Source organism: Melospiza melodia, chromosome Z (assembly GCF_035770615.1).
Source record: "Melospiza melodia melodia isolate bMelMel2 chromosome Z, bMelMel2.pri, whole genome shotgun sequence".
Lineage (NCBI taxonomy): Eukaryota > Metazoa > Chordata > Aves > Passeriformes > Passerellidae > Melospiza > Melospiza melodia.
Genome location: NC_086226.1, coordinates 14322649 through 14428825, shown reverse-complemented (window position 1 = coordinate 14428825; position 106177 = coordinate 14322649). Strand labels below are relative to the sequence as shown.

At 52.7% G+C, this 106177-nt stretch overlaps 9 protein-coding genes across 9 annotated transcripts; all 9 read left to right on the top strand.

Moving 5' to 3' along the window:
- Positions 1-820: 820 nt before the first annotated feature.
- LOC134432242 (serine/threonine-protein kinase PAK 3-like) lies at positions 821-7695 on the top strand. The gene is made up of 13 exons (XM_063180760.1): positions 821-899; positions 1842-1879; positions 2319-2445; positions 2505-2516; positions 3416-3550; positions 4236-4299; positions 4928-4976; positions 5290-5402; positions 5661-5778; positions 6547-6646; positions 6918-7114; positions 7212-7349; positions 7594-7695. The coding sequence occupies exons 1-13, from the start codon at positions 821-823 to the stop codon at positions 7693-7695; spliced, it is 1272 nt and encodes a 423-aa protein (XP_063036830.1).
- Positions 7696-10934: 3239 nt separating this feature from the next.
- Positions 10935-17804, top strand: LOC134432166 (serine/threonine-protein kinase PAK 3-like). Its single transcript, XM_063180638.1, has 13 exons — positions 10935-11013; positions 11956-11993; positions 12432-12558; positions 12618-12629; positions 13529-13663; positions 14349-14412; positions 15041-15089; positions 15399-15511; positions 15770-15887; positions 16656-16755; positions 17027-17223; positions 17321-17458; positions 17703-17804. The coding sequence occupies exons 1-13, from the start codon at positions 10935-10937 to the stop codon at positions 17802-17804; spliced, it is 1272 nt and encodes a 423-aa protein (XP_063036708.1).
- A 13371-nt stretch (positions 17805-31175) lies between these two features.
- Positions 31176-38049, top strand: LOC134432274 (serine/threonine-protein kinase PAK 3-like). The gene is made up of 13 exons (XM_063180808.1): positions 31176-31254; positions 32197-32234; positions 32673-32799; positions 32859-32870; positions 33770-33904; positions 34590-34653; positions 35282-35330; positions 35644-35756; positions 36015-36132; positions 36901-37000; positions 37272-37468; positions 37566-37703; positions 37948-38049. The coding sequence occupies exons 1-13, from the start codon at positions 31176-31178 to the stop codon at positions 38047-38049; spliced, it is 1272 nt and encodes a 423-aa protein (XP_063036878.1).
- A 763-nt stretch (positions 38050-38812) lies between these two features.
- On the top strand, positions 38813-48153 carry LOC134432256 (serine/threonine-protein kinase PAK 1-like). The gene is made up of 12 exons (XM_063180778.1): positions 38813-38823; positions 41176-41363; positions 42834-42904; positions 43977-44013; positions 44699-44762; positions 45391-45439; positions 45749-45861; positions 46120-46237; positions 47005-47104; positions 47376-47572; positions 47670-47825; positions 48052-48153. Exons 1-12 carry the CDS (start codon positions 38813-38815, stop codon positions 48151-48153), a joined length of 1206 nt encoding a protein of 401 aa, XP_063036848.1.
- Positions 48154-51392: 3239 nt separating this feature from the next.
- On the top strand, positions 51393-58263 carry LOC134431912 (serine/threonine-protein kinase PAK 3-like). Its single transcript, XM_063180196.1, has 13 exons — positions 51393-51471; positions 52414-52451; positions 52891-53017; positions 53077-53088; positions 53988-54122; positions 54808-54871; positions 55500-55548; positions 55858-55970; positions 56229-56346; positions 57115-57214; positions 57486-57682; positions 57780-57917; positions 58162-58263. The coding sequence occupies exons 1-13, from the start codon at positions 51393-51395 to the stop codon at positions 58261-58263; spliced, it is 1272 nt and encodes a 423-aa protein (XP_063036266.1).
- A 3245-nt stretch (positions 58264-61508) lies between these two features.
- LOC134432190 (serine/threonine-protein kinase PAK 3-like) lies at positions 61509-68379 on the top strand. The gene is made up of 13 exons (XM_063180694.1): positions 61509-61587; positions 62530-62567; positions 63007-63133; positions 63193-63204; positions 64104-64238; positions 64924-64987; positions 65616-65664; positions 65974-66086; positions 66345-66462; positions 67231-67330; positions 67602-67798; positions 67896-68033; positions 68278-68379. The coding sequence occupies exons 1-13, from the start codon at positions 61509-61511 to the stop codon at positions 68377-68379; spliced, it is 1272 nt and encodes a 423-aa protein (XP_063036764.1).
- A 3245-nt stretch (positions 68380-71624) lies between these two features.
- Positions 71625-78495, top strand: LOC134432189 (serine/threonine-protein kinase PAK 3-like). The gene is made up of 13 exons (XM_063180692.1): positions 71625-71703; positions 72646-72683; positions 73123-73249; positions 73309-73320; positions 74220-74354; positions 75040-75103; positions 75732-75780; positions 76090-76202; positions 76461-76578; positions 77347-77446; positions 77718-77914; positions 78012-78149; positions 78394-78495. Exons 1-13 carry the CDS (start codon positions 71625-71627, stop codon positions 78493-78495), a joined length of 1272 nt encoding a protein of 423 aa, XP_063036762.1.
- Positions 78496-80761: 2266 nt separating this feature from the next.
- Positions 80762-88621, top strand: LOC134432255 (serine/threonine-protein kinase PAK 1-like). Its single transcript, XM_063180777.1, has 12 exons — positions 80762-80778; positions 81633-81820; positions 83292-83362; positions 84435-84471; positions 85157-85220; positions 85854-85902; positions 86216-86328; positions 86587-86704; positions 87473-87572; positions 87844-88040; positions 88138-88275; positions 88520-88621. Exons 1-12 carry the CDS (start codon positions 80762-80764, stop codon positions 88619-88621), a joined length of 1194 nt encoding a protein of 397 aa, XP_063036847.1.
- Positions 88622-91867: 3246 nt separating this feature from the next.
- On the top strand, positions 91868-98730 carry LOC134432059 (serine/threonine-protein kinase PAK 3-like). Its single transcript, XM_063180451.1, has 13 exons — positions 91868-91946; positions 92889-92926; positions 93366-93492; positions 93552-93563; positions 94463-94597; positions 95271-95334; positions 95963-96011; positions 96321-96433; positions 96692-96809; positions 97582-97681; positions 97953-98149; positions 98247-98384; positions 98629-98730. Exons 1-13 carry the CDS (start codon positions 91868-91870, stop codon positions 98728-98730), a joined length of 1272 nt encoding a protein of 423 aa, XP_063036521.1.
- Positions 98731-106177: the final 7447 nt, after the last annotated feature.

The following is a 106177-nucleotide window of genomic DNA, read 5'->3' as shown; positions in this document are numbered from 1 at the left end:
TCCATTGGTGCAAAGCAATTAACGTCAATATAACTGGCAAAAGTTTTACAGAAATTTATAAGGCACGTATGCACATCTACTTCGGCACCTAGTGTAGCATACGCAAATTTTCCTGTATCTCTTCTAATGGGTTTCCATGCTGACGGCCTTGTCTTCTTCCTTGCTATGGATACACTCAAAAACCATCAACTGCTATTTCTTCCGTGAACTCGGCTTTGCTTGCAGGCCAGCTGTCAAGCCCCTCCATAGGTCAGCATGCACCCGCGTGCTCAAGGAGCAACTGCAGCCTGCAATAGTCCTGGAAATTTATTATCTTTGCTTCGTTTGCCATCTAAATGTCACTGAAGAAGTTAGGCTTTTCCAAACCAGCTAGGATGCCACCTAGAAGAAGCAGACTTGCTTTCAGTCAAAGCTTTTGGGACCAAGAGTCATGTTTGCTTGCATTGCTTGGATGCCGCTTGGATTGGCGCATTCTCTGAGTTCCCCTGGCATGCCTTGAGCCCTGCCTTTGTGAGTGAGGAGAATTTCCCAGGCTTTTCTTTTGCATCAGCTGTACAGAAGGTTGTCTTGCTGGGCACAAGAAAGCCACAGAGCAGCTGCCATTGTGAGGTCAAGCCAGAGGTGCCACGTCACAGTGCTGTCAGCACAGCGTTGTCCCGGTGCGCGCCAGGCCTGGTCGTCCAGAGCAGCTCTTCCGCTGGCTCCCTGCAGGAGGATCCTTGTGCTCAAGGAGCTCTCAGCAGACGGCCTGTACCCCGAGAGGAGTCTTGGCTTTCCCTTGGGTGGCACTCAGCGTGCAAACGCGCACAGCGCTGCCAAAATGATCGGGCAAGTCTGTGCCGCCGTTTGCACCGTCTTTTCTGTTGTCTATTCTGGCTACTACCTGACCCAGCTGACTCGTAAGTAAAGGTTTCTCCTGGGGCTGGCATCACCCGACTTTTGCTTGGCTCTGCTCTTTATGCCGCACCAGTGGCCCAGTTTCTTTGGGAACAAAATGGCCATGAAGGTGCCACCGCTTTGGTCAATGTCCTGCCAGCAGCATCAGCTACAAAGGGGGCATCTGTACTGGGTGGCGCGTGCAGAGTATTTGCCATGCAACCTGCAGCGGTTGCCTTCCCTCCCCGGGAGAGTGCGCGGCAGCGGAGTCTGTCATTTATTTCCTCAGCTTGCTGCTTCAAGCAAGACAAGCTGCAAATTGCGGACTCTGAGGGCAGATCCTCAGAAGTACTTCTACCAACTCAGTGCTTCTCTCCAGGAGTGAAGGAAAGCACCTTTTGCTCCATGTTCTGCCCCTCAGAGGCCTTGGCTGCATGACTTGAGCCTTTGATGCTGTGCCCAGACTGCGATTGCCTTGGCGATGCAGCACAAACTCCAGTGCAGGGAGGGTTTGCTGCTGAGCCCAGCAGCTGTTCCTGGGCTGCTTCAGCAGGGAGCTGCCACAGGGAAGGGACCCTTTGTGGAAGCTTTGCTGGGCTATCATCTTCAGCCAAGGGATGGGAATTAGGGCATGCAATTTGAAAGAATGTATATGGAAAATGCAGGAAAGGCAAGAGGGAAATGTAGCTTGAGCTGTTAGGCACAAGAGAAGCTCAAAGTTTTGAAGAGCAGAGGGCATTTCCAGCACCGTCTTCCTATTTCTCTCTTGGCAAAAGAGGCCCAAATGTAGACAGAGGCTCCCCTCGCGTCCATCTTGTTCTCTTGCTTGCTGTGGGAAAGAGCTGTTGCTCCTTTCCTGTTGGGAAAGGGAAATGCTCTTTGTTGGGACTGCCTTGTGTTGTGGGAGTGGCCAGCACAGGCACTTTTCTAAGGGCCTCTGGTTCCTTTTGCTTTGCTGGCTGCAGGTCACCTGACACGCGGATGGAGACAAGCCTGTCCTTTGGTGAGTGGCAAAGGAAGCTGTGACGTTGCTGGCGTGTGAGAATTGTGCAGCAATTCTGCCAGCTTGGCCTGTTGCAGCCGAGTGAGGAGTGCCGGCGTGGGAGGCTGAATGAAAAGGCCAGCTGCCCGGTGGCATCAGCAGTAGCAAAGGGAGCACTGGCTGTTTGCTGATTTTCCAGTGAAAAGCCTTTCAAGAGATGAAAGGCAAATGGGACAGCTCCAAGGCATCTTGCTGCTTCTAGGCAGCAGGGAAGCTCAAATGCACAGCAAGATGGAGTAGCAGCTCGTTCAGCCAGCTTCCTCGGGTTTGCGTGACTCAGAGGCCCACTTGTATCAAAGTCTATGATTTGCCCTTCTTCTGGGTCCTTTCCCAGCTCAATAGAAAGCAGCTCCTAGGGCACTGGCTTTTGCCCATCTCTCTCACTTCTGTCTGCCTGCAGGGCACAACAGCAGGGTCAGCAGCTCCTCTGGCTGCCTCTGTCATTGAGGAAGAGGATGAAGAGGAGCAAAGGAAGATGAAGCCTTCAGCCGCTGTCCCTTCACAGCCGGAACTTGCAGAGCCAGTAAGTGACAGCTGAGCTTGGCACTGCCTTTGGTGCAGGGCCAGGCTACCCATTTTGGAGCAGCCCTTGTTGCTCGTGGCTGAAGATGCTGGCGGCCGTGTGCCTGCTGTGACGTAGTGCGACTTCAGGCAAGCCGGGGAGCCCTGGCCAATGGGTTCTGAAGTTTGACATTTAAGCTGGGATGCTGAGAGGGTGCCCGAGTGTCTCTTGGGATCAGACAGGAGGCAGCATTCAGTGACTCTCAGTGCAGGAGTCAGCCCCTTGTGCCCGTTGTCAGTGCAGGCTGCCGGTGGTCAGCGGACAGCACGGCCCAAATTCACAGTTGACAGCCTTGCAGGGTACCTGGGAGACACTGGCCCCTGGAAGGGACCTGCTCTCTCCGTGGACTAATTAGCTTCAGGCTGTGCTTCACTTCCAGCCGGTCAGAGCAGAGTTTGGAGAGGAGAATCCTCGGCAGCCCTGCAGTGTAAAAGGGCGGGTGGGTCTGGGCAGGGCTGGAAAGCGGCTCCCAAGGGCCGCTCCCTAAAGGCTGCCATAGAGAAGGGAAATCCGTGAAACAGATCAGAGAAGGGACACGCTGTGGGCTTCTGAGCAGACTGTTGCGTGCCAACTCCGGGCTGATTTCATTCCGGCCCAGGAAAAGACAGGAGGAGGAAAGCAGCAAGGCTCTGGGGTCCTGCTCTGATCTCTTTGTGGATCTTGGCAGCCCCATCGATACCTTGTTGCCAGTGTCTTGCAGAAAAGCTGAACAGGTGGAGCATGGAGGTGGTCGGGAGGGGCTGGATCCAAGTAGCCTTTGGGCTTCTCCCGAAGGTGCCTTTGAGAAGGGGACATGGGAACTGCCTCAGCTGGAGAGGCCTGGCCGTGGCTGGCAGCACCTTCCCAAGGCCTTGCTTTTGCTGTGCGCTTAGGGGGAGCATGTGTGCCAGCCACCCTTCTGACGGGCAATCCTTTCTTGTCCCAGCGCAAGACAGGCTCTGCCATTCAACCTGGTGCCGCCGGACCAGCATGGCCTGCAGCAGCCAGCTCAAGCCCCGCTGCCGGCACTTCCTGCAGCAGCGCAGCCCAGCAGCCCGAGATGAGGGAGGAGCAGGGCCTGAAGACACTGAGTACGTCCGTCCGGTGCATTTCTTGTCTGCCAGAGCAGGCTGTTGCGCGCGTGTCTGGGTGTAGGCTGCGCCAGATGCTGCCCTTCAGTCTCAGAGGCACTTAGGCCTCTCTGCAGAAGGTGTTGTTGTGCTCTGAGGCAGCGCGGCAGCGCTCAGGGAGTCCCTGCTGCCTGTGAGGGCGGCTGGGCCTGGCTTGGCCCTGCCTGGGCTGCCTTCTGGGCCAAAGACAAAAGCAGAGATTGTTTCTGCTTGAGCAGAAGGCTGGCACCTAGCAAGTGACTATTGCCCAGGGAGCTGTCTGGCCCCAGCTGTTTTCTGGCTCTGGTTCTTACTCCTCCTCCGGCCCAGACACTTTGTGCCCCTGGCAGCGGACCTGCCAGTGATGGTGGGTGTGACCGCGGAGGCTGCAAAGGCCCTTGGTTACCTCTTAGGGCCCCCTTCTTAAGGGCTCATCATTTTGGCTTATCGCGTGGGATGCTGCTCTTGAAAGAAATCAAGGCCTTCTTGGAAAGGCCACCTGATGAAAGGTGGAGAAGATGGCCCTCCCACTTGCTGGTCTCAGCAGCTGGAAGCCAAGGGCCCGCAAAGGGCCCAGAGCTGCGGGCAGTGGGGCTGCCTTTGGGACGCTCTGGGCAGCGGCGTCTCTGTGTGCGAGTGAGCGCCCTGCACTGCTTTTGTCTTTCAGGGAGCATCGTGAGTCCGGGCCGGCCTACAGGCAAATACACGGCATTTGAGGAACTCGGGCGAGGGTAAGCGTGACGTCAGCTCATTTTACAAAAGTGTGGGCCAGGTCTTTGGCTGGTGCAATATCAAGCGTGAAGTCAGGCAAGCTCCAAACATGGTCAGGCTCTGGCTTGACCTCGTGTCGCCTGCCTGGACTGCTCGGTCAGAGCAATGCAAAGGCCTCATTAAAGACAAGTTGATGCTGGCAGTGTCTTGCTTGCAGCAGTGAGGAGCAGGAGCTGGGAAAACCCCTGGCCCTGCAGCTTTGTGGCCTGAAAGAGCCCCTTGCCATGCAAGAAAGATCAGATTGTCCAGGACAGTCTTGTGACTCAAATTGTTCTCCCTTTTTTGACACACACATGCATGCACACCCGCACAAGGAGAGAGTTCCCCTTAGGTTCTGAAATGACCTGGCAGGGTGTGCGCCTTGGAGATTTCCAGCGGCCCTTGGTCTTCATGCTGCACCTTAGTGCTGTTCCCTTGGACAGCCTGCCCCGCATGGCAGAGGGCTGACGTGCTGTTGGCCGAAGAGATGCTGCAGCCAGGCATTTTTTCTAAGGAAGGCGTCCAGGCAGCCGGGGGAGATCTGCTGCCTGGGCTTGCTTTCCCTGCCAAAGGGATACAGGTCTCTTTCTGCTGCTTTTGTCTTTCTAGAGGGTTTGGAGCTGTTTATAAAGCCCTTGACACCAGCAGCGGACAACAGGTAAAGTGCCAACAGCCCCATGCCATTTTGCAGCTCTGGAGCGCTTTGCCCGCTGCTGTGAGCTGTGCTTGGAGGTTTGGGTGGCAGCTCCATGTCTGCAGCAGAGGCAGAAATACAGTCTGAAATACAGTCTAGGCTCCGGGGGCAGAATGCATTTGGGATGGCTTTTGGTGCTTCTGCTAAGCTCTGCTGTCTAGTGACAAGGCACTTTGGCCCAGCATGCTGCCTCATTGCAGCAGCACTCGCTCCGTGCTCCTTGTGATCTCGAGCAGGGTGCGTCTTCTCAAGGTACCGGTGGCCAATGTCATTGCAGGTGGCAATCAAGATCATGTCACTCGAGGAGGAGATGTCCGAGGAGCTGGCTGCCAATGAAATCCTGGCCATGAGGGACAACAGGAGTCCCAATATCGTTACCTACTTAGACAGGTTGGCATATTCTGGTGTCAATGTAGCTTTAGCTGGTGCAAGCGCAAAGAGACGATGCCCTTTGGTCGCTGGCAGAGAACAGAGCTGGGGATGATTTCTCTGCTGGTCTCCAGAGCGTGGGAGGAGGTGGAGCTGGTGTTCAATAGTCTCTTGTGGCACACGTAGCTTGGAGAGCAGCTGCAAAAACCTGTCTCAGGCCCTGGGGTGACGGAGGCTGTGCCCATTCTGTTTCTCCATGCCGTGGTTTTCTTCTTTCAGCTACCTGGTGGATGCGGAGCTCTGGCTGGCCATGGAGTTCATGGACGGCGGCACCTTGTTTGATGTGCTGAGGGCAGTGTACCTGGAGGAAGGACAGATAGGCGCTGTCTGTCGGGAGGTGAGGGATGCCGCTTGTGCTTGCCCAAGACTGCCCGGATGCTGCTTGTCAGCTGGAGCTTAAGGAGAGCCGAGATTTCTTGCTCTCACCTTTCTTTTGCTGCTGCTGCTGCTGCTGCTGTCACACCACACAGGAGAAGAAAGAGCATGGGAAGTGTACTGCCTGCCGGTGCCCTCGCACTCCTCAGGATCTGTTCTTGCACTCTTCCATCCTGTCTGTCCTCTGGCCTTGGTGCTCGCTCACTGGCTCAATTTCTCTTTCTTCCTCTTCCCAGCTTTGCCTGGGAATGTTTGCCTGGAACCTGTCTGTCTGTCCTACATTGCTTGCCACTGGAAGGCAGCATGCGGCTGGCAGAATTTCAAGCTAAGGGCAAAGAGCTGTCCTCAGCTTCAAAGGATAGCATTGCAGCCTGGATGGCGATGCATTCTGGAACAGCTCGAAGGTGCTGCTGTCACCAGCAGCTTCCTCTTCTGCTGCCACTAGGCTTCCCCAAAATTCTTGGCCCTGCCGCCTCCCAGCCAAAGGTGGCGCGCTTCCTACCCAAGGCCGGTGGAACTTTTGGGAGCCCGGATGCCTTTGCTTGGAAATCTAGAAAAAACTTCCAAGAGTGTTGAAGCAGCAAGCTCTTCATGGTGACAGCAGCGTGATGTTTCGCCCTCGCTCACAATTCCCTGAGAAAGCCGCCAATCCCGTTGAGCTCTTTCCTTGCGGGTGGGATGAAATCAGATCCTGCACGTTAACTTTCCCTCCCTCCTTTTTCTCTCTCAGTGCCTGCAAGGACTGCATTTCCTTCATTCCCGCCAAGTCATCCACAGAGACATCAAAAGTTGCAACGTCCTGGTGGGCACGGACGGATCCGTCAAGTTGGGTGGGTATCCCTGCTGGGCGGCAGCACGTCCAGCATATGCCGTGCGCTTGCATTTTGGTGACGGCCACTGGGGCAGAAGCGCGGCTTGGCCAGTGCGTGAATCGTCAGGGCGTTTTTGAAGCGGCCGATGCCTTATTTGCCTGGCTCCAGGCACGTGGAAGGAGAGCTCAGCTGCTTTTTCAGTTAGATTCAGCATGGCCTGGTCAGGGCAATGGTTTTGGCCACTTTGCCAGTGGTAGCTGGCTTTGTCAGGCTTTGTTTTTGTCCTCAGGTGACTTTGGCCTCTGTGCTCAGCTCAGCCCTGAGCACAGCAAGCGCAGCTCCAGCGTCGGCACTCCCAGCTGGATGGCACCGGAGGTGGTGAGAGGAGAAGCCTACGGCCCCAAAGTGGACATCTGGTCCCTGGGGATCATGGGGCTGGAAATGGTGGAAGGGGAAGCTCCTTACCAGCGGGAAGCCCGTCTCCGGGTAAGGTGCAGCTTAGCAAGAGGGCTCTGTGTGGAGAGAGCTGTGTGTGGCTAGCAAAGGAGCAGGTGGAGTGTCCTCTTGCATCCATGTGCTGTAGGTTTTTGAACTGCTAGAAAGGAACGGGCCCCCAAAACTGCAGAACCCCAGGCACCACTCGGCTCTCCTGCGCGACTTCCTCCGCTGCTGCCTGCAGGCAGATGAGGACAGGCGCTGGTCTGCCCAGGAGCTCCTACAGGTAAGAAAAAGCAAAGGGGCAAAAAGCCCTGGCAGCTGAGGACACCTGCATGAAGGGATGAGGAGGAGGAGGAGTGTGGGCCACGTGGCACAGAAAGCTGCCAGGACAGGAAGGCGCAGGGGCACATGCTGCCCTCAGTGGTCTTTGTGTGTCTTGCTTGTAGCCAAGGAATCCTGCTTGAGCCCGCCAGGATGTGATCCTGGAAAGTAAGTGTTCCTTTCTTTGTTCTTTTTCCTCTGGGCAGCATCCCTTCGTGACCTCAGGCGATCCTGCCTCCAGCCTGGCTGCTCTGATCATCTCAGCCAAGCGAGTGCAGGAAGACTGGAGAGGAGACACCTGCGCCTGAGGAGGCCCTGATGCCCCGCCAGCCAAGAGGAGGGAAAAGGGGATGTGTCATCTTTAGGCAGAGCTTCAGCCATCCCCCGAGTTTGAAGAGGAGCTGTGCCGTAGCTGGGAAACATGATAGTGTAGATATTTGCTCAGTTTAGCTGTTAGGTTAGCTGTTAGGTTAGGTTGAGTTAGGTTAGCATAGGTTGGATTAGATTAGGTTAGGTTAGGTTAGGTTAGCTTAGCTTAGCTTAGGTTAGGTTAGGTTAGATATGTTGTTAGGTTCAATTGAAAGCTCTGTTGTTTTTCTTTCTGCAAAAGGTGAAAATTTAAAAAAATTAGGAAATACAGGGATCAACATTTAAGGACTATGGAACATAGACATCTTGGATAGTAGAGGATTGTTTATCTTAGGATAGAGTGTTGTTAATTTAGGGAAGCTTTGAAGTAGAAATGAAAGAATTGTCATAATAAGAATTAAGCAGTGAGAGGAAAAGCTGGGCTGCAGCAGAACTGGAGCCTGCAGGCGCTCCAAGCTGTCAGCCTGAGCAGGCCACCTGCAGGACAGAATGATGAAGATGAAGAAGCAGCGAGGGGATACTTTGTTTCAGCCCGAGTGTCAATAAAAGTCGAAAATACCAGAGTGTTGTAAGGCTGCCTTCCTTGCCGGGCTGTAGCTAAGTGGACAGTCCATTTCAGAGGCCCAAAGAACAAAGTGAGGTAAGCAGCTTTGCTTACCTGAAGTGTGGCATGCCTGTGGGAAGCTGAGAGACCTACAGGTAATGAACACCAGGTAATGAGCTGCCATTCAGGACAACACTAGGAGGCAGATGTGCAGTCCTTTCTGGGCCTCTTGTCTTGATCAGATGTCAGGCTGATCAGCAGCAATCACCATTTTGTTGCCACCCTCCTCTCACTATGTCACTATGTGGGATGGAATGGCATTCTCACAGCGGCATCTGGCATTTCCTCCCTGCTTCTCTTTTCCCCAGGGACCCTCTGGGCCAGCCTCATCCCCCACAGGGGTGTGCAACCACCAGGGCCACCTGCAGAGCCCCATTCCCACTCTGCTGCCTCCTTGGCCTTTTCCCACATCTGGGCCAGCCTGCTGTTGCCAGGTGTTGGAAACATGCACACAGCATAGCACACCTGTCATTGAGCAATTTGATGCAGGAGCCCCTGCTGAGCACGGCTCTCCACCCCGGCCCTTTTCCCACCGAGCTGTGGCTCCATTTCGCCTCCATCTGCTGGCATACCCACTGTGAGGGACTGCTCAGGGACTGGATGCTCCTTGAATGTTGCCCACAGGCCTGATTTCCACGCCTCCCCATTCCTCCTACCCTAAGGCTGCCTCAGCCGTCTGAACACAATTTTTCTTACTCTAATGGCTTCCTGTGCCTTACTTGATACTGTAAGCAGAAGTACACCGTTTTGATTGTCTTTCTTCTAGAATTAATAAGTTGGAAATACTCCTAGATTTTGCCATTTAAAACTTGAGGCAAGTGCAAAAAGTAGAGAAGCTTTCTGTGCAGCTTTTCAGGTAATTTGAGGTCTCCTTCCTCTTCACTCACTTTCAGCATATCTGTTGATTTTCCTTTGCTCTCATCTTTGAAGCTTCATCCCTTGTCTATCGATCTGCAAAAATAGCCTGTAAACCCAAGGCAAATTTACTATCCTTTGTATTTTTCCTCCTCTGGAAAAGCTGAGGCTCGTGTGATCTTCTCCTGTCATCTAGACTTTGATTCCCATCTTGGCTCTGGCTAAGAGCAGAACAAATGTAATTTATTGCCCGCTAGTATGATCTGCTAGCAAAGGTCACATTTAGAGCTGAGCATGATGCTTCTCTCCCTCCGTTGAATACACATCTTTGTGTCAAGGCCTGGTGACTTCCAGGAGCACCTGGAAGCTACTGCCAAGGACAAAAGTCTCACTCTTGCTGGTTTTGACACTCATGGGTTGGTAGGATTTTGATCTACGTCGACAGTGATCTACAGGAACTGGATCCTTGACACCAAGTGCCTTCAAGCAACATTTCTAAGCAGAGTGGGCAATGAAGTCCAGATACTAGTGAGTTGTGGTTTGTTTTAACTCTGTCTAACATATGGTACACTATCCCAAAACATGTTATTTTTGAGTGCTTCAGGCATTTAAAACTTAGGTTTATTCTTGTCAACACTTTTCTTTCCTCTCTTCAGAAATCTGCATGTCCAGCTACTAATTTCTTTCTCAGCTTGTTGAAAAGGTACCAGTCGGACAAGACTTGTTTCTTGACCCAGAGATGGGGCAAGCGTCACCGTTAGGCCGGACGTGGCATACACACGTGATCAGGGTCCAAGAAGAAAAAGGTTTGTTTGTTTTATTCTGCATGTTCTCCAGCTTATACACTCTTAACAAAGCGTGATCTCAAGTCACTAACTACATCACAATAACTTCTTCTATCCATTGGTGCAAAGCAATTAACGTCAATATAACTGGCAAAAGTTTTACAGAAATTTATAAGGCACGTATGCACATCTACTTCGGCACCTAGTGTAGCATACGCAAATTTTCCTGTATCTCTTCTAATGGGTTTCCATGCTGACGGCCTTGTCTTCTTCCTTGCTATGGATACACTCAAAAACCATCAACTGCTATTTCTTCCGTGAACTCGGCTTTGCTTGCAGGCCAGCTGTCAAGCCCCTCCATAGGTCAGCATGCACCCGCGTGCTCAAGGAGCAACTGCAGCCTGCAATAGTCCTGGAAATTTATTATCTTTGCTTCGTTTGCCATCTAAATGTCACTGAAGAAGTTAGGCTTTTCCAAACCAGCTAGGATGCCACCTAGAAGAAGCAGACTTGCTTTCAGTCAAAGCTTTTGGGACCAAGAGTCATGTTTGCTTGCATTGCTTGGATGCCGCTTGGATTGGCGCATTCTCTGAGTTCCCCTGGCATGCCTTGAGCCCTGCCTTTGTGAGTGAGGAGAATTTCCCAGGCTTTTCTTTTGCATCAGCTGTACAGAAGGTTGTCTTGCTGGGCACAAGAAAGCCACAGAGCAGCTGCCATTGTGAGGTCAAGCCAGAGGTGCCACGTCACAGTGCTGTCAGCACAGCGTTGTCCCGGTGCGCGCCAGGCCTGGTCGTCCAGAGCAGCTCTTCCGCTGGCTCCCTGCAGGAGGATCCTTGTGCTCAAGGAGCTCTCAGCAGACGGCCTGCACCCCGAGAGGAGTCTTGGCTTTCCCTTGGGTGGCACTCAGCGTGCAAACGCGCACAGCGCTGCCAAAATGATCGGGCAAGTCTGTGCCGCCGTTTGCACCGTCTTTTCTGTTGTCTATTCTGGCTACTACCTGACCCAGCTGACTCGTAAGTAAAGGTTTCTCCTGGGGCTGGCATCACCCGACTTTTGCTTGGCTCTGCTCTTTATGCCGCACCAGTGGCCCAGTTTCTTTGGGAACAAAATGGCCATGAAGGTGCCACCGCTTTGGTCAATGTCCTGCCAGCAGCATCAGCTACAAAGGGGGCATCTGTACTGGGTGGCGCGTGCAGAGTATTTGCCATGCAACCTGCAGCGGTTGCCTTCCCTCCCCGGGAGAGTGCGCGGCAGCGGAGTCTGTCATTTATTTCCTCAGCTTGCTGCTTCAAGCAAGACAAGCTGCAAATTGCAGACCCTGAGGGCAGATCCTCAGAAGTACTTCTACCAACTCAGTGCTTCTCTCCAGGAGTGAAGGAAAGCACCTTTTGCTCCATATTCTGCCCCTCAGAGGCCTTGGCTGCATGACTTGAGCCTTTGATGCTGTGCCAAGACTGCGATTGCCTTGGCGATGCAGCACAAACTCCAGTGCAGGGAGGGTTTGCTGCTGAGCCCAGCAGCTGTTCCTGGGCTGCTTCAGCAGGGAGCTGCCACAGGGAAGGGACCCTTTGTGGAAGCTTTGCTGGGCTATCATCTTCAGCCAAGGCATGGGAATTAGGGCATGCAATTTGAAAGAATGTATATGGAAAATGCAGGAAAGGCAAGAGGGAAATGTAGCTTGAGCTGTTAGGCACAAGAGAAGCTCAAAGTTTTGAAGAGCAGAGGGCATTTCCAGCACCGTCTTCCTATTTCTCTCTTGGCAAAAGAGGCCCAAATGTAGACAGAGGCTCCCCTCGCGTCCATCTTGTTCTCTTGCTTGCTGTGGGAAAGAGCTGTTGCTCCTTTCCTGTTGGGAAAGGGAAATGCTCTGTGTTGGGACTGCCTTGTGTTGTGGGAGTGGCCAGCACAGGCACTTTTCTAAGGGCCTCTGGTTCCTTTTGCTTTGCTGGCTGCAGGTCACCTGACACGCGGATGGAGACAAGCCTGTCCTTTGGTGAGTGGCAAAGGAAGCTGTGACGTTGCTGGCGTGTGAGAATTGTGCAGCAATTCTGCCAGCTTGGCCTGTTGCAGCCGAGTGTGGAGTGCCGGCGTGGGAGGCTGAAGGAAAAGCCAGCTGCCCGGTGGCATCAGCAGTAGCAAAGGGAGCACTGGCTGTTTGCTGATTTTCCAGTGAAAAGCCTTTCAAGAGATGAAAGGCAAATGGGACAGCTCCAAGGCATCTTGCTGCTTCTAGGCAGCAGGGAAGCTCAAATGCACAGCAAGATGGAGTAGCAGCTCGTTCAGCCAGCTTCCTCGGGTTTGCGTGACTCAGAGGCCCACTTGTATCAAAGTCTATGATTTGCCCTTCTTCTGGGTCCTTTCCCAGCTCAATAGAAAGCAGCTCCTAGGGCACTGGCTTTTGCCCATCTCTCTCACTTCTGTCTGCCTGCAGGGCACAACAGCAGGGTCAGCAGCTCCTCTGGCTGCCTCTGTCATTGAGGAAGAGGATGAAGAGGAGCAAAGGAAGATGAAGCCTTCAGCCGCTGTCCCTTCACAGCCGGAACTTGCAGAGCCAGTAAGTGACAGCTGAGCTTGGCACTGCCTTTGGTGCAGGGCCAGGCTACCCATTTTGGAGCAGCTCTTGTTGCTCGTGGCTGAAGATGCTGGCGGCCGTGTGCCTGCTGTGACGTAGTGCGGCTTCAGGCAAGCCGGGGAGCCCTGGCCAATGGGTTCTGAAGTTTGACATTTAAGCTGGGATGCTGAGAGGGCGCCAGAGTGTCTCTTGGGATCAGACAGGAGGCAGCATTCAGTGACTCTCAGTGCAGGAGTCAGCCTCTTGTGCCCGTTGTCAGTGCAGGCTGCCAGTGGTCAGCGGACAGCGCGGCCCAAATTCGCAGTTGACAGCCTTGCAGGGTGCCTGGGAGACACTGGCCCCTGGAAGGGACCTGCTCTCTCCGTGGACTAATTAGCTTCAGGCTGTGCTTCACTTCCAGCCGGTCAGAGCAGAGTTTGGAGAGGAGAATCCTCGGCAGCCCTGCAGTGTAAAAGGGCGGGTGGGTCTGGGCAGGGCTGGAAAGCGGCTCCCAAGGGCCGCTCCCTAAAGGCTGCCATAGAGAAGGGAAATCCGTGAAACAGATCAGAGAAGGGACACGCTGCGGGCTTCTGAGCAGACTGTTGCGTGCCAACTCTGGTCTGATTTCATTCCGGCCCAGGAAAAGACAGGAGGAGGAAAGCAGCAAGGCTCTGGGGTCCTGCTCTGATCTCTTTGTGGATCTTGGCAGCCCCATCGATACCTTGTTGCCAGTGTCTTGCAGAAAAGCTGAACAGGTGGAGCGTGGAGGTGGTCGGGAGGGGCTGGATCCAAGTAGCCTTTGGGCTTCTCCCGAAGGTGCCTTTGAGAAGGGGACATGGGAACTGCCTCAGCTGGAGAGGCCTGGCCGTGGCTGGCAGCACCTTCCCAAGGCCTTGCTTTTGCTGTGCGCTTAGGGGGAGCATGTGTGCCAGCCACCCTTCTGACGGGCAATCCTTCCTTGTCCCAGCGCAAGACAGGCTCTGCCATTCAACCTGGTGCCGTCGGACCAGCATGGCCTGCAGCAGCCAGCTCAAGCCCCGCTGCCGGCACTTCCTGCAGCAGCGCAGCCCAGCAGCCCGAGATGAGGGAGGAGCAGGGCCTGAAGACACTGAGTACGTCCGTCCGGTGCATTTCTTGTCTGCCAGAGCAGGCTGTTGCGCGCGTGTCTGGGTGTAGGCTGCGCCAGATGCTGCCCTTCGGTCCCAGAGGCACTTAGGCCTCTCTGCAGAAGGTGTTGTTGTGCTCTGAGGCAGCGCGGCAGCGCTCAGGGAGTCCCTGCTGCCTGTGAGGGCGGCTGGGCCTGGCTTGGCCCTGCCTGGGCTGCCTTCTGGACCAAAGACAAAAGCAGAGATTGTTTCTGCTTGAGCAGAAGGCTGGCACCTAGCAAGTGACTATTGCCCAGGGAGCTGTCTGGCCCCAGCTGTTTTCTGGCTCTGGTTCTTACTCCTCCTCCGGCCCAGACACTTTGTGCCCCTGGCAGCGGACCTGCCAGTGATGGTGGGTGTGACCGCGGAGGCTGCAAAGGCCCTTGGTTACCTCTTAGGGCCCCCTTCTTAAGGGCTCATCATTTTGGCTTATCGCGTGGGATGCTGCTCTTGAAAGAAATCAAGACCTTCTTGGAAAGGCCACCTGATGAAAGGTGGAGAAGATGGCCCTCCCACTTGCTGGTCTCAGCAGCTGGAAGCCGAGGGACCGCAAAGGGCCCAGAGCTGCGGGCAGTGGGGCTGCCTTTGGGACGCTCTGGGCAGCGGCGTCTCTGTGTGCGAGTGAGCACCCTGCACTGCTTTTGTCTTTCAGGGAGCATCGTGAGTCCGGGCCGGCCTACAGGCAAATACACGGCATTTGAGGAACTCGGGCGAGGGTAAGCGTGACGTCAGCTCATTTTACAAAAGTGTGGGCCAGGTCTTTGGCTGGTGCAATATCAAGCGTGAAGTCAGGCAAGCTCCAAACATGGTCAGGCTCTGGCTTGACCTCGTGTCGCCTGCCTGGACTGCTCGGTCAGAGCAATGCAAAGGCCTCATTAAAGACAAGTTGATGCTGGCAGTGTCTTGCTTGCAGCAGTGAGGAGCAGGAGCTGGGAAAACCCCTGGCCCTGCAGCTTTGTGGCCTGAAAGAGCCCCTTGCCATGCAAGAAAGATCAGATTGTCCAGGACAGTCTTGTGACTCAAATTGTTCTCCCTTTTTTGACACACACATGCATGCACACCCGCACAAGGAGAGAGTTCCCCTTAGGTTCTGAAATGACCTGGCAGGGTGTGCGCCTTGGAGATTTCCAGCGGCCCTTGGTCTTCATGCTGCACCTTAGTGCTGTTCCCTTGGACAGCCTGCCCCGCATGGCAGAGGGCTGACGTGCTGTTGGCCGAAGAGATGCTGCAGCCAGGCATTTTTTCTAAGGAAGGCGTCCAGGCAGCCGGGGGAGATCTGCTGCCTGGGCTTGCTTTCCCTGCCAAAGGGATACAGGTCTCTTTCTGCTGCTTTTGTCTTTCTAGAGGGTTTGGAGCTGTTTATAAAGCCCTTGACACCAGCAGCGGACAACAGGTAAAGTGCCAACAGCCCCATGCCATTTTGCAGCTCTGGAGCGCTTTGCCCGCTGCTGTGAGCTGTGCTTGGAGGTTTGGGTGGCAGCTCCATGTCTGCAGCAGAGGCTGTTCCTCTGAAATACAGTCTAGGCTCCGGGGGCAGAATGCATTTGGGATGGCTTTTGGTGCTTCTGCTAAGCTCTGCTGTCTAGTGACAAGGCACTTTGGCCCAGCATGCTGCCTCATTGCAGCAGCACTCGCTCCGTGCTCCTTGTGATCTCGAGCAGGGTGCGTCTTCTCAAGGTACCGGTGGCCAATGTCATTGCAGGTGGCAATCAAGATCATGTCACTCGAGGAGGAGATGTCCGAGGAGCTGGCTGCCAATGAAATCCTGGCCATGAGGGACAACAGGAGTCCCAATATCGTTACCTACTTAGACAGGTTGGCATATTCTGGTGTCAATGTAGCTTTAGCTGGTGCAAGCGCAAAGAGACGATGCCCTTTGGTCGCTGGCAGAGAACAGAGCTGGGGAGGATTTCTCTGCTGGTCTCCAGAGCGTGGGAGGAGGTGGAGCTGGTGTTCAATAGTCTCTTGTGGCACACGTAGCTTGGAGAGCAGCTGCAAAAACCTGTCTCAGGCCCTGGGGTGACGGAGGCTGTGCCCATTCTGTTTCTCCATGCCGTGGTTTTCTTCTTTCAGCTACCTGGTGGATGCGGAGCTCTGGCTGGCCATGGAGTTCATGGACGGCGGCACCTTGTTTGATGTGCTGAGGGCAGTGTACCTGGAGGAAGGACAGATAGGCGCTGTCTGTCGGGAGGTGAGGGATGCCGCTTGTGCTTGCCCAAGACTGCCCGGATGCTGCTTGTCAGCTGGAGCTTAAGGAGAGCCGAGATTTCTTGCTCTCACCTTTCTTTTGCTGCTGCTGCTGCTGCTGCTGTCACACCACACAGGAGAAGAAAGAGCATGGGAAGTGTACTGCCTGCCGGTGCCCTCGCACTCCTCAGGCTCTGTTCTTGCACTCTTCCATCCTGTCTGTCCTCTGGCCTTGGTGCTCGCTCACTGGCTCAATTTCTCTTTCTTCCTCTTCCCAGCTTTGCCTGGGAATGTTTGCCTGGAACCTGTCTGTCTGTCCTACATTGCTTGCCACTGGAAGGCAGCATGCGGCTGGCAGAATTTCAAGCTAAGGGCAAAGAGCTGTCCTCAGCTTCAAAGGATAGCATTGCAGCCTGGATGGCGATGCATTCTGGAACAGCTCGAAGGTGCTGCTGTCACCAGCAGCTTCCTCTTCTGCTGCCACTAGGCTTCCCCAAAATTCTTGGCCCTGCCGCCTCCCAGCCAAAGGTGGCGCGCTTCCTACCCAAGGCCGGTGGAACTTTTGGGAGCCCGGATGCCTTTGCTTGGAAATCTAGAAAAAACTTCCAAGAGTGTTGAAGCAGCAAGCTCTTCATGGTGACAGCAGCGTGATGTTTCGCCCTCGCTCACAATTCCCTGAGAAAGCCGCCAATCCCGTTGAGCTCTTTCCTTGCGGGTGGGATGAAATCAGATCCTGCACGTTAACTTTCCCTCCCTCCTTTTTCTCTCTCAGTGCCTGCAAGGACTGCATTTCCTTCATTCCCGCCAAGTCATCCACAGAGACATCAAAAGTTGCAACGTCCTGGTGGGCACGGACGGATCCGTCAAGTTGGGTGGGTATCCCTGCTGGGCGGCAGCACGTCCAGCATATGCCGTGCGCTTGCATTTTGGTGACGGCCACTGGGGCAGAAGCGCGGCTTGGCCAGTGCGTGAATCGTCAGGGCGTTTTTGAAGCGGCCGATGCCTTATTTGCCTGGCTCCAGGCACGTGGAAGGAGAGCTCAGCTGCTTTTTCAGTTAGATTCAGCATGGCCTGGTCAGGGCAATGGTTTTGGCCACTTTGCCAGTGGTAGCTGGCTTTGTCAGGCTTTGCTTTTGTCCTCAGGTGACTTTGGCCTCTGTGCTCAGCTCAGCCCTGAGCACAGCAAGCGCAGCTCCAGCGTCGGCACTCCCAGCTGGATGGCACCGGAGGTGGTGAGAGGAGAAGCCTACGGCCCCAAAGTGGACATCTGGTCCCTGGGGATCATGGGGCTGGAAATGGTGGAAGGGGAAGCTCCTTACCAGCGGGAAGCCCGTCTCCGGGTAAGGTGCAGCTTAGCAAGAGGGCTCTGTGTGGAGAGAGCTGTGTGTGGCTAGCAAAGGAGCAGGTGGAGTGTCCTCTTGCATCCATGTGCTGTAGGTTTTTGAACTGCTAGAAAGGAACGGGCCCCCAAAACTGCAGAACCCCAGGCACCACTCGGCTCTCCTGCGCGACTTCCTCCGCTGCTGCCTGCAGGCAGATGAGGACAGGCGCTGGTCTGCCCAGGAGCTCCTACAGGTAAGAAAAAGCAAAGGGGCAAAAAGCCCTGGCAGCTGAGGACACCTGCATGAAGGGATGAGGAGGAGGAGGAGTGTGGGCCACGTGGCACAGAAAGCTGCCAGGACAGGAAGGCGCAGGGGCACATGCTGCCCTCAGTGCTCTTTGTGTGTCTTGCTTGTAGCCAAGGAATCCTGCTTGAGCCCGCCAGGATGTGATCCTGGAAAGTAAGTGTTCCTTTCTTTGTTCTTTTTCCTCTGGGCAGCATCCCTTCGTGACCTCAGGCGATCCTGCCTCCAGCCTGGCTGCTCTGATCATCTCAGCCAAGCGAGTGCAGGAAGACTGGAGAGGAGACACCTGCGCCTGAGGAGGCCCTGATGCCCCGCCAGCCAAGAGGAGGGAAAAGGGGATGTGTCATCTTTAGGCAGAGCTTCAGCCATCCCCCGAGTTTGAAGAGGAGCTGTGCCGTAGCTGGGAAACATGATAGTGTAGATATTTGCTCAGTTTAGCTGTTAGGTTAGCTGTTAGGTTAGGTTGAGTTAGGTTAGCATAGGTTGGATTAGGTTAGGTTAGGTTAGGTTAGGTTAGCTTAGCTTAGCTTAGGTTAGGTTAGGTTAGATATGTTGTTAGGTTCAATTGAAAGCTCTGTTGTTTTTCTTTCTGCAAAAGGTGAAAATTTAAAAAAATTAGGAAATACAGGGATCAACATTTAAGGACTATGGAACATAGACATCTTGGATAGTAGAGGATTGTTTATCTTAGGATAGAGTGTTGTTAATTTAGGGAAGCTTTGAAGTAGAAATGAAAGAATTGTCATAATAAGAATTAAGCAGTGAGAGGAAAAGCTGGGCTGCAGCAGAACTGGAGCCTGCAGGCACTCCAAGCTGTCAGCCTGAGCAGGCCACCTGCAGGACAGAATGATGAAGATGAAGAAGCAGCGAGGGGATACTTTGTTTCAGCCCGAGTGTCAATAAAAGTCGAAAATACCAGAGTGTTGTAAGGCTGCCTTCCTTGCCGGGCTGTAGCTAAGTGGACAGTCCATTTCAGAGGCCCAAAGAACAAAGTGAGGTAAGCAGCTTTGCTTACCTGAAGTGTGGCATGCCTGTGGGAAGCTGAGAGACCTACAGGTAATGAACACCAGGTAATGAGCTGCCATTCAGGACAACACTAGGAGGCAGATGTGCAGTCCTTTCTGGGCCTCTTGTCTTGATCAGATGTCAGGCTGATCAGCAGCAATCACCATTTTGTTGCCACCCTCCTCTCACTATGTCACTATGTGGGATGGAATGGCATTCTCACAGCGGCATCTGGCATTTCCTCCCTGCTTCTCTTTTCCCCAGGGACCCTCTGGGCCAGCCTCATCCCCCACAGGGGTGTGCAACCACCAGGGCCACCTGCAGAGCCCCATTCCCACTCTGCTGCCTCCTTGGCCTTTTCCCACATCTGGGCCAGCCTGCTGTTGCCAGGTGTTGGAAACATGCACACAGCATAGCACACCTGTCATTGAGCAATTTGATGCAGGAGCCCCTGCTGAGCACGGCTCTCCACCCCGGCCCTTTTCCCACCGAGCTGTGGCTCCATTTCGCCTCCATCTGCTGGCATACCCACTGTGAGGGACTGCTCAGGGACTGGATGCTCCTTGAATGTTGCCCACAGGCCTGATTTCCACGCCTCCCCATTCCTCCTACCCCTAAGGCTGCCTCAGCCGTCTGAACACAATTTTTCTTACTCTAATGGCTTCCTGTGCCTTACTTGATACTGTAAGCAGAAGTACACCGTTTTGATTGTCTTTCTTCTAGAATTAATAAAAATAAGTTGGAAATACTCCTAGATTTTGCCATTTAAAACTTGAGGCAAGTGCAAAAAGTAGAGAAGCTTTCTGTGCAGCTTTTCAGGTAATTTGAGGTCTCCTTCCTCTTCACTCACTTTCAGCATATCTGTTGATTTTCCTTTGCTCTCATCTTTGAAGCTTCATCCCTTGTCTATCTATCTGCAAAAATAGCCTGTAAACCCAAGGCAAATTTACTATCCTTTGTATTTTTCCTCCTCTGGAAAAGCTGAGGCTCCTGTGATCTTCTCCTGTCATCTAGACTTTGATTCCCATCTTGGCTCTGGCTAAGAGCAGAACAAATGTAATTTATTGCCTGCTAGTATGATCTGCTAGCAAAGGTCACATTTAGAGCTAAGCATGATGCTTCTCTCCCTCCGTTGAATACTCATCTTTGTGTCAAGGCCTGGTGACTTCCAGGAGCACCTGGAAGCTACTGCCAAGGACAAAAGTCTCACTCTTGCTGGTTTTGACACTCATGGGTTGGTAGGATTTTGATCTACGTCGACAGTGATCTACAGGAACTGGATCCTTGACACCAAGTGCCTTCAAGCAACATTTCTAAGCAGAGTGGGCAATGAAGTCCAGATACTAATGAGTTGTGGTTTGTTTTAACTCTGTCTAACATATGGTACACTATCCCAAAACATGTTATTTTTGAGTGCTTCAGGCATTTAAAACTTAGGTTTATTCTTGTCAACACTTTTCTTTCCTCTCTTCAGAAATCTGCATGTCCAGCTACTAATTTCTTTCTCAGCTTGTTGAAAAGGTACCAGTCAGACAAGACTTGTTTCTTGACCCAGAGATGGGGCAAGCGTCACCGTTAGGCCGGACGTGGCATACACACGTGATCAGGGTCCAAGAAGAAAAAGGTTTGTTTGTTTTATTCTGCATGTTCTCCAGCTTATACACTCTTAACAAAGCGTGATCTCAAGTCACTAACTACATCACAATAACTTCTTCTATCCATTGGTGCAAAGCAATTAACGTCAATATAACTGGCAAAAGTTTTACAGAAATTTATAAGGCACGTATGCACATCTACTTCGGCACCTAGTCTAGCATACGCAAATTTTCCTGTATCTCTTCTAATGGGTTTCCATGCTGACGGCCTTGTCTTCTTCCTTGCTATGGATACACTCAAAAACCATCAACTGCTATTTCTTCCGTGAACTCGGCTTTGCTTGCAGGCCAGCTGTCAAGCCCCTCCATAGGTCAGCATGCACCCGCATGCTCAAGGAGCAACTGCAGCCTGCAATAGTCCTGGAAATTTATTATCTTTGCTTCGTTTGCCATCTAAATGTCACTGAAGAAGTTAGGCTTTTCCAAACCAGCTAGGATGCCACCTAGAAGAAGCAGACTTGCTTTCAGTCAAAGCTTTTGGGACCAAGAGTCATGTTTGCTTGCATTGCTTGGATGCCGCTTGGATTGGCGCATTCTCTGAGTTCCCCTGGCATGCCTTGAGCCCTGCCTTTGTGAGTGAGGAGAATTTCCCAGGCTTTTCTTTTGCATCAGCTGTACAGAAGGTTGTCTTGCTGGGCACAAGAAAGCCACAGAGCAGCTGCCATTGTGAGGTCAAGCCAGAGGTGCCACGTCACAGTGCTGTCAGCACAGCGTTGTCCCGGTGCGCGCCAGGCCTGGTCGTCCAGAGCAGCTCTTCCGCTGGCTCCCTGCAGGAGGATCCTTGTGCTCAAGGAGCTCTCAGCAGACGGCCTGCACCCCGAGAGGAGTCTTGGCTTTCCCTTGGGTGGCACTCAGCGTGCAAACGCGCACAGCGCTGCCAAAATGATCGGGCAAGTCTGTGCCGCCGTTTGCACCGTCTTTTCTGTTGTCTATTCTGGCTACTACCTGACCCAGCTGACTCGTAAGTAAAGGTTTCTCCTGGGGCTGGCATCACCCGACTTTTGCTTGGCTCTGCTCTTTATGCCGCACCAGTGGCCCAGTTTCTTTGGGAACAAAATGGCCATGAAGGTGCCACCGCTTTGGTCAATGTCCTGCCAGCAGCATCAGCTACAAAGGGGGCATCTGTACTGGGTGGCGCGTGCAGAGTATTTGCCATGCAACCTGCAGCGGTTGCCTTCCCTCCCCGGGAGAGTGCGCGGCAGCGGAGTCTGTCATTTATTTCCTCAGCTTGCTGCTTCAAGCAAGACAAGCTGCAAATTGCAGACCCTGAGGGCAGATCCTCAGAAGTACTTCTACCAACTCAGTGCTTCTCTCCAGGAGTGAAGGAAAGCACCTTTTGCTCCATATTCTGCCCCTCAGAGGCCTTGGCTGCATGACTTGAGCCTTTGATGCTGTGCCAAGACTGCGATTGCCTTGGCGATGCAGCACAAACTCCAGTGCAGGGAGGGTTTGCTGCTGAGCCCAGCAGCTGTTCCTGGGCTGCTTCAGCAGGGAGCTGCCACAGGGAAGGGACCCTTTGTGGAAGCTTTGCTGGGCTATCATCTTCAGCCAAGGCATGGGAATTAGGGCATGCAATTTGAAAGAATGTATATGGAAAATGCAGGAAAGGCAAGAGGGAAATGTAGCTTGAGCTGTTAGGCACAAGAGAAGCTCAAAGTTTTGAAGAGCAGAGGGCATTTCCAGCACCGTCTTCCTATTTCTCTCTTGGCAAAAGAGGCCCAAATGTAGACAGAGGCTCCCCTCGCGTCCATCTTGTTCTCTTGCTTGCTGTGGGAAAGAGCTGTTGCTCCTTTCCTGTTGGGAAAGGGAAATGCTCTGTGTTGGGACTGCCTTGTGTTGTGGGAGTGGCCAGCACAGGCACTTTTCTAAGGGCCTCTGGTTCCTTTTGCTTTGCTGGCTGCAGGTCACCTGACACGCGGATGGAGACAAGCCTGTCCTTTGGTGAGTGGCAAAGGAAGCTGTGACGTTGCTGGCATGTGAGAATTGTGCAGCAATTCTGCCAGCTTGGCCTGTTGCAGCCGAGTGTGGAGTGCCGGCGTGGGAGGCTGAAGGAAAAGCCAGCTGCCCGGTGGCATCAGCAGTAGCAAAGGGAGCACTGGCTGTTTGCTGATTTTCCAGTGAAAAGCCTTTCAAGAGATGAAAGGCAAATGGGACAGCTCCAAGGCATCTTGCTGCTTCTAGGCAGCAGGGAAGCTCAAATGCACAGCAAGATGGAGTAGCAGCTCGTTCAGCCAGCTTCCTCGGGTTTGCGTGACTCAGAGGCCCACTTGTATCAAAGTCTATGATTTGCCCTTCTTCTGGGTCCTTTCCCAGCTCAATAGAAAGCAGCTCCTAGGGCACTGGCTTTTGCCCATCTCTCTCACTTCTGTCTGCCTGCAGGGCACAACAGCAGGGTCAGCAGCTCCTCTGGCTGCCTCTGTCATTGAGGAAGAGGATGAAGAGGAGCAAAGGAAGATGAAGCCTTCAGCCGCTGTCCCTTCACAGCCGGAACTTGCAGAGCCAGTAAGTGACAGCTGAGCTTGGCACTGCCTTTGGTGCAGGGCCAGGCTACCCATTTTGGAGCAGCTCTTGTTGCTCGTGGCTGAAGATGCTGGCGGCCGTGTGCCTGCTGTGACGTAGTGCGGCTTCAGGCAAGCCGGGGAGCCCTGGCCAATGGGTTCTGAAGTTTGACATTTAAGCTGGGATGCTGAGAGGGCGCCAGAGTGTCTCTTGGGATCAGACAGGAGGCAGCATTCAGTGACTCTCAGTGCAGGAGTCAGCCCCTTGTGCCCGTTGTCAGTGCAGGCTGCCGGTGGTCAGCGGACAGCGCGGCCCAAATTCGCAGTTGACAGACTTGCAGGGTGCCTGGGAGACACTGGCCCCTGGAAGGGACCTGCTCTCTCCGTGGACTAATTAGCTTCAGGCTGTGCTTCACTTCCAGCCGGTCAGAGCAGAGTTTGGAGAGGAGAATCCTCGGCAGCCCTGCAGTGTAAAAGGGCGGGTGGGTCTGGGCAGGGCTGGAAAGCGGCTCCCAAGGGCCGCTCCCTAAAGGCTGCCATAGAGAAGGGAAATCCGTGAAACAGATCAGAGAAGGGACACGCTGCGGGCTTCTGAGCAGACTGTTGCGTGCCAACTCTGGTCTGATTTCATTCCGGCCCAGGAAAAGACAGGAGGAGGAAAGCAGCAAGGCTCTGGGGTCCTGCTCTGATCTCTTTGTGGATCTTGGCAGCCCCATCGATACCTTGTTGCCAGTGTCTTGCAGAAAAGCTGAACAGGTGGAGCGTGGAGGTGGTCGGGAGGGGCTGGATCCAAGTAGCCTTTGGGCTTCTCCCGAAGGTGCCTTTGAGAAGGGGACATGGGAACTGCCTCAGCTGGAGAGGCCTGGCCGTGGCTGGCAGCACCTTCCCAAGGCCTTGCTTTTGCTGTGCGCTTAGGGGGAGCATGTGTGCCAGCCACCCTTCTGACGGGCAATCCTTCCTTGTCCCAGCGCAAGACAGGCTCTGCCATTCAACCTGGTGCCGTCGGACCAGCATGGCCTGCAGCAGCCAGCTCAAGCCCCGCTGCCGGCACTTCCTGCAGCAGCGCAGCCCAGCAGCCCAAGATGAGGGAGGAGCAGGGCCTGAAGACACTGAGTACGTCCGTCCGGTGCATTTCTTGTCTGCCAGAGCAGGCTGTTGCGCGCGTGTCTGGGTGTAGGCTGCGCCAGATGCTGCCCTTCAGTCTCAGAGGCACTTAGGCCTCTCTGCAGAAGGTGTTGTTGTGCTCTGAGGCAGCGCGGCAGCGCTCAGGGAGTCCCTGCTGCCTGTGAGGGCGGCTGGGCCTGGCTTGGCCCTGCCTGGGCTGCCTTCTGGGCCAAAGACAAAAGCAGAGATTGTTTCTGCTTGAGCAGAAGGCTGGCACCTAGCAAGTGACTATTGCCCAGGGAGCTGTCTGGCCCCAGCTGTTTTCTGGCTCTGGTTCTTACTCCTCCTCCGGCCCAGACACTTTGTGCCCCTGGCAGCGGACCTGCCAGTGATGGTGGGTGTGACCGCGGAGGCTGCAAAGGCCCTTGGTTACCTCTTAGGGCCCCCTTCTTAAGGGCTCATCATTTTGGCTTATCGCGTGGGATGCTGCTCTTGAAAGAAATCAAGACCTTCTTGGAAAGGCCACCTGATGAAAGGTGGAGAAGATGGCCCTCCCACTTGCTGGTCTCAGCAGCTGGAAGCCGAGGGACCGCAAAGGGCCCAGAGCTGCAGGCAGTGGGGCTGCCTTTGGGACGCTCTGGGCAGCGGCGTCTCTGTGTGCGAGTGAGCGCCCTGCACTGCTTTTGTCTTTCAGGGAGCATCGTGAGTCCGGGCCGGCCTACAGGCAAATACACGGCATTTGAGGAACTCGGGCGAGGGTAAGCGTGACGTCAGCTCATTTTACAAAAGTGTGGGCCAGGTCTTTGGCTGGTGCAATATCAAGCGTGAAGTCAGGCAAGCTCCAAACATGGTCAGGCTCTGGCTTGACCTCGTGTCGCCTGCCTGGACTGCTCGGTCAGAGCAATGCAAAGGCCTCATTAAAGACAAGTTGATGCTGGCAGTGTCTTGCTTGCAGCAGTGAGGAGCAGGAGCTGGGAAAACCCCTGGCCCTGCAGCTTTGTGGCCTGAAAGAGCCCCTTGCCATGCAAGAAAGATCAGATTGTCCAGGACAGTCTTGTGACTCAAATTGTTCTCCCTTTTTTGACACACACATGCATGCACACCCGCACAAGGAGAGAGTTCCCCTTAGGTTCTGAAATGACCTGGCAGGGTGTGCGCCTTGGAGATTTCCAGCGGCCCTTGGTCTTCATGCTGCACCTTAGTGCTGTTCCCTTGGACAGCCTGCCCCGCATGGCAGAGGGCTGACGTGCTGTTGGCCGAAGAGATGCTGCAGCCAGACATTTTTTCTAAGGAAGGCGTCCAGGCAGCCGGGGGAGATCTGCTGCCTGGGCTTGCTTTCCCTGCCAAAGGGATACAGGTCTCTTTCTGCTGCTTTTGTCTTTCTAGAGGGTTTGGAGCTGTTTATAAAGCCCTTGACACCAGCAGCGGACAACAGGTAAAGTGCCAACAGCCCCATGCCATTTTGCAGCTCTGGAGCGCTTTGCCCGCTGCTGTGAGCTGTGCTTGGAGGTTTGGGTGGCAGCTCCATGTCTGCAGCAGAGGCAGAAATACAGTCTGAAATACAGTCTAGGCTCCGGGGGCAGAATGCATTTGGGATGGCTTTTGGTGCTTCTGCTAAGCTCTGCTGTCTAGTGACAAGGCACTTTGGCCCAGCGTGCTGCCTCATTGCAGCAGCACTCGCTCCGTGCTCCTTGTGATCTCGAGCAGGGTGCGTCTTCTCAAGGTACCGGTGGCCAATGTCATTGCAGGTGGCAATCAAGATCATGTCACTCGAGGAGGAGATGTCCGAGGAGCTGGCTGCCAATGAAATCCTGGCCATGAGGGACAACAGGAGTCCCAATATCGTTACCTACTTAGACAGGTTGGCATATTCTGGTGTCAATGTAGCTTTAGCTGGTGCAAGCGCAAAGAGACGATGCCCTTTGGTCGCTGGCAGAGAACAGAGCTGGGGAGGATTTCTCTGCTGGTCTCCAGAGCGTGGGAGGAGGTGGAGCTGGTGTTCAATAGTCTCTTGTGGCACACGTAGCTTGGAGAGCAGCTGCAAAAACCTGTCTCAGGCCCTGGGGTGACGGAGGCTGTGCCCATTCTGTTTCTCCATGCCGTGGTTTTCTTCTTTCAGCTACCTGGTGGATGCGGAGCTCTGGCTGGCCATGGAGTTCATGGACGGCGGCACCTTGTTTGATGTGCTGAGGGCAGTGTACCTGGAGGAAGGACAGATAGGCGCTGTCTGTCGGGAGGTGAGGGATGCCGCTTGTGCTTGCCCAAGACTGCCCGGATGCTGCTTGTCAGCTGGAGCTTAAGGAGAGCCGAGATTTCTTGCTCTCACCTTTCTTTTGCTGCTGCTGCTGCTGCTGCTGTCACACCACACAGGAGAAGAAAGAGCATGGGAAGTGTACTGCCTGCCGGTGCCCTCGCACTCCTCAGGCTCTGTTCTTGCACTCTTCCATCCTGTCTGTCCTCTGGCCTTGGTGCTCGCTCACTGGCTCAATTTCTCTTTCTTCCTCTTCCCAGCTTTGCCTGGGAATGTTTGCCTGGAACCTGTCTGTCTGTCCTACATTGCTTGCCACTGGAAGGCAGCATGCGGCTGGCAGAATTTCAAGCTAAGGGCAAAGAGCTGTCCTCAGCTTCAAAGGATAGCATTGCAGCCTGGATGGCGATGCATTCTGGAACAGCTCGAAGGTGCTGCTGTCACCAGCAGCTTCCTCTTCTGCTGCCACTAGGCTTCCCCAAAATTCTTGGCCCTGCCGCCTCCCAGCCAAAGGTGGCGCGCTTCCTACCCAAGGCCGGTGGAACTTTTGGGAGCCCGGATGCCTTTGCTTGGAAATCTAGAAAAAACTTCCAAGAGTGTTGAAGCAGCAAGCTCTTCATGGTGACAGCAGCGTGATGTTTCGCCCTCGCTCACAATTCCCTGAGAAAGCCGCCAATCCCGTTGAGCTCTTTCCTTGCGGGTGGGATGAAATCAGATCCTGCACGTTAACTTTCCCTCCCTCCTTTTTCTCTCTCAGTGCCTGCAAGGACTGCATTTCCTTCATTCCCGCCAAGTCATCCACAGAGACATCAAAAGTTGCAACGTCCTGGTGGGCACGGACGGATCCGTCAAGTTGGGTGGGTATCCCTGCTGGGCGGCAGCACGTCCAGCATATGCCGTGCGCTTGCATTTTGGTGACGGCCACTGGGGCAGAAGCGCGGCTTGGCCAGTGCGTGAATCGTCAGGGCGTTTTTGAAGCGGCCGATGCCTTATTTGCCTGGCTCCAGGCACGTGGAAGGAGAGCTCAGCTGCTTTTTCAGTTAGATTCAGCATGGCCTGGTCAGGGCAATGGTTTTGGCCACTTTGCCAGTGGTAGCTGGCTTTGTCAGGCTTTGCTTTTGTCCTCAGGTGACTTTGGCCTCTGTGCTCAGCTCAGCCCTGAGCACAGCAAGCGCAGCTCCAGCGTCGGCACTCCCAGCTGGATGGCACCGGAGGTGGTGAGAGGAGAAGCCTACGGCCCCAAAGTGGACATCTGGTCCCTGGGGATCATGGGGCTGGAAATGGTGGAAGGGGAAGCTCCTTACCAGCGGGAAGCCCGTCTCCGGGTAAGGTGCAGCTTAGCAAGAGGGCTCTGTGTGGAGAGAGCTGTGTGTGGCTAGCAAAGGAGCAGGTGGAGTGTCCTCTTGCATCCATGTGCTGTAGGTTTTTGAACTGCTAGAAAGGAACGGGCCCCCAAAACTGCAGAACCCCAGGCACCACTCGGCTCTCCTGCGCGACTTCCTCCGCTGCTGCCTGCAGGCAGATGAGGACAGTCGCTGGTCTGCCCAGGAGCTCCTACAGGTAAGAAAAAGCAAAGGGGCAAAAAGCCCTGGCAGCTGAGGACACCTGCATGAAGGGATGAGGAGGAGGAGGAGTGTGGGCCACGTGGCACAGAAAGCTGCCAGGACAGGAAGGCGCAGGGGCACATGCTGCCCTCAGTGCTCTTTGTGTGTCTTGCTGGTAGCCAGGGAATCCTGCTTGAGCCCGCCAGGATGTGATCCTGGAAAGTAAGTGTTCCTTTCTTTGTTCTTTTTCCTCTGGGCAGCATCCCTTCGTGACCTCAGGCGATCCTGCCTCCAGCCTGGCTGCTCTGATCATCTCAGCCAAGCGAGTGCAGGAAGACTGGAGAGGAGACACCTGCGCCTGAGGAGGCCCTGATGCCCCGCCAGCCAAGAGGAGGGAAAAGGGGATGTGTCATCTTTAGGCAGAGCTTCAGCCATCCCCCGAGTTTGAAGAGGAGCTGTGCCGTAGCTGGGAAACATGATAGTGTAGATATTTGCTCAGTTTAGCTGTTAGGTTAGCTGTTAGGTTAGGTTGAGTTAGGTTAGCATAGGTTGGATTAGGTTAGGTTAGGTTAGGTTAGGTTAGGTTAGCTTAGCTTAGCTTAGGTTAGGTTAGGTTAGATATGTTGTTAGGTTCAATTGAAAGCTCTGTTGTTTTTCTTTCTGCAAAAGGTGAAAATTTAAAAAAATTAGGAAATACAGGGATCAACATTTAAGGACTATGGAACATAGACATCTTGGATAGTAGAGGATTGTTTATCTTAGGATAGAGTGTTGTTAATTTAGGGAAGCTTTGAAGTAGAAATGAAAGAATTGTCATAATAAGAATTAAGCAGTGAGAGGAAAAGCTGGGCTGCAGCAGAACTGGAGCCTGCAGGCACTCCAAGCTGTCAGCCTGAGCAGGCCACCTGCAGGACAGAATGATGAAGATGAAGAAGCAGCGAGGGGATACTTTGTTTCAGCCCGAGTGTCAATAAAAGTCGAAAATACCAGAGTGTTGTAAGGCTGCCTTCCTTGCCGGGCTGTAGCTAAGTGGACAGTCCATTTCAGAGGCCCAAAGAACAAAGTGAGGTAAGCAGCTTTGCTTACCTGAAGTGTGGCATGCCTGTGGGAAGCTGAGAGACCTACAGGTAATGAACACCAGGTAATGAGCTGCCATTCAGGACAACACTAGGAGGCAGATGTGCAGTCCTTTCTGGGCCTCTTGTCTTGATCAGATGTCAGGCTGATCAGCAGCAATCACCATTTTGTTGCCACCCTCCTCTCACTATGTCACTATGTGGGATGGAATGGCATTCTCACAGCGGCATCTGGCATTTCCTCCCTGCTTCTCTTTTCCCCAGGGACCCTCTGGGCCAGCCTCATCCCCCACAGGGGTGTGCAACCACCAGGGCCACCTGCAGAGCCCCATTCCCACTCTGCTGCCTCCTTGGCCTTTTCCCACATCTGGGCCAGCCTGCTGTTGCCAGGTGTTGGAAACATGCACACAGCATAGCACACCTGTCATTGAGCAATTTGATGCAGGAGCCCCTGCTGAGCACGGCTCTCCACCCCGGCCCTTTTCCCACCGAGCTGTGGCTCCATTTCGCCTCCATCTGCTGGCATACCCACTGTGAGGGACTGCTCAGGGACTGGATGCTCCTTGAATGTTGCCCACAGGCCTGATTTCCACGCCTCCCCATTCCTCCTACCCCTAAGGCTGCCTCAGCCGTCTGAACACAATTTTTCTTACTCTAATGGCTTCCTGTGCCTTACTTGATACTGTAAGCAGAAGTACACCGTTTTGATTGTCTTTCTTCTAGAATTAATAAAAATAAGTTGGAAATACTCCTAGATTTTGCCATTTAAAACTTGAGGCAAGTGCAAAAAGTAGAGAAGCTTTCTGTGCAGCTTTTCAGGTAATTTGAGGTCTCCTTCCTCTTCACTCACTTTCAGCATATCTGTTGATTTTCCTTTGCTCTCATCTTTGAAGCTTCATCCCTTGTCTATCGATCTGCAAAAATAGCCTGTAAACCCAAGGCAAATTTACTATCCTTTGTATTTTTCCTCCTCTGGAAAAGCTGAGGCTCGTGTGATCTTCTCCTGTCATCTAGACTTTGATTCCCATCTTGGCTCTGGCTAAGAGCAGAACAAATGTAATTTATTGCCTGCTAGTATGATCTGCTAGCAAAGGTCACATTTAGAGCTAAGCATGATGCTTCTCTCCCTCCGTTGAATACTCATCTTTGTGTCAAGGCCTGGTGACTTCCAGGAGCACCTGGAAGCTACTGCCAAGGACAAAAGCCTCACTCTTGCTGGTTTTGACACTCATGGGTTGGTAGGATTTTGATCTACGTCGACAGTGATCTACAGGAACTGGATCCTTGACACCAAGTGCCTTCAAGCAACATTTCTAAGCAGAGTGGGCAATGAAGTCCAGATACTAGTGAGTTGTGGTTTGTTTTAACTCTGTCTAACATATGGTACACTATCCCAAAACATGTTATTTTTGAGTGCTTCAGGCATTTAAAACTTAGGTTTATTCTTGTCAACACTTTTCTTTCCTCTCTTCAGAAATCTGCATGTCCAGCTACTAATTTCTTTCTCAGCTTGTTGAAAAGGTACCAGTCAGACAAGACTTGTTTCTTGACCCAGAGATGGGGCAAGCGTCACCGTTAGGCCGGACGTGGCATACACACGTGATCAGGGTCCAAGAAGAAAAAGGTTTGTTTGTTTTATTCTGCATGTTCTCCAGCTTATACACTCTTAACAAAGCGTGATCTCAAGTCACTAACTACATCACAATAACTTCTTCTATCCATTGGTGCAAAGCAATTAACGTCAATATAACTGGCAAAAGTTTTACAGAAATTTATAAGGCACGTATGCACATCTACTTCGGCACCTAGTCTAGCATACGCAAATTTTCCTGTATCTCTTCTAATGGGTTTCCATGCTGATGGCCTTGTCTTCTTCCTTGCTATGGATACACTCAAAAACCATCAACTGCTATTTCTTCCGTGAACTCGGCTTTGCTTGCAGGCCAGCTGTCAAGCCCCTCCATAGGTCAGCATGCACCCGCGTGCTCAAGGAGCAACTGCAGCCTGCAATAGTCCTGGAAATTTATTATCTTTGCTTCGTTTGCCATCTAAATGTCACTGAAGAAGTTAGGCTTTTCCAAACCAGCTAGGATGCCACCTAGAAGAAGCAGACTTGCTTTCAGTCAAAGCTTTTGGGACCAAGAGTCATGTTTGCTTGCATTGCTTGGATGCCGCTTGGATTGGCGCATTCTCTGAGTTCGCCTGGCATGCCTTGAGCCCTGCCTTTGTGAGTGAGGAGAATTTCCCAGGCTTTTCTTTTGCATCAGCTGTACAGAAGGTTGTCTTGCTGGGCACAAGAAAGCCACAGAGCAGCTGCCATTGTGAGGTCAAGCCAGAGGTGCCACGTCACAGTGCTGTCAGCACAGCGTTGTCCCGGTGCGCGCCAGGCCTGGTCGTCCAGAGCAGCTCTTCCGCTGGCTCCCTGCAGGAGGATCCTTGTGCTCAAGGAGCTCTCAGCAGACGGCCTGCACCCCGAGAGGAGTCTTGGCTTTCCCTTGGGTGGCACTCAGCGTGCAAACGCGCACAGCGCTGCCAAAATGATCGGGCAAGTCTGTGCCGCCGTTTGCACCGTCTTTTCTGTTGTCTATTCTGGCTACTACCTGACCCAGCTGACTCGTAAGTAAAGGTTTCTCCTGGGGCTGGCATCGCCCGACTTTTGCTTGGCTCTGCTCTTTATGCCGCACCAGTGGCCCAGTTTCTTTGGGAACAAAATGGCCATGAAGGTGCCACCGCTTTGGTCAATGTCCTGCCAGCAGCATCAGCTACAAAGGGGGCATCTGTACTGGGTGGCGCGTGCAGAGTATTTGCCATGCAACCTGCAGCGGTTGCCTTCCCTCCCCGGGAGAGTGCGCGGCAGCGGAGTCTGTCATTTATTTCCTCAGCTTGCTGCTTCAAGCAAGACAAGCTGCAAATTGCAGACCCTGAGGGCAGATCCTCAGAAGTACTTCTACCAACTCAGTGCTTCTCTCCAGGAGTGAAGGAAAGCACCTTTTGCTCCATATTCTGCCCCTCAGAGGCCTTGGCTGCATGACTTGAGCCTTTGATGCTGTGCCAAGACTGCGATTGCCTTGGCGATGCAGCACAAACTCCAGTGCAGGGAGGGTTTGCTGCTGAGCCCAGCAGCTGTTCCTGGGCTGCTTCAGCAGGGAGCTGCCACAGGGAAGGGACCCTTTGTGGAAGCTTTGCTGGGCTATCATCTTCAGCCAAGGGATGGGAATTAGGGCATGCAATTTGAAAGAATGTATATGGAAAATGCAGGAAAGGCAAGAGGGAAATGTAGCTTGAGCTGTTAGGCACAAGAGAAGCTCAAAGTTTTGAAGAGCAGAGGGCATTTCCAGCACCGTCTTCCTATTTCTCTCTTGGCAAAAGAGGCCCAAATGTAGACAGAGGCTCCCCTCGCGTCCATCTTGTTCTCTTGCTTGCTGTGGGAAAGAGCTGTTGCTCCTTTCCTGTTGGGAAAGGGAAATGCTCTGTGTTGGGACTGCCTTGTGTTGTGGGAGTGGCCAGCACAGGCACTTTTCTAAGGGCCTCTGGTTCCTTTTGCTTTGCTGGCTGCAGGTCACCTGACACGCGGATGGAGACAAGCCTGTCCTTTGGTGAGTGGCAAAGGAAGCTGTGACGTTGCTGGCGTGTGAGAATTGTGCAGCAATTCTGCCAGCTTGGCCTGTTGCAGCCGAGTGTGGAGTGCCGGCGTGGGAGGCTGAAGGAAAAGCCAGCTGCCCGGTGGCATCAGCAGTAGCAAAGGGAGCACTGGCTGTTTGCTGATTTTCCAGTGAAAAGCCTTTCAAGAGATGAAAGGCAAATGGAACAGCTCCAAGGCATCTTGCTGCTTCTAGGCAGCAGGGAAGCTCAAATGCACAGCAAGATGGAGTAGCAGCTCGTTCAGCCAGCTTCCTCGGGTTTGCGTGACTCAGAGGCCCACTTGTATCAAAGTCTATGATTTGCCCTTCTTCTGGGTCCTTTCCCAGCTCAATAGAAAGCAGCTCCTAGGGCACTGGCTTTTGCCCATCTCTCTCACTTCTGTCTGCCTGCAGGGCACAACAGCAGGGTCAGCAGCTCCTCTGGCTGCCTCTGTCATTGAGGAAGAGGATGAAGAGGAGCAAAGGAAGATGAAGCCTTCAGCCGCTGTCCCTTCACAGCCGGAACTTGCAGAGCCAGTAAGTGACAGCTGAGCTTGGCACTGCCTTTGGTGCAGGGCCAGGCTACCCATTTTGGAGCAGCTCTTGTTGCTCGTGGCTGAAGATGCTGGCGGCCGTGTGCCTGCTGTGACGTAGTGCGGCTTCAGGCAAGCCGGGGAGCCCTGGCCAATGGGTTCTGAAGTTTGACATTTAAGCTGGGATGCTGAGAGGGCGCCAGAGTGTCTCTTGGGATCAGACAGGAGGCAGCATTCAGTGACTCTCAGTGCAGGAGTCAGCCCCTTGTGCCCGTTGTCAGTGCAGGCTGCCGGTGGTCAGCGGACAGCGCGGCCCAAATTCGCAGTTGACAGACTTGCAGGGTGCCTGGGAGACACTGGCCCCTGGAAGGGACCTGCTCTCTCCGTGGACTAATTAGCTTCAGGCTGTGCTTCACTTCCAGCCGGTCAGAGCAGAGTTTGGAGAGGAGAATCCTCGGCAGCCCTGCAGTGTAAAAGGGCGGGTGGGTCTGGGCAGGGCTGGAAAGCGGCTCCCAAGGGCCGCTCCCTAAAGGCTGCCATAGAGAAGGGAAATCCGTGAAACAGATCAGAGAAGGGACACGCTGCGGGCTTCTGAGCAGACTGTTGCGTGCCAACTCTGGTCTGATTTCATTCCGGCCCAGGAAAAGACAGGAGGAGGAAAGCAGCAAGGCTCTGGGGTCCTGCTCTGATCTCTTTGTGGATCTTGGCAGCCCCATCGATACCTTGTTGCCAGTGTCTTGCAGAAAAGCTGAACAGGTGGAGCGTGGAGGTGGTCGGGAGGGGCTGGATCCAAGTAGCCTTTGGGCTTCTCCCGAAGGTGCCTTTGAGAAGGGGACATGGGAACTGCCTCAGCTGGAGAGGCCTGGCCGTGGCTGGCAGCACCTTCCCAAGGCCTTGCTTTTGCTGTGCGCTTCGGGGGGGCATGTGTGCCAGCCACCCTTCTGACGGGCAATCCTTCCTTGTCCCAGTGCAAGACAGGCTCTGCCATTCAACCTGGTGCCGTCGGACCAGCATGGCCTGCAGCAGCCAGCTCAAGCCCCGCTGCCGGCACTTCCTGCAGCAGCGCAGCCCAGCAGCCCGAGATGAGGGAGAAGCGGGGCCTGAAGACACTGAGTACGTCCGTCCGGTGCATTTCTTGTCTGCCAGAGCAGGCTGTTGCGCGCGTGTCTGGGTGTAGGCTGCGCCAGATGCTGCCCTTCAGTCTCAGAGGCACTTAGGCCTCTCTGCAGAAGGTGTTGTTGTGCTCTGAGGCAGCGCGGCAGCGCTCAGGGAGTCCCTGCTGCCTGTGAGGGCGGCTGGGCCTGGCTTGGCCCTGCCTGGGCTGCCTTCTGGGCCAAAGACAAAAGCAGAGATTGTTTCTGCTTGAGCAGAAGGCTGGCACCTAGCAAGTGACTATTGCCCAGGGAGCTGTCTGGCCCCAGCTGTTTTCTGGCTCTGGTTCTTACTCCTCCTCCGGCCCAGACACTTTGTGCCCCTGGCAGCGGACCTGCCAGTGATGGTGGGTGTGACCGCGGAGGCTGCAAAGGCCCTTGGTTACCTCTTAGGGCCCCCTTCTTAAGGGCTCATCATTTTGGCTTATCGCGTGGGATGCTGCTCTTGAAAGAAATCAAGGCCTTCTTGGAAAGGCCACCTGATGAAAGGTGGAGAAGATGGCCCTCCCACTTGCTGGTCTCAGCAGCTGGAAGCCAAGGGACCGCAAAGGGCCCAGAGCTGCGGGCAGTGGGGCTGCCTTTGGGACGCTCTGGGCAGCGGCGTCTCTGTGTGCGAGTGAGCGCCCTGCACTGCTTTTGTCTTTCAGGGAGCATCGTGAGTCCGGGCCGGCCTACAGGCAAATACACGGCATTTGAGGAACTCGGGCGAGGGTAAGCGTGACGTCAGCTCATTTTACAAAAGTGTGGGCCAGGTCTTTGGCTGGTGCAATATCAAGCGTGAAGTCAGGCAAGCTCCAAACATGGTCAGGCTCTGGCTTGACCTCGTGTCGCCTGCCTGGACTGCTCGGTCAGAGCAATGCAAAGGCCTCATTAAAGACAAGTTGATGCTGGCAGTGTCTTGCTTGCAGCAGTGAGGAGCAGGAGCTGGGAAAACCCCTGGCCCTGCAGCTTTGTGGCCTGAAAGAGCCCCTTGCCATGCAAGAAAGATCAGATTGTCCAGGACAGTCTTGTGACTCAAATTGTTCTCCCTTTTTTGACACACACATGCATGCACACCCGCACAAGGAGAGAGTTCCCCTTAGGTTCTGAAATGACCTGGCAGGGTGTGCGCCTTGGAGATTTCCAGCGGCCCTTGGTCTTCATGCTGCACCTTAGTGCTGTTCCCTTGGACAGCCTGCCCCGCATGGCAGAGGGCTGACGTGCTGTTGGCCGAAGAGATGCTGCAGCCAGGCATTTTTTCTAAGGAAGGCGTCCAGGCAGCCGGGGGAGATCTGCTGCCTGGGCTTGCTTTCCCTGCCAAAGGGATACAGGTCTCTTTCTGCTGCTTTTGTCTTTCTAGAGGGTTTGGAGCTGTTTATAAAGCCCTTGACACCAGCAGCGGACAACAGGTAAAGTGCCAACAGCCCCATGCCATTTTGCAGCTCTGGAGCGCTTTGCCCGCTGCTGTGAGCTGTGCTTGGAGGTTTGGGTGGCAGCTCCATGTCTGCAGCAGAGGCAGAAATACAGTCTGAAATACAGTCTAGGCTCCGGGGGCAGAATGCATTTGGGATGGCTTTTGGTGCTTCTGCTAAGCTCTGCTGTCTAGTGACAAGGCACTTTGGCCCAGCATGCTGCCTCATTGCAGCAGCACTCGCTCCGTGCTCCTTGTGATCTCGAGCAGGGTGCGTCTTCTCAAGGTACCGGTGGCCAATGTCATTGCAGGTGGCAATCAAGATCATGTCACTCGAGGAGGAGATGTCCGAGGAGCTGGCTGCCAATGAAATCCTGGCCATGAGGGACAACAGGAGTCCCAATATCGTTACCTACTTAGACAGGTTGGCATATTCTGGTGTCAATGTAGCTTTAGCTGGTGCAAGCGCAAAGAGACGATGCCCTTTGGTCGCTGGCAGAGAACAGAGCTGGGGATGATTTCTCTGCTGGTCTCCAGAGCGTGGGAGGAGGTGGAGCTGGTGTTCAATAGTCTCTTGTGGCACACGTAGCTTGGAGAGCAGCTGCAAAAACCTGTCTCAGGCCCTGGGGTGACGGAGGCTGTGCCCATTCTGTTTCTCCATGCCGTGGTTTTCTTCTTTCAGCTACCTGGTGGATGCGGAGCTCTGGCTGGCCATGGAGTTCATGGACGGCGGCACCTTGTTTGATGTGCTGAGGGCAGTGTACCTGGAGGAAGGACAGATAGGCGCTGTCTGTCGGGAGGTGAGGGATGCCGCTTGTGCTTGCCCAAGACTGCCCGGATGCTGCTTGTCAGCTGGAGCTCAAGGAGAGCCGAGATTTCTTGCTCTCACCTTTCTTTTGCTGCTGCTGCTGCTGCTGCTGTCACACCACACAGGAGAAGAAAGAGCATGGGAAGTGTACTGCCTGCCGGTGCCCTCGCACTCCTCAGGATCTGTTCTTGCACTCTTCCATCCTGTCTGTCCTCTGGCCTTGGTGCTCGCTCACTGGCTCAATTTCTCTTTCTTCCTCTTCCCAGCTTTGCCTGGGAATGTTTGCCTGGAACCTGTCTGTCTGTCCTACATTGCTTGCCACTGGAAGGCAGCATGCGGCTGGCAGAATTTCAAGCTAAGGGCAAAGAGCTGTCCTCAGCTTCAAAGGATAGCATTGCAGCCTGGATGGCGATGCATTCTGGAACAGCTCGAAGGTGCTGCTGTCACCAGCAGCTTCCTCTTCTGCTGCCACTAGGCTTCCCCAAAATTCTTGGCCCTGCCGCCTCCCAGCCAAAGGTGGCGCGCTTCCTACCCAAGGCCGGTGGAACTTTTGGGAGCCCGGATGCCTTTGCTTGGAAATCTAGAAAAAACTTCCAAGAGTGTTGAAGCAGCAAGCTCTTCATGGTGACAGCAGCGTGATGTTTCGCCCTCGCTCACAATTCCCTGAGAAAGCCGCCAATCCCGTTGAGCTCTTTCCTTGCGGGTGGGATGAAATCAGATCCTGCACGTTAACTTTCCCTCCCTCCTTTTCCTCTCTCAGTGCCTGCAAGGACTGCATTTCCTTCATTCCCGCCAAGTCATCCACAGAGACATCAAAAGTTGCAACGTCCTGGTGGGCACGGACGGATCCGTCAAGTTGGGTGGGTATCCCTGCTGGGTGGCAGCATGTCCAGCATATGCTGTGCGCTTGCATTTTGGTGACGGCCACTGGGGCAGAAGCGCGGCTTGGCCAGTGCGTGAATCGTCAGGGCGTTTTTGAAGCGGCCGATGCCTTATTTGCCTGGCTCCAGGCACGTGGAAGGAGAGCTCAGCTGCTTTTTCAGTTAGATTCAGCATGGCCTGGTCAGGGCAATGGTTTTGGCCACTTTGCCAGTGGTAGCTGGCTTTGTCAGGCTTTGTTTTTGTCCTCAGGTGACTTTGGCCTCTGTGCTCAGCTCAGCCCTGAGCACAGCAAGCGCAGCTCCAGCGTCGGCACTCCCAGCTGGATGGCACCGGAGGTGGTGAGAGGAGAAGCCTACGGCCCCAAAGTGGACATCTGGTCCCTGGGGATCATGGGGCTGGAAATGGTGGAAGGGGAAGCTCCTTACCAGCGGGAAGCCCGTCTCCGGGTAAGGTGCAGCTTAGCAAGAGGGCTCTGTGTGGAGAGAGCTGTGTGTGGCTAGCAAAGGAGCAGGTGGAGTGTCCTCTTGCATCCATGTGCTGTAGGTTTTTGAACTGCTAGAAAGGAACGGGCCCCCAAAACTGCAGAACCCCAGGCACCACTCGGCTCTCCTGCGCGACTTCCTCCGCTGCTGCCTGCAGGCAGATGAGGACAGGCGCTGGTCTGCCCAGGAGCTCCTACAGGTAAGAAAAAGCAAAGGGGCAAAAAGCCCTGGCAGCTGAGGACACCTGCATGAAGGGATGAGGAGGAGGAGGAGTGTGGGCCACGTGGCACAGAAAGCTGCCAGGACAGGAAGGCGCAGGGGCACATGCTGCCCTCAGTGCTCTTTGTGTGTCTTGCTTGTAGCCAAGGAATCCTGCTTGAGCCCGCCAGGATGTGATCCTGGAAAGTAAGTGTTCCTTTCTTTGTTCTTTTTCCTCTGGGCAGCATCCCTTCGTGACCTCAGGCGATCCTGCCTCCAGCCTGGCTGCTCTGATCATCTCAGCCAAGCGAGTGCAGGAAGACTGGAGAGGAGACACCTGCGCCTGAGGAGGCCCTGATGCCCCGCCAGCCAAGAGGAGGGAAAAGGGGATGTGTCATCTTTAGGCAGAGCTTCAGCCATCCCCCGAGTTTGAAGAGGAGCTGTGCCGTAGCTGGGAAACATGATAGTGTAGATATTTGCTCAGTTTAGCTGTTAGGTTAGCTGTTAGGTTAGGTTGAGTTAGGTTAGCATAGGTTGGATTAGGTTAGGTTAGGTTAGGTTAGGTTAGCTTAGCTTAGCTTAGGTTAGGTTAGGTTAGATATGTTGTTAGGTTCAATTGAAAGCTCTGTTGTTTTTCTTTCTGCAAAAGGTGAAAATTTAAAAAAATTAGGAAATACAGGGATCAACATTTAAGGACTATGGAACATAGACATCTTGGATAGTAGAGGATTGTTTATCTTAGGATAGAGTGTTGTTAATTTAGGGAAGCTTTGAAGTAGAAATGAAAGAATTGTCATAATAAGAATTAAGCAGTGAGAGGAAAAGCTGGGCTGCAGCAGAACTGGAGCCTGCAGGCACTCCAAGCTGTCAGCCTGAGCAGGCCACCTGCAGGACAGAATGATGAAGATGAAGAAGCAGCGAGGGGATACTTTGTTTCAGCCCGAGTGTCAATAAAAGTCGAAAATACCAGAGTGTTGTAAGGCTGCCTTCCTTGCCGGGCTGTAGCTAAGTGGACAGTCCATTTCAGAGGCCCAAAGAACAAAGTGAGGTAAGCAGCTTTGCTTACCTGAAGTGTGGCATGCCTGTGGGAAGCTGAGAGACCTACAGGTAATGAACACCAGGTAATGAGCTGCCATTCAGGACAACACTAGGAGGCAGATGTGCAGTCCTTTCTGGGCCTCTTGTCTTGATCAGATGTCAGGCTGATCAGCAGCAATCACCATTTTGTTGCCACCCTCCTCTCACTATGTCACTATGTGGGATGGAATGGCATTCTCACAGCGGCATCTGGCATTTCCTCCCTGCTTCTCTTTTCCCCAGGGACCCTCTGGGCCAGCCTCATCCCCCACAGGGGTGTGCAACCACCAGGGCCACCTGCAGAGCCCCATTCCCACTCTGCTGCCTCCTTGGCCTTTTCCCACATCTGGGCCAGCCTGCTGTTGCCAGGTGTTGGAAACATGCACACAGCATAGCACACCTGTCATTGAGCAATTTGATGCAGGAGCCCCTGCTGAGCACGGCTCTCCACCCCGGCCCTTTTCCCACCGAGCTGTGGCTCCATTTCGCCTCCATCTGCTGGCATACCCACTGTGAGGGACTGCTCAGGGACTGGATGCTCCTTGAATGTTGCCCACAGGCCTGATTTCCACGCCTCCCCATTCCTCCTACCCCTAAGGCTGCCTCAGCCGTCTGAACACAATTTTTCTTACTCTAATGGCTTCCTGTGCCTTACTTGATACTGTAAGCAGAAGTACACCGTTTTGATTGTCTTTCTTCTAGAATTAATAAAAATAAGTTGGAAATACTCCTAGATTTTGCCATTTAAAACTTGAGGCAAGTGCAAAAAGTAGAGAAGCTTTCTGTGCAGCTTTTCAGGTAATTTGAGGTCTCCTTCCTCTTCACTCACTTTCAGCATATCTGTTGATTTTCCTTTGCTCTCATCTTTGAAGCTTCATCCCTTGTCTATCCATCTGCAAAAATAGCCTGTAAACCCAAGGCAAATTTACTATCCTTTGCTCTGGAAAAGCTGAGGCTCGTGTGATCTTCTCCTGTCATCTAGACTTTGATTCCCATCTTGGCTCTGGCTAAGAGCAGAACAAATGTAATTTATTGCCCGCTAGTATGATCTGCTAGCAAAGGTCACATTTAGAGCTGAGCATGATGCTTCTCTCCCTCCGTTGAATACACATCTTTGTGTCAAGGCCTGGTGACTTCCAGGAGCACCTGGAAGCTACTGCCAAGGACAAAAGTCTCACTCTTGCTGGTTTTGACACTCATGGGTTGGTAGGATTTTGATCTACGTCGACAGTGATCTACAGGAACTGGATCCTTGACACCAAGTGCCTTCAAGCAACATTTCTAAGCAGAGTGGGCAATGAAGTCCAGATACTAATGAGTTGTGGTTTGTTTTAACTCTGTCTAACATATGGTACACTATCCCAAAACATGTTATTTTTGAGTGCTTCAGGCATTTAAAACTTAGGTTTATTCTTGTCAACACTTTTCTTTCCTCTCTTCAGAAATCTGCATGTCCAGCTACTAATTTCTTTCTCAGCTTGTTGAAAAGGTACCAGTCAGACAAGACTTGTTTCTTGACCCAGAGATGGGGCAAGCGTCACCGTTAGGCCGGACGTGGCATACACACGTGATCAGGGTCCAAGAAGAAAAAGGTTTGTTTGTTTTATTCTGCATGTTCTCCAGCTTATACACTCTTAACAAAGCGTGATCTCAAGTCACTAACTACATCACAATAACTTCTTCTATCCATTGGTGCAAAGCAATTAACGTCAATATAACTGGCAAAAGTTTTACAGAAATTTATAAGGCACGTATGCACATCTACTTCGGCACCTAGTCTAGCATACGCAAACTTTCCTGTATCTCTTCTAATGGGTTTCCATGCTGACGGCCTTGTCTTCTTCCTTGCTATGGATACACTCAAAAACCATCAACTGCTATTTCTTCCGTGAACTCGGCTTTGCTTGCAGGCCAGCTGTCAAGCCCCTCCATAGGTCAGCATGCACCCGCGTGCTCAAGGAGCAACTGCAGCCTGCAATAGTCCTGGAAATTTATTATCTTTGCTTCGTTTGCCATCTAAATGTCACTGAAGAAGTTAGGCTTTTCCAAACCAGCTAGGATGCCACCTAGAAGAAGCAGACTTGCTTTCAGTCAAAGCTTTTGGGACCAAGAGTCATGTTTGCTTGCATTGCTTGGATGCCGCTTGGATTGGCGCATTCTCTGAGTTCGCCTGGCATGCCTTGAGCCCTGCCTTTGTGAGTGAGGAGAATTTCCCAGGCTTTTCTTTTGCATCAGCTGTACAGAAGGTTGTCTTGCTGGGCACAAGAAAGCCACAGAGCAGCTGCCATTGTGAGGTCAAGCCAGAGGTGCCACGTCACAGTGCTGTCAGCACAGCGTTGTCCCGGTGCGCGCCAGGCCTGGTCGTCCAGAGCAGCTCTTCCGCTGGCTCCCTGCAGGAGGATCCTTGTGCTCAAGGAGCTCTCAGCAGACAGCCTGCACCCCGAGAGGAGTCTTGGCTTTCCCTTGGGTGGCACTCAGCGTGCAAACGCGCACAGCGCTGCCAAAATGATCGGGCAAGTCTGTGCCGCCGTTTGCACCGTCTTTTCTGTTGTCTATTCTGGCTACTACCTGACCCAGCTGACTCGTAAGTAAAGGTTTCTCCTGGGGCTGGCATCACCCGACTTTTGCTTGGCTCTGCTCTTTATGCCGCACCAGTGGCCCAGTTTCTTTGGGAACAAAATGGCCATGAAGGTGCCACCGCTTTGGTCAATGTCCTGCCAGCAGCATCAGCTACAAAGGGGGCATCTGTACTGGGTGGCGCGTGCAGAGTATTTGCCATGCAACCTGCAGCGGTTGCCCGCCCTCCCCGGGAGAGTGCGCGGCAGCGGAGTCTGTCATTTATTTCCTCAGCTTGCTGCTTCAAGCAAGACAAGCTGCAAATTGCAGACCCTGAGGGCAGATCCTCAGAAGTACTTCTACCAACTCAGTGCTTCTCTCCAGGAGTGAAGGAAAGCACCTTTTGCTCCATATTCTGCCCCTCAGAGGCCTTGGCTGCATGACTTGAGCCTTTGATGCTGTGCCAAGACTGCGATTGCCTTGGCGATGCAGCACAAACTCCAGTGCAGGGAGGGTTTGCTGCTGAGCCCAGCAGCTGTTCCTGGGCTGCTTCAGCAGGGAGCTGCCACAGGGAAGGGACCCTTTGTGGAAGCTTTGCTGGGCTATCATCTTCAGCCAAGGGATGGGAATTAGGGCATGCAATTTGAAAGAATGTATATGGAAAATGCAGGAAAGGCAAGAGGGAAATGTAGCTTGAGCTGTTAGGCACAAGAGAAGCTCAAAGTTTTGAAGAGCAGAGGGCATTTCCAGCACCGTCTTCCTATTTCTCTCTTGGCAAAAGAGGCCCAAATGTAGACAGAGGCTCCCCTCGCGTCCATCTTGTTCTCTTGCTTGCTGTGGGAAAGAGCTGTTGCTCCTTTCCTGTTGGGAAAGGGAAATGCTCTGTGTTGGGACTGCCTTGTGTTGTGGGAGTGGCCAGCACAGGCACTTTTCTAAGGGCCTCTGGTTCCTTTTGCTTTGCTGACTGCAGGTCACCTGACACGCGGATGGAGACAAGCCTGTCCTTTGGTGAGTGGCAAAGGAAGCTGTGACGTTGCTGGCGTGTGAGAATTGTGCAGCAATTCTGCCAGCTTGGCCTGTTGCAGCCGAGTGTGGAGTGCCGGCGTGGGAGGCTGAAGGAAAAGCCAGCTGCCCGGTGGCATCAGCAGTAGCAAAGGGAGCACTGGCTGTTTGCTGATTTTCCAGGGAAAAGCCTTTCAAGAGATGAAAGGCAAATGGGACAGCTCCAAGGCATCTTGCTGCTTCTAGGCAGCAGGGAAGTTCAAATGCACAGCAAGATGGAGTAGCAGCTCGTTCAGCCAGCTTCCTCGGGTTTGCGTGACTCAGAGGCCCACTTGTATCAAAGTCTATGATTTGCCCTTCTTCTGGGTCCTTTCCCAGCTCAATAGAAAGCAGCTCCTAGGGCACTGGCTTTTGCCCATCTCTCTCACTTCTGTCTGCCTGCAGGGCACAACAGCAGGGTCAGCAGCTCCTCTGGCTGCCTCTGTCATTGAGGAAGAGGATGAAGAGGAGCAAAGGAAGATGAAGCCTTCAGCCGCTGTCCCTTCACAGCCGGAACTTGCAGAGCCAGTAAGTGACAGCTGAGCTTGGCACTGCCTTTGGTGCAGGGCCAGGCTACCCATTTTGGAGCAGCTCTTGTTGCTCGTGGCTGAAGATGCTGGCGGCCGTGTGCCTGCTGTGACGTAGTGCGGCTTCAGGCAAGCCGGGGAGCCCTGGCCAATGGGTTCTGAAGTTTGACATTTAAGCTGGGATGCTGAGAGGGCGCCAGAGTGTCTCTTGGGATCAGACAGGAGGCAGCATTCAGTGACTCTCAGTGCAGGAGTCAGCCCCTTGTGCCCGTTGTCAGTGCAGGCTGCCAGTGGTCAGCGGACAGCGCGGCCCAAATTCGCAGTTGACAGCCTTGCAGGGTGCCTGGGAGACACTGGCCCCTGGAAGGGACCTGCTCTCTCCGTGGACTAATTAGCTTCAGGCTGTGCTTCACTTCCAGCCGGTCAGAGCAGAGTTTGGAGAGGAGAATCCTCGGCAGCCCTGCAGTGTAAAAGGGCGGGTGGGTCTGGGCAGGGCTGGAAAGCGGCTCCCAAGGGCCGCTCCCTAAAGGCTGCCATAGAGAAGGGAAATCCGTGAAACAGATCAGAGAAGGGACACGCTGCGGGCTTCTGAGCAGACTGTTGCGTGCCAACTCCGGTCTGATTTCATTCCGGCCCAGGAAAAGACAGGAGGAGGAAAGCAGCAAGGCTCTGGGGTCCTGCTCTGATCTCTTTGTGGATCTTGGCAGCCCCATCGATACCTTGTTGCCAGTGTCTTGCAGAAAAGCTGAACAGGTGGAGCGTGGAGGTGGTCGGGAGGGGCTGGATCCAAGTAGCCTTTGGGCTTCTCCCGAAGGTGCCTTTGAGAAGGGGACATGGGAACTGCCTCAGCTGGAGAGGCCTGGCCGTGGCTGGCAGCACCTTCCCAAGGCCTTGCTTTTGCTGTGCGCTTCGGGGGGGCATGTGTGCCAGCCACCCTTCTGACGGGCAATCCTTCCTTGTCCCAGCGCAAGACAGGCTCTGCCATTCAACCTGGTGCCGTCGGACCAGCATGGCCTGCAGCAGCCAGCTCAAGCCCCGCTGCCGGCACTTCCTGCAGCAGCGCAGCCCAGCAGCCCGAGATGAGGGAGGAGCAGGGCCTGAAGACACTGAGTACGTCCGTCCGGTGCATTTCTTGTCTGCCAGAGCAGGCTGTTGCGCGCGTGTCTGGGTGTAGGCTGCGCCAGATGCTGCCCTTCAGTCTCAGAGGCACTTAGGCCTCTCTGCAGAAGGTGTTGTTGTGCTCTGAGGCAGCGCGGCAGCGCTCAGGGAGTCCCTGCTGCCTGTGAGGGCGGCTGGGCCTGGCTTGGCCCTGCCTGGGCTGCCTTCTGGGCCAAAGACAAAAGCAGAGATTGTTTCTGCTTGAGCAGAAGGCTGGCACCTAGCAAGTGACTATTGCCCAGGGAGCTGTCTGGCCCCAGCTGTTTTCTGGCTCTGGTTCTTACTCCTCCTCCGGCCCCGACACTTTGTGCCCCTGGCAGTGGACCTGCCAGTGATGGTGGGTGTGACCGCGGAGGCTGCAAAGGCCCTTGGTTACCTCTTAGGGCCCCCTTCTTAAGGGCTCATCATTTTGGCTTATCGCGTGGGATGCTGCTCTTGAAAGAAATCAAGGCCTTCTTGGAAAGGCCACCTGATGAAAGGTGGAGAAGATGGCCCTCCCACTTGCTGGTCTCAGCAGCTGGAAGCCGAGGGACCGCAAAGGGCCCAGAGCTGCAGGCAGTGGGGCTGCCTTTGGGACGCTCTGGGCAGCGGCGTCTCTGTGTGCGAGTGAGCGCCCTGCACTGCTTTTGTCTTTCAGGGAGCATCGTGAGTCCGGGCCGGCCTACAGGCAAATACACGGCATTTGAGGAACTCGGGCGAGGGTAAGCGTGACGTCAGCTCATTTTACAAAAGTGTGGGCCAGGTCTTTGGCTGGTGCAATATCAAGCGTGAAGTCAGGCAAGCTCCAAACATGGTCAGGCTCTGGCTTGACCTCGTGTCGCCTGCCTGGCCTGCTCGGTCAGAGCAATGCAAAGGCCTCATTAAAGACAAGTTGATGCTGGCAGTGTCTTGCTTGCAGCAGTGAGGAGCAGGAGCTGGGAAAACCCCTGGCCCTGCAGCTTTGTGGCCTGAAAGAGCCCCTTGCCATGCAAGAAAGATCAGATTGTCCAGGACAGTCTTGTGACTCAAATTGTTCTCCCTTTTTTGACACACACATGCATGCACACCCGCACAAGGAGAGAGTTCCCCTTAGGTTCTGAAATGACCTGGCAGGGTGTGCGCCTTGGAGATTTCCAGCGGCCCTTGGTCTTCATGCTGCACCTTAGTGCTGTTCCCTTGGACAGCCTGCCCCGCATGGCAGAGGGCTGACGTGCTGTTGGCCGAAGAGATGCTGCAGCCAGACATTTTTTCTAAGGAAGGCGTCCAGGCAGCCGGGGGAGATCTGCTGCCTGGGCTTGCTTTCACTGCCAAAGGGATACAGGTCTCTTTCTGCTGCTTTTGTCTTTCTAGAGGGTTTGGAGCTGTTTATAAAGCCCTTGACACCAGCAGCGGACAACAGGTAAAGTGCCAACAGCCCCATGCCATTTTGCAGCTCTGGAGCGCTTTGCCCGCTGCTGTGAGCTGTGCTTGGAGGTTTGGGTGGCAGCTCCATGTCTTCAGCAGAGGCTGTTCCTCTGAAATACAATCTAGGCTCAGGGGGCAGAATGCATTTGGGATGGCTTTTGGTGCTTCTGCTAAGCTCTGCTGTCTAGTGACAAGGCACTTTGGCCCAGCGTGCTGCCTCATTGCAGCAGCACTCGCTCCGTGCTCCTTGTGATCTCGAGCAGGGTGCGTCTTCTCAAGGTACCGGTGGCCAATGTCATTGCAGGTGGCAATCAAGATCATGTCACTCAAGGAGGAGATGTCCGAGGAGCTGGCTGCCAATGAAATCCTGGCCATGAGGGACAACAGGAGTCCCAATATCGTTACCTACTTAGACAGGTTGGCATATTCTGGTGTCAATGTAGCTTTAGCTGGTGCAAGCGCAAAGAGACGATGCCCTTTGGTCGCTGGCAGAGAACAGAGCTGGGGAGGATTTCTCTGCTGGTCTCCAGAGCGTGGGAGGAGGTGGAGCTGGTGTTCAATAGTCTCTTGTGGCACACGTAGCTTGGAGAGCAGCTGCAAAAACCTGTCTCAGGCCCTGGGGTGACGGAGGCTGTGCCCATTCTGTTTCTCCATGCCGTGGTTTTCTTCTTTCAGCTACCTGGTGGATGCGGAGCTCTGGCTGGCCATGGAGTTCATGGACGGCGGCACCTTGTTTGATGTGCTGAGGGCAGTGTACCTGGAGGAAGGACAGATAGGCGCTGTCTGTCGGGAGGTGAGGGATGCCGCTTGTGCTTGCCCAAGACTGCCCGGATGCTGCTTGTCAGCTGGAGCTTAAGGAGAGCCGAGATTTCTTGCTCTCACCTTTCTTTTGCTGCTGCTGCTGCTGCTTCTGTCACACCACACAGGAGAAGAAAGAGCATGGGAAGTGTACTGCCTGCCGGTGCCCTCGCACTCCTCAGGCTCTGTTCTTGCACTCTTCCATCCTGTCTGTCCTCTGGCCTTGGTGCTCGCTCACTGGCTCAATTTCTCTTTCTTCCTCTTCCCAGCTTTCCTGGGAATGTTTGCCTGGAACCTGTCTGTCTGTCCTACATTGCTTGCCACTGGAAGGCAGCATGCGGCTGGCAGAATTTCAAGCTAAGGGCAAAGAGCTGTCCTCAGCTTCAAAGGATAGCATTGCAGCCTGGATGGCGATGCATTCTGGAACAGCTCGAAGGTGCTGCTGTCACCAGCAGCTTCCTCTTCTGCTGCCACTAGGCTTCCCCAAAATTCTTGGCCCTGCCGCCTCCCAGCCAAAGGTGGCGCGCTTCCTACCCAAGGCCGGTGGAACTTTTGGGAGCCCGGATGCCTTTGCTTGGAAATCTAGAAAAAACTTCCAAGAGTGTTGAAGCAGCAAGCTCTTCATGGTGACAGCAGCGTGATGTTTCGCCCTCGCTCACAATTCCCTGAGAAAGCCGCCAATCCCGTTGAGCTCTTTCCTTGCGGGTGGGATGAAATCAGATCCTGCACGTTAACTTTCCCTCCCTCCTTTTTCTCTCTCAGTGCCTGCAAGGACTGCATTTCCTTCATTCCCGCCAAGTCATCCACAGAGACATCAAAAGTTGCAACGTCCTGGTGGGCACGGACGGATCCGTCAAGTTGGGTGGGTATCCCTGCTGGGCGGCAGCATGTCCAGCATATGCCGTGCGCTTGCATTTTGGTGACGGCCACTGGGGCAGAAGCGCGGCTTGGCCAGTGCGTGAATCGTCAGGGTGTTTTTGAAGCGGCCGATGCCTTATTTGCCTGGCTCCAGGCACGTGGAAGGAGAGCTCAGCTGCTTTTTCAGTTAGATTCAGCATGGCCTGGTCAGGGCAATGGTTTTGGCCACTTTGCCAGTGGTAGCTGGCTTTGTCAGGCTTTGTTTTTGTCCTCAGGTGACTTTGGCCTCTGTGCTCAGCTCAGCCCTGAGCACAGCAAGTGCAGCTCCAGCGTCGGCACTCCCAGCTGGATGGCACCGGAGGTGGTGAGAGGAGAAGCCTACGGCCCCAAAGTGGACATCTGGTCCCTGGGGATCATGGGGCTGGAAATGGTGGAAGGGGAAGCTCCTTACCAGCGGGAAGCCCGTCTCCGGGTAAGGTGCAGCTTAGCAAGAGGGCTCTATGTGGAGAGAGCTGTGTGTGGCTAGCAAAGGAGCAGGTGGAATGTCCTCTTGCATCCATGTGCTGTAGGTTTTTGAACTGCTAGAAAGGAACGGGCCCCCAAAACTGCAGAACCCCAGGCACCACTCGGCTCTCCTGCGCGACTTCCTCCGCTGCTGCTTGCAGGCAGATGAGGACAGGCGCTGGTCTGCCCAGGAGCTCCTACAGGTAAGAAAAAGCAAAGGGGCAAAAAGCCCTGGCAGCTGAGGACACCTGCATGAAGGGATGAGGAGGAGGAGGAGTGTGGGCCACGTGGCACAGAAAGCTGCCAGGACAGGAAGGCGCAGGGGGACATGCTGCCCTCAGTGCTCTTTGTGTGTCTTGCTGGTAGCCAGGGAATCCTGCTTGAGCCTGCAAGGATGTGATCCTGGAAAGTAAGTGTTCCTTTCTTTGTTCTTTTTCCTCTGGGCAGCATCCCTTCGTGACCTCAGGCGATCCTGCCTCCAGCCTGGCTGCTCTGATCATCTCAGCCAAGCGAGTGCAGGAAGACTGGAGAGGAGACACCTGCGCCTGAGGAGGCCCTGATGCCCCGCCAGCCAAGAGGAGGGAAAAGGGGATGTGTCATCTTTAGGCAGAGCTTCAGCCATCCCCCGAGTTTGAAGAGGAGCTGTGCCGTAGCTGGGAAACATGATAGTGTAGATATTTGCTCAGTTTAGCTGTTAGGTTAGCTGTTAGGTTAGGTTGAGTTAGGTTAGCATAGGTTGGATTAGATTAGGTTAGGTTAGGTTAGCTTAGCTTAGCTTAGGTTAGGTTAGGTTAGATATGTTGTTAGGTTCAATTGAAAGCTCTGTTGTTTTTCTTTCTGCAAAAGGTGAAAATTTAAAAAAATTAGGAAATACAGGGATCAACATTTAAGGACTATGGAACATAGACATCTTGGATAGTAGAGGATTCTTTAGCTTAGGATAGAGTGTTGTTAATTTAGGGAAGCTTTGAAGTAGAAATGAAAGAATTGTCATAATAAGAATTAAGCAGTGAGAGGAAAAGCTGGGCTGCAGCAGAACTGGAGCCTGCAGGCACTCCAAGCTGTCAGCCTGAGCAGGCCACCTGCAGGACAGAATGATGAAGATGAAGAAGCAGTGAGGGGATACTTTGTTTCAGCCCGAGTGTCAATAAAAGTCGAAAATACCAGAGTGTTGTAAGGCTGCCTTCCTTGCCGGGCTGTAGCTAAGTGGACAGTCCATTTCAGAGGCCCAAAGAACAAAGTGAGGTAAGCAGCTTTGCTTACCTGAAGTGTGGCATGCCTGTGGGAAGCTGAGAGACCTACAGGTAATGAACACCAGGTAATGAGCTGCCATTCAGGACAACACTAGGAGGCAGATGTGCAGTCCTTTCTGGGCCTCTTGTCTTGATCAGATGTCAGGCTGATCAGCAGCAATCACCATTTTGTTGCCACCCTCCTCTCACTATGTCACCTGTGGGATGGAATGGCATTCTCACAGCGGCATCTGGCATTTCCTCCCTGCTTCTCTTTTCCCCAGGGACCCTCTGGGCCAGCCTCATCCCCCACAGGGGTGTGCAACCACCAGGGCCACCTGCAGAGCCCCATTCCCACTCTGCTGCCTCCTTGGCCTTTTCCCACATCTGGGCCAGCCTGCTGTTGCCAGGTGTTGGAAACATGCACACAGCATAGCACACCTGTCATTGAGCAATTTGATGCAGGAGCCCCTGCTGAGCACGGCTCTCCACCCCGGCCCTTTTCCCACCGAGCTGTGGCTCCATTTCGCCTCCATCTGCTGGCATAGCCACTGTGAGGGACTGCTCAGGGACTGGATGCTCCTTGAATGTTGCCCACAGGCCTGATTTCCACGCCTCCCCATTCCTCCTACCCTAAGGCTGCCTCAGCCGTCTGAACACAATTTTTCTTACTCTAATGGCTTCCTGTGCCTTACTTGATACTGTAAGCAGAAGTACACCGTTTTGATTGTCTTTCTTCTAGAATTAATAAAAATAAGTTGGAAATACTCCTAGATTTTGCCATTTAAAACTTGAGGCAAGTGCAAAAAGTAGAGAAGCTTTCTGTGCAGCTTTTCAGGTAATTTGAGGTCTCCTTCCTCTTCACTCACTTTCAGCATATCTGTTGATTTTCCTTTGCTCTCATCTTTGAAGCTTCATCCCTTGTCTATCGATCTGCAAAAATAGCCTGTAAACCCAAGGCAAATTTACTATCCTTTGTATTTTTCCTCCTCTGGAAAAGCTGAGGCTCGTGTGATCTTCTCCTGTCATCTAGACTTTGATTCCCATCTTGGCTCTGGCTAAGAGCAGAACAAATGTAATTTATTGCCCGCTAGTATGATCTGCTAGCAAAGGTCACATTTAGAGCTGAGCATGATGCTTCTCTCCCTCCGTTGAATACACATCTTTGTGTCAAGGCCTGGTGACTTCCAGGAGCACCTGGAAGCTACTGCCAAGGACAAAAGTCTCACTCTTGCTGGTTTTGACACTCATGGGTTGGTAGGATTTTGATCTACGTCGACAGTGATCTACAGGAACTGGATCCTTGACACCAAGTGCCTTCAAGCAACATTTCTAAGCAGAGTGGGCAATGAAGTCCAGATACTAGTGAGTTGTGGTTTGTTTTAACTCTGTCTAACATATGGTACACTATCCCAAAACATGTTATTTTTGAGTGCTTCAGGCATTTAAAACTTAGGTTTATTCTTGTCAACACTTTTCTTTCCTCTCTTCAGAAATCTGCATGTCCAGCTACTAATTTCTTTCTCAGCTTGTTGAAAAGGTACCAGTCAGACAAGACTTGTTTCTTGACCCAGAGATGGGGCAAGCGTCACCGTTAGGCCGGACGTGGCATACACACGTGATCAGGGTCCAAGAAGAAAAAGGTTTGTTTGTTTTATTCTGCATGTTCTCCAGCTTATACACTCTTAACAAAGCGTGATCTCAAGTCACTAACTACATCACAATAACTTCTTCTATCCATTGGTGCAAAGCAATTAACGTCAATATAACTGGCAAAAGTTTTACAGAAATTTATAAGGCACGTATGCACATCTACTTCGGCACCTAGTCTAGCATACGCAAACTTTCCTGTATCTCTTCTAATGGGTTTCCATGCTGACGGCCTTGTCTTCTTCCTTGCTATGGATACACTCAAAAACCATCAACTGCTATTTCTTCCGTGAACTCGGCTTTGCTTGCAGGCCAGCTGTCAAGCCCCTCCATAGGTCAGCATGCACCCGCGTGCTCAAGGAGCAACTGCAGCCTGCAATAGTCCTGGAAATTTATTATCTTTGCTTCGTTTGCCATCTAAATGTCACTGAAGAAGTTAGGCTTTTCCAAACCAGCTAGGATGCCACCTAGAAGAAGCAGACTTGCTTTCAGTCAAAGCTTTTGGGACCAAGAGTCATGTTTGCTTGCATTGCTTGGATGCCGCTTGGATTGGCGCATTCTCTGAGTTCCCCTGGCATGCCTTGAGCCCTGCCTTTGTGAGTGAGGAGAATTTCCCAGGCTTTTCTTTTGCATCAGCTGTACAGAAGGTTGTCTTGCTGGGCACAAGAAAGCCACAGAGCAGCTGCCATTGTGAGGTCAAGCCAGAGGTGCCACGTCACAGTGCTGTCAGCACAGCGTTGTCCCGGTGCGCGCCAGGCCTGGTCGTCCAGAGCAGCTCTTCCGCTGGCTCCCTGCAGGAGGATCCTTGTGCTCAAGGAGCTCTCAGCAGACGGCCTGCACCCCGAGAGGAGTCTTGGCTTTCCCTTGGGTGGCACTCAGCGTGCAAACGCGCACAGCGCTGCCAAAATGATCGGGCAAGTCTGTGCCGCCGTTTGCACCGTCTTTTCTGTTGTCTATTCTGGCTACTACCTGACCCAGCTGACTCGTAAGTAAAGGTTTCTCCTGGGGCTGGCATCACCCGACTTTTGCTTGGCTCTGCTCTTTATGCCGCACCAGTGGCCCAGTTTCTTTGGGAACAAAATGGCCATGAAGGTGCCACCGCTTTGGTCAATGTCCTGCCAGCAGCATCAGCTACAAAGGGGGCATCTGTACTGGGTGGCGCGTGCAGAGTATTTGCCATGCAACCTGCAGCGGTTGCCTTCCCTCCCCGGGAGAGTGCGCGGCAGCGGAGTCTGTCATTTATTTCCTCAGCTTGCTGCTTCAAGCAAGACAAGCTGCAAATTGCAGACCCTGAGGGCAGATCCTCAGAAGTACTTCTACCAACTCAGTGCTTCTCTCCAGGAGTGAAGGAAAGCACCTTTTGCTCCATATTCTGCCCCTCAGAGGCCTTGGCTGCATGACTTGAGCCTTTGATGCTGTGCCCAGACTGCGATTGCCTTGGCGATGCAGCACAAACTCCAGTGCAGGGAGGGTTTGCTGCTGAGCCCAGCAGCTGTTCCTGGGCTGCTTCAGCAGGGAGCTGCCACAGGGAAGGGACCCTTTGTGGAAGCTTTGCTGGGCTATCATCTTCAGCCAAGGGATGGGAATTAGGGCATGCAATTTGAAAGAATGTATATGGAAAATGCAGGAAAGGCAAGAGGGAAATGTAGCTTGAGCTGTTAGGCACAAGAGAAGCTCAAAGTTTTGAAGAGCAGCGGGCATTTCCAGCACCGTCTTCCTATTTCTCTCTTGGCAAAAGAGGCCCAAATGTAGACAGAGGCTCCTCTCACGTCCATCTTGTTCTCTTGCTTGCTGTGGGAAAGAGCTGTTGCTCCTTTCCTGTTGGGAAAGGGAAATGCTCTGTGTTGGGACTGCCTTGTGTTGTGGGAGTGGCCAGCACAGGCACTTTTCTAAGGGCCTCTGGTTCCTTTTGCTTTGCTGGCTGCAGGTCACCTGACACGCGGATGGAGACAAGCCTGTCCTTTGGTGAGTGGCAAAGGAAGCTGTGACGTTGCTGGCGTGTGAGAATTGTGCAGCAATTCTGCCAGCTTGGCCTGTTGCAGCCGAGTGTGGAGTGCCGGCGTGGGAGGCTGAATGAAAAGGCCAGCTGCCCGGTGGCATCAGCAGTAGCAAAGGGAGCACTGGCTGTTTGCTGATTTTCCAGGGAAAAGCCTTTCAAGAGATGAAAGGCAAATGGGACAGCTCCAAGGCATCTTGCTGCTTCTAGGCAGCAGGGAAGCTCAAATGCACAGCAAGATGGAGTAGCAGCTCGTTCAGCCAGCTTCCTCGGGTTTGCGTGACTCAGAGGCCCACTTGTATCAAAGTCTATGATTTGCCCTTCTTCTGGGTCCTTTCCCAGCTCAATAGAAAGCAGCTCCTAGGGCACTGGCTTTTGCCCATCTCTCTCACTTCTGTCTGCCTGCAGGGCACAACAGCAGGGTCAGCAGCTCCTCTGGCTGCCTCTGTCATTGAGGAAGAGGATGAAGAGGAGCAAAGGAAGATGAAGCCTTCAGCCGCTGTCCCTTCACAGCCGGAACTTGCAGAGCCAGTAAGTGACAGCTGAGCTTGGCACTGCCTTTGGTGCAGGGCCAGGCTACCCATTTTGGAGCAGCCCTTGTTGCTCGTGGCTGAAGATGCTGGCGGCCGTGTGCCTGCTGTGACGTAGTGCGGCTTCAGGCAAGCTGGGGAGCCCTGGCCAATGGGTTCTGAAGTTTGACATTTAAGCTGGGATGCTGAGAGGGTGCCCGAGTGTCTCTTGGGATCAGACAGGAGGCAGCATTCAGTGACTCTCAGTGCAGGAGTCAGCCCCTTGTGCCCGTTGTCAGTGCAGGCTGCCGGTGGTCAGCGGACAGCACGGCCCAAATTCACAGTTGACAGCCTTGCAGGGTGCCTGGGAGACACTGGCCCCTGGAAGGGACCTGCTCTCTCCGTGGACTAATTAGCTTCAGGCTGTGCTTCACTTCCAGCCGGTCAGAGCAGAGTTTGGAGAGGAGAATCCTCGGCAGCCCTGCAGTGTAAAAGGGCGGGTGGGTCTGGGCAGGGCTGGAAAGCGGCTCCCAAGGGCCGCTCCCTAAAGGCTGCCATAGAGAAGGGAAATCCGTGAAACAGATCAGAGAAGGGACACGCTGCGGGCTTCTGAGCAGACTGTTGCGTGCCAACTCCGGGCTGATTTCATTCCGGCCCAGGAAAAGACAGGAGGAGGAAAGCAGCAAGGCTCTGGGGTCCTGCTCTGATCTCTTTGTGGATCTTGGCAGCCCCATCGATACCTTGTTGCCAGTGTCTTGCAGAAAAGCTGAACAGGTGGAGCATGGAGGTGGTCGGGAGGGGCTGGATCCAAGTAGCCTTTGGGCTTCTCCCGAAGGTGCCTTTGAGAAGGGGACATGGGAACTGCCTCAGCTGGAGAGGCCTGGCCGTGGCTGGCAGCACCTTCCCAAGGCCTTGCTTTTGCTGTGCGCTTAGGGGGAGCATGTGTGCCAGCCACCCTTCTGACGGGCAATCCTTTCTTGTCCCAGCGCAAGACAGGCTCTGCCATTCAACCTGGTGCCGCCGGACCAGCATGGCCTGCAGCAGCCAGCTCAAGCCCCGCTGCCGGCACTTCCTGCAGCAGCGCAGCCCAGCAGCCCGAGATGAGGGAGGAGCAGGGCCTGAAGACACTGAGTACGTCCGTCCGGTGCATTTCTTGTCTGCCAGAGCAGGCTGTTGCGCGTGTGTCTGGGTGTAGGCTGCGCCAGATGCTGCCCTTCAGTCTCAGAGGCACTTAGGCCTCTCTGCAGAAGGTGTTGTTGTGCTCTGAGGCAGCGCGGCAGCGCTCAGGGAGTCCCTGCTGCCTGTGAGGGCGGCTGGGCCTGGCTTGGCCCTGCCTGGGCTGCCTTCTGGGCCAAAGACAAAAGCAGAGATTGTTTCTGCTTGAGCAGAAGGCTGGCACCTAGCAAGTGACTATTGCCCAGGGAGCTGTCTGGCCCCAGCTGTTTTCTGGCTCTGGTTCTTACTCCTCCTCCGGCCCAGACACTTTGTGCCCCTGGCAGCGGACCTGCCAGTGATGGTGGGTGTGACCGCGGAGGCTGCAAAGGCCCTTGGTTACCTCTTAGGGCCCCCTTCTTAAGGGCTCATCATTTTGGCTTATCGCGTGGGATGCTGCTCTTGAAAGAAATCAAGGCCTTCTTGGAAAGGCCACCTGATGAAAGGTGGAGAAGATGGCCCTCCCACTTGCTGGTCTCAGCAGCTGGAAGCCGAGGGACCGCAAAGGGCCCAGAGCTGCAGGCAGTGGGGCTGCCTTTGGGACGCTCTGGGCAGCGGCGTCTCTGTGTGCGAGTGAGCGCCCTGCACTGCTTTTGTCTTTCAGGGAGCATCGTGAGTCCGGGCCGGCCTACAGGCAAATACACGGCATTTGAGGAACTCGGGCGAGGGTAAGCGTGACGTCAGCTCATTTTACAAAAGTGTGGGCCAGGTCTTTGGCTGGTGCAATATCAAGCGTGAAGTCAGGCAAGCTCCAAACATGGTCAGGCTCTGGCTTGACCTCGTGTCGCCTGCCTGGACTGCTCGGTCAGAGCAATGCAAAGGCCTCATTAAAGACAAGTTGATGCTGGCAGTGTCTTGCTTGCAGCAGTGAGGAGCAGGAGCTGGGAAAACCCCTGGCCCTGCAGCTTTGTGGCCTGAAAGAGCCCCTTGCCATGCAAGAAAGATCAGATTGTCCAGGACAGTCTTGTGACTCAAATTGTTCTCCCTTTTTTGACACACACATGCATGCACACCCGCACAAGGAGAGAGTTCCCCTTAGGTTCTGAAATGACCTGGCAGGGTGTGCGCCTTGGAGATTTCCAGCGGCCCTTGGTCTTCATGCTGCACCTTAGTGCTGTTCCCTTGGACAGCCTGCCCCGCATGGCAGAGGGCTGACGTGCTGTTGGCCGAAGAGATGCTGCAGCCAGGCATTTTTTCTAAGGAAGGCGTCCAGGCAGCCGGGGGAGATCTGCTGCCTGGGCTTGCTTTACCTGCCAAAGGGATACAGGTCTCTTTCTGCTGCTTTTGTCTTTCTAGAGGGTTTGGAGCTGTTTATAAAGCCCTTGACACCAGCAGCGGACAACAGGTAAAGTGCCAACAGCCCCATGCCATTTTGCAGCTCTGGAGCGCTTTGCCCGCTGCTGTGAGCTGTGCTTGGAGGTTTGGGTGGCAGCTCCATGTCTGCAGCAGAGGCTGTTCCTCTGAAATACAGTCTAGGCTCCGGGGGCAGAATGCATTTGGGATGGCTTTTGGTGCTTCTGCTAAGCTCTGCTGTCTAGTGACAAGGCACTTTGGCCCAGCGTGCTGCCTCATTGCAGCAGCACTCGCTCCGTGCTCCTTGTGATCTCGAGCAGGGTGCGTCTTCTCAAGGTACCGGTGGCCAATGTCATTGCAGGTGGCAATCAAGATCATGTCACTCGAGGAGGAGATGTCCGAGGAGCTGGCTGCCAATGAAATCCTGGCCATGAGGGACAACAGGAGTCCCAATATCGTTACCTACTTAGACAGGTTGGCATATTCTGGTGTCAATGTAGCTTTAGCTGGTGCAAGCGCAAAGAGACGATGCCCTTTGGTCGCTGGCAGAGAACAGAGCTGGGGAGGATTTCTCTGCTGGTCTCCAGAGCGTGGGAGGAGGTGGAGCTGGTGTTCAATAGTCTCTTGTGGCACACGTAGCTTGGAGAGCAGCTGCAAAAACCTGTCTCAGGCCCTGGGGTGACGGAGGCTGTGCCCATTCTGTTTCTCCATGCCGTGGTTTTCTTCTTTCAGCTACCTGGTGGATGCGGAGCTCTGGCTGGCCATGGAGTTCATGGACGGCGGCACCTTGTTTGATGTGCTGAGGGCAGTGTACCTGGAGGAAGGACAGATAGGCGCTGTCTGTCGGGAGGTGAGGGATCCCGCTTGTGCTTGCCCAAGACTGCCCGGATGCTGCTTGTCAGCTGGAGCTTAAGGAGAGCCGAGATTTCTTGCTCTCACCTTTCTTTTGCTGCTGCTGCTGCTGCTTCTGTCACACCACACAGGAGAAGAAAGAGCATGGGAAGTGTACTGCCTGCCGGTGCCCTCGCACTCCTCAGGCTCTGTTCTTGCACTCTTCCATCCTGTCTGTCCTCTGGCCTTGGTGCTCGCTCACTGGCTCAATTTCTCTTTCTTCCTCTTCCCAGCTTTGCCTGGGAATGTTTGCCTGGAACCTGTCTGTCTGTCCTACATTGCTTGCCACTGGAAGGCAGCATGCGGCTGGCAGAATTTCAAGCTAAGGGCAAAGAGCTGTCCTCAGCTTCAAAGGATAGCATTGCAGCCTGGATGGCGATGCATTCTGGAACAGCTCGAAGGTGCTGCTGTCACCAGCAGCTTCCTCTTCTGCTGCCACTAGGCTTCCCCAAAATTCTTGGCCCTGCCGCCTCCCAGCCAAAGGTGGCGCGCTTCCTACCCAAGGCCGGTGGAACTTTTGGGAGCCCGGATGCCTTTGCTTGGAAATCTAGAAAAAACTTCCAAGAGTGTTGAAGCAGCAAGCTCTTCATGGTGACAGCAGCATGATGTTTCGCCCTCGCTCACAATTCCCTGAGAAAGCCGCCAATCCCGTTGAGCTCTTTCCTTGCGGGTGGGATGAAATCAGATCCTGCACGTTAACTTTCCCTCCCTCCTTTTTCTCTCTCAGTGCCTGCAAGGACTGCATTTCCTTCATTCCCGCCAAGTCATCCACAGAGACATCAAAAGTTGCAACGTCCTGGTGGGCACGGACGGATCCGTCAAGTTGGGTGGGTATCCCTGCTGGGCGGCAGCATGTCCAGCATATGCCGTGCGCTTGCATTTTGGTGACGGCCACTGGGGCAGAAGCGCGGCTTGGCCAGTGCGTGAATCGTCAGGGTGTTTTTGAAGCGGCCGATGCCTTATTTGCCTGGCTCCAGGCACGTGGAAGGAGAGCTCAGCTGCTTTTTCAGTTAGATTCAGCATGGCCTGGTCAGGGCAATGGTTTTGGCCACTTTGCCAGTGGTAGCTGGCTTTGTCAGGCTTTGTTTTTGTCCTCAGGTGACTTTGGCCTCTGTGCTCAGCTCAGCCCTGAGCACAGCAAGCGCAGCTCCAGCGTCGGCACTCCCAGCTGGATGGCACCGGAGGTGGTGAGAGGAGAAGCCTACGGCCCCAAAGTGGACATCTGGTCCCTGGGGATCATGGGGCTGGAAATGGTGGAAGGGGAAGCTCCTTACCAGCGGGAAGCCCGTCTCCGGGTAAGGTGCAGCTTAGCAAGAGGGCTCTGTGTGGAGAGAGCTGTGTGTGGCTAGCAAAGGAGCAGGTGGAATGTCCTCTTGCATCCATGTGCTGTAGGCTTTTGAACTGCTAGAAAGGAACGGGCCCCCAAAACTGCAGAACCCCAGGCACCACTCGGCTCTCCTGCGCGACTTCCTCCGCTGCTGCTTGCAGGCAGATGAGGACAGGCGCTGGTCTGCCCAGGAGCTCCTACAGGTAAGAAAAAGCAAAGGGGCAAAAAGCCCTGGCAGCTGAGGACACCTGCATGAAGGGATGAGGAGGAGGAGGAGTGTGGGCCACGTGGCACAGAAAGCTGCCAGGACAGGAAGGCGCAGGGGGACATGCTGCCCTCAGTGCTCTTTGTGTGTCTTGCTTGTAGCCAAGGAATCCTGCTTGAGCCCGCCAGGATGTGATCCTGGAAAGTAAGTGTTCCTTTCTTTGTTCTTTTTCCTCTGGGCAGCATCCCTTCGTGACCTCAGGCGATCCTGCCTCCAGCCTGGCTGCTCTGATCATCTCAGCCAAGCGAGTGCAGGAAGACTGGAGAGGAGACACCTGCGCCTGAGGAGGCCCTGATGCCCCGCCAGCCAAGAGGAGGGAAAAGGGGATGTGTCATCTTTAGGCAGAGCTTCAGCCATCCCCCGAGTTTGAAGAGGAGCTGTGCCGTAGCTGGGAAACATGATAGTGTAGATATTTGCTCAGTTTAGCTGTTAGGTTAGCTGTTAGGTTAGGTTGAGTTAGGTTAGCATAGGTTGGATTAGATTAGGTTAGGTTAGGTTAGGTTAGCTTAGCTTAGCTTAGGTTAGGTTAGGTTAGATATGTTGTTAGGTTCAATTGAAAGCTCTGTTGTTTTTCTTTCTGCAAAAGGTGAAAATTTAAAAAAATTAGGAAATACAGGGATCAACATTTAAGGACTATGGAACATAGACATCTTGGATAGTAGAGGATTCTTTAGCTTAGGATAGAGTGTTGTTAATTTAGGGAAGCTTTGAAGTAGAAATGAAAGAATTGTCATAATAAGAATTAAGCAGTGAGAGGAAAAGCTGGGCTGCAGCAGAACTGGAGCCTGCAGGCACTCCAAGCTGTCAGCCTGAGCAGGCCACCTGCAGGACAGAATGATGAAGATGAAGAAGCAGTGAGGGGATACTTTGTTTCAGCCCGAGTGTCAATAAAAGTCGAAAATACCAGAGTGTTGTAAGGCTGCCTTCCTTGCCGGGCTGTAGCTAAGTGGACAGTCCATTTCAGAGGCCCAAAGAACAAAGTGAGGTAAGCAGCTTTGCTTACCTGAAGTGTGGCATGCCTGTGGGAAGCTGAGAGACCTACAGGTAATGAACACCAGGTAATGAGCTGCCATTCAGGACAACACTAGGAGGCAGATGTGCAGTCCTTTCTGGGCCTCTTGTCTTGATCAGATGTCAGGCTGATCAGCAGCAATCACCATTTTGTTGCCACCCTCCTCTCACTATGTCACTATGTGGGATGGAATGGCATTCTCACAGCGGCATCTGGCATTTCCTCCCTGCTTCTCTTTTCCCCAGGGACCCTCTGGGCCAGCCTCATCCCCCACAGGGGTGTGCAACCACCAGGGCCACCTGCAGAGCCCCATTCCCACTCTGCTGCCTCCTTGGCCTTTTCCCACATCTGGGCCAGCCTGCTGTTGCCAGGTGTTGGAAACATGCACACAGCATAGCACACCTGTCATTGAGCAATTTGATGCAGGAGCCCCTGCTGAGCACGGCTCTCCACCCCGGCCCTTTTCCCACCGAGCTGTGGCTCCATTTCGCCTCCATCTGCTGGCATAGCCACTGTGAGGGACTGCTCAGGGACTGGATGCTCCTTGAATGTTGCCCACAGGCCTGATTTCCACGCCTCCCCATTCCTCCTACCCTAAGGCTGCCTCAGCCGTCTGAACACAATTTTTCTTACTCTAATGGCTTCCTGTGCCTTACTTGATACTGTAAGCAGAAGTACACCGTTTTGATTGTCTTTCTTCTAGAATTAATAAAAATAAGTTGGAAATACTCCTAGATTTTGCCATTTAAAACTTGAGGCAAGTGCAAAAAGTAGAGAAGCTTTCTGTGCAGCTTTTCAGGTAATTTGAGGTCTCCTTCCTCTTCACTCACTTTCAGCATATCTGTTGATTTTCCTTTGCTCTCATCTTTGAAGCTTCATCCCTTGTCTATCGATCTGCAAAAATAGCCTGTAAACCCAAGGCAAATTTACTATCCTTTGTATTTTTCCTCCTCTGGAAAAGCTGAGGCTCGTGTGATCTTCTCCTGTCATCTAGACTTTGATTCCCATCTTGGCTCTGGCTAAGAGCAGAACAAATGTAATTTATTGCCCGCTAGTATGATCTGCTAGCAAAGGTCACATTTAGAGCTGAGCATGATGCTTCTCTCCCTCCGTTGAATACACATCTTTGTGTCAAGGCCTGGTGACTTCCAGGAGCACCTGGAAGCTACTGCCAAGGACAAAAGTCTCACTCTTGCTGGTTTTGACACTCATGGGTTGGTAGGATTTTGATCTACGTCGACAGTGATCTACAGGAACTGGATCCTTGACACCAAGTGCCTTCAAGCAACATTTCTAAGCAGAGTGGGCAATGAAGTCCAGATACTAATGAGTTGTGGTTTGTTTTAACTCTGTCTAACATATGGTACACTATCCCAAAACATGTTATTTTTGAGTGCTTCAGGCATTTAAAACTTAGGTTTATTCTTGTCAACACTTTTCTTTCCTCTCTTCAGAAATCTGCATGTCCAGCTACTAATTTCTTTCTCAGCTTGTTGAAAAGGTACCAGTCAGACAAGACTTGTTTCTTGACCCAGAGATGGGGCAAGCGTCACCGTTAGGCCGGACGTGGCATACACACGTGATCAGGGTCCAAGAAGAAAAAGGTTTGTTTGTTTTATTCTGCATGTTCTCCAGCTTATACACTCTTAACAAAGCGTGATCTCAAGTCACTAACTACATCACAATAACTTCTTCTATCCATTGGTGCAAAGCAATTAACGTCAATATAACTGGCAAAAGTTTTACAGAAATTTATAAGGCACGTATGCACATCTACTTCGGCACCTAGTCTAGCATACGCAAATTTTCCTGTATCTCTTCTAATGGGTTTCCATGCTGACGGCCTTGTCTTCTTCCTTGCTATGGATACACTCAAAAACCATCAACTGCTATTTCTTCCGTGAACTCGGCTTTGCTTGCAGGCCAGCTGTCAAGCCCCTCCATAGGTCAGCATGCACCCGCGTGCTCAAGGAGCAACTGCAGCCTGCAATAGTCCTGGAAATTTATTATCTTTGCTTCGTTTGCCATCTAAATGTCACTGAAGAAGTTAGGCTTTTCCAAACCAGCTAGGATGCCACCTAGAAGAAGCAGACTTGCTTTCAGTCAAAGCTTTTGGGACCAAGAGTCATGTTTGCTTGCATTGCTTGGATGCCGCTTGGATTGGCGCATTCTCTGAGTTCGCCTGGCATGCCTTGAGCCCTGCCTTTGTGAGTGAGGAGAATTTCCCAGGCTTTTCTTTTGCATCAGCTGTACAGAAGGTTGTCTTGCTGGGCACAAGAAAGCCACAGAGCAGCTGCCATTGTGAGGTCAAGCCAGAGGTGCCACGTCACAGTGCTGTCAGCACAGCGTTGTCCCGGTGCGCGCCAGGCCTGGTCGTCCAGAGCAGTTCTTCCGCTGGCTCCCTGCAGGAGGATCCTTGTGCTCAAGGAGCTCTCAGCAGACGGCCTGCACCCCGAGAGGAGTCTTGGCTTTCCCTTGGGTGGCACTCAGCGTGCAAACGCGCACAGCGCTGCCAAAATGATCGGGCAAGTCTGTGCCGCCGTTTGCACCGTCTTTTCTGTTGTCTATTCTGGCTACTACCTGACCCAGCTGACTCGTAAGTAAAGGTTTCTCCTGGGGCTGGCATCACCCGACTTTTGCTTGGCTCTGCTCTTTATGCCGCACCAGTGGCCCAGTTTCTTTGGGAACAAAATGGCCATGAAGGTGCCACCGCTTTGGTCAATGTCCTGCCAGCAGCATCAGCTACAAAGGGGGCATCTGTACTGGGTGGCGCGTGCAGAGTATTTGCCATGCAACCTGCAGCGGTTGCCTTCCCTCCCCGGGAGAGTGCGCGGCAGCGGAGTCTGTCATTTATTTCCTCAGCTTGCTGCTTCAAGCAAGACAAGCTGCAAATTGCAGACCCTGAGGGCAGATCCTCAGAAGTACTTCTACCAACTCAGTGCTTCTCTCCAGGAGTGAAGGAAAGCACCTTTTGCTCCATATTCTGCCCCTCAGAGGCCTTGGCTGCATGACTTGAGCCTTTGATGCTGTGCCCAGACTGCGATTGCCTTGGCGATGCAGCACAAACTCCAGTGCAGGGAGGGTTTGCTGCTGAGCCCAGCAGCTGTTCCTGGGTTGCTTCAGCAGGGAGCTGCCACAGGGAAGGGACCCTTTGTGGAAGCTTTGCTGGGCTATCATCTTCAGCCAAGGGATGGGAATTAGGGCATGCAATTTGAAAGAATGTATATGGAAAATGCAGGAAAGGCAAGAGGGAAATGTAGCTTGAGCTGTTAGGCACAAGAGAAGCTCAAAGTTTTGAAGAGCAGCGGGCATTTCCAGCACCGTCTTCCTATTTCTCTCTTGGCAAAAGAGGCCCAAATGTAGACAGAGGCTCCTCTCACGTCCATCTTGTTCTCTTGCTTGCTGTGGGAAAGAGCTGTTGCTCCTTTCCTGTTGGGAAAGGGAAATGCTCTGTGTTGGGACTGCCTTGTGTTGTGGGAGTGGCCAGCACAGGCACTTTTCTAAGGGCCTCTGGTTCCTTTTGCTTTGCTGGCTGCAGGTCACCTGACACGCGGATGGAGACAAGCCTGTCCTTTGGTGAGTGGCAAAGGAAGCTGTGACGTTGCTGGCGTGTGAGAATTGTGCAGCAATTCTGCCAGCTTGGCCTGTTGCAGCCGAGTGTGGAGTGCCGGCGTGGGAGGCTGAATGAAAAGGCCAGCTGCCCGGTGGCATCAGCAGTTGCAAAGGGAGCACTGGCTGTTTGCTGATTTTCCAGGGAAAAGCCTTTCAAGAGATGAAAGGCAAATGGGACAGCTCCAAGGCATCTTGCTGCTTCTAGGCAGCAGGGAAGCTCAAATGCACAGCAAGATGGAGTAGCAGCTCGTTCAGCCAGCTTCCTCGGGTTTGCGTGACTCAGAGGCCCACTTGTATCAAAGTCTATGATTTGCCCTTCTTCTGGGTCCTTTCCCAGCTCAATAGAAAGCAGCTCCTAGGGCACTGGCTTTTGCCCATCTCTCTCACTTCTGTCTGCCTGCAGGGCACAACAGCAGGGTCAGCAGCTCCTCTGGCTGCCTCTGTCATTGAGGAAGAGGATGAAGAGGAGCAAAGGAAGATGAAGCCTTCAGCCGCTGTCCCTTCACAGCCGGAACTTGCAGAGCCAGTAAGTGACAGCTGAGCTTGGCACTGCCTTTGGTGCAGGGCCAGGCTACCCATTTTGGAGCAGCCCTTGTTGCTCGTGGCTGAAGATGCTGGCGGCCGTGTGCCTGCTGTGACGTAGTGCGGCTTCAGGCAAGCCGGGGAGCCCTGGCCAATGGGTTCTGAAGTTTGACATTTAAGCTGGGATGCTGAGAGGGTGCCCGAGTGTCTCTTGGGATCAGACAGGAGGCAGCATTCAGTGACTCTCAGTGCAGGAGTCAGCCCCTTGTCCCCTTTGTCAGTGCAGGCTGCCGGTGGTCAGCGGACAGCACGGCCCAAATTCACAGTTGACAGCCTTGCAGGGTACCTGGGAGACACTGGCCCCTGGAAGGGACCTGCTCTCTCCGTGGACTAATTAGCTTCAGGCTGTGCTTCACTTCCAGCCGGTCAGAGCAGAGTTTGGAGAGGAGAATCCTCGGCAGCCCTGCAGTGTAAAAGGGCGGGTGGGTCTGGGCAGGGCTGGAAAGCGGCTCCCAAGGGCCGCTCCCTAAAGGCTGCCATAGAGAAGGGAAATCCGTGAAACAGATCAGAGAAGGGACACGCTGCGGGCTTCTGAGCAGACTGTTGCGTGCCAACTCCGGGCTGATTTCATTCCGGCCCAGGAAAAGACAGGAGGAGGAAAGCAGCAAGGCTCTGGGGTCCTGCTCTGATCTCTTTGTGGATCTTGGCAGCCCCATCGATACCTTGTTGCCAGTGTCTTGCAGAAAAGCTGAACAGGTGGAGCGTGGAGGTGGTCGGGAGGGGCTGGATCCAAGTAGCCTTTGGGCTTCTCCCGAAGGTGCCTTTGAGAAGGGGACATGGGAACTGCCTCAGCTGGAGAGGCCTGGCCGTGGCTGGCAGCACCTTCCCAAGGCCTTGCTTTTGCTGTGCGCTTAGGGGGAGCATGTGTGCCAGCCACCCTTCTGACGGGCAATCCTTTCTTGTCCCAGCGCAAGACAGGCTCTGCCATTCAACCTGGTGCCGCCGGACCAGCATGGCCTGCAGCAGCCAGCTCAAGCCCCGCTGCCGGCACTTCCTGCAGCAGCGCAGCCCAGCAGCCCGAGATGAGGGAGGAGCAGGGCCTGAAGACACTGAGTACGTCCGTCCGGTGCATTTCTTGTCTGCCAGAGCAGGCTGTTGCGCGTGTGTCTGGGTGTAGGCTGCGCCAGATGCTGCCCTTCAGTCTCAGAGGCACTTAGGCCTCTCTGCAGAAGGTGTTGTTGTGCTCTGAGGCAGCGCGGCAGCGCTCAGGGAGTCCCTGCTGCCTGTGAGGGCGGCTGGGCCTGGCTTGGCCCTGCCTGGGCTGCCTTCTGGGCCAAAGACAAAAGCAGAGATTGTTTCTGCTTGAGCAGAAGGCTGGCACCTAGCAAGTGACTATTGCCCAGGGAGCTGTCTGGCCCCAGCTGTTTTCTGGCTCTGGTTCTTACTCCTCCTCCGGCCCAGACACTTTGTGCCCCTGGCAGCGGACCTGCCAGTGATGGTGGGTGTGACCGCGGAGGCTGCAAAGGCCCTTGGTTACCTCTTAGGGCCCCCTTCTTAAGGGCTCATCATTTTGGCTTATCGCGTGGGATGCTGCTCTTGAAAGAAATCAAGGCCTTCTTGGAAAGGCCACCTGATGAAAGGTGGAGAAGATGGCCCTCCCACTTGCTGGTCTCAGCAGCTGGAAGCCGAGGGACCGCAAAGGGCCCAGAGCTGCAGGCAGTGGGGCTGCCTTTGGGACGCTCTGGGCAGCGGCGTCTCTGTGTGCGAGTGAGCGCCCTGCACTGCTTTTGTCTTTCAGGGAGCATCGTGAGTCCGGGCCGGCCTACAGGCAAATACACGGCATTTGAGGAACTCGGGCGAGGGTAAGCGTGACGTCAGCTCATTTTACAAAAGTGTGGGCCAGGTCTTTGGCTGGTGCAATATCAAGCGTGAAGTCAGGCAAGCTCCAAACATGGTCAGGCTCTGGCTTGACCTCGTGTCGCCTGCCTGGACTGCTCGGTCAGAGCAATGCAAAGGCCTCATTAAAGACAAGTTGATGCTGGCAGTGTCTTGCTTGCAGCAGTGAGGAGCAGGAGCTGGGAAAACCCCTGGCCCTGCAGCTTTGTGGCCTGAAAGAGCCCCTTGCCATGCAAGAAAGATCAGATTGTCCAGGACAGTCTTGTGACTCAAATTGTTCTCCCTTTTTTGACACACACATGCATGCACACCCGCACAAGGAGAGAGTTCCCCTTAGGTTCTGAAATGACCTGGCAGGGTGTGCGCCTTGGAGATTTCCAGCGGCCCTTGGTCTTCATGCTGCACCTTAGTGCTGTTCCCTTGGACAGCCTGCCCCGCATGGCAGAGGGCTGACGTGCTGTTGGCCGAAGAGATGCTGCAGCCAGGCATTTTTTCTAAGGAAGGCGTCCAGGCAGCCGGGGGAGATCTGCTGCCTGGGCTTGCTTTACCTGCCAAAGGGATACAGGTCTCTTTCTGCTGCTTTTGTCTTTCTAGAGGGTTTGGAGCTGTTTATAAAGCCCTTGACACCAGCAGCGGACAACAGGTAAAGTGCCAACAGCCCCATGCCATTTTGCAGCTCTGGAGCGCTTTGCCCGCTGCTGTGAGCTGTGCTTGGAGGTTTGGGTGGCAGCTCCATGTCTGCAGCAGAGGCTGTTCCTCTGAAATACAGTCTAGGCTCCGGGGGCAGAATGCATTTGGGATGGCTTTTGGTGCTTCTGCTAAGCTCTGCTGTCTAGTGACAAGGCACTTTGGCCCAGCGTGCTGCCTCATTGCAGCAGCACTCGCTCCGTGCTCCTTGTGATCTCGAGCAGGGTGCGTCTTCTCAAGGTACCGGTGGCCAATGTCATTGCAGGTGGCAATCAAGATCATGTCACTCGAGGAGGAGATGTCCGAGGAGCTGGCTGCCAATGAAATCCTGGCCATGAGGGACAACAGGAGTCCCAATATCGTTACCTACTTAGACAGGTTGGCATATTCTGGTGTCAATGTAGCTTTAGCTGGTGCAAGCGCAAAGAGACGATGCCCTTTGGTCGCTGGCAGAGAACAGAGCTGGGGAGGATTTCTCTGCTGGTCTCCAGAGCGTGGGAGGAGGTGGAGCTGGTGTTCAATAGTCTCTTGTGGCACACGTAGCTTGGAGAGCAGCTGCAAAAACCTGTCTCAGGCCCTGGGGTGACGGAGGCTGTGCCCATTCTGTTTCTCCATGCCGTGGTTTTCTTCTTTCAGCTACCTGGTGGATGCGGAGCTCTGGCTGGCCATGGAGTTCATGGACGGCGGCACCTTGTTTGATGTGCTGAGGGCAGTGTACCTGGAGGAAGGACAGATAGGCGCTGTCTGTCGGGAGGTGAGGGATGCCGCTTGTGCTTGCCCAAGACTGCCCGGATGCTGCTTGTCAGCTGGAGCTTAAGGAGAGCCGAGATTTCTTGCTCTCACCTTTCTTTTGCTGCTGCTGCTGCTGCTTCTGTCACACCACACAGGAGAAGAAAGAGCATGGGAAGTGTACTGCCTGCCGGTGCCCTCGCACTCCTCAGGCTCTGTTCTTGCACTCTTCCATCCTGTCTGTCCTCTGGCCTTGGTGCTCGCTCACTGGCTCAATTTCTCTTTCTTCCTCTTCCCAGCTTTGCCTGGGAATGTTTGCCTGGAACCTGTCTGTCTGTCCTACATTGCTTGCCACTGGAAGGCAGCATGCGGCTGGCAGAATTTCAAGCTAAGGGCAAAGAGCTGTCCTCAGCTTCAAAGGATAGCATTGCAGCCTGGATGGCGATGCATTCTGGAACAGCTCGAAGGTGCTGCTGTCACCAGCAGCTTCCTCTTCTGCTGCCACTAGGCTTCCCCAAAATTCTTGGCCCTGCCGCCTCCCAGCCAAAGGTGGCGCGCTTCCTACCCAAGGCCGGTGGAACTTTTGGGAGCCCGGATGCCTTTGCTTGGAAATCTAGAAAAAACTTCCAAGAGTGTTGAAGCGGCAAGCTCTTCATGGTGACAGCAGCGTGATGTTTCGCCCTCGCTCACAATTCCCTGAGAAAGCCGCCAATCCCGTTGAGCTCTTTCCTTGCGGGTGGGATGAAATCAGATCCTGCACGTTAACTTTCCCTCCCTCCTTTTTCTCTCTCAGTGCCTGCAAGGACTGCATTTCCTTCATTCCCGCCAAGTCATCCACAGAGACATCAAAAGTTGCAACGTCCTGGTGGGCACGGACGGATCCGTCAAGTTGGGTGGGTATCCCTGCTGGGCGGCAGCACGTCCAGCATATGCCGTGCGCTTGCATTTTGGTGACGGCCACTGGGGCAGAAGCGCGGCTTGGCCAGTGCATGAATCGTCAGGGTGTTTTTGAAGCGGCCGATGCCTTATTTGCCTGGCTCCAGGCACGTGGAAGGAGAGCTCAGCTGCTTTTTCAGTTAGATTCAGCATGGCCTGGTCAGGGCAATGGTTTTGGCCACTTTGCCAGTGGTAGCTGGCTTTGTCAGGCTTTGTTTTTGTCCTCAGGTGACTTTGGCCTCTGTGCTCAGCTCAGCCCTGAGCACAGCAAGCGCAGCTCCAGCGTCGGCACTCCCAGCTGGATGGCACCGGAGGTGGTGAGAGGAGAAGCCTACGGCCCCAAAGTGGACATCTGGTCCCTGGGGATCATGGGGCTGGAAATGGTGGAAGGGGAAGCTCCTTACCAGCGGGAAGCCCGTCTCCGGGTAAGGTGCAGCTTAGCAAGAGGGCTCTGTGTGGAGAGAGCTGTGTGTGGCTGGCAAAGGAGCAGGTGGAGTGTCCTCTTGCATCCATGTGCTGTAGGTTTTTGAACTGCTAGAAAGGAACGGGCCCCCAAAACTGCAGAACCCCAGGCACCACTCGGCTCTCCTGCGCGACTTCCTCCGCTGCTGCCTGCAGGCAGATGAGGACAGGCGCTGGTCTGCCCAGGAGCTCCTACAGGTAAGAAAAAGCAAAGGGGCAAAAAGCCCTGGCAGCTGAGGACACCTGCATGAAGGGATGAGGAGGAGGAGGAGTGTGGGCCACGTGGCACAGAAAGCTGCCAGGACAGGAAGGCGCAGGGGGACATGCTGCCCTCAGTGCTCTTTGTGTGTCTTGCTTGTAGCCAAGGAATCCTGCTTGAGCCCGCCAGGATGTGATCCTGGAAAGTAAGAGTTCCTTTCTTTGTTCTTTTTCCTCTGGGCAGCATCCCTTCGTGACCTCAGGCGATCCTGCCTCCAGCCTGGCTGCTCTGATCATCTCAGCCAAGCGAGTGCAGGAAGACTGGAGAGGAGACACCTGCGCCTGAGGAGGCCCTGATGCCCCGCCAGCCAAGAGGAGGGAAAAGGGGATGTGTCATCTTTAGGCAGAGCTTGAGCCATCCCCCGAGTTTGAAGAGGAGCTGTGCCGTAGCTGGGAAACATGATAGTGTAGATATTTGCTCAGTTGAGCTGTTAGGTTAGCTGTTAGGTTAGGTTGAGTTAGGTTAGCATAGGTTGGATTAGATTAGGTTAGCTTAGGTTAGGTTAGGTTAGCTTAGCTTAGGTTAGGTTAGGTTAGATATGTTGTTAGGTTCAATTGAAAGCTCTGTTGTTTTTCTTTCTGCAAAAGGTGAAAATTTAAAAAAATTAGGAAATACAGGGATCAACATTTAAGGACTATGGAACATAGACATCTTGGATAGTAGAGGATTGTTTATCTTAGGATAGAGTGTTGTTAATTTAGGGAAGCTTTGAAGTAGAAATGAAAGAATTGTCATAATAAGAATTAAGCAGTGAGAGGAAAAGCTGGGCTGCAGCAGAACTGGAGCCTGCAGGCACTCCAAGCTGTCAGCCTGAGCAGGCCACCTGCAGGACAGAATGATGAAGATGAAGAAGCAGCGAGGGGATACTTTGTTTCAGCCCGAGTGTCAATAAAAGTCAAAAATACCAGAGTGTTGTAAGGCTGCCTTCCTTGCCGGGCTGTAGCTAAGTGGACAGTCCATTTCAGAGGCCCAAAGAACAAAGTGAGGTAAGCAGCTTTGCTTACCTGAAGTGTGGCATGCCTGTGGGAAGCTGAGAGACCTACAGGTAATGAACACCAGGTAATGAGCTGCCATTCAGGACAACACTAGGAGGCAGATGTGCAGTCCTTTCTGGGCCTCTTGTCTTGATCAGATGTCAGGCTGATCAGCAGCAATCACCATTTTGTTGCCACCCTCCTCTCACTATGTCACTATGTGGGATGGAATGGCATTCTCACAGCGGCATCTGGCATTTCCTCCCTGCTTCTCTTTTCCCCAGGGACCCTCTGGGCCAGCCTCATCCCCCACAGGGGTGTGCAACCACCAGGGCCACCTGCAGAGCCCCATTCCCACTCTGCTGCCTCCTTGGCCTTTTCCCACATCTGGGCCAGCCTGCTGTTGCCAGGTGTTGGAAACATGCACACAGCATAGCACACCTGTCATTGAGCAATTTGATGCAGGAGCCCCTGCTGAGCACGGCTCTCCACCCCGGCCCTTTTCCCACCGAGCTGTGGCTCCATTTCGCCTCCATCTGCTGGCATACCCACTGTGAGGGACTGCTCAGGGACTGGATGCTCCTTGAATGTTGCCCACAGGCCTGATTTCCACGCCTCCCCATTCCTCCTACCCTAAGGCTGCCTCAGCCGTCTGGACACAATTTTTCTTACTCTAATGGCTTCCTGTGCCTTACTTGATACTGTAAGTAGAAGTACACCGTTTTGATTGTCTTTCTTCTAGAATTAATAAAAATAAGTTGGAAATACTCCTAGATTTTGCCATTTAAAACTTGAGGCAAGTGCAAAAAGTAGAGAAGCTTTCTGTGCAGCTTTTCAGGTAATTTGAGGTCTCCTTCCTCTTCACTCACTTTCAGCATATCTGTTGATTTTTCTTTGCTCTCATCTTTGAAGCTTCATCCCTTGTCTATCCATCTGCAAAAATAGCCTGTAAACCCAAGGCAAATTTACTATCCTTTGTATTTTTCCTCCTCTGGAAAAGCTGAGGCTCCTGTGATCTTCTCCTGTCATCTAGACTTTGATTCCCATCTTGGCTCTGGCTAAGAGCAGAACAAATGTAATTTATTGCCCGCTAGTATGATCTGCTAGCAAAGGTCACATTTAGAGCTGAGCATGATGCTTCTCTCCCTCCGTTGAATACACATCTTTGTGTCAAGGCCTGGTGACTTCCAGGAGCACCTGGAAGCTACTGCCAAGGACAAAAGTCTCACTCTTGCTGGTTTTGACACTCATGGGTTGGTAGGATTTTGATCTACGTCGACAGTGATCTACAGGAACTGGATCCTTGACACCAAGTGCCTTCAAGCAACATTTCTAAGCAGAGTGGGCAATGAAGTCCAGATACTAGTGAGTTGTGGTTTGTTTTAACTCTGTCTAACATATGGTACACTATCCCAAAACATGTTATTTTTGAGTGCTTCAGGCATTTAAAACTTAGGTTTATTCTTGTCAACACTTTTCTTTCCTCTCTTCAGAAATCTGCATGTCCAGCTACTAATTTCTTTCTCAGCTTGTTGAAAAGGTACCAGTCAGACAAGACTTGTTTCTTGACCCAGAGATGGGGCAAGCGTCACCGTTAGGCCGGACGTGGCATACACACGTGATCAGGGTCCAAGAAGAAAAAGGTTTGTTTGTTTTATTCTGCATGTTCTCCAGCTTATACACTCTGAACAAAGCGTGATCTCAAGTCACTAACTACATCACAATAACTTCTTCTATCCATTGGTGCAAAGCAATTAACATCAATATAACTGGCAAAAGTTTTACAGAAATTTATAAGGCACGTATGCACATCTACTTCGGCACCTAGTCTAGCATACGCAAATTTTCCTGTATCTCTTCTAATGGGTTTCCATGCTGATGGCCTTGTCTTCTTCCTTGCTATGGATACACTCAAAAACCATCAACTGCTATTTCTTCCGTGAACTCGGCTTTGCTTGCAGGCCAGCTGTCAAGCCCCTCCATAGGTCAGCATGCACCCGCGTGCTCAAGGAGCAACTGCAGCCTGCAATAGTCCTGGAAATTTATTATCTTTGCTTCGTTTGCCATCTAAATGTCACTGAAGAAGTTAGGCTTTTCCAAACCAGCTAGGATGCCACCTAGAAGAAGCAGACTTGCTTTCAGTCAAAGCTTTTGGGACCAAGAGTCATGTTTGCTTGCATTGCTTGGATGCCGCTTGGATTGGCGCATTCTCTGAGTTCGCCTGGCATGCCTTGAGCCCTGCCTTTGTGAGTGAGGAGAATTTCCCAGGCTTTTCTTTTGCATCAGCTGTACAGAAGGTTGTCTTGCTGGGCACAAGAAAGCCACAGAGCAGCTGCCATTGTGAGGTCAAGCCAGAGGTGCCACGTCACAGTGCTGTCAGCACAGCGTTGTCCCGGTGCGCGCCAGGCCTGGTCGTCCAGAGCAGCTCTTCCGCTGGCTCCCTGCAGGAGGATCCTTGTGCTCAAGGAGCTCTCAGCAGACGGCCTGCACCCCGAGAGGAGTCTTGGCTTTCCCTTGGGTGGCACTCAGCGTGCAAACGCGCACAGCGCTGCCAAAATGATCGGGCAAGTCTGTGCCGCCGTTTGCACCGTCTTTTCTGTTGTCTATTCTGGCTACTACCTGACCCAGCTGACTCGTAAGTAAAGGTTTCTCCTGGGGCTGGCATCACCCGACTTTTGCTTGGCTCTGCTCTTTATGCCGCACCAGTGGCCCAGTTTCTTTGGGAACAAAATGGCCATGAAGGTGCCACCGCTTTGGTCAATGTCCTGCCAGCAGCATCAGCTACAAAGGGGGCATCTGTACTGGGTGGCGCGTGCAGAGTATTTGCCATGCAACCTGCAGCGGTTGCCTTCCCTCCCCGGGAGAGTGCGCGGCAGCGGAGTCTGTCATTTATTTCCTCAGCTTGCTGCTTCAAGCAAGACAAGCTGCAAATTGCAGACTCTGAGGGCAGATCCTCAGAAGTACTTCTACCAACTCAGTGCTTCTCTCCAGGAGTGAAGGAAAGCACCTTTTGCTCCATATTCTGCCCCTCAGAGGCCTTGGCTGCATGACTTGAGCCTTTGATGCTGTGCCAAGACTGCGATTGCCTTGGCGATGCAGCACAAACTCCAGTGCAGGGAGGGTTTGCTGCTGAGCCCAGCAGCTGTTCCTGGGCTGCTTCAGCAGGGAGCTGCCACAGGGAAGGGACCCTTTGTGGAAGCTTTGCTGGGCTATCATCTTCAGCCAAGGGATGGGAATTAGGGCATGCAATTTGAAAGAATGTATATGGAAAATGCAGGAAAGGCAAGAGGGAAATGTAGCTTGAGCTGTTAGGCACAAGAGAAGCTCAAAGTTTTGAAGAGCAGCGGGCATTTCCAGCACCGTCTTCCTATTTCTCTCTTGGCAAAAGAGGCCCAAATGTAGACAGAGGCTCCCCTCGCGTCCATCTTGTTCTCTTGCTTGCTGTGGGAAAGAGCTGTTGCTCCTTTCCTGTTGGGAAAGGGAAATGCTCTGTGTTGGGTCTGCCTTGTGTTGTGGGAGTGGCCAGCACAGGCACTTTTCTAAGGGCCTCTGGTTCCTTTTGCTTTGCTGGCTGCAGGTCACCTGACACGCGGATGGAGACAAGCCTGTCCTTTGGTGAGTGGCAAAGGAAGCTGTGACGTTGCTGGCGTGTGAGGATTGTGCAGCAATTCTGCCAGCTTGGCCTGTTGCAGCCGAGTGTGGAGTGCCGGCGTGGGAGGCTGAATGAAAAGGCCAGCTGCCCGGTGGCATCAGCAGTAGCAAAGGGAGCACTGGCTGTTTGCTGATTTTCCAGTGAAAAGCCTTTCAAGAGATGAAAGGCAAATGGGACAGCTCCAAGGCATCTTGCTGCTTCTAGGCAGCAGGGAAGCTCAAATGCACAGCAAGATGGAGTAGCAGCTCGTTCAGCCAGCTTCCTCGGGTTTGCGTGACTCAGAGGCCCACTTGTATCAAAGTCTATGATTTGCCCTTCTTCTGGGTCCTTTCCCAGCTCAATAGAAAGCAGCTCCTAGGGCACTGGCTTTTGCCCATCTCTCTCACTTCTGTCTGCCTGCAGGGCACAACAGCAGGGTCAGCAGCTCCTCTGGCTGCCTCTGTCATTGAGGAAGAGGATGAAGAGGAGCAAAGGAAGATGAAGCCTTCAGCCGCTGTCCCTTCACAGCCGGAACTTGCAGAGCCAGTAAGTGACAGCTGAGCTTGGCACTGCCTTTGGTGCAGGGCCAGGCTACCCATTTTGGAGCAGCCCTTGTTGCTCGTGGCTGAAGATGCTGGCGGCCGTGTGCCTGCTGTGACGTAGTGCGGCTTCAGGCAAGCCGGGGAGCCCTGGCCAATGGGTTCTGAAGTTTGACATTTAAGCTGGGATGCTGAGAGGGTGCCCGAGTGTCTCTTGGGATCAGACAGGAGGCAGCATTCAGTGACTCTCAGTGCAGGAGTCAGCCTCTTGTGCCCGTTGTCAGTGCAGGCTGCCGGTGGTCAGCGGACAGCGCGGCCCAAATTCACAGTTGACAGCCTTGCATGGTACCTGGGAGACACTGGCCCCTGGAAGGGACCTGCTCTCTCCGTGGACTAATTAGCTTCAGGCTGTGCTTCACTTCCAGCCGGTCAGAGCAGAGTTTGGAGAGGAGAATCCTCGGCAGCCCTGCAGTGTAAAAGGGCGGGTGGGTCTGGGCAGGGCTGGAAAGCGGCTCCCAAGGGCCGCTCCCTAAAGGCTGCCATAGAGAAGGGAAATCCGTGAAACAGATCAGAGAAGGGACACGCTGCGGGCTTCTGAGCAGACTGTTGCGTGCCAACTCCGGGCTGATTTCATTCCGGCCCAGGAAAAGACAGGAGGAGGAAAGCAGCAAGGCTCTGGGGTCCTGCTCTGATCTCTTTGTGGATCTTGGCAGCCCCATCGATACCTTGTTGCCAGTGTCTTGCAGAAAAGCTGAACAGGTGGAGCGTGGAGGTGGTCGGGAGGGGCTGGATCCAAGTAGCCTTTGGGCTTCTCCCGAAGGTGCCTTTGAGAAGGGGACATGGGAACTGCCTCAGCTGGAGAGGCCTGGCCGTGGCTGGCAGCACCTTCCCAAGGCCTTGCTTTTGCTGTGCGCTTAGGGGGAGCATGTGTGCCAGCCACCCTTCTGACGGGCAATCCTTTCTTATCCCAGCGCAAGACAGGCTCTGCCATTCAACCTGGTGCCGCCGGACCAGCATGGCCTGCAGCAGCCAGCTCAAGCCCCGCTGCCGGCACTTCCTGCAGCAGCGCAGCCCAGCAGCCCGAGATGAGGGAGGAGCAGGGCCTGAAGACACTGAGTACGTCCGTCCGGTGCATTTCTTGTCTGCCAGAGCAGGCTGTTGCGCGCGTGTCTGGGTGTAGGCTGCGCCAGATGCTGCCCTTCAGTCTCAGAGGCACTTAGGCCTCTCTGCAGAAGGTGTTGTTGTGCTCTGAGGCAGCGCGGCAGCGCTCAGGGAGTCCCTGCTGCCTGTGAGGGCGGCTGGGCCTGGCTTGGCCCTGCCTGGGCTGCCTTCTGGGCCAAAGACAAAAGCAGAGATTGTTTCTGCTTGAGCAGAAGGCTGGCACCTAGCAAGTGACTATTGCCCAGGGAGCTGTCTGGCCCCAGCTGTTTTCTGGCTCTGGTTCTTACTCCTCCTCCGGCCCAGACACTTTGTGCCCCTGGCAGCGGACCTGCCAGTGATGGTGGGTGTGACCGCGGAGGCTGCAAAGGCCCTTGGTTACCTCTTAGGGCCCCCTTCTTAAGGGCTCATCATTTTGGCTTATCGCGTGGGATGCTGCTCTTGAAAGAAATCAAGGCCTTCTTGGAAAGGCCACCTGATGAAAGGTGGAGAAGATGGCCCTCCCACTTGCTGGTCTCAGCAGCTGGAAGCCGAGGGACCGCAAAGGGCCCAGAGCTGCAGGCAGTGGGGCTGCCTTTGGGACGCTCTGGGCAGCGGCGTCTCTGTGTGCGAGTGAGCGCCCTGCACTGCTTTTGTCTTTCAGGGAGCATCGTGAGTCCGGGCCGGCCTACAGGCAAATACACGGCATTTGAGGAACTCGGGCGAGGGTAAGCGTGACGTCAGCTCATTTTACAAAAGTGTGGGCCAGGTCTTTGGCTGGTGCAATATCAAGCGTGAAGTCAGGCAAGCTCCAAACATGGTCAGGCTCTGGCTTGACCTCGTGTCGCCTGCCTGGACTGCTCGGTCAGAGCAATGCAAAGGCCTCATTAAAGACAAGTTGATGCTGGCAGTGTCTTGCTTGCAGCAGTGAGGAGCAGGAGCTGGGAAAACCCCTGGCCCTGCAGCTTTGTGGCCTGAAAGAGCCCCTTGCCATGCAAGAAAGATCAGATTGTCCAGGACAGTCTTGTGACTCAAATTGTTCTCCCTTTTTTGACACACACATGCATGCACACCCGCACAAGGAGAGAGTTCCCCTTAGGTTCTGAAATGACCTGGCAGGGTGTGCGCCTTGGAGATTTCCAGCGGCCCTTGGTCTTCATGCTGCACCTTAGTGCTGTTCCCTTGGACAGCCTGCCCCGCATGGCAGAGGGCTGACGTGCTGTTGGCCGAAGAGATGCTGCAGCCAGGCATTTTTTCTAAGGAAGGCGTCCAGGCAGCCGGGGGAGATCTGCTGCCTGGGCTTGCTTTCCCTGCCAAAGGGATACAGGTCTCTTTCTGCTGCTTTTGTCTTTCTAGAGGGTTTGGAGCTGTTTATAAAGCCCTTGACACCAGCAGCGGACAACAGGTAAAGTGCCAACAGCCCCATGCCATTTTGCAGCTCTGGAGCGCTTTGCCCGCTGCTGTGAGCTGTGCTTGGAGGTTTGGGTGGCAGCTCCATGTCTGCAGCAGAGGCTGTTCCTCTGAAATACAGTCTAGGCTCCGGGGGCAGAATGCATTTGGGATGGCTTTTGGTGCTTCTGCTAAGCTCTGCTGTCTAGTGACAAGGCACTTTGGCCCAGCATGCTGCCTCATTGCAGCAGCACTCGCTCCGTGCTCCTTGTGATCTCGAGCAGGGTGCGTCTTCTCAAGGTACCGGTGGCCAATGTCATTGCAGGTGGCAATCAAGATCATGTCACTCGAGGAGGAGATGTCCGAGGAGCTGGCTGCCAATGAAATCCTGGCCATGAGGGACAACAGGAGTCCCAATATCGTTACCTACTTAGACAGGTTGGCATATTCTGGTGTCAATGTAGCTTTAGCTGGTGCAAGCGCAAAGAGACGATGCCCTTTGGTCGCTGGCAGAGAACAGAGCTGGGGAGGATTTCTCTGCTGGTCTCCAGAGCGTGGGAGGAGGTGGAGCTGGTGTTCAATAGTCTCTTGTGGCACACGTAGCTTGGAGAGCAGCTGCAAAAACCTGTCTCAGGCCCTGGGGTGACGGAGGCTGTGCCCATTCTGTTTCTCCATGCCGTGGTTTTCTTCTTTCAGCTACCTGGTGGATGCGGAGCTCTGGCTGGCCATGGAGTTCATGGACGGCGGCACCTTGTTTGATGTGCTGAGGGCAGTGTACCTGGAGGAAGGACAGATAGGCGCTGTCTGTCGGGAGGTGAGGGATGCCGCTTGTGCTTGCCCAAGACTGCCCGGATGCTGCTTGTCAGCTGGAGCTTAAGGAGAGCCGAGATTTCTTGCTCTCACCTTTCTTTTGCTGCTGCTGCTGCTGCTCCTGTCACACCACACAGGAGAAGAAAGAGCATGGGAAGTGTACTGCCTGCCGGTGCCCTCGCACTCCTCAGGCTCTGTTCTTGCACTCTTCCATCCTGTCTGTCCTCTGGCCTTGGTGCTCGCTCACTGGCTCAATTTCTCTTTCTTCCTCTTCCCAGCTTTGCCTGGGAATGTTTGCCTGGAACCTGTCTGTCTGTCCTACATTGCTTGCCACTGGAAGGCAGCATGCGGCTGGCAGAATTTCAAGCTAAGGGCAAAGAGCTGTCCTCAGCTTCAAAGGATAGCATTGCAGCCTGGATGGCGATGCATTCTGGAACAGCTCGAAGGTGCTGCTGTCACCAGCAGCTTCCTCTTCTGCTGCCACTAGGCTTCCCCAAAATTCTTGGCCCTGCCGCCTCCCAGCCAAAGGTGGCGTGCTTCCTACCCAAGGCCGGTGGAACTTTTGGGAGCCCGGATGCCTTTGCTTGGAAATCTAGAAAAAACTTCCAAGAGTGTTGAAGCAGCAAGCTCTTCATGGTGACAGCAGCGTGATGTTTCGCCCTCGCTCACAATTCCCTGAGAAAGCCGCCAATCCCGTTGAGCTCTTTCCTTGCGGGTGGGATGAAATCAGATCCTGCACGTTAACTTTCCCTCCCTCCTTTTTCTCTCTCAGTGCCTGCAAGGACTGCATTTCCTTCATTCCCGCCAAGTCATCCACAGAGACATCAAAAGTTGCAACGTCCTGGTGGGCACGGACGGATCCGTCAAGTTGGGTGGGTATCCCTGCTGGGCGGCAGCATGTCCAGCATATGCCGTGCGCTTGCATTTTGGTGACGGCCACTGGGGCAGAAGCGCGGCTTGGCCAGTGCATGAATCGTCAGGGTGTTTTTGAAGCGGCCGATGCCTTATTTGCCTGGCTCCAGGCACGTGGAAGGAGAGCTCAGCTGCTTTTTCAGTTAGATTCAGCATGGCCTGGTCAGGGCAATGGTTTTGGCCACTTTGCCAGTGGTAGCTGGCTTTGTCAGGCTTTGTTTTTGTCCTCAGGTGACTTTGGCCTCTGTGCTCAGCTCAGCCCTGAGCACAGCAAGCGCAGCTCCAGCGTCGGCACTCCCAGCTGGATGGCACCGGAGGTGGTGAGAGGAGAAGCCTACGGCCCCAAAGTGGACATCTGGTCCCTGGGGATCATGGGGCTGGAAATGGTGGAAGGGGAAGCTCCTTACCAGCGGGAAGCCCGTCTCCGGGTAAGGTGCAGCTTAGCAAGAGGGCTCTGTGTGGAGAGAGCTGTGTGTGGCTAGCAAAGGAGCAGGTGGAGTGTCCTCTTGCATCCATGTGCTGTAGGTTTTTGAACTGCTAGAAAGGAACGGGCCCCCAAAACTGCAGAACCCCAGGCACCACTCGGCTCTCCTGCGCGACTTCCTCCGCTGCTGCCTGCAGGCAGATGAGGACAGGCGCTGGTCTGCCCAGGAGCTCCTACAGGTAAGAAAAAGCAAAGGGGCAAAAAGCCCTGGCAGCTGAGGACACCTGCATGAAGGGATGAGGAGGAGGAGGAGTGTGGGCCACGTGGCACAGAAAGCTGCCAGGACAGGAAGGCGCAGGGGGACATGCTGCCCTCAGTGCTCTTTGTGTGTCTTGCTTGTAGCCAAGGAATCCTGCTTGAGCCCGCCAGGATGTGATCCTGGAAAGTAAGTGTTCCTTTCTTTGTTCTTTTTCCTCTGGGCAGCATCCCTTCGTGACCTCAGGCGATCCTGCCTCCAGCCTGGCTGCTCTGATCATCTCAGCCAAGCGAGTGCAGGAAGACTGGAGAGGAGACACCTGCGCCTGAGGAGGCCCTGATGCCCCGCCAGCCAAGAGGAGGGAAAAGGGGATGTGTCATCTTTAGGCAGAGCTTGAGCCATCCCCCGAGTTTGAAGAGGAGCTGTGCCGTAGCTGGGAAACATGATAGTGTAGATATTTGCTCAGTTTAGCTGTTAGGTTAGCTGTTAGGTTAGGTTGAGTTAGGTTAGCATAGGTTGGATTAGATTAGGTTAGGTTAGGTTAGGTTAGGTTAGCTTAGCTTAGGTTAGGTTAGGTTAGATATGTTGTTAGGTTCAATTGAAAGCTCTGTTGTTTTTCTTTCTGCAAAAGGTAAAAATTTAAAAAAATTAGGAAATACAGGGATCAACATTTAAGGACTATGGAACATAGACATCTTGGATAGTAGAGGATTGTTTATCTTAGGATAGAGTGTTGTTAATTTAGGGAAGCTTTGAAGTAGAAATGAAAGAATTGTCATAATAAGAATTAAGCAGTGAGAGGAAAAGCTGGGCTGCAGCAGAACTGGAGCCTGCAGGCACTCCAAGCTGTCAGCCTGAGCAGGCCACCTGCAGGACAGAATGATGAAGATGAAGAAGCAGTGAGGGGATACTTTGTTTCAGCCCGAGTGTCAATAAAAGTCGAAAATACCAGAGTGTTGTAAGGCTGCCTTCCTTGCCGGGCTGTAGCTAAGTGGACAGTCCATTTCAGAGGCCCAAAGAACAAAGTGAGGTAAGCAGCTTTGCTTACCTGAAGTGTGGCATGCCTGTGGGAAGCTGAGAGACCTGCAGGTAATGAACACCAGGTAATGAGCTGCCATTCAGGACAACACTAGGAGGCAGATGTGCAGTCCTTTCTGGGCCTCTTGTCTTGATCAGATGTCAGGCTGATCAGCAGCAATCACCATTTTGTTGCCACCCTCCTCTCACTATGTCACTATGTGGGATGGAATGGCATTCTCACAGCGGCATCTGGCATTTCCTCCCTGCTTCTCTTTTCCCCAGGGACCCTCTGGGCCAGCCTCATCCCCCACAGGGGTGTGCAACCACCAGGGCCACCTGCAGAGCCCCATTCCCACTCTGCTGCCTCCTTGGCCTTTTCCCACATCTGGGCCAGCCTGCTGTTGCCAGGTGTTGGAAACATGCACACAGCATAGCACACCTGTCATTGAGCAATTTGATGCAGGAGCCCCTGCTGAGCACGGCTCTCCACCCCGGCCCTTTTCCCACCGAGCTGTGGCTCCATTTCGCCTCCATCTGCTGGCATACCCACTGTGAGGGACTGCTCAGGGACTGGATGCTCCTTGAATGTTGCCCACAGGCCTGATTTCCATGCCTCCCCATTCCTCCTACCCCTAAGGCTGCCTCAGCCATCTGAACACAATTTTTCTTACTCTAATGGCTTCCTGTGCCTTACTTGATACTGTAAGCAGAAGTACACCGTTTTGATTGTCTTTCTTCTAGAATTAATAAAAATAAGTTGGAAATACTCCTAGATTTTGCCATTTAAAACTTGAGGCAAGTGCAAAAAGTAGAGAAGCTTTCTGTGCAGCTTTTCAGGTAATTTGAGGTCTCCTTCCTCTTCACTCACTTTCAGCATATCTGTTGATTTTCCTTTGCTCTCATCTTTGAAGCTTCATCCCTTGTCTATCGATCTGCAAAAATAGCCTGTAAACCCAAGGCAAATTTACTATCCTTTGTATTTTTCCTCTTCTGGAAAAGCTAAGGCTCGTGTGATCTTCTCCTGTCATCTAGACTTTGATTCCCATCTTGGCTCTGGCTAAGAGCAGAACAAATGTAATTTATTGCCTGCTAGTATGATCTGCTAGCAAAGGTCACATTTAGAGCTAAGCATGATGCTTCCCTCCTTCCGTTGAATACACATCTTTGTGTCAAGGCCTGGTGACTTCCAGGAGCACCTGGAAGCTACTGCCAAGGACAAAAGTCTCACTCTTGCTGGTTTTGACACTCATGGGTTGGTAGGATTTTGATCTACGTCGACAGTGATCTACAGGAACTGGATCCTTGACACCAAGTGCCTTCAAGCAACATTTCTAAGCAGAGTGGGCAATGAAGTCCAGATACTAGTGAGTTGTGGTTTGTTTTAACTCTGTCTAACATATGGTACACTATCCCAAAACATGTTATTTTTGAGTGCTTCAGGCATTTAAAACTTAGGTTTATTCTTGTCAACACTTTTCTTTCCTCTCTTCAGAAATCTGCATGTCCAGCTACTAATTTCTTTCTCAGCTTGTTGAAAAGGTACCAGTCAGACAAGACTTGTTTCTTGACCCAGAGATGGGGCAAGCGTCACCGTTAGGCCGGACGTGGCATACACACGTGATCAGGGTCCAAGAAGAAAAAGGTTTGTTTGTTTTATTCTGCATGTTCTCCAGCTTATACACTCTGAACAAAGCGTGATCTCAAGTCACTAACTACATCACAATAACTTCTTCTATCCATTGGTGCAAAGCAATTAACATCAATATAACTGGCAAAAGTTTTACAGAAATTTATAAGGCACGTATGCACATCTACTTCGGCACCTAGTCTAGCATACGCAAATTTTCCTGTATCTCTTCTAATGGGTTTCCATGCTGATGGCCTTGTCTTCTTCCTTGCTATGGATACACTCAAAAACCATCAACTGCTATTTCTTCCGTGAACTCGGCTTTGCTTGCAGGCCAGCTGTCAAGCCCCTCCATAGGTCAGCATGCACCCGCGTGCTCAAGGAGCAACTGCAGCCTGCAATAGTCCTGGAAATTTATTATCTTTGCTTCGTTTGCCATCTAAATGTCACTGAAGAAGTTAGGCTTTTCCAAACCAGCTAGGATGCCACCTAGAAGAAGCAGACTTGCTTTCAGTCAAAGCTTTTGGGACCAAGAGTCATGTTTGCTTGCATTGCTTGGATGCCGCTTGGATTGGCGCATTCTCTGAGTTCGCCTGGCATGCCTTGAGCCCTGCCTTTGTGAGTGAGGAGAATTTCCCAGGCTTTTCTTTTGCATCAGCTGTACAGAAGGTTGTCTTGCTGGGCACAAGAAAGCCACAGAGCAGCTGCCATTGTGAGGTCAAGCCAGAGGTGCCACGTCACAGTGCTGTCAGCACAGCGTTGTCCCGGTGCGCGCCAGGCCTGGTCGTCCAGAGCAGCTCTTCCGCTGGCTCCCTGCAGGAGGATCCTTGTGCTCAAGGAGCTCTCAGCAGACGGCCTGCACCCCGAGAGGAGTCTTGGCTTTCCCTTGGGTGGCACTCAGCGTGCAAACGCGCACAGCGCTGCCAAAATGATCGGGCAAGTCTGTGCCGCCGTTTGCACCGTCTTTTCTGTTGTCTATTCTGGCTACTACCTGACCCAGCTGACTCGTAAGTAAAGGTTTCTCCTGGGGCTGGCATCACCCGACTTTTGCTTGGCTCTGCTCTTTATGCCGCACCAGTGGCCCAGTTTCTTTGGGAACAAAATGGCCATGAAGGTGCCACCGCTTTGGTCAATGTCCTGCCAGCAGCATCAGCTACAAAGGGGGCATCTGTACTGGGTGGCGCGTGCAGAGTATTTGCCATGCAACCTGCAGCGGTTGCCCTCCCTCCCCGGGAGAGTGCGCGGCAGCGGAGTCTGTCATTTATTTCCTCAGCTTGCTGCTTCAAGCAAGACAAGCTGCAAATTGCAGACTCTGAGGGCAGATCCTCAGAAGTACTTCTACCAACTCAGTGCTTCTCTCCAGGAGTGAAGGAAAGCACCTTTTGCTCCATATTCTGCCCCTCAGAGGCCTTGGCTGCATGACTTGAGCCTTTGATGCTGTGCCCAGACTGCGATTGCCTTGGCGATGCAGCACAAACTCCAGTGCAGGGAGGGTTTGCTGCTGAGCCCAGCAGCTGTTCCTGGGCTGCTTCAGCAGGGAGCTGCCACAGGGAAGGGACCCTTTGTGGAAGCTTTGCTGGGCTATCATCTTCAGCCAAGGCATGGGAATTAGGGCATGCAATTTGAAAGAATGTATATGGAAAATGCAGGAAAGGCAAGAGGGAAATGTAGCTTGAGCTGTTAGGCACAAGAGAAGCTCAAAGTTTTGAAGAGCAGCGGGCATTTCCAGCACCGTCTTCCTATTTCTCTCTTGGCAAAAGAGGCCCAAATGTAGACAGAGGCTCCCCTCGCGTCCATCTTGTTCTCTTGCTTGCTGTGGGAAAGAGCTGTTGCTCCTTTCCTGTTGGGAAAGGGAAATGCTCTGTGTTGGGACTGCCTTGTGTTGTGGGAGTGGCCAGCACAGGCACTTTTCTAAGGGCCTCTGGTTCCTTTTGCTTTGCTGGCTGCAGGTCACCTGACACGCGGATGGAGACAAGCCTGTCCTTTGGTGAGTGGCAAAGGAAGCTGTGACGTTGCTGGCGTGTGAGAATTGTGCAGCAATTCTGCCAGCTTGGCCTGTTGCAGCCGAGTGAGGAGTGCCGGCGTGGGAGGCTGAATGAAAAGGCCAGCTGCCCGGTGGCATCAGCAGTAGCAAAGGGAGCACTGGCTGTTTGCTGATTTTCCAGTGAAAAGCCTTTCAAGAGATGAAAGGCAAATGGGACAGCTCCAAGGCATCTTGCTGCTTCTAGGCAGCAGGGAAGCTCAAATGCACAGCAAGATGGAGTAGCAGCTCGTTCAGCCAGCTTCCTCGGGTTTGCGTGACTCAGAGGCCCACTTGTATCAAAGTCTATGATTTGCCCTTCTTCTGGGTCCTTTCCCAGCTCAATAGAAAGCAGCTCCTAGGGCACTGGCTTTTGCCCATCTCTCTCACTTCTGTCTGCCTGCAGGGCACAACAGCAGGGTCAGCAGCTCCTCTGGCTGCCTCTGTCATTGAGGAAGAGGATGAAGAGGAGCAAAGGAAGATGAAGCCTTCAGCCGCTGTCCCTTCACAGCCGGAACTTGCAGAGCCAGTAAGTGACAGCTGAGCTTGGCACTGCCTTTGGTGCAGGGCCAGGCTACCCATTTTGGAGCAGCCCTTGTTGCTCGTGGCTGAAGATGCTGGCGGCCGTGTGCCTGCTGTGACGTAGTGCGGCTTCAGGCAAGCCGGGGAGCCCTGGCCAATGGGTTCTGAAGTTTGACATTTAAGCTGGGATGCTGAGAGGGCGCCAGAGTGTCTCTTGGGATCAGACAGGAGGCAGCATTCAGTGACTCTCAGTGCAGGAGTCAGCCCCTTGTCCCCTTTGTCAGTGCAGGCTGCCGGTGGTCAGCGGACAGCGCGGCCCAAATTTGCAGTTGACAGCCTTGCATGGTACCTGGGAGACACTGGCCCCTGGAAGGGACCTGCTCTCTCCGTGGACTAATTAGCTTCAGGCTGTGCTTCACTTCCAGCCGGTCAGAGCAGAGTTTGGAGAGGAGAATCCTCGGAAGCCCTGCAGTGTAAAAGGGCGGGTGGGTCTGGGCAGGGCTGGAAAGGGGCTCCCAAGGGCCGCTCCCTAAAGGCTGCCATAGAGAAGGGAAATCCGTGAAACAGATCAGAGAAGGGACACGCTGCGGGCTTCTGAGCAGACTGTTGCGTGCCAACTCCGGGCTGATTTCATTCCGGCCCAGGAAAAGACAGGAGGAGGAAAGCAGCAAGGCTCTGGGGTCCTGCTCTGATCTCTTTGTGGATCTTGGCAGTCCCATCGATACCTTGTTGCCAGTGTCTTGCAGAAAAGCTGAACAGGTGGAGCGTGGAGGTGGTCGGGAGGGGCTGGATCCAAGTAGCCTTTGGGCTTCTCCCGAAGGTGCCTTTGAGAAGGGGACATGGGAACTGCCTCAGCTGGAGAGGCCTGGCCGTGGCTGGCAGCACCTTCCCAAGGCCTTGCTTTTGCTGTGCGCTTAGGGGGAGCATGTGTGCAAGCCACCCTTCTGACGGGCAATCCTTTCTTGTCCCAGCGCAAGACAGGCTCTGCCATTCAACCTGGTGCCGCCGGACCAGCATGGCCTGCAGCAGCCAGCTCAAGCCCCGCTGCCGGCACTTCCTGCAGCAGCGCAGCCCAGCAGCCCGAGATGAGGGAGGAGCAGGGCCTGAAGACACTGAGTACGTCCGTCCGGTGCATTTCTTGTCTGCCAGAGCAGGCTGTTGCGCGCGTGTCTGGGTGTAGGCTGCGCCAGATGCTGCCCTTCAGTCTCAGAGGCACTTAGGCCTCTCTGCAGAAGGTGTTGTTGTGCTCTGAGGCAGCGCGGCAGCGCTCAGGGAGTCCCTGCTGCCTGTGAGGGCGGCTGGGCCTGGCTTGGCCCTGCCTGGGCTGCCTTCTGGGCCAAAGACAAAAGCAGAGATTGTTTCTGCTTGAGCAGAAGGCTGGCACCTAGCAAGTGACTATTGCCCAGGGAGCTGTCTGGCCCCAGCTGTTTTCTGGCTCTGGTTCTTACTCCTCCTCCGGCCCAGACACTTTGTGCCCCTGGCAGCGGACCTGCCAGTGATGGTGGGTGTGACCGCGGAGGCTGCAAAGGCCCTTGGTTACCTCTTAGGGCCCCCTTCTTAAGGGCTCATCATTTTGGCTTATCGCGTGGGATGCTGCTCTTGAAAGAAATCAAGGCCTTCTTGGAAAGGCCACCTGATGAAAGGTGGAGAAGATGGCCCTCCCACTTGCTGGTCTCAGCAGCTGGAAGCCGAGGGACCGCAAAGGGCCCAGAGCTGCAGGCAGTGGGGCTGCCTTTGGGACGCTCTGGGCAGCGGCGTCTCTGTGTGCGAGTGAGCGCCCTGCACTGCTTTTGTCTTTCAGGGAGCATCGTGAGTCCGGGCCGGCCTACAGGCAAATACACGGCATTTGAGGAACTCGGGCAAGGGTAAGCGTGACGTCAGCTCATTTTACAAAAGTGTGGGCCAGGTCTTTGGCTGGTGCAATATCAAGCGTGAAGTCAGGCAAGCTCCAAACATGGTCAGGCTCTGGCTTGACCTCGTGTCGCCTGCCTGGACTGCTCGGTCAGAGCAATGCAAAGGCCTCATTAAAGACAAGTTGATGCTGGCAGTGTCTTGCTTGCAGCAGTGAGGAGCAGGAGCTGGGAAAACCCCTGGCCCTGCAGCTTTGTGGCCTGAAAGAGCCCCTTGCCATGCAAGAAAGATCAGATTGTCCAGGACAGTCTTGTGACTCAAATTGTTCTCCCTTTTTTGACACACACATGCATGCACACCCGCACAAGGAGAGAGTTCCCCTTAGGTTCTGAAATGACCTGGCAGGGTGTGCGCCTTGGAGATTTCCAGCGGCCCTTGGTCTTCATGCTGCACCTTAGTGTTCCCTTGGACAGCCTGCCCCACATGGCAGAGGGCTCACGGGCTGACGTGCTGTTGGCCGAAGAGATGCTGCAGCCAGGCATTGTTTCTAAGGAAGGCGTCCAGGCAGCCGGGGGAGATCTGCTGCCTGGGCTTGCTTTCCCTGCCAAAGGGATAAAGGTGTCTTTCTGCTGCTTTTGTCTTTCTAGAGGGTTTGGAGCTATTTATAAAGCCCTTGACACCAGCAGCGGACAACAGGTAAAGTGCCAACAGCCCCATGCCATTTTGCAGCTCTGGAGCGCTTTGCCCGCTGCTGTGAGCTGTGCTTGGAGGTTTGGGTGGCAGCTCCATGTCTGCAGCAGAGGCAGAAATACAGTCTGAAATACAGTCTAGGCTCCGGGGGCAGAATGCATTTGGGATGGCTTTTGGTGCTTCTGCTAAGCTCTGCTGTCTAGTGACAAGGCACTTTGGCCCAGCGTGCTGCCTCATTGCAGCAGCACTCGCTCCGTGCTCCTTGTGATCTCGAGCAGGGTGCGTCTTCTCAAGGTACCGGTGGCCAATGTCATTGCAGGTGGCAATCAAGATCATGTCACTCGAGGAGGAGATGTCCGAGGAGCTGGCTGCCAATGAAATCCTGGCCATGAGGGACAACAGGAGTCCCAATATCGTTACCTACTTAGACAGGTTGGCATATTCTGGTGTCAATGTAGCTTTAGCTGGTGCAAGCGCAAAGAGACGATGCCCTTTGGTCGCTGGCAGAGAACAGAGCTGGGGAGGATTTCTCTGCTGGTCTCCAGAGCGTGGGAGGAGGTGGAGCTGGTGTTCAATAGTCTCTTGTGGCACACGTAGCTTGGAGAGCAGCTGCAAAAACCTGTCTCAGGCCCTGGGGTGACGGAGGCTGTGCCCATTCTGTTTCTCCATGCCGTGGTTTTCTTCTTTCAGCTACCTGGTGGATGCGGAGCTCTGGCTGGCCATGGAGTTCATGGACGGCGGCACCTTGTTTGATGTGCTGAGGGCAGTGTACCTGGAGGAAGGACAGATAGGCGCTGTCTGTCGGGAGGTGAGGGATGCCGCTTGTGCTTGCCCAAGACTGCCCAGATGCTGCTTGTCAGCTGGAGCTTAAGGAGAGCCGAGATTTCTTGCTCTCACCTTTCTTTTGCTGCTGCTGCTGCTGCTCCTGTCACACCACACAGGAGAAGAAAGAGCATGGGAAGTGTACTGCCTGCCGGTGCCCTCGCACTCCTCAGGCACTGTTCTTGCACTCTTCCATCCTGTCTGTCCTCTGGCCTTGGTGCTCGCTCACTGGCTCAATTTCTCTTTCTTCCTCTTCCCAGCTTTGCCTGGGAATGTTTGCCTGGAACCTGTCTGTCTGTCCTACATTGCTTGCCACTGGAAGGCAGCATGCGGCTGGCAGAATTTCAAGCTAAGGGCAAAGAGCTGTCCTCAGCTTCAAAGGATAGCATTGCAGCCTGGATGGCGATGCATTCTGGAACAGCTCGAAGGTGCTGCTGTCACCAGCAGCTTCCTCTTCTGCTGCCACTAGGCTTCCCCAAAATTCTTGGCCCTGCCGCCTCCCAGCCAAAGGTGGCGCGCTTCCTACCCAAGGCCGGTGGAACTTTTGGGAGCCCGGATGCCTTTACTTGGAAATCTAGAAAAAACTTCCAAGAGTGTTGAAGCAGCAAGCTCTTCATGGTGACAGCAGCGTGATGTTTCGCCCTCGCTCACAATTCCCTGAGAAAGCCGCCAATCCCGTTGAGCTCTTTCCTTGCGGGTGGGATGAAATCAGATCCTGCACGTTAACTTTCCCTCCCTCCTTTTTCTCTCTCAGTGCCTGCAAGGACTGCATTTCCTTCATTCCCGCCAAGTCATCCACAGAGACATCAAAAGTTGCAACGTCCTGGTGGGCACGGACGGATCCGTCAAGTTGGGTGGGTATCCCTGCTGGGCGGCAGCATGTCCAGCATATGCCGTGCGCTTGCATTTTGGTGACGGCCACTGGGGCAGAAGCGCGGCTTGGCCAGTGCATGAATCGTCAGGGTGTTTTTGAAGCGGCCGATGCCTTATTTGCCTGGCTCCAGGCACGTGGAAGGAGAGCTCAGCTGCTTTTTCAGTTAGATTCAGCATGGCCTGGTCAGGGCAATGGTTTTGGCCACTTTGCCAGTGGTAGCTGGCTTTGTCAGGCTTTGTTTTTGTCCTCAGGTGACTTTGGCCTCTGTGCTCAGCTCAGCCCTGAGCACAGCAAGCGCAGCTCCAGCGTCGGCACTCCCAGCTGGATGGCACCGGAGGTGGTGAGAGGAGAAGCCTACGGCCCCAAAGTGGACATCTGGTCCCTGGGGATCATGGGGCTGGAAATGGTGGAAGGGGAAGCTCCTTACCAGCGGGAAGCCCGTCTCCGGGTAAGGTGCAGCTTAGCAAGAGGGCTCTGTGTGGAGAGAGCTGTGTGTGGCTAGCAAAGGAGCAGGTGGAGTGTCCTCTTGCATCCATGTGCTGTAGGTTTTTGAACTGCTAGAAAGGAACGGGCCCCCAAAACTGCAGAACCCCAGGCACCACTCGGCTCTCCTGCGCGACTTCCTCCGCTGCTGCCTGCAGGCAGATGAGGACAGGCGCTGGTCTGCCCAGGAGCTCCTACAGGTAAGAAAAAGCAAAGGGGCAAAAAGCCCTGGCAGCTGAGGACACCTGCATGAAGGGATGAGGAGGAGGAGGAGTGTGGGCCACGTGGCACAGAAAGCTGCCAGGACAGGAAGGCGCAGGGGGACATGCTGCCCTCAGTGCTCTTTGTGTGTCTTGCTTGTAGCCAAGGAATCCTGCTTGAGCCCGCCAGGATGTGATCCTGGAAAGTAAGTGTTCCTTTCTTTGTTCTTTTTCCTCTGGGCAGCATCCCTTCGTGACCTCAGGCCATCCTGCCTCCAGCCTGGCTGCTCTGATCATCTCAGCCAAGCGAGTGCAGGAAGACTGGAGAGGAGACACCTGCGCCTGAGGAGGCCCTGATGCCCCGCCAGCCAAGAGGAGGGAAAAGGGGATGTGTCATCTTTAGGCAGAGCTTGAGCCATCCCCCGAGTTTGAAGAGGAGCTGTGCCGTAGCTGGGAAACATGATAGTGTAGATATTTGCTCAGTTTAGCTGTTAGGTTAGCTGTTAGGTTAGGTTGAGTTAGGTTAGCATAGGTTGGATTAGGTTAGGTTTGGTTAGGTTAGGTTAGCTTAGCTTAGCTTAGGTTAGGTTAGGTTAGATATGTTGTTAGGTTCAATTGAAAGCTCTGTTGTTTTTCTTTCTGCAAAAGGTGAAAATTTAAAAAAATTAGGAAATACAGGGATCAACATTTAAGGACTATGGAACATAGACATCTTGGATAGTAGAGGATTGTTTATCTTAGGATAGAGTGTTGTTAATTTAGGGAAGCTTTGAAGTAGAAATGAAAGAATTGTCATAATAAGAATTAAGCAGTGAGAGGAAAAGCTGGGCTGCAGCAGAACTGGAGCCTGCAGGCACTCCAAGCTGTCAGCCTGAGCAGGCCACCTGCAGGACAGAATGATGAAGATGAAGAAGCAGCGAGGGGATACTTTGTTTCAGCCCGAGTGTCAATAAAAGTCGAAAATACCAGAGTGTTGTAAGGCTGCCTTCCTTGCCGGGCTGTAGCTAAGTGGACAGTCCATTTCAGAGGCCCAAAGAACAAAGTGAGGTAAGCAGCTTTGCTTACCTGAAGTGTGGCATGCCTGTGGGAAGCTGAGAGACCTACAGGTAATGAACACCAGGTAATGAGCTGCCATTCAGGACAACACTAGGAGGCAGATGTGCAGTCCTTTCTGGGCCTCTTGTCTTGATCAGATGTCAGGCTGATCAGCAGCAATCACCATTTTGTTGCCACCCTCCTCTCACTATGTCACTATGTGGGATGGAATGGCATTCTCACAGCGGCATCTGGCATTTCCTCCCTGCTTCTCTTTTCCCCAGGGACCCTCTGGGCCAGCCTCATCCCCCACAGGGGTGTGCAACCACCAGGGCCACCTGCAGAGCCCCATTCCCACTCTGCTGCCTCCTTGGCCTTTTCCCACATCTGGGCCAGCCTGCTGTTGCCAGGTGTTGGAAACATGCACACAGCATAGCACACCTGTCATTGAGCAATTTGATGCAGGAGCCCCTGCTGAGCACGGCTCCCCACCCCGGCCCTTTTCCCACCGAGCTGTGGCTCCATTTCGCCTCCATCTGCTGGCATACCCACTGTGAGGGACTGCTCAGGGACTGGATGCTCCTTGAATGTTGCCCACAGGCCTGATTTCCACGCCTCCCCATTCCTCCTAACCCTAAGGCTGCCTCAGCCGTCTGAACACAATTTTTCTTACTCTAATGGCTTCCTGTGCCTTACTTGATACTGTAAGCAGAAGTACACCGTTTTGATTGTCTTTCTTCTAGAATTAATAAAAATAAGTTGGAAATACTCCTAGATTTTGCCATTTAAAACTTGAGGCAAGTGCAAAAAGTAGAGAAGCTTTCTGTGCAGCTTTTCAGGTAATTTGAGGTCTCCTTCCTCTTCACTCACTTTCAGCATATCTGTTGATTTTCCTTTGCTCTCATCTTTGAAGCTTCATCCCTTGTCTATCGATCTGCAAAAATAGCCTGTAAACCCAAGGCAAATTTACTATCCTTTGTATTTTTCCTCCTCTGGAAAAGCTGAGGCTCGTGTGATCTTCTCCTGTCATCTAGACTTTGATTCCCATCTTGGCTCTGGCTAAGAGCAGAACAAATGTAATTTATTGCCCGCTAGTATGATCTGCTAGCAAAGGTCACATTTAGAGCTGAGCATGATGCTTCCCTCCTTCCGTTGAATACACATCTTTGTGTCAAGGCCTGGTGACTTCCAGGAGCACCTGGAAGCTACTGCCAAGGACAAAAGTCTCACTCTTGCTGGTTTTGACACTCATTGGTTGGTAGGATTTTGATCTACGTCGACAGTGATCTACAGGAACTGGATCCTTGACACCAAGTGCCTTCAAGCAACATTTCTAAGCAGAGTGGGCAATGAAGTCCAGATACTAGTGAGTTGTGGTTTGTTTTAACTCTGTCTAACATATGGTACACTATCCCAAAACATGTTATTTTTGAGTGCTTCAGGCATTTAAAACTTAGGTTTATTCTTGTCAACACTTTTCTTTCCTCTCTTCAGAAATCTGCATGTCCAGCTACTAATTTCTTTCTCAGCTTGTTGAAAAGGTACCAGTCAGACAAGACTTGTTTCTTGACCCAGAGATGGGGCAAGCGTCACCGTTAGGCCGGACGTGGCATACACACGTGATCAGGGTCCAAGAAGAAAAAGGTTTGTTTGTTTTATTCTGCATGTTCTCCAGCTTATACACTCTGAACAAAGCGTGATCTCAAGTCACTAACTACATCACAATAACTTCTTCTATCCATTGGTGCAAAGCAATTAACATCAATATAACTGGCAAAAGTTTTACAGAAATTTATAAGGCACGTATGCACATCTACTTCGGCACCTAGTCTAGCATACGCAAATTTTCCTGTATCTCTTCTAATGGGTTTCCATGCTGACGGCCTTGTCTTCTTCCTTGCTATGGATACACTCAAAAACCATCAACTGCTATTTCTTCCGTGAACTCGGCTTTGCTTGCAGGCCAGCTGTCAAGCCCCTCCATAGGTCAGCATGCACCCGCGTGCTCAAGGAGCAACTGCAGCCTGCAATAGTCCTGGAAATTTATTATCTTTGCTTCGTTTGCCATCTAAATGTCACTGAAGAAGTTAGGCTTTTCCAAACCAGCTAGGATGCCACCTAGAAGAAGCAGACTTGCTTTCAGTCAAAGCTTTTGGGACCAAGAGTCATGTTTGCTTGCATTGCTTGGATGCCGCTTGGATTGGCGCATTCTCTGAGTTCCCCTGGCATGCCTTGAGCCCTGCCTTTGTGAGTGAGGAGAATTTCCCAGGCTTTTCTTTTGCATCAGCTGTACAGAAGGTTGTCTTGCTGGGCACAAGAAAGCCACAGAGCAGCTGCCATTGTGAGGTCAAGCCAGAGGTGCCACGTCACAGTGCTGTCAGCACAGCGTTATCCCGGTGCGCGCCAGGCCTGGTCGTCCAGAGCAGCTCTTCCGCTGGCTCCCTGCAGGAGGATCCTTGTGCTCAAGGAGCTCTCAGCAGACGGCCTGCACCCCGAGAGGAGTCTTGGCTTTCCCTTGGGTGGCACTCAGCGTGCAAACGCGCACAGCGCTGCCAAAATGATCGGGCAAGTCTGTGCCGCCGTTTGCACCGTCTTTTCTGTTGTCTATTCTGGCTACTACCTGACCCAGCTGACTCGTAAGTAAAGGTTTCTCCTGGGGCTGGCATCGCCCGACTTTTGCTTGGCTCTGCTCTTTATGCCGCACCAGTGGCCCAGTTTCTTTGGGAACAAAATGGCCATGAAGGTGCCACCGCTTTGGTCAATGTCCTGCCAGCAGCATCAGCTACAAAGGGGGCATCTGTACTGGGTGGCGTGTGCAGAGTATTTGCCATGCAACCTGCAGCGGTTGCCTTCCCTCCCCGGGAGAGTGCGCGGCAGCGGAGTCTGTCATTTATTTCCTCAGCTTGCTGCTTCAAGCAAGACAAGCTGCAAATTGCAGACTCTGAGGGCAGATCCTCAGAAGTACTTCTACCAACTCAGTGCTTCTCTCCAGGAGTGAAGGAAAGCACCTTTTGCTCCATATTCTGCCCCTCAGAGGCCTTGGCTGCATGACTTGAGCCTTTGATGCTGTGCCAAGACTGCGATTGCCTTGGCGATGCAGCACAAACTCCAGTGCAGGGAGGGTTTGCTGCTGAGCCCAGCAGCTGTTCCTGGGCTGCTTCAGCAGGGAGCTGCCACAGGGAAGGGACCCTTTGTGGAAGCTTTGCTGGGCTATCATCTTCAGCCAAGGCATGGGAATTAGGGCATGCAATTTGAAAGAATGTATATGGAAAATGCAGGAAAGGCAAGAGGGAAATGTAGCTTGAGCTGTTAGGCACAAGAGAAGCTCAAAGTTTTGAAGAGCAGCGGGCATTTCCAGCACCGTCTTCCTATTTCTCTCTTGGCAAAAGAGGCCCAAATGTAGACAGAGGCTCCCCTCGCGTCCATCTTGTTCTCTTGCTTGCTGTGGGAAAGAGCTGTTGCTCCTTTCCTGTTGGGAAAGGGAAATGCTCTGTGTTGGGACTGCCTTGTGTTGTGGGAGTTGCCAGCACAGGCACTTTTCTAAGGGCCTCTGGTTCCTTTTGCTTTGCTGGCTGCAGGTCACCTGACACGCGGATGGAGACAAGCCTGTCCTTTGGTGAGTGGCAAAGGAAGCTGTGACGTTGCTGGCGTGTGAGAATTGTGCAGCAATTCTGCCAGCTTGGCCTGTTGCAGCCGAGTGAGGAGTGCCGGCGTGGGAGGCTGAATGAAAAGGCCAGCTGCCCGGTGGCATCAGCAGTAGCAAAGGGAGCACTGGCTGTTTGCTGATTTTCCAGTGAAAAGCCTTTCAAGAGATGAAAGGCAAATGGGACAGCTCCAAGGCATCTTGCTGCTTCTAGGCAGCAGGGAAGCTCAAATGCACAGCAAGATGGAGTAGCAGCTCGTTCAGCCAGCTTCCTCGGGTTTGCGTGACTCAGAGGCCCACTTGTATCAAAGTCTATGATTTGCCCTTCTTCTGGGTCCTTTCCCAGCTCAATAGAAAGCAGCTCCTAGGGCACTGGCTTTTGCTCATCTCTCTCACTTCTGTCTGCCTGCAGGGCACAACAGCAGGGTCAGCAGCTCCTCTGGCTGCCTCTGTCATTGAGGAAGAGGATGAAGAGGAGCAAAGGAAGATGAAGCCTTCAGCCGCTGTCCCTTCACAGCCGGAACTTGCAGAGCCAGTAAGTGACAGCTGAGCTTGGCACTGCCTTTGGTGCAGGGCCAGGCTACCCATTTTGGAGCAGCCCTTGTTGCTCGTGGCTGAAGATGCTGGCGGCCGTGTGCCTGCTGTGACGTAGTGCGGCTTCAGGCAAGCCGGGGAGCCCTGGCCAATGGGTTCTGAAGTTTGACATTTAAGCTGGGATGCTGAGAGGGTGCCAGAGTGTCTCTTGGGATCAGACAGGAGGCAGCATTCAGTGACTCTCAGTGCAGGAGTCAGCCCCTTGTCCCCTTTGTCAGTGCAGGCTGCCGGTGGTCAGCGGACAGCGCGGCCCAAATTTGCAGTTGACAGCCTTGCATGGTACCTGGGAGACACTGGCCCCTGGAAGGGACCTGCTCTCTCCGTGGACTAATTAGCTTCAGGCTGTGCTTCACTTCCAGCCGGTCAGAGCAGAGTTTGGAGAGGAGAATCCTCGGCAGCCCTGCAGTGTAAAAGGGCGGGTGGGTCTGGGCAGGGCTGGAAAGGGGCTCCCAAGGGCCGCTCCCTAAAGGCTGCCATAGAGAAGGGAAATCCGTGAAACAGATCAGAGAAGGGACACGCTGCGGGCTTCTGAGCAGACTGTTGCGTGCCAACTCCGGGCTGATTTCATTCCGGCCCAGGAAAAGACAGGAGGAGGAAAGCGGCAAGGCTCTGGGGTCCTGCTCTGATCTCTTTGTGGATCTTGGCAGCCCCATCGATACCTTGTTGCCAGTGTCTTGTAGAAAAGCTGAACAGGTGGAGCGTGGCGGTGGTCGGGAGGGGCTGGATCCAAGTAGCCTTTGGGCTTCTCCCGAAGGTGCCTTTGAGAAGGGGACATGGGAACTGCCTCAGCTGGAGAGGCCTGGCCGTGGCTGGCAGCACCTTCCCAAGGCCTTGCTTTTGCTGTGCGCTTAGGGGGAGCATGTGTGCCAGCCACCCTTCTGACGGGCAATCCTTTCTTGTCCCAGCGCAAGACAGGCTCTGCCATTCAACCTGGTGCCGCCGGACCAGCATGGCCTGCAGCAGCCAGCTCAAGCCCCGCTGCCGGCACTTCCTGCAGCAGCGCAGCCCAGCAGCCCGAGATGAGGGAGGAGCAGGGCCTGAAGACACTGAGTACGTCCGTCCGGTGCATTTCTTGTCTGCCAGAGCAGGCTGTTGCGCGCGTGTCTGGGTGTAGGCTGCGCCAGATGCTGCCCCTCTGTCTCAGAGGCACGTAGGCCTCTCTGCAGAAGGTGTTGTTGTGCTCTGAGGCAGCGCGGCAGCGCTCAGGGAGTCCCTGCTGCCTGTGAGGGCGGCTGGGCCTGGCTTGGCCCTGCCTGGGCTGCCTTCTGGGCCAAAGACAAAAGCAGAGATTGTTTCTGCTTGAGCAGAAGGCTGGCACCTAGCAAGTGACTATTGCCCAGGGAGCTGTCTGGCCCCAGCTGTTTTCTGGCTCTGGTTCTTACTCCTCCTCTGGCCCAGACACTTTGTGCCCCTGGCAGTAGACCTGCCAGTGACCGCGGAGGCTGCAAAGGCCCTTGGTTACCTCTTAGGGCCCCCTTCTTAAGGGCTCATCATTTTGGCTTATCGCGTGGGATGCTGCTCTTGAAAGAAATCAAGGCCTTCTTGGAAAGGCCACCTGATGAAAGGTGGAGAAGATGGCCCTCCCACTTGCTGGTCTCAGCAGCTGGAAGCCGAGGGACCGCAAAGGGCCCAGAGCTGCAGGCAGTGGGGCTGCCTTTGGGACGCTCTGGGCAGCGGCGTCTCTGTGTGCGAGTGAGCGCCCTGCACTGCTTTTGTCTTTCAGGGAGCATCGTGAGTCCGGGCCGGCCTACAGGCAAATACACGGCATTTGAGGAACTCGGGCAAGGGTAAGCGTGACGTCAGCTCATTTTACAAAAGTGTGGGCCAGGTCTTTGGCTGGTGCAATATCAAGCGTGAAGTCAGGCAAGCTCCAAACATGGTCAGGCTCTGGCTTGACCTCGTGTCGCCTGCCTGGACTGCTCGGTCAGAGCAATGCAAAGGCCTCATTAAAGACAAGTTGATGCTGGCAGTGTCTTGCTTGCAGCAGTGAGGAGCAGGAGCTGGGAAAACCCCTGGCCCTGCAGCTTTGTGGCCTGAAAGAGCCCCTTGCCATGCAAGAAAGATCAGATTGTCCAGGACAGTCTTGTGACTCAAATTGTTCTCCCTTTTTTGACACACACATGCATGCACACCCGCACAAGGAGAGAGTTCCCCTTAGGTTCTGAAATGACCTGGCAGGGTGTGCGCCTTGGAGATTTCCAGTGGCCCTTGGTCTTCATGCTGCACCTTAGTGCTGTTCCCTTGGACAGCCTGCCCCGCATGGCAGAGGGCTCACGGGCTGTTGGCCGAAGAGATGCTGCAGCCAGGCATTTTTTCTAAGGAAGGCGTCCAGGCAGCCGGGGGAGATCTGCTGCCTGGGCTTGCTTTCACTGCCAAAGGGATAAAGGTGTCTTTCTGCTGCTTTTGTCTTTCTAGAGGGTTTGGAGCTGTTTATAAAGCCCTTGACACCAGCAGCGGACAACAGGTAAAGTGCCAACAGCCCCATGCCATTTTGCAGCTCTGGAGCGCTTTGCCCGCTGCTGTGAGCTGTGCTTGGAGGTTTGGGTGGCAGCTCCATGTCTGCAGCAGAGGCTGTTCCTCTGAAATACAGTCTAGGCTCAGGGGGCAGAATGCATTTGGGATGGCTTTTGGTGCTTCTGCTAAGCTCTGCTGTCTAGTGACAAGGCACTTTGGCCCAGCGTGCTGCCTCATTGCAGCAGCACTCGCTCCGTGCTCCTTGTGATCTCGAGCAGGGTGCGTCTTCTCAAGGTACCGGTGGCCAATGTCATTGCAGGTGGCAATCAAGATCATGTCACTCGAGGAGGAGATGTCCGCGGAGCTGGCTGCCAATGAAATCCTGGCCATGAGGGACAACAGGAGTCCCAATATCGTTACCTACTTAGACAGGTTGGCATATTCTGGTGTCAATGTAGCTTTAGCTGGTGCAAGCGCAAAGAGACGATGCCCTTTGGTCGCTGGCAGAGAACAGAGCTGGGGAGGATTTCTCTGCTGGTCTCCAGAGCGTGGGAGGAGGTGGAGCTGGTGTTCAATAGTCTCTTGTGGCACACGTAGCTTGGAGAGCAGCTGCAAAAACCTGTCTCAGGCCCTGGGGTGACGGAGGCTGTGCCCATTCTGTTTCTCCATGCCGTGGTTTTCTTCTTTCAGCTACCTGGTGGATGCGGAGCTCTGGCTGGCCATGGAGTTCATGGACGGCGGCACCTTGTTTGATGTGCTGAGGGCAGTGTACCTGGAGGAAGGACAGATAGGCGCTGTCTGTCGGGAGGTGAGGGATGCCGCTTGTGCTTGCCCAAGACTGCCCGGATGCTGCTTGTCAGCTGGAGCTTAAGGAGAGCCGAGATTTCTTGCTCTCACCTTTCTTTTGCTGCTGCTGCTGCTGCTCCTGTCACACCACACAGGAGAAGAAAGAGCATGGGAAGTGTACTGCCTGCCGGTGCCCTCGCACTCCTCAGGCTCTGTTCTTGCACTCTTCCATCCTGTCTGTCCTCTGGCCTTGGTGCTCACTCACTGGCTCAATTTCTCTTTCTTCCTCTTCTCAGCTTTGCCTAGGAATGTTTGCCTGGAGCCTGTCTGTCTGTCCTACATTGCTTGCCACTGGAAGGCAGCATGCGGCTGGCAGAATTTCAAGCTAAGGGCAAAGAGCTGTCCTCAGCTTCAAAGGATAGCATTGCAGCCTGGATGGCGATGCATTCAAAGGTCAACAGCTCAAAGGTGCTGCTGTCACCAGCAGCTTCCTCTTCTGCTGCCACTAGGCTTCCCCAAAATTCTTGGCCCTGCCGCCTCCCAGCCAAAGGTGGCGCGCTTCCTACCCAAGGCCGGTGGAACTTTTGGGAGCCCGGATGCCTTTGCTTGGAAATCTAGAAAAAACTTCCAAGAGTGTTGAAGCAGCAAGCGCTTCATGGTGACAGCAGCGTGATGTTTCGCCCTCGCTCACAATTCCCTGAGAAAGCCGCCAATCCCGTTGAGCTCTTTCCTTGCGGGTGGGATGAAATCAGATCCTGCACGTTAACTTTCCCTCCCTCCTTTTTCTCTCTCAGTGCCTGCAAGGACTGCATTTCCTTCATTCCCGCCAAGTCATCCACAGAGACATCAAAAGTTGCAACGTCCTGGTGGGCACGGACGGATCCGTCAAGTTGGGTGGGTATCCCTGCTGGGCGGCAGCATGTCCAGCATATGCCGTGCGCTTGCATTTTGGTGACGGCCACTGGGGCAGAAGCGCGGCTTGGCCAGTGCGTGAATCGTCAGGGTGTTTTTGAAGCGGCCGATGCCTTATTTGCCTGGCTCCAGGCACGTGGAAGGAGAGCTCAGCTGCTTTTTCAGTTAGATTCAGCATGGCCTGGTCAGGGCAATGGTTTTGGCCACTTTGCCAGTGGTAGCTGGCTTTGTCAGGCTTTGCTTTTGTCCTCAGGTGACTTTGGCCTCTGTGCTCAGCTCAGCCCTGAGCACAGCAAGCGCAGCTCCAGCGTCGGCACTCCCAGCTGGATGGCACCGGAGGTGGTGAGAGGAGAAGCCTACGGCCCCAAAGTGGACATCTGGTCCCTGGGGATCATGGGGCTGGAAATGGTGGAAGGGGAAGCTCCTTACCAGCGGGAAGCCCGTCTCCGGGTAAGGTGCAGCTTAGCAAGAGGGCTCTGTGTGGAGAGAGCTGTGTGTGGCTAGCAAAGGAGCAGGTGGAGTGTCCTCTTGCATCCATGTGCTGTAGGTTTTTGAACTGCTAGAAAGGAACGGGCCCCCAAAACTGCAGAACCCCAGGCACCACTCGGCTCTCCTGCGCGACTTCCTCCGCTGCTGCCTGCAGGCAGATGAGGACAGGCGCTGGTCTGCCCAGGAGCTCCTACAGGTAAGAAAAAGCAAAGGGGCAAAAAGCCCTGGCAGCTGAGGACACCTGCATGAAGGGATGAGGAGGAGGAGGAGTGTGGGCCACGTGGCACAGAAAGCTGCCAGGACAGGAAGGCGCAGGGGCACATGCTGCCCTCAGTGCTCTTTGTGTGTCTTGCTGGTAGCCAGGGAATCCTGCTTGAGCCTGCAAGGATGTGATCCTGGAAAGTAAGAGTTCCTTTCTTTGTTCTTTTTCCTCTGGACAGCATCCCTTCGTGACCTCAGGCGATCCTGCCTCCAGCCTGGCTGCTCTGATCATCTCAGCCAAGCGAGTGCAGGAAGACTGGAGAGGAGAAACCTGCGCCTGAGGAGGCCCTGATGCCCCGCCAGCCAAGAGGGGGGAAAAGGGGATGTGTCATCTTTAGGCAGAGCTTCAGCCATCCCCCGAGTTTGAAGAGGAGCTGTGCCGTAGCTAGGAAACATGATAGTGTAGATATTTGCTCAGTTTAGCTGTTAGGTTAGCTGTTAGGTTAGGTTGGGTTAGGTTAGCATAGGTTGGATTAGGTTAGGTTAGGTTAGGTTAGGTTAGGTTAGGTTAGGTTAGGTTAGGTTAGGTTAGGTTAGGTTAGGTTAGGTTAGGTTAGGTTAGGTTAGATATGTTGTTAGGTTCAATTGAAAGCTCTGTTGTTTTTCTTCCTGCAAAAGATGAAAATTTAAAAAAATTAGGAAATACAGGGATCAACTTTTAAGGACTATGGAACATAGACATCTTGGATAGTAGAGGATTCTTTAGCTTAGGATAGAGTGTTGTTAATTTAGGGAAGCTTTGAAGTAGAAATGAAAGAATTGTCATAATAAGAATTAAGCAGTGAGAGGAAAAGCTGGGCTGCAGCAGAACTGGAGCCTGCAGGCGCTCCAAGCTGTCAGCCTGAGCAGGCCACCTGCAGGACAGAATGATGAAGATGAAGAAGCAGCGAGGGGATACTTTGTTTCAGCCCGAGTGTCAATAAAAGTCGAAAATACCAGAGTGTTGTAAGGCTGCCTTCCTTGCCGGGCTGTAGCTAAGTGGACAGTCCATTTCAGAGGCCCAAAGAACAAAGTGAGGTAAGCAGCTTTGCTTACCTGAAGTGTGGCATGCCTGTGGGAAGCTGAGAGACCTACAGGTAATGAACACCAGGTAATGAGCTGCCATTCAGGACAACACTAGGAGGCAGATGTGCAGTCCTTTCTGGGCCTCTTGTCTTGATCAGATGTCAGGCTGATCAGCAGCAATCACCATTTTGTTGCCACCCTCCTCTCACTATGTCACTATGTGGGATGGAATGGCATTCTCACAGCGGCATCTGGCATTTCCTCCCTGCTTCTCTTTTCCCCACTTTTCACCCCAGACCCCCAGGGACCCTCTGGGCCAGCCTCATCCCCCACAGGGGTGTGCAACCACCAGGGCCACCTGCAGAGCCCCATTCCCACTCTGCTGCCTCCTTGGCCTTTTCCCACATCTGGGCCAGCCTGCTGTTGCCAGGTGTTGGAAACATGCACACAGCATAGCACACCTGTCATTGAGCAATTTGATGCAGGAGCCCCTGCTGAGCACGGCTCCCCACCCCGGCCCTTTTCCCACCGAGCTGTGGCTCCATTTCGCCTCCATCTGCTGGCATACCCACTGTGAGGGACTGCTCAGGGACTGGATGCTCCTTGAATGTTGCCCACAGGCCTGATTTCCACGCCTCCCCATTCCTCCTAACCCTAAGGCTGCCTCAGCCGTCTGAACACAATTTTTCTTACTCTAATGGCTTCCTGTGCCTTACTTGATACTGTAAGCAGAAGTACACCGTTTTGATTGTCTTTCTTCTAGAATTAATAAAAATAAGTTGGAAATACTCCTAGATTTTGCCATTTAAAACTTGAGGCAAGTGCAAAAAGTAGAGAAGCTTTCTGTGCAGCTTTTCAGGTAATTTGAGGTCTCCTTCCTCTTCACTCACTTTCAGCATATCTGTTGATTTTCCTTTGCTCTCATCTTTGAAGCTTCATCCCTTGTCTATCCATCTGCAAAAATAGCCTGTAAACCCAAGGCAAATTTACTATCCTTTGTATTTTTCCTCTTCTGGAAAAGCTGAGGCTCGTGTGATCTTCTCCTGTCATCTAGACTTTGATTCCCATCTTGGCTCTGGCTAAGAGCAGAACAAATGTAATTTATTGCCTGCTAGTATGATCTGCTAGCAAAGGTCACATTTAGAGCTAAGCATGATGCTTCTCTCCCTCCGTTGAATACACATCTTTGTGTCAAGGCCTGGTGACTTCCAGGAGCACCTGGAAGCTACTGCCAAGGACAAAAGTCTCACTCTTGCTGGTTTTGACACTCATTGGTTGGTAGGATTTTGATCTACGTCGACAGTGATCTACAGGAACTGGATCCTTGACACCAAGTGCCTTCAAGCAACATTTCTAAGCAGAGTGCGCAATGAAGTCCAGATACTAATGAGTTGTGGTTTGTTTTAACTCTGTCTAACATATGGTACACTATCCCAAAACATGTTATTTTTGAGTGCTTCAGGCATTTAAAACTTAGGTTTATTCTTGTCAACACTTTTCTTTCCTCTCTTCAGAAATCTGCATGTCCAGCTACTAATTTCTTTCTCAGCTTGTTGAAAAGACAAGACTTGTTTCTTGACCCAGAGATGGGGTAAGTGTGAGTCATTTTACAAACTTGTATTCTATTTTTAGTCTCATTAGAAGGGCTAGACCTTACAGACGTTATAATTCACTCTATCACAACTAGAATCTGACTCTTTCTGAATTATAATACATTATAAGCTTTTCTTGTCCTATTTTGCTTTTTCTTTTGCCATGCTATAGGTGCCTTAAAACTAGTCATCTAAAACTACTCCTTATGGTTCTGTATACAGTACATCCTTCATAGTTGTATTTCTCTAATTTTTCTAGTCTTTTTTGCAAGGGTATCTTTTCAAACTTTTTTCTAACTCCATTTCTCTCTGAACAATATCTATCCTATTCAATGGCTTCTCTAATTCATTATTTCTTTTCTCAAGGTGCTCACTTGGAGATGCATACTGTGTAGGCCTTCTGTCAGGCCCTGAGAACTGTCTTCCATTTCCCGCATTTACCAATATACAAGTTTTTTGCTTTAGAGTCAGCCACTGAAATAAAAAATGAACACATATCATGTAATTTCAAGATCTGAATGGTAGTGTATGTTGGGATGGGGAGAGAGGGAAGAAAGGAAATTATTTGAAAATAAACTATATTTTAAAATGGGACCCTCATCTAATATTCCAGTATTTGGATATGAAACTAACTCTCCTCCTTTCTTTGATCTCAGCCAAAAATATACTTTTTCTTTCATGATATGAGCTACACAGAGGATTTCTGGAACTTATCCGTGAATTTGCCAAGGCTTGCTATTTCCTTGAGGTCCCTTGTCGTCCTGAGAATGTGGTACCTTTTTGAGTATAAATATAGCAGCCGGAAAAATTCTCCTTCTTCCTTGTTTTCCCCCTAGGGATTCTGTGGAGGTTCCACAAGGCATTCTCTGAGAATCCTCTTTAGGTTTGGATTCAGCAGGCCCAGCCTTGGATCATAAGATGCCTACTGCTAATTTCTTGGTATTAGGGAGTTGTGACTGTGTTCACAGGGGTCCAAGGAAGAGGTAAGAGATGAGGATCTGACTCCATGTTTCAGAAGGCTTGATTTATTATTTTATGATACGTATTATATTAAAACTATACTAAAAGAGTAGAAGAAAGGATTTCATCAGAAGGCTAGCTAAGAATAGAAAAAGAAGGAATCATAACAAAGGCTTGTGTCTCGGACAGAAAGTCCAAGCCAGCTGGCTGTGATTGGCCCTTTATTAGAAACAACCAACATGGGCCCATCAAAGATCCACCTGCTGCATTCCACAGAAGCAGATAACCATTGTTTGCATTTTGTTCTTGAGGCCTCTCAGCTTCTTAGAAGGACAAATCCGAAGAAAAGGATTTTTAATAAAAGATGTCTGTGACAGGGAGCAGTGTCTGTTTTGTATCATTCTGATCTAAAATGGAAGCCTTGAACTGAAAAAGAATTTAAAAGTCTTAGTGCAAAGTCAGTGACTTGAAAGTTAGTGACTTCAAGTGAAGTCACTGCTTGCCACTCCAAATACCCACTTTGCAGACATTCAGGCTCAGAAGTGTTTATTTTTATTACCTGGCCACATTTTATCTAGTTGTAAGAATTTATCTTTTTGTTTAATTTTTAAGGTATATATATGACGTATATATACCCTATATATATATATACACTCTATCTATAGTACATATAGTATATAGTATGTATACTATATACTATGTATCTCTCTGCTAGAGATCCACAATCCATCTGAATTTTCATTTGGGTGGTGTGTTTTACGTGAGACTCTACTGTTCCGTGCTAACTGGAAAAACACACCTTTTCCTCTTACCCGTCAGTGTAATAAAGCCTTCATCCTTTGTGTCCCAACACATGGAGAATTGAATCCTAGCTGAAACTTAGCAGACTGAAAAGTACACAAATGACTGCTTTATTCAAATCCAAATTACATTTTATATGACTCCTGATTTTCATTTTTTTTCCCTAGTAGGTTCTCTTACAAATGCTATAAACCATGAATATGTACAATTTAGTTTTGCATTTAGGTATGATGAATGATAAAGGCAGACCAAAGGAATGTACCAAAAATTAGAATAAAAAAATATAAAGGTAGTTTCACTCCCTTTTATGCCCTTGTTGCTAAAAATATTGGGTCGATACATTCTTAAGTATACCCCATTCTGCTTCTTTTTGATTGGTGCATAAATACATGGCAGGAAAAGTGGTTTCCCAGCCTTTTAGAAATGAAAACTTTTCCCATACAGATTTTAGGTTGTTCACTTCTTTTTCTTTTTCTTTTTCTTTTTCTTTTTCTTTTTCTTTTTCTTTTTCTTTTTCTTTTTCTTTTTCTTTTTCTTTTTCTTTTTCTTTTTCTTTTTCTTTTTCTTTTTCTTTTTCTTTTTCTTTTTCTTTTTCTTTTTCTTTTTCTTTTTCTTTTTCTTTTTCTTTTTCTTTTTTTTTCTTTTTTCTTTTTCTTTTTCTTTTCGTTATGCATGACTTAATGGAAAACCAATGAGAAGAATCCATTTCATCAGTGTTGGAAGCCAACTTGATGGGGTGAAATCTGGGAGTTCCCTTGGCTGATTCTGGAGAGCAAACAGGACTCCTGTGTATCCATATAATTTTATTTCAGAGCCTTTTCTTCAAAATTATTTCTTTTTTTTAACTGATAGTTAGGCATAGGTTAGGTTCCTCAGGTGGTGGGCTACAAGAATTTCCTTCTGCCACAGGAGTCAGTGCTCCTGCTGCCTCACCTTCCCCCTCTCCTTTCCCTGCAGCATGGTGGAACCTCTGGAACCGCTGTGCCAAGGAAGAGCCCAACTGCCCAACGGCCACAAACTGCCCAACTGCCCAACGGCTGCAGCGCTGTGCCTGTCACCCTGCGGCCCCACTGCTCCTACAGCACTCTAGGGCTGTGTTTGTTCTCACATCTCTCTGGGTGTTGAAAAAGTTTGTGTCTCCAACAGAAAGGTCTCGGCATGGACCATAGGAAGGTACTTGTAGACTTCTAAGTAAAGAGGAGAGCTTTCCTCTACACATCAAATGTTTAACAAATGCAAGCACTGCATAATTTTAAGATGGCAATCTTGTAATTGCTCAAATGAGAAAAGTTTTTTATTTCTTCTTTCACCTAGAATAAAAGTGATGGAGAAAAGGAAGAGGAGTTTTTAGTGGAAAACAGTGCTCCAACTCTTGAGTCACCTTCCGTTGTAGCTGTAGCAGAGCACAGTAACCATCAATCCACTGTCATTGTCTCTGGGAGTCTGCCACCAAATCAAGAAGGCAAACAAAGCACCACAAATGAAATGCATGGCACGGCAGAGGCACAGAATACTGCAGGGCAGATGCAAGATCTCCAATCTCACCAAAATATTTCTTCAAAAGATTTTGATGCCAGGGTCAGCTCCAGTAGTGGTAATCAATCAGAGCCAGAGCATGCTGAAAATGGTAAAGGAAAGGGTAAAAAGAACTGTCTTCAACCTAAGCTACTTTCATTTTACCATTGCGCATGTATCTTCATTCTGTTATAGTTCTGCTGCTGGGAAGTGAATTTTTGTAGGAAATAGTAGCCTACTGTCTACTTCAAATGTGTGGAAAAGGTGCAATCATCTAGTGAAAAAAAATACAACTGCCAGGAAGTTTCTTGGCCTTTTGTTAGGAATTGTAATGGTTTCAATGAGGAAAAAATGTATATAAGAATGATGTTTTATACTGGACTTGAAAAGAAAGGCCCAGAACAATCTGTAATACAGTGTTTAAGGAATATTTCTTGTAGCAAGATGAAAGCATTTTGAGTGCCCTGCTTGTAAGTAGAAGATGCTGTTTCTTGCACAAAACCTGATTCTCTGTAAGCTATTTAATTTGTGGGAGAAAGTGCCGTTATTGCACGTTTGGGAAACCATTGCCCCTTGTGAAGTTAATGTTTTGAAAAATGGAAGTCAAGCTGATATCAAACATTGACCTTCTTAGCTGGGTTTCACATTTGTGTGATTTTGAGATTCATCCTGAGACCACCAGAGAGAAGAGGACAATAAACACAACCAACACTTGTGCACATGATGTCAGTGTACTGCTGCCTGCATTTTAACTGCTGGCAAGGCTGGATTCAAAAGCTTTTTTGTGAAAGTGACTGGCTCTTTTGCTGTTCATCAAAAATACAGATGTGTTGACTGTGCTGTAGTGCCTGAAAAACACTGAGGAAGAAAATGGTTGCCTGACTATACTCCTTGTTTTTTTCATTGCAACAGACTTCAGTTAACAATTAACTGAATTTCCTCAAAATGCCCTTGAGGTGTGTTACTATAATTCATCTGGAAATGTTGTTCTAAAAGAATGCAATAAAATGTGTTTCGTTCAACAAAGGCAAGAGTTTGAACGAGGTCAATAGGCAGCCATCAAAAAATATATCTCTATCGATTTGTTAATTGTAGATGTACATACTTTGAGAAAAATGCAGAGAAATGCAGGCTTTTTTTTAATTGTTGTTGTTGTTATTTCTATTTCTGTCTACTTTTTGGGGTCTTTTTCCTCCTTTATAGTGTTTAGAGGACAAAAAACCCTTCAAAATGCTCAGGGAAGAGACAGCTCCTCCAAAAAGCAGAAAACAAGCCTCAAAACATCTGTAAACATCAAAAAGAAGAACAAAAGTAGTAAGTACAGCAGCTCAGTGTGAAATAAAATGTGTGAAAGTTGTTTGAAATGAATATTAAAAAAGGTGAATAGGAGCTAGGACGTAATAATCAGTCTTGCAAAGTCTTTTAAAGACTATATAGCTCCGTAAGTAGAAACATGTGGATAATTTTGGCACCTACGTGAACACATTACAGTGCCTCTTTGCCTTATTTTCTGATGCAGGCAATTTATTTATGGCTGTGATTCTAAAGCAATAAGTGCACTGCTGTCGTGATCCAGTTGGAGAGTAGAGTGGACTATGGCTATACGAACCTTGAGCAGCTGGATCGTATTCAAGAATCTCCTTCCAGGAAGTGTGTCCCTACCCTACCTCCCTATGTTCACCCACATACACATTCAGTTAAACACCTGCCAGTTTTTGGGATGGATTGTGGAGCCACAGTCTCCTACTTTTATCAGCCTTCTAGGTCTGTAGGACTATGGTTCCCATAAATCCACAGAACAGATCTGAGTCTATGTGCACAACAACTAACTGGCCGGTGTTTCCAGTGCAAGGTT

What these genes read in the sequence shown, in the direction of transcription:
- LOC134432242 (XM_063180760.1), top strand. Translation starts at nt 821, where the DNA reads ATGATCGGGCAAGTCTGTGCCGCCGTTTGCACCGTCTTTTCTGTTGTC. An exon ending in GGAGACAAGCCTGTCCTTTG is followed by an intron (nt 1,880 to 2,318) that starts GTGAGTGGCAAA and finishes GTCTGCCTGCAG; the next exon opens with GGCACAACAGCAGGGTCAGC. An exon ending in GGACGGATCCGTCAAGTTGG is followed by an intron (nt 6,647 to 6,917) that starts GTGGGTATCCCT and finishes TTTTGTCCTCAG; the next exon opens with GTGACTTTGGCCTCTGTGCT.
- LOC134432166 (XM_063180638.1), top strand. Translation starts at nt 10,935, where the DNA reads ATGATCGGGCAAGTCTGTGCCGCCGTTTGCACCGTCTTTTCTGTTGTC. An exon ending in GGAGACAAGCCTGTCCTTTG is followed by an intron (nt 11,994 to 12,431) that starts GTGAGTGGCAAA and finishes GTCTGCCTGCAG; the next exon opens with GGCACAACAGCAGGGTCAGC. An exon ending in GGACGGATCCGTCAAGTTGG is followed by an intron (nt 16,756 to 17,026) that starts GTGGGTATCCCT and finishes TTTTGTCCTCAG; the next exon opens with GTGACTTTGGCCTCTGTGCT.
- LOC134432274 (XM_063180808.1), top strand. Translation starts at nt 31,176, where the DNA reads ATGATCGGGCAAGTCTGTGCCGCCGTTTGCACCGTCTTTTCTGTTGTC. An exon ending in GGAGACAAGCCTGTCCTTTG is followed by an intron (nt 32,235 to 32,672) that starts GTGAGTGGCAAA and finishes GTCTGCCTGCAG; the next exon opens with GGCACAACAGCAGGGTCAGC. An exon ending in TAGGCGCTGTCTGTCGGGAG is followed by an intron (nt 36,133 to 36,900) that starts GTGAGGGATGCC and finishes TTCCTCTCTCAG; the next exon opens with TGCCTGCAAGGACTGCATTT.
- LOC134432256 (XM_063180778.1), top strand. An exon ending in TTTGAGGAACTCGGGCGAGG is followed by an intron (nt 44,763 to 45,390) that starts GTAAGCGTGACG and finishes TTGTCTTTCTAG; the next exon opens with AGGGTTTGGAGCTGTTTATA. An exon ending in AGCGGGAAGCCCGTCTCCGG is followed by an intron (nt 47,573 to 47,669) that starts GTAAGGTGCAGC and finishes CATGTGCTGTAG; the next exon opens with GTTTTTGAACTGCTAGAAAG.
- LOC134431912 (XM_063180196.1), top strand. Translation starts at nt 51,393, where the DNA reads ATGATCGGGCAAGTCTGTGCCGCCGTTTGCACCGTCTTTTCTGTTGTC. An exon ending in TTTGAGGAACTCGGGCGAGG is followed by an intron (nt 54,872 to 55,499) that starts GTAAGCGTGACG and finishes TTGTCTTTCTAG; the next exon opens with AGGGTTTGGAGCTGTTTATA. An exon ending in GGACGGATCCGTCAAGTTGG is followed by an intron (nt 57,215 to 57,485) that starts GTGGGTATCCCT and finishes TTTTGTCCTCAG; the next exon opens with GTGACTTTGGCCTCTGTGCT.
- LOC134432190 (XM_063180694.1), top strand. Translation starts at nt 61,509, where the DNA reads ATGATCGGGCAAGTCTGTGCCGCCGTTTGCACCGTCTTTTCTGTTGTC. An exon ending in GCAGGGCCTGAAGACACTGA is followed by an intron (nt 64,239 to 64,923) that starts GTACGTCCGTCC and finishes TTTGTCTTTCAG; the next exon opens with GGAGCATCGTGAGTCCGGGC. An exon ending in AGCGGGAAGCCCGTCTCCGG is followed by an intron (nt 67,799 to 67,895) that starts GTAAGGTGCAGC and finishes CATGTGCTGTAG; the next exon opens with GTTTTTGAACTGCTAGAAAG.
- LOC134432189 (XM_063180692.1), top strand. Translation starts at nt 71,625, where the DNA reads ATGATCGGGCAAGTCTGTGCCGCCGTTTGCACCGTCTTTTCTGTTGTC. An exon ending in CTACCTGACCCAGCTGACTC is followed by an intron (nt 71,704 to 72,645) that starts GTAAGTAAAGGT and finishes TGCTGGCTGCAG; the next exon opens with GTCACCTGACACGCGGATGG. An exon ending in GGACGGATCCGTCAAGTTGG is followed by an intron (nt 77,447 to 77,717) that starts GTGGGTATCCCT and finishes TTTTGTCCTCAG; the next exon opens with GTGACTTTGGCCTCTGTGCT.
- LOC134432255 (XM_063180777.1), top strand. An exon ending in TAGGCGCTGTCTGTCGGGAG is followed by an intron (nt 86,705 to 87,472) that starts GTGAGGGATGCC and finishes TTTCTCTCTCAG; the next exon opens with TGCCTGCAAGGACTGCATTT. An exon ending in GGACGGATCCGTCAAGTTGG is followed by an intron (nt 87,573 to 87,843) that starts GTGGGTATCCCT and finishes TTTTGTCCTCAG; the next exon opens with GTGACTTTGGCCTCTGTGCT.
- LOC134432059 (XM_063180451.1), top strand. Translation starts at nt 91,868, where the DNA reads ATGATCGGGCAAGTCTGTGCCGCCGTTTGCACCGTCTTTTCTGTTGTC. An exon ending in GCAGGGCCTGAAGACACTGA is followed by an intron (nt 94,598 to 95,270) that starts GTACGTCCGTCC and finishes TTTGTCTTTCAG; the next exon opens with GGAGCATCGTGAGTCCGGGC. An exon ending in TAGGCGCTGTCTGTCGGGAG is followed by an intron (nt 96,810 to 97,581) that starts GTGAGGGATGCC and finishes TTTCTCTCTCAG; the next exon opens with TGCCTGCAAGGACTGCATTT.